Below are 128,383 nucleotides of genomic sequence, written 5' to 3' on the forward strand. Positions count from 1 at the left end.
GGACACAACAAGGGCACAAAAGGTGAACATACAGTATAACCTGAATGTTTTACAGAACAAGCAAATGTCAAAATGTCACAAATATTTTCTGGGTGAAATGTAGCCATGTAACCATGACATCTAGCGTTTATTTTTGCCTGAGCTCTAAGGGGACCATTTCTTTTCAGTTCACCAAGCACAACCTAAATAACCTAAAAACCAAAGTGTCGAAATTGGATTAGACGCAGTGGGTAAATTCATAATGCTGCCGAATTCATAAGACAAAAGATTTGTATTTTATATTCTACCCTGTCTTGACTTGATAGTTTCCATTGGACATACCATACTTCTGCTATTGTTTTCACATTTTTCAGTAGATGTTTTTCTATGACTTTGGTTCTTGGACAAACGATAATGCAAGATTAATGAGGGAACAGGGTAATCGCCTAGCAGCACTGGGGCATGGCAGTCACATTATGTCTCTCTCTCTCTCTCTGTGTGTGTGTGTGTGTGTGTGTGTGTGTGTGTGTGTGTGTGTGTGTGTGTGTGTGTGTGTGTGTGTGTGTGTGTGTGTGTGTGTGTGTGTGTGTGTGTGTGTGTGTGTGTGTGTGTGTGTGTGTGTGTGTGTGTGTGTGTGTGTGTGTGTGTGTGTGTGAAATACAAATCCAACCAATCCCATCATCTTTATGCCAACATTATACTGGGCCAAATATCCAAGAGGGTGTTCATTACTGCAAAGGAATCGATTCAGGGATCAACTAATGGACTCTGATAATGGAGTAATGGAATCTACACTTTGTTCACACTTTGACTGGTGATTAGGGTTGAATATTTTCCCGGTATTTTACAAATGTTCCATCCCGAGAATAAATCACTTTTCTCCCGGGTAACCCGATATTTCCCGGAATTGTCGTTCAAATGTATTATAAAGCATATAAATAGGCCTCTGTCTGGATTTGATTAGAGCATTGATTAAAAATTCAAGCCTGATGCAACCTGAGCCTGATTAAATACATTTTATGATCCCTACATTAAAGACATTTACTGAGCCCAAGTCCAATAAACCCCAAAGTATTATTCCGTTATCCAATACACAAGCTATATGCATTACGCACGACAGAAACACATAAAAGCCCATAGATAGAGGCCTAGCTATGCTCTCTTGGGTAAATAAATTAAACAATCTCCAGTAGGCTAATATTTTTGAGTGTGAACTGTATTACTGTACTGTATTGTATTATATAGACCGGAATTATGCACCTCGTTCAAAGCATGATGAAGCAGGGAGAGAACATGTGATTCTGTTGCAGCACATGCTACCTACAAAGTTACAAGTATAGACTAGCTAAATAGATTTGAATTTGTCATAATATTTCCCCTAATGCAAACATTTCGAAAAAAACATCCATCTACACACAATACCCCATAATGACCAGGCAAAATCAGGTTTTTAGAATTTTTGCAAATGCATTAAAAATTACATTTACATAAGTATTCAGACCCTTCCTTAGTACTTTGTTGAAGCACATTTGGCAGCGATTACAGCCTAGAGTTTTATTGGGTATGACGCTACAAGCTTGGTACACCTGTATTTGGGGAGTTTCTCCCATTCTTCTCTGCAGATCCTCTCAAGCTCTGTCAGGTTGGATGGGGAGCGTTGCTGCACAGCTATTTTCAGATCTATCCAAAAATCTTTGATTGGGTTCAAGTCCAGGCTCTGGCTGGACCAGTCAAGCACTTTCAGAGACTTGTCCTGAAGCCACTCCTGTGTTGTCTTGGCTGTGTGCTTAGGGTCTTTGTCCTGTTGGAAGGTGAACCTTCACCCCAATCTGAGGTCTTGAGCAATCTGGAGCAGGTTTTCATCAAGGATCTCTCTGTACTTTGCTCCGTTCATCTTTTCCTTGATCCTGACAAGTCTCCCAGTCCCTACTGCTGAAAAACATCTCCACAGCATGATGCTGCCACAACCATGCTTCACCGTAGGGATGGTGCCATGTTTCCTCCAGACGTGATGCATGGCATTCAGGCCAAAGAGTTCAATCTTGGTTTCAATAGACCAGATAATGTTGTTTCTCATGGCCTGAGAGTCCTTCTGGTGCCTTTTGGCAAACTCCAAGCAGCATGTCATATGCCTTTTACTGAGGAGTGGCTTCCATCCTGGCCACTTAAAGGCCTGATTGGTGGAGTGCTGCAGAGATGGTTGTCCTTCAGTAAGGTTCTCCCATCTCCACAGAGGAACTCTGGAGCTCTGTCAGACTGACCTTTGGGTTCTTGGTCATCTTACAATTAAAAAATGAGGTGACGCACAAGTCAGATAGAGATATGTAAATTAGACACGCATTTGGTTTTATATTACTGTAGCATAGGCTATGCTGCAGCAAATGTAGGTCTACCTGTCACAATAAAAAAAAGTTACCATGATGAGATGATAGGTCTACATACTGAGATGGGCTTGTCGGTGCCCATCCTGAACATTGATGATTAATGCAGCAGTGACCAGAGAGAAGGACGCAGAGAATCCAGATTTAGACACATATAAATTAACGGTTCCGTTTCACATCATGCTGTTCATATAAATAATTAATTATCATTTATCAGTTTTTCACAGTTATTTATCCTGGGAAAAGGGAGCGGGTTTGGACAGTAAATCTCTGTAAATCTCGGTAACCGGGATTCAACCCTACTGGTGATACATGACGCAACCTCCACTCAATTTAATTCAATGCAACAAAGTCCATGCAACTTTGTTGCATTGAATTCAACTTTATGTCACATGCAGCAGCCAATCAAGGTGATTGTCCAATGATGATGATCAGCACAAATGTTCTGAACAACATTGGTTTGAAGCTCTAGTCAAGTTAAGAATAACTGCCACAATCAGCTGTGACTGACAGACCAAACATATCATATCGTCAGAGTATCATAATCACAGTAATCATCTAGTACTACCTTGGAAATGACACATAGGCAAGGCCCAGGACAGAGAACAGAAAAATCCCAACGAGGCCAAGCTACACACATACTGTATACATTTCTATTTCTGCAGAAACTTTGTTTACACTTTACATTGGGGATTTTTTTAAAGACCACTTTATTGATTGCAATAATGTTATGACAAACCAGAGGATCATTCTCCCCTTAAATATTATATCACCAGGGAAACCAACCACCAGCGGAAATTCATTAGGATTATTAATATGGATTAAGCAAACACTTAGCATCCATGGAATCAAAGAAAACCATTAGTGCATGCCTCCTAATGAATAATAAATTACCACTTCCGGCTACAAATTAATCAGGAGACGAAGAACAACAACACTCCTACTGTACCAGCAGAAATCCCAAACTATAAGAGTCATAAATGTGCATGTAAAGGGTTTTTCACATTTCTTGTCAGGAATAGATCAAAGCAAAACCACACATTCTCCTAAAACATCTTTAAAATCATTTGAACAGGCTTTCTTGTTGCATAAACCAACAACATATTATCTTTGATAGAACAGGGCCAATACATGTTTGAATCCTTGTTTGGTTTGCAGTCCGGAGAAATACATTTCCAAGAGAATATAAGGTATACCTGAAGAACCAAGATGGCTAACCCTTCAACTAACCCGACCATAAACGTTTTGCCAAATGGTTCATACCTCTCACATCCCATCAGGGTGAAAACAGCTTCATTGAGAGAGACAGGCTGCCAGCTCCAATCCTCGTCCCTGTCCCAGTGCTCCAGTCCTGTTGTATTCTGCTTCATTGATTAGAGCTCCGTAAAGGGATTGAGAGCAAAGTCATCACAGTAATCTCGTAGACTCCAGCACCATTTTAAGCTGGGCTGACTGGAAAAACGGTGTGGTGGCAAAATATCCCAGTGCAGCCCAAGCACTTTTATTTCATCAGTGACACCGTGTGCATCAGCAGGACTAGTGTCTCCCAAACAGCACAGAGAGGCAGGGTTCCTGCATTAAATATCAGGACAGAGGTACTGTATCAATAACACATTCATGATTTAAATACAGCATACAGGAAATGGTCCCCCGCTGGGTCGTTCAAATAAACTCACCGTTCACAACCACATAGCCTACCCATACACTCACTCACAGGAGCAAACGCACCTGCTATAAAAAGCAGAAATCCTCTCTAAATATTAGACAGTTCATTACAGCGCTATACTTCACCCTAACATACTACATCGCAACACCCAGTATCAAAAATGGCAACCCCAGTCTTCCTGTAGGTGCGTATTCACTGTTGAATGACTATGAGTCATAAAGCACGGGACGATGACAGCAGTGCCAAAGTCAAACAGGGCTGACAGCCTACGAGGCCCCACAACCAGGGCTCAAGTGTCTGACTCACAGCAGGGAGAAGGGAGATTATGAAAAAGACTACGCCATGAATTGTCAAGAGTCAAAATACACAAACACACATGCAAACAAACTCAAATCATGCAAATTACAAAGTATGCATGTTCAAGTACTCCTCTGGGACATGTTTAATTTCCCTCTGATCAGAGATAGTACTATTTTTGCCTTAATAATACAGTATGTTCCCATTTGGGCCTTCTTTCCATAAGCATTGTCAAGCAGCCTTTGTACAGCACATACTGTAAAAATCTCCCCAATCAATCTCTAGAACTACTTGGCCTATATTTCAGATATGTCCTTTGTGGCCACATGCTTATAATGTACAGTTGTACTCTATATGAGTACATATTGAACTACTTCAACACTACACTGTAATAAACAACTGAAGTGGGTGAAATGGTTAAGTCTAGCTCTAGGAGTCTATTTAACATTTTCAATAACCGAAATAAATTCATTTTGAGTCTAACTGATCCACGCTACACAACAATTGCTCCTCAAATGGGTGAAATACCACATTGCTCAGCTGCAAAAAAAAACAACATTTTTGATCTTTTGTCTGCAATGTTGTGGGAATTGATTAAATGCTGTGAAATATTCCCTATACATCTCCACTGGATCAAGCTGTCAGAGACTGTGTGGTGAAATGAACCACTACACCACTATATTCGCCAGGGACCATTTCACACTCAAGTCTACACATCAAGGTTAATAGAAACCACAGATCCCTCCAATGGATCCAGATTATTCATATCAACACCATGCCGCCAGGGAGAGAGAGATGGAAATACACCTCTCATCCTCCATGCTAGCTGACCAACATTAAACCTGGGTTGAAATACTATTTGAAATCTTTTATCTTTTGCTTTAGCCTGCCATGAGTGCCTTTTAAATTACTTAAAATACTATTTGAACCCAGGTCTGACATTAGCTTACCAATTGGTACAACGAGCGGAAATCTGATAAGGGTTGGAGACAATTACAATGCCGCTACGTCACTTTCCCTTGGATGTAAGGAACCACGTTGTTTACTTCTGGCTGTGATCCTATTCTGGTAAATGTATGGCGTAATCCACCCTAAACAGTCCTCATTGGCTTTAATGAACGTGCCATGAGGGCCCAGGTGGCCTAATGGCCTAATGAGATTAAATCTGGGGTCAGGTCACGGCAGTCCTTCTTTTTTACAAGTCCAGAGATCCCGGCATGCCAAAAGGTAAAGATATTAAGTATGCACACACGCATCCACACATACAGTGACTTGCGAAAGTATTCACCCCCCTTGGCATTTTTCCTATTTTGTTGCCTTACAACCTGGAGTTAAAATAGATTTTTGGAGAGTTTGTATCATTTGATTTACACAACATGCCTACCACTTTGAAGATGTAAAATATTTTTTATTGTGAAACAAACAAGAAATAACAAAAAAACTGAAAACTTGAGCATGCATAACTATTCACCCCCCCAAAGTCAATACTTTGTAGAGCCACCTTTGGCAGCAATTACAGCTGCAAGTCTCTTGGGGTATGTCTCTATAAGCTTGGCACGTCTAGCCACTGGGATTTTTGCCCATTCTTCAAGGCAAAACTGCTCCAGCTCCTTCAAGTTGGATGGGTTCCGCTGGTGTACAGCAATCTTTAAGTCATACCAGAGATTCTCAATTGGATTGAGGTCTTGGCTTTGACTAGGCCATTCCAATACATTTAAATGTTTCCCCTTAAACCACTCGAGTGTTGCTTTAGCAGTATGCTTAGGGTCATTGTCCTGCTGGAAGGTGAACCTCTGTCCCAGTCTCAAATCTCTGGAAGACTGAAGCAGGTTTCCCTCAAGAATATCCCTGTATTTAGAACCATCCATCATTCCTTCAATTCTGACCGGTTTCCCAGTCCCTGCCGATGAAAAACATCCCCACAGCATGATGCTGCCACCACCATGATTCACTGTGGGGATGGTGTTCTCGGGGTAATGAGAGGTGTTGGGTTTGCGCCAGACATAGTGTTGTCCTTGATGGCTTAAAAGCTACATTTTAGTCTCGTCTGACCAGAGTACCTTCTTCCACATGTTTGGGGAGTCTCCCACATGCCTTTTGGCGAACACCAAACGTGTTTGCTTATTTCTTTCTTTAAGCAATGGCTTTTTTTCTGGCCACTCTTCTGTAAAGCTCAGCTCTGTGGAGTATACGGCTTAAAGTGGTCCTATGGACAGATACTCCAATCTCCACTGTGGAGCTTTGCATTTCCTTCAGGGTTATCTTTGGTCTCTTTGTTGCCTCTCTGATTAATGCCCTCCTTGCCTGGTCTGTGAGTTTTGATGGGCGGCCCTCTCTTGGCAGGTTTGTTGTGGTGCCATATTCTTTCCATTTTTGAATAATGGATTTAATTTTTGAATAATGAATTTAATGGATGTTCAAAGTTTCTGATATTTTTTTATAACTCAACCTTGATCTGTACTTCTCCTCAACTTTGTCCCTGACCTGTTTGGAGAGCTCCTTGGTCTTCATGGTGTCGCTTGCTTGGTGGTGCCCCTTGCTTAGTGGTGTTGCAGACTCTGGGGCCTTTCAGAACAGGTGTATATTCACTGAGATCATGTGACAGATCATGTGACACTTAGATTACACACACATGGATTTTATTTAAATAATTATGTGACTTCTGAAGGCAATTGGTTGCACCGGATCTTATTTAGGGGCTTCATTGCGAAGGGGGTGAATACATATGCACACAACACTTTTCCGTGTTATATTTTGTAGACTTTTTTGAAACATGTTATTTTTTAAATTTCACATCACCTAATTTTGACTATTTTGTGTACGTCCATTACATAAAATCCAAATAAAAATCCATTTAAATTACAGGTTGTAATGCAACAAAATAGGAAAAAACACCAAGGGGGATAAATACTTTTAAAAGGCACTATATAAAGTATACATCTCCCGGGTGGCGCAGTGGTCTAGGGCACTGCATCGCAGTGCTAGCTGCGCCACCAGAGTCTCTGGGTTCGCGCCCAGGCTGGGCTGGGTTCGCGCCCAGGCTCTGTCGCAGCCGGCCGCAACCGGGAGGTCCGTGGGGCGACGCACAATTGGCATAGCGTCGTCTGGGTTAGGGAGGGTTTGGCCGGTAGGGATATCCTTGTCTCAGTATGTAAAAAAAATGTAATAAAATGTAATAAAATGTATGCACTCTACTGTAAGTCGCTCTGGATAAGAGCGTCTGCTAAATGACTAAAATGTCAAAAATGTCAAAATATACATGAGCACTGAACATACAAACTGATACACACGTGTGTGCACACAGATACTGTATACATTTGTTTGCACACACTCTAACACACAAACAAATTATGCACATACACACCCACTCACACTCTCGCTATCTCTCTCTCACACTCAAACACAACCTCACACACACATGCACACCCCTCCTGCAGAGAATTGTCCAGACTGTGCGATGCATGTGAGTAAGATACTGCACCTTGGAGTGCACTAGAGTCCCAGTCGTGTCCTCCCAGTGAGGCAAGGAAGGACTTCAGGAGATTAAGAGCTTACCTCATCTGCCTCGACCACTCTCAGCTGTCCTCATCTACTGACCATGGGCCAAAACCAATTAGTCTGATGACAGGCTAGCGTCACAACACACACGCAGTATGCTGGGCAGATTTTTTTCACAAAGCCTGCTGCTGCTGCTACTTCAAAATAGCTCCACATTAATTAATGGACTGTTCGACTAGACTTTCAACTCATTGATGCGACTTTGATCAGTGCCCTCACTAAAAGCTGGGGTCAAACAATCAATTACATAATGGACTACTCGACTAATCAATGGCAGTCGAGTCACATCCATTTTTTAACTCATCTAAATGAATCTATTGATTAATCAAAATTACAAATATGTATTTTGTCAATGAATGATAATTAATTGGAATTAGTTGTACTGTAACTACCAGTGAGATCATAAATGACAGTTGTGATCGACATATCTGTTGATCTTCTAAACTGTGAAGAATATGAGCATATGAAAGCAAATGGTTCTATTGAGAATAAAAAGCACCTTCCATAATTATTTTCATATAGATGCTCAGATGGAGTCAAAGTAAATATGGGTCAGTAGCATTGAAAAACAAGCCAAAAGAAGCCAGGAAAGAACGAGGTCAGATGCAGTTCTTTTTAGTGGCCTCCCAGCCAATCCACCCAAAATAGAGGAAATGACCCAGATGTCATATCACAGCCTCCACTTCACGTCATCATGTAGAGCACCTGCATGGCTGGCCGTTTAGCAGAGGTTCAATAATGTACGGAACATATCATGGAGGACGGAATCATCAATAATGTAGGTTTCTCAAAGTTTGCAGGTTGAATAACTCAAGTTTAACCATTAACACCATGCGAATGGTGAAAAAAGTGAAGGGGTTACATGCTTTTACGATAAGGGTATTAGTCATTTTGAGTAATACTATAACAGCAGGAGCCTGCATATGCTCTTTTTGGTGATAGTAATGCTTTCTAGGAATATAATTCTGACACCGCTGACTTGTGGCTGGTCTTTCTTTTGAAGGCGCAGCCTAGAGGACAGGCCTACAGCCAGACACTTTTCAATGAGTGCTGCCATAGCAACGGCGACGAGAGCAACTAGACCCAATGGTAATGTACTGTGACAAGCAGACAGGATGGCAGTGTGTGTGTGTGTGTGTGTGTGTGTGTGTGTGTGTGTGTGTGTGTGTGTGTGTGTGTGTGTGTGTGTGTGTGTGTGTGTGTGTGTGTGTGTGTGTGTGTGTGTGTGTGTGTGTGTGTGTGTGTGTGTGTGTGTGTGTGCATGCCAGTTTGTGATGCTCATTAACTACTCAACACCACTCATTTGTCTTTGCTGTTCAGAAGGAGAGACTTTGGAGCAGGGATACACTATAGCTAGTCCTGAAGCACTCCTACAGGGCGTGTGTGGGTGTGTGTGTGTGTGGGTGTGTGTGTGTGTGCATGCGTGTACGTGTGCGTGGCGTGTGCGTGGCGTGTGGCGCAGGAAGGCACGGCCAAGGTTCTGCCCCCACAGGCATCACATTGGGCCCCTGGGGGACTCCTTAGTGAGTCCAAACAGAGAGAGGTCCAGTGGGTCAGGTTCACCAGGCATTACCATGACCTACAATCACACAGCCTGCTCTATTTCCATCTCCTGCCACTTCCTTATACTCTATCGGTCTCAAAACACACCGCAATTTGATCTATTAAAATGCTGTCATGGAGATTAGAGCGACTTCAATCACATTCCCCCCCCCCCCCCCCACCAGCCTACTAGTCGAAACATGGTATCTGCCTTGCACAGTCGTACATAACACAAAAAGAATCACCGATATATAGACTGTAACCTCAAAACCCTCGTGATGCCCAACAACCTACTGGCTAGATCATCCACATCTGGCCGAAGTCCTCCCCAACGCACCAGTCAGTTCCTCTCCTATAGTCTCAATCCCAACAGGAAGCTAATGCTACAGTCTAGCAGCTGTGGTGAAACACAGATAGCGTGGCATGTTAATCCAACCTCTGGCCTGACGCTCCAAAAAACATGATTAATGTGCAGCCCTCCAGATTGACGGGCTAAGTAATTGACCGTGGATATGTTGGGACCAATATTACACCCCTCAGAATGAAGGGGGGGGGGGGTCAAAATGGCAAGCAGCTGATCAACAGCAACAAACAACATCTCAGCAAATATTAAAGTAGGTAGTGTAGTATGTGTGTCAAAGGTCACCGTAACATGTAAACAAATACAGTTAAGTACAACAAAAACATATGAGGGCAAAAGCATTTTTGGGGAAGGTTAATGTGTTAACTTAATGAGCCATGCTGAGCATCAAGCATTAGTCGAAATCCCAATAGTCCAGGGGGAAAGTCTGCATTGGCCATGACCAAACCCTCTGAGGAATCGCAGATCTAAAGAGTCATATTCTAGGAGAGAGCAAAGCAAACCAAATCAGGTCAGCACTACAAGGAGTGTCCCATTTCATTCATTCAAAGAAGGAGGGCAAGAAAAAGGAGGGCAGTAAACGAACCATTTAACCACACACTAAAAGCCTCATGCAAACCACGATCTAATCCCACATACACCCAGACACTGTCATAAAATCTCTCCCCAGCTTTTCTCAATTTGGTCAGAATGTGATTGGATGATCCTCTATGGAAACAGATGTACTGTACTGTACATAACCAAGATCAATCTAGGGTTAGCTATGTCTGACAACAACCTCAACACACACTGTATTCTGAACAGTTTATACTATATAGGACACATTTCAATACAGAGTTAAACTGTTTCAATACTGTAGATCCCCTCAAGATTACCTGTCTCCTTGTAGTTGACTCCTTGATCCCTAAAACAACATTTTACATTGATAATCTACAATTCTGTAAGTGGTGTTGTAGTTATTTGAACCACAGTACAGAACTGTGCAGCAATAGCATTTTTGATTGAAAAGCCAGTGAATATTCTCTGAGATTGTTGAGAGATGGGGTTGAAAAAAGGCAAAAATGCCCACAGGACTCATCTTAAAACTGTATGATTGCATGTTGAGTAATCACAGATTATCATAATTATTAGGAGGATTCAACCAAGAGGACTAATATTCATGCTTCCTGAATTTCCGAGGGCTCTGTATCTTGGAGGCTTTTGACTTTGCCTGCAATTACCAATTCATGTAAAGTTGTTCTAACCAATCGCAGAGGGAATGGCAATGTTAATATTTCATTGCAGTTCGATATTGATAACTTACAGAGCAATTAAAAACAAGCACATGGCAATTCAAGTGAGGATATTGCTTTAGGGAAAATGTAGGAGTTCTGCCTCGTCCCTAACGTACCATCGCTAATACCAGTTTAAGCTTGACTATTCATTTTTAACCTCAGTGCATAGTTTATAGAATTGTAACGGCTTATGGCTGGGATTGATAACGTCCAGACCTCTTAAGGCCAATTCTAGAAATGTAAAGAGAGAAAGCATGCTGTCACGCCCTGACCTTAGAGAGCCTTTTTATTTCTCTATTTGGTTAGGTCAAGGTGTGATTTGGGTGGGCAATCTAGTTTGTCTATTTCTTTGTTGGCCGGGTATGGTTCCCAATCAGAGGCAGCTGTCTATCATTGTCTCTGATTGGGAATCATACTTAAGCAGCCCTTTTTCCCACCTTCAGTTGTGGGATCTTGTTTGTGTGTAGTTGCTTTCTGCACTGCATATAGCATTACGTTCGTATTTGTATTTTGTTGTTTTCGGTGTCATTTTAATAAAGGAAAAATGTACGCCTACCGCGCTGCACCTTGGTCTCATTCTAACGACGGACGTAACACATGCTTGGTATTTACATGATTAAATTCCACATTCTTATTATGTGGTTGATAATTTCAATTAACGTTGGTTGCCTAATGCCCCGTTACTGATTTATGATTGACAGTTGAAATTGACAGGTGCAAATGAACTTAGCAACAAATGGACTGAAGGGACTGCAAAAATCACCTTTGCAATATGGATTTCATCCGCACCCTCTGCACAGATGCTGATAGTTTGCTGACACTGGGAGAGGGCGGATGTGTCTACATGGCTCTCCCTAAGGTCTTATCAGAGACACACAGGCAGCCACACACTGTAGCCTGTCTGGAACTGCAGTGCCAGAAGACTCTTAACTCTCCACCTAAGACTGGAACTGAAGGGTTTTCCATACCCCTTATGGTAATCCAGAGTAAATTATGTACAAATATGATTGTGTTTGTAGTGGGAGCTGAGTGCTTAGGATGCTGTAGTCGTACGGTAACAGGAAACTCAGACTTGGTAAGAGGAAGCCACCTCTCTAATAAGAGGTGGAGGAAAGTAGGGCTTGCTCCCCTTACAAAAAAAGACAGCAGTCAGAGTGGAGTATAGCTGCAAATACTGCATCCAAAATAACACCGTTTTTTTAATACAGTAATTTTGCAGTGTAATTGCAGTTTGTGTGCAGTATAACTGCATTTCAACTGCAGTACACTGCAGTTATTCTGCAATTACTGCGCCCAAAATTCCACAGTTGACTGCTGTTACTGCACTTTTACTGCAGTTTCAAAACGGCAATCTTTTTTTGTAAGGGTCTCTCTGGGCTTGTTAAATCTGTACATGTAAATATGTTTGAGCACCTCAAGACTCCTTCTACATTGGTCTGCATTTTAGGAACATTTTGTACATTATACTCATTAGCATCGACTGATTTCAGGAACATTTTGTACATTATAATCATTAGCATTGACGGATTTCGTCATGCTTGGAGCTGCCTCTAATTGACTTAGTGTGGGCACAATGACGAAACTAGTGGCAATAGCAAGTAGGCCACGGCTAAAACACTGTTAGGACAAAGTATTTTGAAATGTTTCTACTTGACAGTTGTCCTAATTCACAATTTTTTCCACATTATTTAGAATAGCTCATGGGAATAAGTACAGAGATTGGAATAAATCTATCGTTCCAATTATGTGCTGAGGAGCCATCCAGTCATCTGCAATACTTAACAGTATACTGCCCTCCTGTGGTTATCAAAGTCAATACTCCTCCTCCTGCCAGGCAATTCTAGAAATGTAAAAAGTGTGTATTACCTCATGTGTCTTCTTATCTGAAGGAATAGTGAGTTATCTATATGTCTATCATCATCCTCTAGTCTAGCTAATACAAATAAATGCGCACTGTCTACCAAATTATTTGAGTCTCAGATCATTTCCATAATTAATTTTCAAGAGCGTCTGCCTCTAAAAAGAAACTTCTCGTTTTGAAAAACGGCCCATGAGGCATCGATATAAGTCCGAAACATTTCTTCAAGTGTCAAAATTTGATAAAAAGTTTAAATAGGAATTTTTTTGTCATAAAGTCAGTCTCGTCCAAAAGTAAGTTTTGCGAGATGATAGGGAAAAATTGTATGTCACAGAATGAAGGGTATTTAAATCCTGCCTACATGCCCACAGCTGGCCGCACCCAAGTAATCATGCATTTACTGCAATTCTACACATTTTGCCATGTTAATGATGTCTGAGTGAGAGTGACTAACAAAATCAATGGGGGCCCCCTGGAGGTCAGAGTCCCTGGGCCTGGTCGGTTTGGGCCTTTAGAACTACAAGTTTAGATAGCTGGCTAGACTAACTTACCAATAAACCTTTTTTCGCTGATATGGCTAATTGAATGACTGTTAGTGACTGACATAACAAGATAAAAATTGCTGATGCACAAACAAATTTCAAACATGAACCTTGTATATTCTACCCCTAAGTGCTTTATTATTTAAACAATTCTTATTTACAATGACGTCCTACACCGGCCAAACGTGCCGCCCTATGGGACTCCCAATCATGTCTGGTTGTGATAGAGCCTGGATTTCGAACCAGGGTGTCTGTAGTCACATCTCAAGCACTGAGATGCAGTGGCTTAGACTGCTGCACCACTCGGGAGCCCTGAAACCATGACAAAAAATGTTGCAGTTTTAAAGCAAGTTTTCTGCAGTTCTACACATTTTGCCATGAGGCAGAGAGAACATTTAGCAATTTTATAACAAATTCAATTAAATTCTACTCATTTTGCCAAGGGTTGGAGATACATTTTTTCAGTTTTAATGTTGATTTTCCCTACAATTGTACACATTTTGCCAAGACTAATGCCACGTTAATGACATCTGACTGAAAGTGACTGACAATATCAATGGGGGCCCCCTGGAGGTCAGGGCTCCTGGGCAAGTTACCGGTCGGTATTCAGCCATGATTACTACAAGTTTAGATAGCTGGCTAAACTAATTTACCAATCTAAACATTGTTAGCTGACATGGCTAATTGAGTGACTGTCAGTGACTGACATAACAAGAGAATTTAACCATCTAACCATCAGTAGGACATGGGCTCCTTCAAGGAGTACACACACGGTAACTTTATGTCAGTATTGGAATCATGTGACAAACTTGTAGTCCGGTTACAATGCTGGCATTTGTAGAACACCTGGAAAGCCAAGAATTACAGTAGGTTAATCTCTCCCATCAGGTGACATAAACTACCAGGAATCTGACAGTAGAACTACAACCTAAAGCCATGCTAGAATACTAAGTATGCTCTAAATGTCCCACTCCCATCTGAATTGCCTGTTTGTTCTAGAAACATGCAGTATACAGACTACATAATCAATATGAGACACAGCAACCAACATATTTGAAATACAAAATCGATGTAAGATTATTTAGATTATCACACTAGTATTGTAAACACATTTCATGTAAGATCTAGGCCTATAATTGTCACACAATTACATAACAACAAAGTCAGTCCAATGAAGATAATGAGTGGGCACGTACGAATATCGTTCTCATAGCAGCAGGATATTTTTCTAGCAGCACGATTGCGGAATGTTTCTTTCAGAATAAGAGTCCCCTTGCAAAATGCATACTAAACTTTGGGAATATAATTTTTTGGAACTCTAGTGCAGTGCAACTGTTTTTCACAGCATTGCAACCACCTTTGATTTTTTTTTTAAATACACTTTGAATAAAATACAAATATATGTTATTGGACTTACTCAAAAGACTCTGCAAAACTGAAATGGTTCTTGTGCTGAGCAACCGATGTAGTGCAGAGTACTCCACTCCACTCCAAAACGTTTCTACCTGACTCAGCTAAAGTGGGGTGGGAAATACTCAGTAGGGTCTCTACTCAGTGGTGGAAAAAGTACCCAATTGTCATACTTGATTAAAAGTAAGATACCTTAAGAGAAAATTACTCAAGTAAAATTACTCAAGTAAAAGTCACCAAGTAAAAGAATACTTGAGTAAAAGTCTAAAAGTATTTGGTTTTAAATATACTTAAGTAACAACAATAAATGTAATTGCTAAAATATACTTAAGTATCAAATTTCTAACTCTTTACATTAAGCTAACCACGGCACCATTTTCTTGTTTTTAAAATGTACGGATAGCCGGGGGTACACCAACACTCAGACATCATTTTCAAATGAAACATGTATGATTAGTGAGTACTCCAGATCAGAGGCAGTAGGGATGACGAGGTATGTTCTGTTGATAAGTGTGTGAATTGGACCATTTTCCTGTCCTGCTAAGTATTCAAAATGTAACCAGTAGTTTTGGGTGTCAGGGAAAATGTATGAAGTAAAAAGTACATTATTTTCTTTAGGAATGTAGTGAAGTAGTGTACAGATACCCCAAAAGTAGTACTTTAAAGTATTTTTACTTAAGTACTTTACACCACTGTCTCTACGAACCAAATATGGTTACTTTTGGAGTTGTGTTGCACGGCCTGCTGCTTGATTTTCACTCCGTCCCCTCTGTAGTCCCTAATGCAATACACTGTAATAAACTGTATATGGGAAACATATTGGCTTGTAGAGATAACTTTTCCAGCTTTCTCAGCTAAAGTGAAGTGGGAAATACTCAGTAGGGTCTCTACTAACCAAGCACAGCTTTAAATCACCTGCTACTATCCATGCTCTTGAAATCAATACACACTCAACAACAACAAAAATTAAATACAAAAGCTAAACGTTTTTTATCAAAACTAAATGTAATTTATTTACGAGTTAAATGTAATGAATATTTACCAGGCTATTAGGACACAGTATAATCACACTTTCTGAACAGCAATGGACAAAATTATTTACAAGTTGTAGGCCGATAAGTGCTTCTTATCTATCAAGGTTTGCAGTACACAGTAAAGACCTATTACCTAGTTTAAAAGCATTATAACAAAGACAAGATTATTTACATGATTATTGATCAAGGTCAGCAAAAGCACCTTTTGTAGAGATTAAAATGTAGTACAAGAGACAACAAGGTTACAAGGCTAACAGTGCACAGTCTAATCAAGCTTTCAGAACAACAATGGAGAACATCATTTACAAGTTATAGTGTAGCGGAAGAATGAGAGAAGGTGATACTCGCGACTAGCGACTGGCTGGCGTGGGAGCACAGCGTGAGCACAGTGTGATGACTCAATCCCGATTTATAGCATTGTTCGCATGACAGGTTTCATGCATGTTAACATAAGAAGCCGCCTCCATAAGTTTGTTTTATTCACTGCTTTAGCACACTCCGCCAACCCGGATGTCCTAGCCATGTCTGAATCCTGGTTTAGGAAGGCCACCAAAAATCCTGAAATTTCCATCCCCAACTATAACATTTTCCGACAAGATAGAACTGCCAAAGGGGGAGTTGCAATCTACTGCAGAGATAGCCTGCAGAGTTCTGTCATACTAGCCAGGTCTGTGCCCAAACAATTTGAATCAAGGAAATTAATGTTACTGTGTGAATTAAATTGTCATGTTTGGATTGTATCAAGAGTTCATAAAGAGCTATGCATTTTGATATGTTTCATTCTCCTGATGCACGTTAGTATGTCATAGTGGGGAATTGTCTATGCTGTTAAGACTTAGTATCTTTTGTATTATTTTTATTGTTAGATATCTGGTATGTTGAATAAAAAACATGAGCTGGCGCACAACAAGAGAAAATTGTTTTGTGTAGAGGCGATGACTAACGGAAAATAAACTATAAGCTATAAAAATAAAGAAAGTCGCACACTCTATATATAAACTCCCAGTAATTTATTGGGTAAATCACCAACGTTTCGGCATCACTGTGCCGTCTTCAGGGTAATGTCATGAATGCTTGAACCAGGTTATGTAGACAAACAGTGCAATTAGTGCAACCAATGACAATAGTGAGGGGTGTGTCATAATTATTAAGTTAATTAGAATTAATTGAGTGAAACTGTTTAATAACATTTGTTTATAGCATATTGAATATATTAGGCGATTTTATCTTATGAAAACATTATTAAATATTGTACATAATATTAGCATCAATATACATTATTGTTTAATTAAATTTCACATATATATTTAATTGGTTCCTATTTTTTTTTTTTTTAAGCAACATGCTCAATGTGTTACGACTTCCGCCGAAGTCGGGTCCTCTCCTTGTTCGGGCGGCGCTCGGTGGTCGGCGTCGCCGGTCTTCTAGCCATCATTGATCCACTTTTCATTTTCCATGTGTTTTGTCTTGTTTTTCCTCACACTTGGTTTCAATTCCCTCAATCATTTGTTGTGTATTTAACCATCTGTTCCCCCCATGTCTTTGTGTGGGATTGTTTATTGTAAGTGCTTTATTGTAAGTGTTGTTTGGTGCGCGATGGGTTTTTGTACCAAATTATTTTTGTTATTTTTATGCCGTGGGTTTTGCTATTAAATTGCTGTGGCTATTACCAAGTTCTGCTCTCGTGTATCTGACTTCCCTGCCACCGATTACGCACCCCTTACAGAATCCCACACCAACTATATGGAGTCAGCAGGAGCAGGTGCCCCTGGAATAGGGGTGGCGCGTCCGGGAGCATGCGGCGATGCTCCACCATCTCGGCGCCGCCATGGGCCGCGTTGTCCAAACTATGGACCGCTGGGAGAGACAGGGAGTTCCTCCAGCGCCTCCACCAGCACAACCAGGGTCTCCACTACTCGCCCCCACTTCACCCGGTCCCAGTGGGATTTATCTCGCCCTTCCCCGGGGGTATGACGAGACGGCTGCACGCTGCCAGGGTTTCCTGTTACAGCTCGACCTCTACCTGGCAACCATCCACCCAGCTCCTTCAGGTCGTGAGAAGGTGTCCGCCCTCGTCTCGTGCCTCTCTGGGAAAGCCTTGGAGTGGGCCAACGCCATGTGCGGCGCTGGACCATTTCGAGGATTTCACCCGCCGCTTCCGGGCAGTCTTTGACCATCCACCCGAGGGTAGAACCGCGGGTGAACGTCTCTTCCATCTTAGGCAGGGGATGAGGAGCGCCCAGGAGTTCGCCACGGATATTCGGACCCTGGCCGCCGGCGCGGGATGGAACGATAGGGCCCTGATCGACCAATATCGCTGCAGTTTGCGCGAGGACGTCCGTCGGGAGTTGGCCTGCAGGGCACCACCCTCACTTTCGACCAGCTGGTGGACCTGTCCATTCGGCTGGATAACCTGCTGGCCACCCGTGGACCGGGAGCAGTTGGCTGTCGTCAAGGCTCTGAAGGCGTGGAGACATTGGCTTGAGGGGGCTAAACACCCTTTTCTCATCTGGACTGACCTGGGTCTAGGGATTCCGGGATAATAGTGTTAATGTGAGCCATACCAGCCTTTCAAAGCACTTCATGGCTATGGACGTGAGTGCTACGGGTCTGTAGTCATTAAGGCAGGTTGCCTTAGTGTTCTTGGGCACAGACACTATCGTGGTCTGCTTGAAACATGTTGTTATTACAGACTCAATCAGGGACATGTTGAAAATGTCAGTGAATGCCAGTTGGTCAGCACATGCTCGGAGCACACGTCCTGGTAATCCGTCTGGCCCCGCGGCCTTGTGAATTTTGACCTGTTTAAAGGTCTTACGTCGGCTGTGGAGAGCGTGATCACACAGTCGTCCGGAACAGCTGATGCTCTCATGCATGCCTGTGTTGCTTGCTTTGAAGCGAGCATAGAAGTGATTTAGCTCGTCTAGTAGGCTCGTGTCACTGGGCAGCTCGCGGCTGTGATTCCCTTTGTAGTCTGTAATAGTTTGCAAGCCCTGCCACATAAGACGAGTGTCGGAGCCGGTGTAGTACGATTCAATCTTAGCCCTGTATTGGCGCTTTGCCTGTTTGATGGTTCGTAGGAGGGCATAGCAGGATTTCTTATAAGCTTCCGGGTTAGAGTCCCGCACCTTGAAAGTGGCAGCTCTACCCTTTAGCTCAGTGCAAATGTTGCCTGTAATCCATGGCTTCTGGTTGGGGTATGTACGTACAGTCACTGTGGCAAACATGTTCCAGTCAAGTAATATATTGACGTTAACGGCAGCTTTCCCACTTGCCTTTTGTGGATCCTTGCGAGGCACCCCGCTCTGTGTCCTCTGTACCTGCGTCCCTTTCTCTTGCCAATGACGGGGATGTTGGCCTTGTCGGGTGTTCGAAGTACAGCCTGTGCGTACCTTGCAGTCGGAGGCCGAGCAGTTGCCTTACCAGGCAGTGATGCAACCCGCCGCTTCCGGCGGCGGGTTGAGAGCCGCCGGAGAGCCTCCTGACTGGAGGCTCTCGATGTTGCAGCTGTAGAACATTTTGAGGATAATAATTCATAAAAATATATATTATAAAATTATTTTACGAGGAAAGTCAGTTAAGAACTAATTCTTATTTACAATGACAGCCTAGGAACAGTGGGTTAACTGCCTTGTTCAGGGGCAGAATGACAGATTTTTACCTTGTCAGGTCGGAGATTCAATCTAGCAACCTTTCGGTTACTGGCCCAATGCTCTAACCACTAGACTACCTGCCGCCCCCCTAGATAACTCCTGCTGTGTTCTGCATGTTTGTAGAGTCTATAGAGATAATCTTAATCTAAAAAGAGTCAAATATAAAATGTGCCTTGTAGTGTCCTTTTTTGGTATTTATCCCTGAATGACAGATTGCTGAGCTCAATATGTAGGTCAACCTCTCATTGCCAACTGCTGAAAGATCAATACAGCGAGATAGGGACACAAGGTTTCACATTACTGTGGATGACTTTTGACCGTACACCAGAAACATAAAGTACAAGAATATCTGTAGTGCTGGTCCAAATAGTTTGTCTACTGAGTACGGCTGCACATTTACTGCATGTGCGTGAGGCTTCTCCCTTTGCAATCATTTGCTTGAAAAGAATGCCAAGCGTGCCTTTTTATGTTTGGAAGTGAAGTTTCTAATAAGGAGAGATGTGCTGTGATCCATGAATCAGTCCAAAACCCAAATCCAAGAGGCCAGCCTTTGGATTGATTGCGACCGAGGTGGGTTCAAGAAAATCGTTGGAAGGCTATGCATAATTGGGGTGATATAAACCTATAGCAACATGATTTTATTAGGATACTACCTAAAAAATAGTTTTATTTGTCAGGCCAAGCGATTGAGCTGATGCATGTTTTGGCACATGTCAAGGTTGGTCTTGGGTTGATTTAAATGTGTGAAATTGCAGCCATTACCATCGCATTAGGTTAATCTAGGTCTTTAACAGGTAGCCAGTCCATCATTGCTTACATTGTGTCTTTGTCTTTGTTTAAATTTTATTTCACACCGGAAACAAACAAGGCAGTTTTCTTTCTACAAGCCAATATGTATGCCATGAACAGTCTATTGCATTGGGGGCTATGGAGGGGGTGGAGAACGAAGTGCTGTATGACACACATATGTATGACACAGTCCCCCTCCAAAACGAACCATATTTGGTTAGTAGAGATCCTATTGAGTATTTTCTACCCCACTTTAGCTGAGACAGGTGGAAACGTTTAACGTTTTCTCTTTACAGCCCAATATTCTCAACATACTAGTGTCAACATTGTATTTTCATTATTGGTCTTACATTTTTTTATTTACATTTGTTTTCATAAATGACTTATTGCAATTTCTTGTTGGCACAATAAAAGTGGCCATAGATTAAAATTCAATACAATTTGAATTAGTTATACACATTGACATAGATTTTTTGAAATGCGGGATTTTATTTTGAAGGTTTCAACATTACCATATGAAAGTGACGTCATCGTTGGAGCTGCTGGCAGAATATTAGTGCGTGTATTTATGTCAGTACTATATTGACATAAACAGCGGCTGTTCGTGACCAAGCATATGTAAAGCAATTCTGCGTGAATATATGCAAAGGTAAGCAGACGAATCCAATATCGAATGTTGCCATTTTGATCATATCCGTAGTGCGTGTGTAATACCGCACAGTGATGCTTTGACATTGTCAGAGGAACCGGGCAACATTTTGCAATATGGAAACATTTTATCTCTGCTCTGCAAGTATTCTACGCAAACATTCACATCAATAACTTGACACCAAATAGAAATACAACAGAATATCGGAGCAAATACGCAACAATGTATTCGTGAGTTTCGGATTAAAATGGCAGGCGGCGAACAAGTTTGTCTGGAAGGAACATGGTGTACTGTGTAGTATAATGGTCGTCTGCACGTCATCACAGTACCTCGACCATTGGCGCACAATGTATAGTAGGAGCAGAAGGCAAGATGCGATGTGTTTTGCTGACTAGGTTACATATATTTGGTCCATACGAAACTTTGGTCAGAACAAGTGTCTTTTGTTGGACAATAATTGTTTCAAGCACGCCTGAATTACATAGATGGTGCGCACTTGATAAGAGCTTTTGGGGAATTAGTGTGTAAACTGGTCTAAACAAAACCAAAATAATCTATGCAAAAATGGAAAAGGAGAATGGAATAGGAGAATGGTAGCCTGTGTACAGTATAAATTGGCTTTAAAACCTGTATTTACATGGTCATGACATAGGCAGGTACATTGTTATAGTACAGAAGTAGTATAAAACAATTTGTGTAAACTGACCATAACTACCATGTAAATATCAAATGAATATGTGGCATGAGTTTACACTACCAACCACACCTACTTATTAGATCTTAAATGTTTTATTCACAGAAAGTGATGGGGAAGTCACACTCCCTCTTGTCGAAGGGGAAAGACGACCGTGGCAGTCAGAGTGGCCTGACGACTGGTCCAGAGTACATAGATACACAGAGTGAAGAGGATGGAAAGAATGGAGATGTGTCTCAGTTCCCCTATGTGGAATTTACTGGCAGAGACAGTGTCACATGCCCCACATGCCAGGGCACTGGCAGAATACCACGGGGTAAGGGGATAAACATAAAAACAAATACATTCCTACACAGTAATAAACATGAACTCTCACTCACTGACACAATACACCTACATCTGTTCTAAAACTCCAACTCATGAGCTGCTAATCAGATAGGCCACTTAGAAACACTGACTTCACAACATTCACTGAAAATGAAAAAGACATAAGTTGAACCAATATCAGTTTCCTCTGTAAATGGCTTTGTCATCACATCTCTAATGCAGGCCAAGAGAACCAGCTTGTGGCTCTGATTCCATACAGTGACCAGAGGCTCCAGCCAAGGAGAACGTAAGTCTCTTATCTCACTCAGCCAGACGTCTTTTTTTGAAAGCTGTGCAATTGAATGATTCAACTGTGGTTGACTGTGGTCTATATCCAACTGCTGTCTTTCTTTTAATGGCGCTTCCTCCCTTTTTCTTGCAGAAAGCTGTATGTCACTGTGTCCGTGTTTCTTTGCCTTCTGCTGGTTGGCCTGGCTGTGTTTTTCATGTTCCCTCGTTCTATCGACGTCTGCTATGTGGGCGTGAAGTCTGCATTCGTCTCCTATGACCAGGACAAACGGATTGTCTATCTCAATATCACGGTAAGATCCTCTCTGTGGTGTTAGTTGCCTTTGTGTTTCCATCTAAGGGTTGACATGGATTCAAATCAAATTGTATTGGTCACATGTTTCATAAAACAACGGGTGTAGACTAACAGTTGGAGGACCAAAAAAGCTGATACCGATTAATCTGACAATATTTTTTATTTATTTTATTTATTTGTAATAATGACAATTACAACAGTACTGAATGAACACTTATTTTAACTTAATATAATACATCAATAAAATCAATTTAGCCTCAAATAAATAATGAAACATGTTCAATTTGGTTTAAATAATGCAAAAACAAAGTGCTGGAGAAGAAAGTAAAAGTGCCATGTAAGAAAGCTAACGTTTAAGTTCCTTGCTCAGAACATGAGAACATATGGTGGTTCCTTTTAACATGAGTCTTCAATATTCCCAGGTAAGAAGTTTTAGGTTGTAGTTATTATAGGAATTATAGGACTATTTCCCTCTATACCATTTGTATTTCATTAACCTTTGACTATTGGATGTTCTTATAGGCACTTTAGTATTGCCAGTGTAACAGTATAGCTTCCGTCCCTCTCCTCGCTCCTCCCTGGGCTCGAACCAGGAACACAACGACAACAGCCACCCTCGAAGCAGCGTTACCCATGCAGAGCAAGGGGAACAACCACTCCAAGGCTCAGAGCGAGTGACGTTTGAAACGCTATTAGCGCGCGCTAACTAGCTACCCATTTCACTTCAGTTACACCAGCCTCATCTCGGGAGTTGATAGGCTTGAAGTCATAAACAGCGCAATGCTTGACGCACAACGAAGAGCTGCTGGCAAAACGCACGAAAGTGCTGTTTGAATGAATGTTTACGCGCCTGCTTCTGCCTACCACCGCTCAGTCAGATACTTAGATACTTGTATGCTCAGTCAGATTATATGCAACGCAGGACACGCTAGATAATATCTAGTAATATCATCAACCATGTGTAGTTAACTAGTGATTATGATTGATTGATTGTTTTTTATAAGATAAGTTTAATGCTAGCTAGCAACTTACCTTGGCTTACTGCATTCGCGTAACAGGCTATCAGTCTCCTTGTGGAGTGCAGGTCGTTATTGCTTTGGACTAGTTAACTGTAAGGTTGCACGATTGGATCCCCCGAAATCTGTCATTCTGCCCCTGAACAAGGCAGTTAACCCACTCGTTCCTAGGCCGTCATTGAAAATAAGAATGTGTTCTTAACTGACTTTCCTAGTTAAATAAAGATTAAATAAAGGTGTAAAAAAAAAATTTTTTGCAAAATCTTTGTCCAAAAATACCGATATCCGATTGTTATGAAAACTTGAAATCGGCCCTAATTAATCGGCCATTCCGGTCGGATGCCAAGCAGTTGCCGGTGATCAGGCCTACCACCATTGTGTTGTTAGCAAACTTAATGATGGTGTTGGAGTCGTGTTCGGTCACGCAGTCATGGGTGAACAGGGAATACAGAAGGGAAATTAACACGCACCCCTGAGGGGCCCCATGTTGAGGGTCATAGTGGTAGATGTGTTGTTGCTTACCTTCACCACCTGGGAAATATATATATATATTTTTAAACCTAGGGGCAGCCCGTAAGGAAGTCTAGGATCCAGTTACATAGTGAGGTGTTCAGTCCCAGGGTCCTGAGCTTAGTGATGAGCCTGGAGGGTACTATGGTGTTGAACGTTGAGCTGTAGTCGATGAAGAGTATTCTCGCATAGGTGTTCTTCTTGTCCAGGTGGGCGAAGGCAGTGTGGAGTGCAATAGAGATGGCATCATCTGTGGTTCTGTTGGGGCGGTATGCAAATTGGAGCCGGTCCTACGTAATGACTCTTTCCAACAACTGTTGTGCCGTATGTCTTTTCTTCTAGAACACTCTGAACATCACCAATAACAACTACTACACTGTATCCCTGACCAACATCACAGCCCAAGTGCAGTTCTCTAAGACGGTGATTGGGAAGGCCCGTATTAGCAATGTGACGACCATCATACCACTAGATAAGCAGCAGGTGGGTCTTTACACATGTTTACCATTTTAGAATAACATGCCTTGGTATAACTGCTTGTTATAAAGTGTATGAAGTGAGCATAGCTTGACAAGTGAATCAAAGTTGAACTTTCAACTGTCCTGAAGTGCTTTTCTATCGCTCAACACAGCAGCTCATTGTTTCCGCCCGCTTTGCTGCAAAATCTAGCAACAAAATCAGGCAACATTGATAATGAACCTTGTTGATGAATCCACATCTGTCCCTGTTCTGAGGGCATCAGTAGCAGCAAGGATGGAATAAGGCAGTAGCAGCAAGGATGGAATAAGGATGGCATTTTTGGACTGTTGCCCTCAAAAGTTACTCATTACTTACTCAGTCAGCACTCAACCGCCCTGTTCAATATGGGAGATAGATAACGGCTACATTACAACATATTGTTTATTTCAGATTGACTACATGGTTCCCACAGTAATTGCTGATGAGATGAGTTATATGTTGTAAGTATTTCACAAGTAATTGCAATTTATTGTGTGGTTGACAGCACAAATCGTGACATTTCTTTAATAAATGTTTTGTGTTGCAGCGACTATTGCACCCTGCAGTCCATAAAGGTTCACAACATTGTGGTCATGATGCAGTAAGTATACGTTGCATTCGGAAAGTATTCAGACCCCTTCCCTTTTTCCACATTTTGTTACATTACAGCCTTACTCTAAAAATGTTTGCTCATAAATCTACTCACAATACCCCATAATGACGAAGTGAAAACAGGTTTTTAGACATTTTTGGAAATGTAATAAAAAAAAAAAAACTGAAATCTTATTTACATTGGTATTCATACCCTTTGCTATGGGACTCAAAATTGAGCTCAGGTGCATCCTGTTTCCATTGATCAGCCTTGAGATGTTTCTACAACTTGATTGGAGTCCACCTGTGGTAAATACAATTGATTGCACATGATTTGGAAAGGCACACACCTGTCTATATAAGGTCCCACAGTTGACAGTGCATGTCAGAGCAAAAACCAAGCCATGAGGTCGAAGGAATTGTCTGAGAGCTCCAAGACAGGATTGGGTCGAGGCACAGATCTGGGAAGGGTACCAAAAGATTTCTGCAGCATTGAAGTTCTCCAAGAACACAGTGGCCTCCATCATTCTTAAATGGAAGAAGTTTGGAACCACCAAGACTCTTCCTAGAGCTGGCTGCCTGGTCAAACTGAGCAATCGGGAGAAGGGCCGTGGTCAGGGAGGTGACCAAGAACCCAATGGTCACTCTGACAGAGCTCCAGAGTTCCTCTGTGGAGATGGGAGAACCTTCCAGAAGGACAACCATCTCTGCAGCACTCCACCAATCAGGCCTTTATGGTAGAGTGGCCAGACAGAAGCCACTCCTCAGTAAAAGGCACATGACAGCCCGCTTGGAGTTTGCCAAAAGGCACCTAAAGGACTCTCATACCATGAGAAACAAGATTCTCTTGTCTGATGAAACCCAGATTGTTCTCTTTGGCCTAAATGCCAAGCATCACATCTGGAGGAAACCTGGCACCATCCCTACGGTGAAGCATGGTGGTGGCAGCATCATGCTGTGGGGATGTTTTTCAGAGGCAGGGACTGGGAGACTAGTCAGGATTGAGGGAAAGAGGGAGGGAGCAAAGTACAGAGAGATCCTTGATGAAAACCTGCTCCAGAGTGCTCAGGACCTCAGACTGGGGCAAAGGTTCAACGTCCAATAGGACAACGACCCTAAGCACACAGCCAAGACAACACAGGAGTGGCTTCCGGACAAGTCTCTGAATGTCCAGCCAGAGCCCGGACTTGAACCCGATCAAACATCTCTGGAGAGACCTGAAAATAGCTGTGCAGAAACTCCCCAAATACACGTGTGCCAAACTTGTAGCATCATACCCAAGAAGACTCAAGTCTGTATTCACTGACAAAGGTGCTTTTATTTTATTTTTATTTTACCGTTATTTTACCAGGTAAGTTGACTGAGAACACGTTCTCATTTGCAGCAACGACCTGGGGAATAGTTACAGGGGAGAGGAGGGGGATGAATGAGCCAATTGTAAACTTCAAGCTTCAGCAAAGTACTGAGTAAAGGGTCTGAATACTTCATGTAAATGTGATTTTTCATAAGTATTATATACTTTTTTTGCAGAAATTTCTTAAAGCCATTTTTTGCTTTGTCATTATGGGCTATTGTGTGTAGATTGATGAGGGAAAAACACAATTTAATCAATTTTAGTATAAGGCTGTAACATAACAAAATGTGGAAAAAGTCAAGGGGTCTGAATACTTTCTGAATGCAGTGTACCTTTTCAAATATCTACTAATACATTGAGTTTACACATGTTACTGTACCTACTCTATTTATTTTGTCAAACCACACACGCCCCCATGTGGGCAGCCATTTTGGGGAAACTGACTACTGTCTATTGACTGGTTTTCAGGGTGACTGTGACCACATCCTACTTTGGGCACTCGGAGCAGGTCTCCCAGGAGATATACCAGTATGTGGACTGTGGGGGCAACACCACCTCACTGCATGGACATGTGAAGATGTATCAGTAAGGCAGTGAAAACACAGCCATAATGGAAGCCCATCGATCTAAAGGCAGACGAAAGGGTTTTACGGAGTTACTTTGGGCACACGACCTACTGTAGAATAGGAGGAACCATGTCTCAGAGAAAGTGAAGTTAGCAAGGTGCCAATGTACAGTTTAATGAGGGTTTGATGATGTTGCAGGTAGAAAATCTCTTGTGCAAATTCTTCCTAATAGAATGATCCAATCCAATGTGTACAGGCATTTGAGATAAAGATGCACTTTAGCTTTGTATGGGAAACGCAATCATAAGAAAGTATTTATACGGCAGAGTTGTTGATGTAATGTAATCTGTACCACTAACCTTCCCAGACCACTAGGTATGGGACATGCAATACAAATAAAGTAATAGGACAGCATCCTCATTTTGATTATCAGCAACACTAATCACCCCAGTCCACTTTTTGATGGCATTTTATTCCATTCTTTTTTTTATAGCAGCTATTTTGTTTTCTTCAAGGATGTATTTTGATCAAAATAGTACTTCCTGATGTGTGTCGTTACTCTTACATTTTCATTGTAATGATAGTTAGATTTACATCTAATTCTGAGGTGGCATATCATGTCGTGGGTGAAGTCAGCGTAATTAGGATGACTACGGACCTTAATTAGATTGCAACATTTAGGTATCTAATGAGAGGAATCTTGTATTTTTATATCATTCAAATACAGTACCTATAATTATTAGATGTGTTGTTTTATGATGTGAATTACTCTTTAATTGTAAACCTCTGAATTGTTTGTTGTAATGGGAATGTTACAGTTTTTTTTTCTGACTTGGGTAGTAGACGACTACCTATTTCGAAATATGATATTACATAAATACCCTCAATGGTGTTGTAAAATTAGGTTTTTATTTTCTTTTTGGGAATTGAATTTAGGAGGTAATTTTGTCTTTACATTTTTTATTTCATGCCCTTTGCCCCTTTTTAATTTGTCATGATTGATCACTGAAACATGCAAGTAAGTTGTGCTTTTCGACTTTGTGTTTCTTTCTGAGTAGATTAAATGTCAGGATACAGTAAGTATCCATTTGTTATTTTCCTTAAACATTTGTTATAGCTTTTAACGTCTGTTGTGCACAGAATACTGAACCGAGGACAATAAAAATGCCCAAGATAAAATATCAGATGTGTACATTATTTATATTATCTGATATACTCTATGGAGGAACAATCACGCCAATGTACTGTTGTATATGTCAATGTGCCATATTATGTACCAAATCATCCAAGAAGAAAATGTTCATCAGTTTAAAGTCAGTTCTGAATCCTCACTGAGGTGTGTTGACTGTGCACTACTGTGTAAATGTGGATACTGTCCATGTAAGCCACTGCCAATCATACAGCACATCTAACATTGTTTTTTCCTTGCATGAAACTGGGAATAAAAGTGGTTGATTTTGAGGTTTTTGTTTGGTGCATTCATTGATAGTTTGTTGTTGGGGAACAATTCAAAGGTTGGAGAAATGTGCAATACCAATCACTATCACAGGGTGGCGCCTAATTTAACAAAATTAACTTTGAAATAAGTAAGTGTTTGGATGAAAATATGGTTTCTATAATGACCAATGGCCATATGCACAGGTTTGCATAAAAAGCTTACTTTACTCACTATTGAAGTCCAAGTAATTAACAACACAATGCATGCCATTCATGTGTAAAACGCACCAAGTCCAATATTTAGCATCTTAAAAATAGCATGACGTTACATTTAAAGTCACACAGAATAGACAGGCTTAGGTATATTTGACAGGGTGCTCTAGTGAACAAATGTGGTACTGTTATTCTAAATGGACAGTATACAGCATGTGTTTTCTGTCATACAGTATTGTGTCAATGTGGTACTCTGTTCTACAAGATCCTAAACAGGTTTGTATGCTGTATTGTAATGCATCTGCTAGTCCTGTATGACCTTTGATTTTATCTGTAGACTGTTCTGGATGTGTGTCAGTGTGTTACTTTGTTTGCTTCCAGATGCTCACCGGTGCTTCAGGTCTCCAGTGTGTACCGGTATGCTTACCTCACATCTGTTGCTGTCGTTTAAACGGCAGTTGACTTCCTCTCCAGGATTCAGGTCAGGGGACTTGGAGCGGTTCCCAATTAACCAGGGCCCAGTTTCCCAAAAGCATCTTAAAGCGATAGTTCACCCAAATTACAAAATTACACATTGGTTTCCTTGCCCTGTAAGCAGTCTATGGAAAAGGTAAGACAGCAATCCATGATTTGGTTTAGTTTCCCTGGCACTGTTTCCACGTGCTAACGTTCTAGCATTTGTGGCACAAATCCCATTCAAGTCATGGGACCAATATTAGCATTTTTCACGCACCATGTCCAAATCATCTGAAAGTATCTAAAATTGATTGTAAAGCTCAACAAAGTCAGTTATAGATGTTTTGAACATGATGCACAAAAAATGCTAATATCGGTCCAATGACTTGAATGGGATTCGTGCCTCATTGGTTTCCCAAAACCATTGTTACTGAAGTTTCACTTGAAAACACAGCTAAGTGCGTTGTTAAATGCTTTTTTGCCCTTCCGCGTCACTTTATACACAGAAGATCTCTACTAAACATACAATAAGGATGTTTATACACCTCTGTGACCACAAAGTTCAATAGAAATACAAAGTTGCCAATGGCTTTGCAATTGTTACAAACAAGCAAAGGATACAAATATGCTTCAAATGAAAACCGAGATGACTGCATTAAAATGTAAATACAGTATAGGCTACATAGGCCTATGTATTTCAATCATATTGTGTAACATGTTCGCGACTTGTAAGCTTAAGTTCCATCTCTTGGGAAACCGGGTCCAGACACAGACAAAATGCAGTCACATGCTGTGCTCACTGGCACCATTTATGACCACCAACTCTGTGGGAGATTGAGTTTTCCTGTATTCAGAGTGTATTGAAACTAATAGTCAAGATCCTGAACTATTTGTAATGGTGTGCAGTCTACTGTGCTTCCTCAGCATGATACAAGACATCTGGAAAATAAAGTAGACTGAGTGAGGATGTGAATTTGGTTTCAGACTTCTGGGTTAAGCAGTTCATGCAATGTTCACAAAATTGAGTTCTTGCGGAAATATGGTTGTTCTTCAGGGAGAAAAGGTACAAATGGTGAAAGTAACATGATGTTTTTACAGCTATTGAGGAAGTACATTAACCCAGGGATGTATGGATGCCAGTGTATGGGTTCATGTTTCAGGGATGTAGCCTAGACAAACAAGTGTGTGAAATAATGATCTAAATCCAATTGTGTTTCTACAAACAACACGAAATACCATAGCACACCGAAAAATACATTTAGATATCAGTGTAAGGTAGACTAGGAAGTTAGAAATGGGGGCAGACTAGACTAGTTGTGTAAATGTCATTTCCTTCCCCATAGATCATATATACTTTCCCTTTTCCAGATGTAAGGAAATTACTTTTCCAGATGCGCTGTTGATGGACTTCCATTACAGAGAAAACCAACTGAACATTTATGTTCTACCACTACCCTATTCTCCCTTCCATGATGGAGAAATAGAGTTGCCTAGTACAACCTAAAATTGTTCCCAAATAACCCTTTTTGGTTCCAGGTATAACCCTATTGCATTCCATGTAGAACCCTTTTTCCAGAGGGCTCTAAATGGAACCCAAAATAGTTCTACCCGGAACTAAAAAAGGGTTCTACCTGGAACCAAAAGGGTTCTCATATGGGGAACCGATTTTTCTAAGAGTGTACCTATCATTGTGAATTGGGTCTACTTCAAACTCAGCAGACTATACTTTACAGGCTATAGCCTACATTAGGCCTACATTCTGACTAATAACCATCACATCATGCATAGAACGTAATAATGAAGCCTTGATCATTTTTAAACTTCTATTGAAGTCTATCATGTGAACACGTTAGCCAGGTTGCCGTCTCTGTTTAGCTATTACATTCCATTCCTTGCCACTTGTCATTTTCCAAAGAGACTGGCCTTTCGGCAATCTTCAAATATGAACATTCTATCATTAATGAGCTCGAAGAGATCAGAGGATTTGATCCTGATTCGATAACCCTCACAGCTATCCAATCACAATGTTTATGCAAATTAGATAGCATTTAAAAAAACTTAATTCATACATTTGATTGGAAGCATTCTAACATTCAGCATTCTGACATAAAACATTTAATTGTAAATATAAACATTGGGCGCGGGGAGAACAGAGCATTCCCGTTCATTGCTTTTTTACCACCAGCCAATGTGATCACATCACACCAGAGAAGCTTCCCCGCTACTGTGAACACTGTAGCATATTTTATATCCAGCAAGCAAGAGCAAGGTGCTTCTTTGTCGAATATATGTTTTAATTGCTCAAAATAGGTGACCAAACTACATTAAGTGTACAAAACATTAGGAACATCTACTCTATCCATGACATGGACTGACCAGGTGAATCCAGGTAAAAGCTATGATCCCTTATTGATGTTGCTTGTTAAATCCACTTCAATCAGTGTAGATGAAGGGGCAGAGACAGGTTAAAGAATCATTTTGATGCTCAAAAAGAAAGGAGGACCAAGGCACTCTGTCACACCCTGACCATAGAGAGCCTTTTTATGTCTCTATTTGATTTGGTAAGTGTGTGATTTGGGGTGGACATTCTATGTTCTGATTTCTATGTTTTTGTATTTCTATGTGTTGGCCGGGTATGGTTCTCAATCAGGGACAGCTGTCTATCGTTGTCTCTGATTGGGAATCATACTTTGGCAGCCTTTTTTTCCTTTGGTGTTTGTGGGAAGCCCTTGTAAGCTTCACGGTCGATTTTGTTATTTCTTGTTTTATTGGTGACATTTGACAAAATAAAAGAGAATGTACGCTGCACTTTGGTCCACTTCTTTCGATGGCCGTGACACACTCTTCATATAATTAATTAAAATGCCTTTATTTGTATGGCATGTTCAATGGAAACAAAGTTTTAAATATCTGACGCGTTTCAGCTGCATGGCCTTCGTCAGGGAGAACAAAGAAATTATAATACAATGCCCTCTTTTGAACAGCTTTTTCCAAACATTGGATTTTTATGCCTTGAGACAATTGAAACATGGTTTGTGTATGTGTGCAATTCAGAGGGTGAATGGGCAAGACAAAAGATGTAAGTGCCTTTGAAAGGGGTATGACAATAGAAAGGGGCAACTCAATAGTAGGAAGGTGTTCCTAATGTTTTGTACACTCAGTGCATTGGGACACACATTGTGCTAGTCTACTGGTTCAAGAGTTATAGGAGGAATAGAGAGAGGATGGATGTAAGAGAGGCCAGCGGAGATGCATGAATTGCATAATATTTTTTGTCTGACGCACGTTTTGTGCCAATGAACTGAAGTTGAACATCACCAATTGCGTCAGTTTAATTAAATGTGCAATAAAAAAGTATAATGCCTAGGCCTATGTAATTAAACCCTGGCTGTTTATCTAGGCAACTGACAGGAGTGTCAAGGAGTGGAATGTAAGCTAAAAAGACTGGTACACAGACTATGAACACGTGACATAGTAGCTATAAGTATTCAAATGTTTGTGTGAACTGGAAAAGGACCACAATTGGGTTTCTCTAACATCAAGGGAGTCCCTTGTTGACCTTTCACATTAGCTGGAAAAGTCTCGACAGAGTTCAGAGACAGCTGTCAATAAATGCCTTCAAAACAGTGAGTGACTTCTGTGCAATGGTAATTTCAGTTAACCCAGAACTAAAGTCAAGTAATTTGTCAGCTGCCCACCCATGAGAGATTAGTGCAATGGTAAATATGTTGTAAATGTTCAGGCTATCTCAATTCTCTAAATCAAGAAGTCTTCTCTTCACTTTGAATGGCAGGCATTCCTCTCTGCAGAACCACTTAACAGAGAGATCCCGAGAGGAAATTGAGGCCACCTTCAAATTCCCCAATCCCACCCTGTCCTCACCGATGTGAAGCTAGCCACAATAATGGAATTTGCGAGTTGCTTTCAAAATAAAAGTCCCACATTGAAAGTGATGCAAACGGATACAAATAGTGGAACTATGCCATATTTGGACTAGATAATGCTAAACAAGCCCGGCTTGTGGTTCTATAATTCTAAGTAAATACAATATTTCATTAATTTGAAAATAAATAGTACAAAAAATGTTTTAATCCCACTGTGGATGTATTTGACTGCATAATTGCATTTGGGTCATACATACAGTATATGCACTGTACAGCCTTACAGCACTGTCTGTGAACCCATGTAATAGGGTCTCAGCCTATTCAGTGACACCCACAAATTACAACTGTAGAGTTTACACATATAGTAAAAATCGAATCAAATGTTATTTGTCACATGCTTCGTAAACAACACGTGTAGACTAACAGTGAAATGCAAAGTTAAAGATAAAAGATAAAATAAAAAATAGAAATCGTGACACGAGGAATAAATACAGAGTGAATAACAATAACGAGTAAAAATAACATGGCTATATACAGGAAGTACCAGTACCGAGTCGATGTGCAGGGGTACGAGGTAATTGAGGTAGCTTTGTATATATAAGTAGGGATACTGTAAAGTGACTAGGCAACAGTATAGATAACAAACAGTAGCAATAGTGGGTAACCATTTGATAGGCTACAGTGGTAAGAAAAAGTATGTTGAACCCTTTGGAATTACCTGGATTTCTGCATAAATTGGTCATAAAATGTGATCTGATCTTCGTCTAAATCACAACAATAGACAAACACAGTATATCTAAACTAATAACACACAAAGTTTTGTATTTTTCTTGTCTATATTGAATACATAATTTAAATTTACACAGTGTAGGCTGGAAAAAATATGTGAACCCCTAGGCTAATGACTTCTCCAAAAGCTAATTGAAGTCAGGAGTCATCTATCCTTGAGGCCAATCAACGAGACGAGATTGGAGCTGTTGGTTAGAGCTGCCCCGCCCTATAAAAAACACTCACAAAATTTTTGTTTGCTATTCACAAGAAGCATTGTCTGATGTGAATCATGCCTTGAACAAAAGAGATATCAAAAGACCTAAGATTAAGAATTGTTGACTTGCATAAAGCTGGAAATGGTAACAAATGTATCTCTAAAAGCCTTGATGTCCACGGTAAGACAAATTGTCTATAAATGGAGAAAGTTGCTACTCTCCCTAGGAGTGGCCGTCCTGCAAAGATGACTGCAAGAGCACAGCGCAAAATGCTCAATGAGGTTAAGAAGAATCCTAGAGTGTCAGCTAAAGACTTACAGAAATGTCTGGAACATGCTACCATCTCTGTTGACGAGTCTACGATATGTAAAACACTAAACAAGAACGGTGTTCATGGGAGGACACCACGGAAGAACCCACTGCTGTCCAAAAAAACATTGCTGCACGTCTGAGGTTTGCAAAAGAGCAGCTGGATGTTCCACAGCGCTACTGGCAAAATATTCTGTGGACAGATTAAACTACAGTTGAGTTGTTTGGAAGGAACACACAACACTACGTGTGGAGAAAAAAGACACAGCAAACCAACACACCAACATCAAAACCTCATCCCAACTGTAAAGCATGGTGGAGGGAGCATCATGGTTTGGGATGCTTTGCTGCGTCAGGGCCTGGACAGCTTGCTATCATCGACGGAAAAATGAATTCCCAAGTTAATCAAGACATTTTGCAGGAGAATGTTAGGCTATTTGTCTGCCAATTGAAGCTCAACAGAAGTTGGGTGATGCAACACCCAAGTAAATCAGAAGTAAATCAACAATAGAATGGCTTCAACAGAAGAAAATACATCTTCTGGAGAGTCCTGACCTCAACCCGATTGAGATGCTGTGGCACGACCTCAAGAGAGCGGTTCACACCAGACATCCCAAGAATATTGTTGAACTGATACAGTTTTGGAAAGAGGAATGATCCAAAATTCCTCCTGACCGTTGTGCAGGTCTGATCCGCAACCACAGAAAATGTTTGGTTGAGGTTATTGCTGCAAAAAGGAGGGTCAACCAGTTATTAAATCCAAAGATTCACATACTTTTCCCAACCTGCACTGTGAATGTTTACACCGTGTGTCCAATAAAGACATGACAACGTATAATTGTTTGTGTGTTATTAGTTTAAGCAGACTGTGTTTGTCTATTGTTCTGTCTTAGATGAAGATCAGATATCTCAGCTTGGATGTCAATCCACCCCCTCAAGCTCTGTCCTCCAGGGGAAGGCCTGCCCGCTCCAAGACTTCTCCATCATGGTTGACAACTCCACGGTCCCCCTCCTAGAGTTCAAAGAACCTTGGCGTGACCTAGGACAACACCCTGTCCTTCTCTGCAAACATCAAAGCAGTGATACACTCCTGCAGGATCATGCTCAACAACATCCGTTGAGTATGATCCTACCTCACACAGGAAGCGGCGCAGGTCCTAATCCAGGCACTTGTCATCTTCCGTCTGGACTACTGCAACTCGCTGTTGGCTGGGCTCCCCACTTTTGCCATGAAACCCCTGCAACTTATCCAGAACGCTGCAACAGACCTGGTGTTCAACCTGAACTAACACTTGCACTTGACTTTCTTCCCGCTTACTAGCTCTGACTTTTCTGATAGTACATTTTTCCCCAATAAAGTAGCTATGTGATATGTGGTTGTCCCACCTAGCTATCTTAAGATGAATGCACTAATTGTAAGTCGCTCTGGATATGAGCGTTGGCTAAATTATTAAAATGTAAATGTAAAATGTTCCAGACTTACTGCTTGCCGTGCGGTGGCAGAGAGAACAGTCTATCAAATTTATTTATATAGCCCTTCTTACATCAGCTGATATATCAAAGTGCTGTACAGAAACCCAGCCTAAAACCCCAAACAGCAAGAAATGCAGGTGTAGAAGCACGGCGGCTAGGAAGAACTCCCTAGAAAGGCCAAAACCTAGGAAGAAACCTAGAGAGGAACCAGGCTATGAGGGGTGGCCAGTCCTCTTCTGGCTGTGCCGGGTGGAGATTATAACAGAACATGGCCAAGATGTTCAAATGTTCATAGATGACCAGCATGGTCAAATAATTATACTCACAGTAGTTGTCGAGGGCGCAACAAGTCAGCACCTCAGGAGTAAACGTCAGTTGGCTTTTCATAGCCGATCATTGAGAGTATCTCTACCCATAGGCGGAAATCCCAGGGGGGACGGGGGGGACACGACCCCCCCATCTTGGGAAAAATATGATTTGTCCCCCCCAATATATCACTGTAAACATAACTATGTAATTTCAATAATATTAATAATACGCAATGAAAGCACTTGTGCTGGTTATAGACACTTAATAGCGCGTTTTTAAGTTTCAAAAGATTGCGACCCCCCCCGCCCTTTGCCTCACAATGGTTTGATCCACTGCCAGTTCTTTAGCTGGCAAGGTAATAGAGGGTTCGTATCTACTGTCCGAAAGGGACATGTACGTAACTGACGTGAGGTTAATCCAGTCAATCCATAGCAGGTCCATAGCAATGTTATTTATTTATTTTTATGTTGGCAGGGTTCGCACACTAGCTGAATTTGCAGAGCTAGCGCGCAAACTAAAGCAAACATTAACTATCAAGCTAGCTAGTACCTATTCCATTTATGTGGCGTCGTCAAAGATGGAATCTTTGCTATCGTCAGTTTAATCCAAGATCAGCATGCAGCTGTAGTGCTTCGACGTCCCTGTGATAAGGTTAGCGATAAACTGAAGTCCAAACTGAACAGAACAGAACTACACTCTCTTCTACCATTGTCTTAAATATATATAATGGTCTCGTTGCAAAAGATAAATTGTCGCTAGTGAACTTTATTTATTTATTTTTATTTCACCTTTATTTAACCAGGTAGCAAAGATTATAGCAAACACACAGAAACGGAATTGGTGCTCGCTAGCTTTACAAATTCAGCTATTGTTGGAAGCCAGCCAATATGAAACAAACTATTAAAATTACAAAAGGTTGCAGCATGTGTTGTGTAAATGTGTGTGTGTGCAGCTAGGCCAGCCAGCCAGGTAGAAAAATGGCAGAAAAAAGTAAGAAGACGGACATCAGAGTATTTGTCAGTACACCAAAACGCATAGTAAGAACTCTAGTAGCCTAATATCTCAAAGACTAGTTGATAAAATGTTCATAAGAAAGAAGTGAAATGCTAATGGGAATGTTTCACAATGATGTCATTAGGCAGAGCAGGCAACAGATGGCACACAGACAGCAGAGCTGGGGACAGATATGCAGGGACAGATTGGCAGAGACAGGGAGTCTCAGGTAAGTTTGTTGAGTCTTTGTTTGGCAACATTATGAAAGGTTCTCAATTTTTTTTACTTGTAAAATAGGGACATAATTGGAAAATGCCATGGATACCCCCACTCTCAACTTAAACTGGTGACTAAACTAAGATTTGTTTACAGCAATGGTATTGCTGTTGTGATTAATTGTGTAGTTTTGGGTACCGGTAGTTAGGAGTACGGCAAACACCTTATTTCTTTTCTAGGAGACAGACTGTGAGTCAGTTAGGGTGATGAAAGGGAAAGAGCCAGGGAGAGAGACTTCAGAGGACAGTGTCACAGCCACGGCAGGACCAAGTGTCACCCTTGTTGCCAGCAGCACCAGTATAGGGGACAGTGGCACAGCATTGTCCAGTTACCTCAGTGATGGCACAAAACCATATCAGCCACACCCACAATTTATAGAACCGCAAACTCTTGCCAACAGAGTGTTGACGTTTCAAGAGAGATGGTTTCGCGATTTCCCCTGGCTACATTATAATCCATCAGTAAAAGGAGTGTTGTGTTTTCACTGGAGCCAAGGGTTTTCAAGCCAGCCATCTTTTGGCCAAAGAGCAGATGCTGCCTTCTTTAGTGCAGGATTTAGGAACTGGAGAAAAGCCATTGAAAAATTCACAGCACATCAAAACTGCCAAACCCACCGCCACTTTGTAATTGTAACAGCACACCAGCTAAATCCAATCAGTGTCCAGTTATCCAGCGCGTGGGGTAAACAGCAGGAGGACGCAAGGCATTGCTTGATGAAAATTGTTAGTTCGGTGCAGCATGTAGTAAGACAGGGACAAGCCTTTAGAGGCCACACGGATGACAGTGGGAATTTATACCAGCTTTTGAAACTTAGGGCAGAAGAGGATGATCCCATTTTACTGAAGTGGTTAACAGAGCGTACCACAATGTACACAGGCCCCAAAGCACAGAATGAAATTCTGAACATCATGGCCAATAGTCATTCGAGGCATTGCAGCTGAGATTAGGTCTCTTCCGATTGTACAATTTTCATTAATTGTTGATGGTACTCAAGATGTCTCTGGTGCTGAACAGGAGAATGTCTGTCTGCGTTATGTTGACCATGACCATGTCCCTCACAAGGAGTTTATTGGGCTATACAGGGTGTCGGAGACAACAGGCGAGGGCATTGCGAAAGTGGCAACTGATGTGTTGTTGAGGAAACCCGCAAACATATGCTCGGTTCTTTTGTTCAGTAGTGTGTATAGCAGTGGTTCTCAACCTTTTTGGTGTACTGGAACCCCTGCATATTTTGAGGCAAGGCAGGCAAGGTTTTGAGCGGTCCTCAGGGACCTCCACCCCCTCTATATTATATGTAAACTTACTGGAAACCTTGTGGTACTGACTACATTCATTACACTTTTTTATTTCACGGACCCCTTGCAATTAGCCCATGGACCCCTGTTTGAGAACCCCTGGTGTAATTGATATTTGTTCTTTTGTTTAGTAGTTTTCAGTACACTTACAAATTATTTATTTCATGTTATTTTATTTAAAATAGCATACTTTGTGCGACATACTTGTCCATAGCTGCTGTTTGAAGAGTTGAGACACTGACTGAAGGATATTTTGTTTGATTTATTTGGGTTTTTCATTGAAGTAGTTATTTTGCTTTTAGAACTGTACTTATTTTAAGCTTTTTGTTCTTGCAAAGATATTGTAGTAGACTCAGGCCAGGTGCACATATTTAATGACTATATAAATGTATCAGAAAAAGTCAAATTAAAAGGTCAATTCAATACGGAGACCAACTTTGTGATGGTTCTCAATGGAGATTCTTTTAGATGTGATCACACCATGTTCATTGTATTTATGAAAACTACACCCATACAGTGTACAGTACCATTGTCACCTACTGACCTTTCTTGATATTGCTGGTTGTAAGTACGAATACCTGCATACATACTGGACTGGTAAGGAGCACTGCTATAACTATTATTAGTAGTAGAATTATAATGATTTAAACATTTGAACAAGTTGGGAAAACCCTTCAGTTAACTACTGTACCTATCAATTATCCAGTTGTAGGAATTATGGTTCCTCAATATACATTTAACATATAACAACGTATACTATGTGTTACAGCACTACTTTTGGTGTCCCCCTCAGGAATTGCTCTTGAGAAAATGTAATGTAATTGTCCCCTCCAAGGTTGATATCAGATTTTCGCCCCTGTCTCTACCGCTCCTACTGTCTCTAGAGAGTTGAAAACATCAGGTCTGGGACAGGTAGCACATCCGGTGAACAGGTCAGGGTTCCATAGCCGCAGGCAGAACAGTTGAAACTGGAGCAGCAGCATGGCCAGGTGGACTGGGGACAGCAAGGAGTCATCATGCTAGGTAGTCCTGAGGCATGGTCCTAGGGCTCAGGTCCTCCGAGAGAGAGAAAGAAAGAAAGAAAGAAAGAGAGAAAGAGATAATTAGAGAGAGCATACTTAATTTCACACAGGACACCGGATAAGACAGGAGAAATACTCCAGATATAACAGACTGATCCTAGCCTCCCGACACAAACTATTGCAGCATAAATACTGGAGGCTGAGACAGGAGGGGTCGGGAGACATTGTGGCCCCGTCCGATGATACAGGGCCAAACAGGCAGGATATAACCCCACCCACTTTGCCAAAGCACAGCCCCCACACCACTAGAGGGATATCTTCAACCACCAACTTACCATCCTGAGACAAGGCCGAGTATAGCCCACAAAGATCTCCGCCACGGCACAACCCAAGGGGGGGCACCAACCCAGACAGGAAGACCACGTCAGCGACTCAACCCACTCAAGTGATTCACCCCTCATAGGGACGGCATGGAAGAGCACCAGTAAGCCAGTGACTCAGCCCCTGTAATAGGGTTAGAGGCAGAGAATCCCAGTGGAGAGAGGGGAACCGGCCAGGCAGAGACAGCAAGGGCGGTTCGTTGCTCCAGAGCCTTTATTACTTTAGTGGCTGGAGTCTTTGACAATTCTTTGGGCCTTCTCCTGACACCGCCTGGTATTGAGGTCCGTACTACACCACCCTTTGTAGTGCCTTGCATTGCAGTTGACGTACCAAGCGGTGATGCAGCCAATCAAGATTCTCTCAATGGTGCAGCTATACAACTTTTTGAGGATCTGAGGGCCCATACCAAATCTTTTCAGCCTCTTGTTCTGCCCTCTTCACAAATGTGTGGGTGTGTGTGGATCATGTTAATTCCTTAGTGACGTGGACGCAGAGGAACTTGAAGCTCTTGACCCGCTCCACTACAGCCCCATCGATGTGGATGGGCGCGTGCTCGCCCCTCCATTTCCTGTAGTCCACGATCAGCTCCTTTGTCTTGCTGATGTTGAGGGAGAGGTTGTTGTCCTGGCACCACACTACCAGGTCTCTGTTCTCGTTCCTACAGGCTGCTTCATTGTCGTCGGTGATCAGTTCTACCACCGTTGTGTCATCAGCAAACTTGATGATGTTGTTGGAGTCAAACATATTAGCGTCATAGCTCTTATTGCAGGACTTTGACCATGGCAAATCCCCTCCCCAGCCAATCTCTTGTGCGTATTGAACATTCATATTGAACTGTATAGTCTTACCTATGAAGTGTGCACCCATGAAATGGGGAGGAGATTTGCCACAGTCAAAGTCCTGTGATGAGAGCTATGAAGCTAATATTTGCCAACTCTACACAGTTTTGTTGCGGGTGTCACTGAGTAGGCAAATACCCCATTTCATAGGTGCACACCATAGGTAAGGCTGTACAGTGCATATACACTACCTGGCCAAAATAATTTGGACACCCTTTCAAATGAGTGGATTTGGCTATTTCAGCCACACCCGTTGCTGCCAGGTGTATAAAATTGATTACTCAGCCATGCAGTCTCCATAGACAAACATTGGCAGTAGAATGGCCCATACTGAAGAGCTCAGTGACTTTCAACGTGGCACCGTCACAGGATGCCACCTTTCCAACAAGTCAGTTCGTCCAATTTCTGCCCTGCTAGAGCTGCCCCGGTCAACTGTAAGTGATGTTATTGTGAAGTGGAAACGTCTAGGAGAAACAACGGCTCGGCCACAAAGTTGTAGGCCACACAAACTCACAGAACGGGACCGCTGAGTGCTGAAGCGCGTAGAACGTAAAAATCGTCTGTTCTCACTACCTACCGAGTTCCAAACTGTATCTGGAAGCAACGTCAGCACAATAACTGTTCGTCGGGAGCTTCATGAAATGGGTTTCCATAGTCGAACAGCCGCAAGATCACCATGCGCAATGCCACACGTCGGCTAGAGTGGTGTAAAGCTCGCCACCACTGGACTCTGGAGCAGTGGAAATGCGTTCCCTGGAATGATGAATCATGCTTCACTATCTGGCAGTCCGAGGACAAATCTGGGTTTGGCGGATGCCCACTTTCGTCCATTGGAATTGTCCATCTATAGCAGCAAAAGGGGACCAACTCCATATTAATGCCCATGATCTTGGAATGAGATGTCTGACGGACAGGTGTCCACATACTTTTGGCCATGTTGTGTATGTATGCCCCCAATGCAATAATTTTATAATCCAACCTTTTATTATCATTAGCTAGTTCAAATATGTCACGAAAACCACTATTTCTATCCGTTTGCGTCACTTTCAATGAGGGACTTTTATTTGAAAGCCAAACCGCAAATTCCACTATTGTTGTTAATCGACATTGTGGCAAGCTTCACATAGGTCCCGTCCTCTCCATATCCTTTCTCTCGACTGACTAACATCTGCTGTAGTATCTCTGTCCATCAGTGGGGGCGACGTGGAGAGAAACCTTGAGGTGTCATTGTTCGAAGAACTTCGTTTCAACCCCAGTTCCCATTGTCCACAAAGTGAAGAGGATGGTGCTCGCTCGCTGCTGCTTTCCTGCGTCGATAAAGATGAACGTCGCGCTGCTGGCCTGCTTGGTTGCGCTTGTGGGCATCTGCTTTGCGCGCTCGGACGCTCCGCGAGGGGTGGCGGTGCCCTTTGTTTTTGACCTCAAAGCGACGTGCGACCCTCCGTGCCAACATGCTGGCATCTGCATCCGAAACAACACCTGCTTCTGTTCTCGTGGCTATGAGGGAGAGACCTGCCAGTATGGTGATGTTACAACTTTATATTTACCTAGAAAGGAGGCAGTAAACAAAATAGCCAAACTAGAAAAGAAAAGTGATGCATTGGAGAGTATATGAAATATGTATATCATATATTTTTTCATCACAACATGTGATGCAAAAGTTGCATGAGTTACTGGGTGAGTGCTGATGAATATATTGTCTGTTGGTTTGAACAGCTAACTGCTATCCCAAATGTAAGAATGGAGGAGAGTGCCTTCGCCCTGGAAAATGCAGATGTCCTTCTGGATTTGGAGGAAAATATTGTCATAAAGGTACTTATCTAATTCTGTTAACCTTTTAGATATACAGTATGTTGGTTCTTGGTTAATCTTAAAAATCTGATGAAATATTGTAATAATATTTATTTATTGGTAACTACAGTAGGCTAGTAAAAGTAACCTAATATGTTTTATTTAGAGATAGTGTGGTTTGAAAAGGGTGGGGAGTTAAGTCTTAGTACTATAGTATAGGTTATGAACATGGACATGGAGAGCTAAGTGGATGATTTGATTTTATGTCTATCTTTTCCAGTGAAATGTGATAGTGGATGCTGGAACGGTGGCGACTGCATCGCTGTGAACGGAGTGGCCAAGTGCATCTGTCCCTCCAGCTGGACTGGCTCCAAATGCCAAGAGGGTTTGTTTACCTCCTAATTAGCCTAATCCACACAGAGGTGAAACCAGCAGTGAGACTGGTTGCTCAGCTGGCCTATTAATCAACAGTAGCATATTAATCCTCTCCGGAACCCTCTGACAACTTCATTGAAATGCTAAGATGCCTTCACACATACTAAAACAATAAAGAATAGTTGATTCAATTACGACCGAATGGGACAACGAAAACGCTTCACATGGCCAAAGGTATAATGGCGATTTATTGGTTCCCAGAATGTTGAGAATGCGTTGTTGCGATGTTTCCCCAGCGATCTGTCCCCAGGGGTGCAGGAACGGGGGCAGCTGTGTGGCCCCAGGAATCTGCAGCTGTCCAGAGGGCTGGCTGGGTGGAGCCTGCCACACTGGTGAGTGAGATCTTAAGATGAATGCACTAACTGTGAGTCGCTCTGGATACGAACATCTGCTAAATTACAAAATGTAATGTAAAACGTGAGAATCATACACAGTTCACTCTTATACACTCTCATATATTTGGCACACAACCAACATACACTATACACATTTTCAGACATGCACTTTCTTACTCTGACCCCAACAGACACACAAACATGGTAAATTATGCACACACTTGCAGACACACTTACACAGATACAGGCAACAGGCCAAATAAATGTATAACCCATAACTGGAGCCTAATCACTGATCTGTTCTGGATGTGTGTTAAGTGTGTTCATTTTTAACACACTGACACACTTGGGTCAAACAATAGATAGCAGAGAAGTTAATCAGGCATGCTAAATAATAACAAGTATAAATCTGACTGTCATTTATCCTGAAAGAATCTACTGAGTGAGAAACCTGTCAATATGAGATACCTGTTGAAAATTACTGTTTTGAGATTTTGTTCTCAGAGCTGTCTTTCCCCAGATGTGAAGAGGCCACGAGACTACATAGTGAGCCCTCCTTCCTCTCTTTCTTAATGTAACATCTCTTTTTCTCATTTCCCCCTCCCTCCGTCTCTCTCTATCTTGCAGCTGTGTGTCACCGGCCCTGTCTGAATGGAGGCAAGTGTTTGTCTCCCGATTCGTGCCGCTGTCGCCCTCCTTACTCTGGACCACACTGTGAGGAGAGGAAGGTGTTTTAACCCTTTAGGGGTCAGAGGTCAAAGAGGACCAGTCAGAGGTCATGTAGAAACGTATTCATTCCAAATCTGGTGCTTTAGATATCGTCTCTCTGCCTTTTGTAAAAATGTTATTTTTTTTTATAAAGAACCACAGATTTTTGTGTTAACAATAACATTTGACTGTTAACTTAATATCTACTATACAATTTTGGGTTTGTGCTATATAATGAATAAAATGTGGATAAAAGGTTTATTGTTATTTTCTTTTGAAATAATTTCTTATCATGCAGTCAGATGTTTTACAGTAAAACAACACTTAGCGAACTGCTTTTACTAACAATATACTGTAGCCAATTAATAGTATAACTAAACTGTTACAAAAGTGTACGTCCATCCCTTACTGAATTGCATTTCAACCATTTCAACGTGTTACTTAAAGCAAATGACACAATAACTTTTTATTTTGTTTCCATATGTGTGATTTACAACACGCATATTTTAACAGTGTAAATGTTAAAATAACAAATGTTTTGACCTATGTACAGTATAATGTACAAAATTGATCAAGTATATCTGAATTGATACTTACAACAGATCTCGTCAACAGTTACAAAACAATTGCAGACAAGTGGCCCTAAATATCAAACAAGCTAATAACATTTCCAAGGCAGGTGTGATGTATAAAGAAGAATGGTGTTATTTCTCAATACATATTAAGTATGAAACAGTGCACAACAGCTTAGACAACAACAACAAAAACTTTCTGTACCACAATAAACCAGAGCTGAAAAAACTTTGGTCAAATCAATAACAAGGAACAACAAAACAAAAAGAAAAGTGGGTATTAATATCTTATAAAGCCAGATTGTTTTTCAATAAACCATCAACTAGTTTTTCATCTGATTCTCTTCTCTTACTCCAACATAATACTGTGTGCAGTAACACTTTTGTATAAAAGCCTTGGATAAGGACTATAAAACACATTTGTATGCATTAAAATACATGAATTAATGTCTATGTTAGATGACATAGTTAGGTTGCGTTTACACAGGCAGCACATTTCTGATATTTTGCCCAATTATTGTCAAACGAGCTGATCTGATTGGTCAAAAGACCAACTCGTGGAAAAAGATCAGACTTGGGCTGCCTGTGTAAACGTAGCTTTTGAGACATCAACACGATTGGCATAAACATTTCTGAATTGCTATGCAGTGTTTAAGACAGTATTATGCATTGTTTATGCTTACATTTCTTATGCAAGGGCTTTACATCAATGTGCTACCTTGAGCATTGAGGTAGTAACAAAACAGGGACAATTAGATACGTGCAATATATCCAGTCCCCCTGTTAATGTACAAAGATACACACACACACACAAGCACACACACACACTCCACGATCACACACTGCCTAATAAGGACTCTCCACTTGCGTTGTGTATTTTGTAAAACTTCTGCATCTTCAGTCATTTCCCTTATGCAAGAGCGGCCTACAAAAGAGCAAAGAGATTTTACAGTACATAATCTCCCAACAATAAAAAAAAACAACTGTGGCCCAATGCTCACCTTTAACCCACAGGTGACGCCAGTGTACCCGTTGCGGCAGTGGCAGAAGTTGGGCAGGACACACCTTCCCCCGTTGAGGCATCTCTGCTTACAGATGGCTGTCCATCAGGCAGAAGGAGGAAATAGTATAGAACTCAATTTAAGTACAGGATAAAAGTATATAGCTATGTATTGAAACTTGGCAGCAATATATCATATTGAATGAGAGAAAGACTCACCAGACTGACACTGTAGGCCTTCCCATCCTGTGGAACAGTGGCAGGTGTTGGGTCCCACACACTCACCACCGTTCTTACACTTCTGCAGGCACACGGCTAAATACACACACACGCACACAAACACACGCACACACACAGAGTTGCTTAGCATTGTAAAGGCATCTTTACATGGTGACAGGTTCAGGTTAACAGTGGTTGCACATTATGTTGTCACTCACGAATGTTACACCTCTTTCCCCTCCACGCTGAAGCACAGGAGCAGGAGTTGGGCCCCACACACTTCCCCTTGTTCATGCACATGGGGTCGCACACACCTGAAAGACACAATGCAACATGCATTTTTGGCTCAATTAACATAACTGCATGTACATACTAGCTTGCTACAGGGTTATTACAATTAGGTAATTTCACATGTATTTACGTTGGTATAGGGCCTATAACCATTTAATACTACATGGATAGACAGTGATGTGGGGTGTTTGGTTGTGTTGGGTGGCAGTGGCTCTTACTCTTCTGACACCGCTTCCCTGTGTAGCCCCCGGGGCAGGAGCACACGTTGTTCCTCATACACTGACCTCCGTTCTTACAGGGATGACTGCACACAGCTGGAGTGCACGGCACACAGTGACACAGCTACAGTTATACCTCACTAAACCACAGTACCACCATGCAATGGACTTCTGTGCAAATTGACGGATCAATCGCTAATAGGGGAACAGTAGAATGTGTCATAATCAATTGAGGTTATTGATTGTCAGTGTGACACCTATTCTTACCAATCTGACATTGGGAGCCATAGAAGCCACTGGGACAGGCGCAGATGTGGGGTTTGACACAAGTCCCACCATTCAAACACACTGGATTGCAGACAGCTAGAGGTGAAGACAATGGAATATTTAGCCCATAGCTAAACATACTGTTGTCGAAAAGAGATATATTCGTCATGGGCTTCTAAGTAGAAACATGTGGTGTTGATTGGCGTTACCTGAGTTACATGTTGGTCCGTACCAGCCAGACTTGCACTTACACACATCGGGAGAAATACACTCCCCTCCGTTTTCACAGTGCCTGTTGCACACCACTGAACAGAGACACACATAGACACAGTTAACACACGACAACTCCTAACCCCTATACACACATTACATTTTTTTAGGAATCAGACTGGTTTCGATAATTGTAGGGAAACATGATATATGCCAGAAAGGGTCATATGGATTGAATTATCTCTCACTGATTTCACATCTTGGTCCCACGTAACCGTAAGGACAGGTGCAGAGATTCCTGACCAGACATGTTCCTCCATGCTGGCAAGATGGCTCACAGTTAGCTACAAACACAGCAACCAAGGGGTGTACAGAGCATCCAGTAAGAAAAGGAGAATATATACAATATTTACAATGGAGAACATATAGCCTGTACCCAGATCTGTTTGTGCTATCTTACCAACTCATATTACGTCATTGTCAAGCCACACAATGAGTGACAATGAGCTGGCAAGTTAGCACAAACAGATTTGGGGCCAGGATATAGAGTACATAGTTAGAGTTCAAGTATGTGTGGGATGATATGTTTACCTTCCTCACATGTTGGCCCGCTGTAGCCCATGGGACAGACACACACATCTGGGTTGACACACTTCCCCTGGTTCTTGCAGTCCGGTCGGCAGACAGCTGAGAAGGTAGAAGGTTAATAGAATTTACAACTTCTATGTGTAACTGAAAACAACTTATTCTAATTTACAGACATTTTTGCAGAAGTTACTTTGTAACTCTCATAAAGAGCCATAAGAATAGAAACTCAGCTGTCTCGTCCAACCCTGACTGTTGTTCCCACCTATGTGGCAGTTATATCCGGTATAGCCTTCTTTACAAGTGCAGGTATTGGGTAGAGAGCACTCCATATTCCTTACACATGGATACCGGCACACAGCTGGAAAACACCACAAACAGTTTCAATGGAACCTACAGTATACAGTGCCTTGCGAAAGTATTCACCCCCTTGGTATTTTTCCTATTTTGTTGCCTTACAACCTGGAGTTAAAATAGATTTTGGGGGGGTTTGTATCATTTGATTTACACAACATGCCTACCACTTTGAAGATGTAAAATATTTTTTCTTGCGAAACAAACGAAATAAGACAAAAAAACGGAAAACTTGAGCATGCATAACTATTCACCCCCCCAAAGTCAATACTTTGTAGAGCCACCTTTGGCAGCAATTACAGCTGCAAGTCTCTTGGGGTATGTCTCTATAAGCTTGGCACATCTAGCCACTGGGAATTTTGCCCATTCTTCAAGGCAAAACTGCTCCAGCTCCTTCAAGTTGGATGGGTTCCGCTGGTGTACAGCAATCTTTAAGTCATACCACAGATTCTCAATTGGATTGAGGTCTGGGCTTTGACTAGGCCATTCCAAGACATTTAAATGTTTCCCCTTAAACCACTCGAGTGTTGCTTTAGCAGTATGCTTAGGGTCATTGTCCTGCTGGAAGGTGAACCGCCGTCCCAGTCTTAAATCTCTGGAAGACTGAAACAGGTTTCCCTCAAGAATTTCCCTGTATTTAGCGTCATCAATCATTCCTTCAATTCTGACCAGTTTCCCAGTCCCCGCCGAAGAAAAACATCCCCACAGCATGATGCTGCCACCACCATCCTTCACTGTGGGAATGGTGTTCTCGGGGTAATGAGAGGTGTTGGGTTTGCGCCAGACATAGCGTTTTCCTTGATAGTCAAAAAGCAACATTTTAGTCTCATCTGACCAGAGTACCTTCTTCCATATGTTTGGGGAGTCTCCCACATGCCTTTTGGCAAACACCATAACGTGTTTGCTTATTTTTTTCTTTAAGCAATGTTTTTTTTCTGGCCACTCTTCCGTAAAGCCCAGCTCTGTGGAGTGTAGGGCTTAAAGTGGTCCTATGGACAGATACTCCAATCTCCGCTGTGGAGCTTTGCAGCTGCTTCAGGGTTATCTTTGGTCTCTTTGTTGCCTCTCTGATTAATGCCCTCCTTGCCTAGTCTGTGAGTTTTGATGGGCGGCCCTCTCTTGGCAGGTTTGTTGTGGTGCCATATTCTTTCCATTTTTGAATAATGGATTTAATGGTGTTCCGTGGGATGTTCAAAGTTTCTGATATTTTTTTATAACTCAACCCTGATCTGTACTTCTCCTCAACTTCGTCCCTGACCTGTTTCGAGAGCTCCTTGGTCTTCATGGTGCTGCTTGCTTGGTGGTGCCCCTTGCTTAGTGGTGTTGCAGACTCTGGGACATTTCAGAACAGGTATATACAGTTGAAGTCGGACGTTTACATACACTTAGGTTGGAGTCATTAAAACTCGTTTTTCAACCACTCCACACATTTGTTGTTAACAAACTATAGTTTGGCAAGTCGGTTAGAACATCTACTTTGTGCATGACACAAGTAATTTTTCCAACAATTGTTAACAGACAGATTACTTCACTTATATCACAATTCCAGTGGGTCAGAAGTTTACATACACTAAGTTGACTGTGCCTTTAAACAGCTTGGAAAATTCCAGAAAATGATGTCATGGCTTTAGAAGCTTCTGATAGGCTAATTTACATCATTTGAGTCAATTGGAGGTGTACCTGTGGATGTATTTCAAGGCCTACCTTCAAACTCAGTGCCTCTTTGCTTGACATCGTGGGAAAATCAAAAGAAATCAGCCAAGACCTCAGAAAAAAATTGTAGACCTCCACAAGTCTGGTTCATCCTTGGGAGCAATTTCCAAACGCCTGATGGTACCACGTTCATCTGTACAAACAATAGTACACAAGTATAAACACCATGGGACCACGCAGCTGTCACACCGCTCAGGAAGGAGACGCGTTCTGTCTCCTAGAGACGAACGTACTTTGGTGCGAAAAGTGAAAATCAATCCCAGAACAACAGCAAAGGACCTTGTGAAGATGCTGGAGGAAACAGGTACAAATGTATCTATATCCACAGTATAACGAGTCCTATATTGACATAACCTGAAAGGTCGCTCAGCAAGGAAGAAGCCACTGCTCCAAAACCGCCATAAAAAAAGCCAGACTACGGTTTGCAACTGCACATGGGGACAAAGATCGTACTTTTTGGAGAAACGTCCTCTGGTCTGATGAAACAAAAATAGAACTGTTTGGCCATAATGACCATCGTTATGTTAGGAGGAAAAAGGGGGATGCTTGCAAGCCGAAGAACACCATCCCAACCGTGAAGCACGGGGGTGGCAGCATCATGTTGTGGGGGTGTTTTGTTGCAGGAGGGACTGGTACACTTCACAAAATAGATGGCATCATGAGGAGGAAAATGATGTGGATATATTGAAGCAACATCTCAAGACATCAGTCAGGAAGTTAAAGCTTGGTCACAAATGGGTCTTCCAAATGGAAAATGACCCCAAGCATACTTCCAATGTTGTGGCAAAATGGCTTAAGGACAACAAAGTCAAGGTATTGGAGTGATCATCACAAAGCCCTGACCTCAATCCTTTAGAAAGGCCTACAAACCTGACTCAGTTACACCAGCTCTGTCAGGAGGAATGGGCCAGAATTCACCCAATTTATTGTGGGAAGCTTGTGGAAGGCTACCCGAAACGTTTGACCCAAGTTAAACAATTTAAAGGCAATGCAACAAAATACTAATTGATTGTATGTAAACTTCTGACCCACTGGGAATGTGATGTGAAATAAAAGCTGAAATAAATCATTCTCTCTACTAATATTCTGACATTTCACATTCTTTAAACACAGTGGTGATCCTAACTGACCTAAGACAGGGAATTTTTACTTGGATTAAATGTCAGGAAACGTGAAAAACTGAGTTTAAATGTGTTTGGCTAAAGTGTATGTAAACTTCCGACTTCAACTGTATATACTGAGATCATGTGACAGATCATGTGACACTTAGATTACACACACATGGACTTTATTTAACTAATTATGTGACTTCTGAAGGTAATTGGTTGCACCAGATCTTATTTAGGGGCTTCATAGCAAAGGGGGTGAATACATATGCACGCACCACTTTTCCGTTTTTTATTTTGTAGAATTTTTTAAAAACATGTTATATTTTTCATTTCACTTCACCAATATGGACTATTTTGTGTATGTCCATTACATGAAATCCAAATAAAAATCAATTTAAATTACAGGTTGTAATGCAACAAAATAGGAAAAACACCAAGGGGGATGAATACTTTTGCAAGGCACTGTACGTTCATGTAAGGATTTGAATGTTAAAAAGATATGAAAAAATAACAAAGACCATATGAATGAAAAACAGACAACAAGAGTGCTAACCGCTAACCTTTGCAGGTGACCCCATCTCCAGTGTAACGATATGGGCAGCGGCCACACTTGAAGGAGCCTGAGACAGTGGGCTCGCAGGGCACACCGGAGAAGCAGGGCGAGTCCGCACAGGTCACTATGGGAGACGATGACCCCGACCTGACCCCGTGGCTGAGGTCAGGAGTCAGGTCCACCTTGCTGCTCTGACCTCGGTTGTGATTGGTGGGGGTGGGGACTCTGGTGATAGTTTGGTCCTGGGGGCTAATAGAGTCTTCCGTCACTTGGGGACGTCCATCTTCTCTGTTGGTGGTAACTGGCCTATGTCCTGTAAAACACTGGAAGTTAGAGGATAGAGCTTGAAAAGGAACTCAAATGGGATTTGTATAGAGCTATTATAACTCAATCGCCTCTATCAACTAACCCTGAAGACCTAGCTAAATAATACTGGCATACAGTTATCTTTGCTAGGAGCCAGCTATGAGCCAGCTATAAAACTATGAAATAAGCCCATATAAGCCCAGATATTTAATAACCTTATAATAAACACCCAAACCCCTTGAATCATCAGCTAAGTGATCAGGCGACCCTTCTCACCTGTTGTGGTGCTTCTACTACAGGTGTGTCCGTTGCCATGGAGCCCAGGTGGACAGGGTCCACAGATGTACCCTACTGACACGTGTTTGCTCTCGAAGCACTGCACCCCTGGGTAGCATGGCTGTCTGGAGCAGGGGGCCTGGCTTGATGGTTTAACCGTGCCAGAACCCTGGTGACCTCCTGTGGGTACAGCGGGTACAGGCACGGTCACTCTATGAATAGGCTCATAGTCATCACCCTTACCACTGGACGGCTCCGATTTAACTACAGGAGAAGAGGTAGAATATAATTATTCACAGTCAATAGAAATATATTGATAAAATAATGAGGGGTGGAGGTGAGAGGATATGTGTAGAGAAAGAGAGAGAAACAGAGACAGGGAGAGGGGGAGAGTTGGACCCACTGCAGCTCTTCCCGTCCCCAGTGTAACCCTCTGGACAGGAGCCACAGGTGAATGAGCCCAGTGTGTTTTTGCAGCCCACGCCAGGGAAGCACGGCTCTGCGGCACATTCATCCACATCCTCTCTACAGGTATGACCTGGAACACAAAAACAACATGAATGAAAACTCAGCCTTCCACACACACAGATTGTAATCTACTAACAAAACATCAAAATCTAAATTCACTGAACCAGATAAGGAAATCTGGCAATGCTTGTATCCAAACACTAAAAGAGTGGTCATAAGGAGTATGGTTCATAGAATGTCAAAGCACAGCTTCCTAACTGAATGATTCAAAGTAAGTTCTCAGAGTCATAAAAGCATGCGAGACCCACAAATGAGCTGCAGTATTAGCATGGACAGTATGTACAACGTACAGTGTGTGTTGTAATTCTATTTCTGTCATGTACAGTACCTGTCATTCCGGGGGGACAGATGCAGGAGAAAGAGTTGGGTCCGTCTATACACTTGACCAGACGGCAGGGGTTGGGTTTACAGTCGTCTATGTCCTCCTCACACCTGTCCCCTGTGAAGCCAGCGGGACAGACACATAGGTACTCCCCGCTGCTAGAGGGGAGGTTGATGTTTGTAACACAGGAAGCTCCGTTCAGACAGTCACAGGGCCGCAGAGAGACCTGGACACACACACACACACACACACACACACACACACACACACACACACACACACACACACACACACACACACACACACACACACACACACACACACACACACACACACACACACACACACACACAAACAAACAAAGGAGTGGGAAGTGTTAGTAGAGCTTTAGTTTAATTAGCAAGCACTTTGAAATGGACATATAAGCATGAGGAAGAATGATTGACAATCCGTGAGCATTTTAGTTTTGAATGTCTTGCTAACAGACATACCAAAGCAACAGAAGCAGAAAGACTAGTACAGCGGCAGGCTGGACAATAAGGATTGTACATCTAGAGCTCCCTCTTGCGGTAGACAGAAAAGCTGACAATCAAGGGAAATCTCTAGGAATCCCCATTCACAGAGTTAACAGAATCAAGTCAAGGAATTCGCATCCCAAGTTTCTTATTTTGGGAACATCCTTATTCAACAGTGTTCTCATCTTCTGAAACCTACCTGTACAGAGGCAAGCGTCTCAGCACTACAATCGTCTTTGATAGTGAACTGAAACGTCTGCTTGGAGGAGGCGGCAGCAGTGTCAGTAGCCTTCCAGATGAGCAGGCCAGTGGGGGAAAGGGAGGCGTCACTGGGGCCTGACTCCAGAGTGAACAGCACCACAGAGCCTTCTGGGTCCTGAGCCTGCAGCTGGTACACAAAGTTCTCTCCCTGGAACGTCTGCAGACGCCCCTGGGCCGACTGAAATACTGGTGGCTCATTCTCTTCCAGGAGCAGAATAGTAATATTTAGTAATAACGTTAATAATTTCATCATTAAAGTCCATATCATTATCTGAGGTACAAAATATACAATCATTTTCCCTTTATTTCAACTTGTTTATTGATATGTTTATCTATCTTTGTAAATTGTTCTATTCCTAATTTGAACCAGTTGTATTCATTTCTATAATTTACTCTGATTGATCTGGAGTGATTTGGCCTCATTTTGTATAAGCACTCAAATCAAAACACAGCACAAAGAACACATTGAGTCAACCACAATTACAGTACCCAGAGTCCTGATGTTACTATAATGAGTCTGACCCCAATAACACCTTGTTCTCTATAGCATGGCCAACGCTGAGCTGTAGACATATTGCAGAGACCATGCAGCCATATGTGTTCTCTGTGACTGTGTGCTGTCGTCGGTAGTGGGTGGCAGCAAACACCTTTCAGTTTGCGTGGTATGAATTTGTATAGAGATGCTGTTGTATAATGTAAACAGCAGTTGTAGAGTAAAAGTACGTTATAAGTAAGAGGACATTGTACTTACTCTCAGCGATGGACCATGTGTATTTGGAGGAGTCTGGTCGGCATATCAGGCAAGGGCTGCTGGGATTGAGGTCTCCCTCTCCATAACACACACTGTCAATGTTGCATGTTTTCTCCTGGGGATTGATACACAGTAACAAAATTGGCATGTATCTGTCTGCCTTTTAGAAAAGATAAAAACATCTGTTCTTGCCATTGAAATAGGAACCAGGAACACTTTTCGGGCCAACAAGAGAACAAGGGCTGGCAATGTCTTACTGCATATACACACAAGTGAACCTTGACAATCACACTGTACATGTGGATTGGGCTAAAACACCTAATTGTTTCCTGTGTTAAGAGATGCCAGAGAGATAATCAATCAGAGCATTGGCCACTTTTCGTTTGGGTGATAAATGTTCTGTTTGAGTTCTTCAGAAGAAACTGTTTGGCACGCATAACTAGGAGGAGTGGTGCTCATATAGCACATGGGGATGTGTGAAACGTACTCCTCAGCCTGAAGTGTCTCTACTTGCGCCACATAGCTAGCTTTTTGTGTGGCGCAGACTGGTAAGACGCTTCGGGCTGAGGAGTACGTTTCACACATCCCCATGTGCTACACTCACAGTTAGTTTTAAGAGGGTCCGGGCCCATGTGCTGGTTTTTCCTGGTGGGAAAGGGGCCTGAAATTTGAGCTAGCTTGAACATCTGTTGAATGTCCCACAACATAATGTACAGTATCTGTTGAATGTTAGTGGCTGAAAAAGAACCCAAACTACAAAAAGCTGATTCATGCATCCTCAGGCTGAGAACATGTTCTCAATCAACTTGGAAAACACAAGGAACAAGTACATGAAAAAAGGGGGGGAAAGTTACCTTAGTTACAAGTATTGAATCATTTAAAGTCAGATTCGAATCATTAAACAACACATTCTGATCATGCTACCAGAAACGTTGATACAATTAAAACCCTGAGAAAAAACCCAAGAGAAACCCACCCTGGAGGTACAGAGAACGTCAGCATTGAGTGTGCAGATCTGACAGGCTCCATCGAACAGGGTCAGGATCTTGGCGTTGCTGTAGCCGTAGCCGTCGTTGGACACCTGCCAAGACAACATTAATGACTTATTATCAGTGACTACTGGTAATAAACATTTACAGAAGCTACTACAATAAGTACGGGTATCTTGTCTAGGTTGCACCATCTTGAAAACATCTGGTAGGTGTGCAAACAAACCATATTACAACACTAGGCCAGAACCTTGCCCTGCTGCAAACAGTACTATTGTTTAGGGCTCTCTTACCCAGCTGTATTTTATGGGGGATTTGCCCATTCACAAATGAGTCTGGACCCATTGGTGGGTTGGGACCTTTTGGGTAACAGCTTAAGACTGGATCCTGGTTAGAAACGGTATAAACATTACTGCGATGTGCTGCATAGTGTTGTTCCACTAACTTTGATCTGCCAGCGAGCGAGGGGTCTGTCGGTGGCCGTATCCAGGTCCAGGCCTGCAATGGCTTGTCTGTACTCCAGGGGGAGCTGACACTCCAGACCTGACACATCCAGGAAGGTAGCCAGGGTAAACTGAGGTTCGTCCAGGGTCCACTCACCATCCACAAACTGGACACACGCAGACAGAGACAGGTGGGGACACTTGGGTCAGAAGTACTGTGCTACAGAAATTAATATCACAAACATGGAGGTGTGTGTGTGTGTGTGTGTGTGTGTGTGTGTGTGTGTGTGTGTGTGTGTGTGTGTGTGTGTGTGTGTGTCAGTGTGTATGTGTGTGTGATGTAGTATGGTACCTTTTCCTTCAAAAATTCACACTTGAGTTCATAGGAGTCTTTGAAGCCTTGTCCAAAGACCTGTACAGTGGAGCAGTCACTCTGTCTGACATCACACAGTCCCTCGTTCTCCAGCTCTGTGATCTCTGGAGTCTGGTCTTCACCATCCCAAATGACACCAGAAACAGACAGAAATGAGAAGCAAAAAATGTTAGCAGGTTTAAAAAATATAATTTCACTAGGATTAGTAAATTACTGTGATATGTCTTTCATTTTGATGAACTAACTATGAGCTAAACCCTGGTCTAGTGTTGACTTACAATATGTATGATTGACTTAGATGTGTGTTACAGATCCAACCCTCCCCTCTTCTTACCAGAGATAACACTGCAGTCGTAGGAGCCGAACCCGGGGAAGCACACACACCCCCACTCGGAGCACTGCCCATTCCCATTGCATAGATTAGGACACTTGAGGAAGGACAGCATGTCCTGGTGCTCTACCTCTCTCCCCCTCTCCTCCACTAGCCTCCTCTCACACTCGTTCTCAAGCAGAGGCAGAGTGGCGCCCACCCAGGTCTGGTCGTCCTTTAGCTGGAGGTCGCTGACGCACATAGCCACCGCCTGGCTCACTATGGCCGGGCCTAAGAGCTGGCCGCAGCCCAGAGCCACGCTGGAGTTAGCCACGGCCCGCTGGCACTGAACCCTGGCCTGGAGCTGTGTCAGCCCAGACAGGGTGGGCCAGGTGGGGGGAGGGGAGGACTCGGTCCGGGCCGTCAGCTCGTGGTCCTCTGGGAAGAAGTAGGTGAAGCCCTCCAGGTCGGACTGGCTCAGGCTCTGGTAGGGCGTGTCGGGGAGGAACTGGTAGGACTGGCGCCTTCCACGGCTCCTCTGGTTGTTGGCTCCATGGCTGGAGCCTGTTAGAGTAGAGCCTCTCTCTACAGGCTGGGCGGCGGTGTCCTCGGCCCGGCCATGCTCTTTGGAGTTTCCTGAGAGGTGGTCGTGGTGGCCTTTGAACAGCTCTACTGAGTTGATGTATTCGGCAGTGACATCCAGAGTGGGGATGATACTGTGGAGTCTCACGTTGACGTGGTGAGAACAGGAGGAGTCGGAGCCATGGATTGGCTGAGACCTGGTTCGCGGGGACGTGGGGCGGGACTCCTCTTCACAGTTACAGTACCTGCGAGGGTTTGAGGTGCTCTGATAGGATGGAACGGTGTCAAACAAGCTGCCACCAGGAGGGAGTCTGCCAGAAGAGAAATACATCCTTATCAGTTAGGATCTCGACGGAAATACATTCAACAAATAATAACGTAACACAACCACAGCAGAAAGAGCTCATGTAAAATGTTCAAAATGATTAATATCCATCGTTTAAAAGAACAGTCTCAGGTCCAGACTTGGTTGTTGCACTTGGAATGGGACAAAAGCCCGCTCCCGCTTTGCAGATCTAAAGAAACTGTATAGGCATAGGAATTACAATGAAAGCTGCAGTGCAATCACTGATAGGCTGGTTAGAACCATCACCACATATCTTCTTCAGATCTGCAAACTCCATAGCGTTAGGAGCTAGAGGTTGATTTGAGACTTGGCATCAGACTAACTTCCATTCAGAGATGAAGGCTGCTACGTCTTCGTTGTCCAGCACTGCGCCCCCTGCTGTGTGGAGGTCATTGTGGGTCTGTCCGTCATACGTCCCACACAGGCCCTGGGTTTGGCTCCAGTCAGAGCTGGGGGCCCTCAGGGTCAGACTCATGCCCCAGTCAGACACATCGGCACGCACAAACGCCCCAGACGAGAAGGTCATCTAGACAGAAAGGGGATTAGATCCTATTGTATTCTGTTGTATTTCATTTGATTTTGCTCTATTCCATTACAACTAAATGATTTTCTGCTTTCCAGTGCGTCGCTATATCATCACAGTCTGTGTCATATCATAATTAGCATAAACAATTGAATACCGACTTTGCACTGTAAGTTTACACTGCCTTTCTCAACACCCTATTGGCTAATGACTACTACTTGTAGGCGTGGGCTTCAACTCTGTGACCTTTTCTTTTTCCTGACACCACCAACTCATCGGAAGACAACTTTAATTGAATTCAATTTTTAATGTTACACTTTATTTATTTATTCACTCACTGTGACTTTGCGTCCTTGGTAAGACTCAGTGATGCGGATGCCGCTCTTGCCCACATCCCTGTTCTTCACCGACAGGTGCGGCCTGGTGTGCCCCAGCTCTCCGTTGCACATGTCGAAGGCTATGACGTCACTGCCGTCTCTCGCCACGAAGCCGCACATGCACGAGGCGCCGTGGACAACGCTCCCACACTCCCACTGGCGCACATGGACCTCGAACGGCTGCCGTGTGCTCTTGTACAACACAAACGTCCCGATCTGATAGTTGTCATACTGCCTGAAAGGAAATGCATGAAATGCATTACACTACAGTATCAGTTACGGTAATGTGTATTCTTGTGATTGTTATCATATTTGCAGGCTAACATTGCCTTGACTGCATCTATCATTTATGCTGACTATAAAGGAGTGACTGAAGTACCTGCCATCAAACGTGATGATGTGAGGATCAGTGAAAGAGTAGCAGTATGCAGAGGGAACATCTGTCACTGTGATCTGAAAACACAGAGAAAATATCACATATCAGATATTATTTATTTAATTTTCACTTTCAGCTATCTAGATGAGAAAATAAAGTGTATACAGTGCAGGCTTATATGAGTGTGTTGGCAACTTACAGTTTGTGTATGGGCACTGTTGCAGTGAGCAAATGTACACTATACAGTGTATACAGCATCATCGTATATTGTGCATTGAGTGAGTTAAGTGTAACAACCTAGACTGGTCCCAGATCTGTTAACAACATAGGCTGGTGTCTCGCCTAATCCTGCTCCCTCCGGTGCTCGACTTTGTCAGTTTACTAACCTCCGGTCCTGGCTTCCTTATTACGCACACCTGTTCCCCATCAATACGCACACCTGGTCGTCATTCCCTCCTTGATTACTCCCTCTTTATTTAGCCCTCAGTTGTCTTCAGACACTAGGTGTTATTGTTTTCTCTAACGTTCAGTACGTGCCTCATGTTTGTTCATCTGTATCGGTTCTTTATTAAACTCACCATCTGCACCTGTTTCCTGACTCCCAGCATATACGTTACACCCAGATCTGTTAACAACCTAGACTGGTCCCAGATCTGTTTATGCTGTCTTGCAAAGTTTTATGGCAAACAGTGTGACAATGACCATAGGAGTTGGTAAGACAGCACAAACAGATCTGGGACCAGGCTAATGACAACCGTCACTCTCCTCCCAACCCATCACAAGGGTATTTTTTCCAGTTCCAGTACCTGCACACTCTGTGGTGTGTAGCCGCTCCAGAGGAAGTTGGATGTGACGATGGGTTTGACAAAGATCTGTGTTGTCCTGTCCCCGTCCCTGAGGAAGTCTGTGACCGCGCTGAGGTGAACCAGGGCCTGGCTACACACCCCGTTACGACACCCCAGGCTCTGGGAGAGATCCACCCGGCACGACGACAACACCACGTCTGGACCCAGCAGATCGTCTCCTACGGAGGAATAGATCATTTAATGGTTGTTGTCATTGGCTTTGTTTTTGTCTATTTCGTAGGGATACCAACATGTCAATATGCGTTGTCACTGGAGAATTAAGACGCTATGGAAATCAAACGTATTGCCAAAATCAGTTATTAAGAATACTACATTTTGAAGAATAAAACTTTACTGTGGTGATACTGTGAGTATGCAGGATTACTTACGAAGCCTTTACCTTGATTGCTTGTACTCAGGTGTAAGGAGAGAGTACACTGCTCTTTGGTGGAGGAGGAGGCACTGCCAGGGCAGGGGACAGGGATGGTACTCTCCACAGTCAACTCATAGTCCTTCCCATCCTCAGACACAGTAGTCACCTCTGGTCTCAACTGCAGAGACAAATCACAAGAGAAATTCTGATTAACCAGTGACTATTTAAAACAAAAAGGAGACATACAAACCCAGACCCAGAGAGACAGACAGACAGACAGGCATGCACGCACACACAACTTACACACACTCAAACACCAAATCCTTGAAATAGTGTTCTCTATCTCTTTGACTTACCCTGATCCCGGCGAAGAACTCTTCGCTCTCCGCTGGGGTTCCCTGGATGTCCGGCGAGTCCAGAAAAAAACTGGAGCAACTGCAGTAAATCTGACAGAGAGGGAAGGACAGCCACAGCCGATCAAGAGGAAGAGAGAGGCTACAGTTCAGGATGTAGAAAAGCCTTTATAGTTGAAGCCAGGTAATATACATGATACCACAGGAAAACAAAACAACATGTCTGACAAGAGTTTCATAAAAGGATGACACGACAATATACTGTATAACTTTGATGGTTTTCAACAGGTTTTCAACACGGTCAGCTCGATTGCTCTATATCCTCACTTGTAAAAGAAATTCACTTCAGTTTTGAGAGAGAGCTCGGAAGCTAGCATTATTTTGGGCGTTTGACTGTTTTACAAGCGAAGTAGAAGCTACCCGTAACCACAAGTCTCGGATCAAATGACACCACCCCCGATCTTAACCTTAACCATTAGAGAGAGGAAAAATATCTGACCCTGCGTCAGTGGTTAGGGGTAACTTCTACCCACCTTGTCCCCCAGTCGGAGGTTGATCCCGTCCAGCTCGATGAAGGCAACGGTTTGGACAGTAGTCTCTTGTTTCAGTTCTTCTTTGATGCCTTGGGGGGAGAGGCGAGACCAGGCAACCACATAGCCTAGGGAGCTGTTCACGCTATGGCCCTCGAAGCTGCACTTCAGGTAGACGATGCTCCCAGAGAGCTCTGCTACTATCACAGGTACTGCTGGAGAAGGAGGCTGTTTGGCTGGAAGGGATAACGGAGTCGTGTTCAGTAGGGTACACCGAAGCAAAATGTTTAGCAACATATTTTATTGGACAAAATTAGACAAAATGTCTTATTGGACAAAATGGGTAGTTTCACACAGTTTTCTTCCTACTGAACATGTAACATGAACAAAGCAGGTAATAATGTATACAGTATTTGGGTGATATGAGATGATTGTGTTATAATAGAAGCTTGGCTGAATGTTTTTGTCCTGTGACCCATCAAGTAATCAAAATCTATATTTCAGGCAAAGATCCAGTCATCAGCTACTGCTTTCCGGTGGGTCCCAACATTTTGGTCTATTTCTGTAACTCTAATCAGGGAAAGGGGTCAACCATAACAAACCAAAAGAGTAGGTACCTAAATGGTAGGTACCTTCTCCTATTTATAGTATCCCTTCCAACTTGATAACGTCTCTTGTGTGAATAAAAGTTAATTAAACCATCCACCTATGTCCCCAGCCCCCCTCCTCCTTCGCACTAAAACCGGCAGGGGGATAATTCACGACCTCGCCGAGAGATGTCGTCATGGAGACGGGGCGAGGGAGGCAGGACACACATGCTTAGCTCATTAAGAGGACCTGTGAGGGGCCTGTTGCGCTGCATTCCACACCGCATGGCAATTCTGATGCGGATTGTTGTGGTGTCTGACTTTAAGAAGGGCCTCCTATAGAGCCAGACAACACACAGTCAGGAGGCAGAGAGCTCACTCACCTTTACACGCTCCATCAACCTCCACCTCGTCAGGACCACACACCACCGCCGCAGAGTCTGACATCTCTACATGGTGAATGATAGCAGGACAATTAACAGACAATTAACAGTGGTGGTCTTAACAGTTAACACTACAGAGGTCTGAGTCACAAGCACATACATAACAGTTTAATGAGTTACATGTGGTTAGTGCTAATTCTTTAGCGTTTTTACAGTTGTATCATGTCACCTTTACGCTATGAAAGTGATGCAGCACTACATCGTACTGTACTTCCGAGGTCAGCCCTAATCTTTTGAATGGGCTTGACGATTATATCATAAAATTAATGAAAACACGTTCATTTATACAATTATATTTGTGTTTGTGGATGAATTGCCTTTTATGACATTTTGGCGGTGAAGACCATTGCGCTACGTTTTTGCCCATTGAAGAAGAAAAAAACAATGCAGCCTCAATTTCATAGCATATGGAGCTCCTCATTGCCTCCACCTAAACAGACTATCGTAAACAGCTGCTGTACCCTGTGCGCAGTAGCCCATGCAACCCTGGGTGGGCTGGAGCAGGTAGACGTAGAAGTCTCCACAGTTGCGCACGGTGACAGGGATGCGGAACAGGCAGCAGTCCTTACTGCTGCTGAGGAAGAACTGCCAGGTGGCACAGGCCGTCAGATGCGTCACTTCCAGGGGCCGCGGAAGGCTCTCGCCCTCCCCCAGAGACAGCCAGACTGGGGCCTGGGTCCCACAGTGGTTCACCTGGTGGACACAGATAAAGACAATGGAGAACAGAATAAGACTACTTTAGCCTGGTTCCAGATCTGTTTGCGCTGTCTTGCAAACTTCTAGTCACTCAATGTGATAATAAGCAAGACAGCACAAATATGTCTGGGACCAGGCTAGTTTATACTGGGTGGAAATAATACAACCACATGGGTAATGATTGGTAGGGCGACACTTTGCAGGCAACAACTGCAATATGACACATGACAATGCCCTGGGAAGAAGAGGAAGCTGACACCTCTGATGGATCCTTCAGTCTGCAGCACAGCGGGCAGCCCAGGGAAAATGAGGAACATCTTTCTCTCTCTATCTCTCTCTCTCTCTCTCTGTCTAACCATGTCTCTCTCTAACCCTGTCTCTCTCTCTTTCTAAACTTGTCTCTCTCTCTCTCTAACTCTGTCTCCCCGTCTCTCTCCTGTCTCCCCGTCTCTCTCCTGTCTCTCTTGTCTCTCGTCTGTCTCTCTTGTCTCTCTCCTGTGTCTCTAATATCGCTCTCCTGTCTCTCGCTCTCTTTGGTCCTGTGCTTAATGCTGATACCATCCCAGGGTCCTCGGAACAAAGAGCCTATGTTCACTTCAAAGGGCAAGACTAGCACTCATGTTACCATTGCAATGACTTGGCTACTCACTGAAAAGAACTCAAGTGCAAGAAGAGCTGCTTAAGAAAAAATGTACTAAAAAAACGATGGTAAATTGTTTTATAAAAAGTAACACAATAAAATAACAATAATGAGGCTATATACAGGGGGTACCAGTACCGAGTCAATGTGCAGGGATACAGGTTAGTTAAGGTAATTTGTACATGTAGGTAGAGTTATTAAAGTGACTAAGCATGAACAATAAACAATGAGTAGCAGCAGTGTAAAAACAAGGGGGTGCATTTGATTAATTGTTCAGCAGTCTTATGGATTGGGGGTAGAAGCTGTTAAGGAGCCTTTTGTACCTAGATTTGGCACTGTGGTACCGCTTGCCGTGCGATAGCAGAGAGAACAGTCTATGACTTGGGTGAATAGAGTCTTTGACAATTTTTGGCCCTTCCTCTGACACCCTGCCTAGTTTATAGGTCCTGGATGGCAGGAAGCTTGATCCCAGTGATGTACTGGACGGTACTTGCTACCCTCTGTAGCACCTTACTGTCGGATGCCGAGCAGTTGCCATACAAGGCGGTGATGCAACTGGTCAGGATGCTCTCGATGGTGCAGCTGTATAACTTTTTTAGGATCTGGGGACCCATGCCAAATCTTGTCGGTCTCCTGAGGGGGAAAAGTTGTTGTCATGCCCTCTTCATGACCTTCTTGGTGTGTTTGGACCATGATAGTTTGTTGGTGATGTGGACCTGCTCAACTACAGCCCCGTCGATGTGAATAGGGGCGTGTTCGGCTCTCCTTTTCCTGTAGTCCACGATCAGCTCCTTTGTCTTGCTCAAGGTTGTTGTCCTGGCACCACACTGCCAGACCTCTGACCTCCTCCCTATAGGCTGTCTCATCGTTGTCGGTGATCAGGCCTACCACTGTTGTGTTGTCAGCAAACTTAATGATGGTGTTGGAGTTATGCTTGGCCACGCAGTCGTGGGTGAACAGGGAGTACAGGAGGGAACTAAGCACGCACCCCTGAGGGGCCTCAGTGTTGAGGATCAGCGTGGCAGATGTGTTGTTGCCTACTGTTAGCACATAGGGTGGCCCGTCAGGAAGTCCAGGATCCAATTGCAGAAGGAGGTGTTTAGTCCCAGGGTCCTTAGCTTAGAGATGGGCATTGTGGGCACTATGGTGTTGAACGCTGAGCTGTAGTCAATGAACCGCATTCTCACATAGATGTTCCTTTTGTCCAGGTGGGAAAGGGCAGTGTAGAGTGCGATTAAGATTGCGTCATCTGTGGGTCTGTTGGGCCCGTATGCGAATTGGAGTGGGTCTAGAATTTCCGGGAACATTTAACATTTAAGTCATTTAGCAGACGCTCTTATCCAGAGCGACTTACAAATTCACCAAAGATGCAAGATGCAAAGAAGATGGGAAGATGCACTTCATGGCTACAGACATGAGAGCTACTGGGTGGTAGTCATTTAGGCAGGTTACCTTCACTTTCTTGGGCACAGGGATTATGTGGTCTGCTTGAAACATGTAGGTATTAAAGTCTTGGTCAGGGAGATGTTGAAAATGTCAGTGAAGACACTTGCCAGTTGGTCCGCACATGCTCTGAGTACATGTCCTGGTAATCCGTCTGTCCCTGCAGTCTTGTGAATGTTGACCTGTTAAAAGGACTTGCTCACATCGGCTACGGAGAGCGTGATCACACAGTAGTCCGGAACAGCTGGTGCTCTCATGCATGCTTCAGTATATAATATATACGAAATGCTTCAGTCTGGTTTTAGACCCCATCATAGCACTGAGACTGCACTTGTGAAGGTGGTAAATGACCTTTTAATGGCGTCAGACCGAGGCTCTGCATCTGTCCTTGTGCTACTAGACCTTAGTGCTGCCTTTGATACCATCGATCACCACATTCTTTTGGAGAGATTGGAAACCCAAATTGGTCTACACGGACAAGTTCTGGCCTGGTTTAGATCTTATCTGTCGGAAAAATATCAGTTTGTCTCTGTGAATGGTTTGTCCTCTGACAAATCAACTGTACATTTCGGTGTTACTCAAGGTTCCGTTTTAGGACCACTATTGTTTTCACTATATATTTTACCTCTTGGGGATGTCATTTGAAAACATAATGTTAACTTTCACTGCTATGCAGATGACACACAGCTGTACATTTCAATGAAACATGGTGAAGCCCCAAAATTGCCCTCGCTAGAAGCCTGAAAACGTTCTACTTTTAAATTCGGACAAAACAGAGATGCTTGTTCTAGGTCCCAAGAAACAAAGAGATCTTCTGTTAAATCTGACAATTAATCTTGATGGTTGTAAAGTCGTCTCTGTCAAGACCCGGTGCTAGAAACAGTCACTAAATCGGCAGAACCCAGAAGATGAGGCAGACACAGCAGTACTAGAGATGGTGGTTTAATAAAAAATAGATAACTTCCAAAATACAAAGAAAATCCACAAAGTGGTAAAAACAGCAAGGGAAAAAACAAACCTAAAAGACTAATCCAAAATACAAAAGAACAAAACCAGAGAACCTCTGGAAAATCCAACAAGAGAAAAATATATGTTCACAACAAGGCTTGGGCTGGGGCTGGGTGCTAACATGCAAACACTGAGCAAGGAACTAAGGAACACACAGGGATTAAATACTAACAAGGGAACGACATACAGGTGCAAACAATAATAGAGCAAGGGAAAAACAAAAGGTACAAAAAAGGTGCAATGGGGACATCTAGTGACAAAAAAACAGAACAGTCCTGGCCAAAACCTGACAGAATCACCCTCCTAGGAACGGCTCCTGACGTTCCTACCAGCCTTCTCAGGGTGGAGGGCCCTGAACTGACGAATGAGGTCAGGGTCCAGTATGTCCTTGGCAGGAACCCAGGAGCGCTCCTCGGGACCGTAGCCTTCCCAGTCCACCAGATACTGCCAGGACCGCTGCACCCGGCGGGAGTCCAGTATCCGGTGGACGGTATAAGCCGACTGGCCTCCGATGACACGGGGCGGAGGGGGAGGTCTGCCTGCCGGAATAAGGGGAGAAAAAACAACAGGTTTTAATAAAGAAATGTGAAATGTGGGATTGATTTTAAGGGATCTGGGTAAGTGCAGGCGAAAAGTAACGGGATTGACTCTCCTGGCAATCTTAAAGGGTCCGATGAATCTCTGGGACAGCTTGCGAGACTCCACCCGTAGCGGTAAGTTTTTTGTTGAGAGCCATACTCTCTGGCCGGGGTACAGGGTAGGACCGGGACGGCGACGTCTGTTGGCTTGTCGTTGGTACTGCTGAGAGGAACGCAGAAGATTAAGACGGGCCTTCTTCCACGTAAGCCGACAGCGTCTGATGAACCTCGAGGCTGAAGGCACTCTGACTTCTGCCTCCTGGTCCGGGAACAATAGAGGAGCATAGCCAAACTGACACTCGTGCGGGGATATACCAGTGGAGGAGGAGCACAAGGTGTTGTGCGCGTACTCAGCCCAAACAATGAAGGATGACCATGTGGATGGGTTGTTGGAAACCATACATCTGAGGGTGGTTTCCAGCTCCTGATTCATCCTCTCAGTTTGGCCGTTGGACTCCGGATGGTACCCTGAAGATAAACTGGCCGTGGCCCCTATGAGTTGGCAGAAGGCCTTCCAAAACCTTGAGGCGAACTGGGGACCTCTGTCGGAAACCATATCTTGCGGGATGCCAAAGACTCGGAACACATGGTTAATCACCAACTCAGCTGTTTCCTTGGCAGAAGGTAATTTGGTCAAGGGAACAAACCTGGCCGCCTTAGAAAACCTGTCGATGATGACTAGGATCGTAGTATTACCATGGGACGGAGGAAGGCCAGTAATAAAGTCCAGCGAGATATGGGACCAGGGTCGGTGGGGAATAGATAAAGGGTGAAGGAGTCCTTGAGGGCGGAGGTGAGAAGATTTGCCCTGGCAGCACACGGAACAGGCCTTGACGAAAGTGGCAACGTCTTCTTTTATGGTGGGCCACCAGAACTTACGCTGGATGAACTCCAAGGTGCGACCTACGCCCGGGTGACAGGTGAGGCGAGAGGAGTGCCCCCACAGAAGGACTTGGGACCTTGCTGCCTTGGGAACAAACAACCGATTAGCAGGACCTCCTCCAGGGCCCGGTTCGATGGCTTGAGCTTGTTTCACGGTATCCTCCACTTGCCACGAGATCGGAGCCACGATCTTAGCGGCAGGAAGAACAGTCATGTCAGTATCTTCTCGAATGGCAGGAGAGTAGACTCGTGACAAGGCATCCGGTTTGAGATTCTTCGACCCGGGTCTATAGGTGAGAATAAACTGGAATCGGCTGAAGAAAAGAGACCATCGAGCTTGTCTGGAGTTCAACCGCTTCGCCTGCTGGATATACTCCAGATTTTTGTGGTCCGTAAGCACTTGAAACGGTTGAGAAGCCCCCTCGAGCCAGTGTCTCCATTCCTTCAATGCCATCTTAACCGCTAGGAGTTCACGATCCCCCACATCGTAATTCCTCTCGACCGGGGTAAGCCGGTGAGAGAAGAAGGCGCAAGGATGAAGCCTCTTGTCTTCACCCCTCTGAGACAGGACAGCTCCAACACCAACCTCTGATGCGTCTACCTCCACCACAAAAGGTTCATCCGCCGTCGGTAGTGTCAGGATGGGAGCAGAGAGGATGCGCTGCTTGAGTCCTTGGAAGGCCGTCTCAGCTTCTCTTCCCCACAGAAACCTTGTGTTGCCACCCTTGGTTAAAGCTGAGAGAGGGGCTGCCACCGAGCTGAAGTTCTTGATGAACTTGCGGTAGAAGTTAGTGAAGCCCAGGAAACGCTGAACTTCCTTAACGGACTTGGGGGTGGGCCAATCTGCTACCGCCCCTACCTTCTTGGGGTCCATCTGGACTCGACCGGGTTCCACTACAAATCCCAGGAACTGTACTCGAGAGGAATGGAATTCACACTTTTCCGGCTTAACGTACAAATGGCTGTCTAGGAGGCGTTTGAGCACTTGTCTGACATGCTTAGTGTGTTCTTGAAGGGAGCTCGAAAAGATGAGGATGTCATCCAAGTAAACAAACACGAAAATGTTAAGCATATCCCTAAGCACATCGTTTATGAGTGCTTGGAACACAGCCGGGGCGTTGGTCAGGCCGAAGGGCATCACCAAGTATTCGTAGTGACCAGTAGGCGTGTTGAAAGCGGTCTTCCACTCGTCACCGGGTTTGATCCGCACAAGATGGTATGCGTTCCGCAGGTCAAGCTTAGTGAAGACCACTGCTTCCTGGAGCAGCTCAAAGGCTGTGGCCATAAGGGGTAGCGGGTAGCGGTTACGGACGGTTATGGCATTAAGTCCCCGGTAGTCGATGCAAGGACGTAATCCCCCGTCTTTTTTGGCCACAAAGAAAAACCCTGCTCCCGCCGGCGAGGTGGATGGACGCATGAGGCCTGCTGCCAGAGCGTCCTTGATGTAGGTATCCATAGCAGCTCGTTCGGGAGGAGATAGGGAAAAGATCCGACCCCTGGGGGGGCAGGTGCCCGGAAACAGGTCGATGGGGCAATCGTAAGGTCTATGGGGTGGTAGTTTGGTGGCCCTCTGTTTGCTAAATACCGGTTTGAGGTCATGGTAACACTCGGGAACTCGGGACAGGTCGATGGATTCTAGAGACTCGGGAGGGGAACTCGGGGAACTTGGGAAGATACAAGTGGCTTGGCACGTAGGACCCCACTGCTTGATAGTGCCCACAGACCAGTCGATGTGAGGGTTATGGCTGTGAAGCCAGGGGTATCCAAGGACGAGAGGGAACTCGGAACACGAGGTCAGATGAAAGTTCATCACTTCCTGGTGTTGGGAAACTGAAAGACGCAAGGGGGTAGTGACACGAGTGACAAGTCCAGATCCCAAAGGGCTTCCATCCAACGTAGTAACCCTTATGGGGTCACTTAGAGGTTCAGAGGGAACGCCATTCTCCTTCGCCCAGACACCATCCATGAAGTTACCTGCGGCTCCAGAGTCTACCAAGGCTTGAAGGGGAAGCTCGTGGTTGTCCCAGGAAAGGGTAACTGGAATGAGCAGGCGGGAGTTGGATGGATGGGAGGAGGTTATGTTTCCCGTTACAGTCCTCCCAGGCCTGCACGGGAGAGTGCGTTTTCCCTGGAGCCCGGGACACGTGGAGAGGAAATGGCCCGGTTTGCCGCAATATAGACAGCATCGCTCCCTCATCCGGCGGTCTCTCTCAGCCTGGGAGATGCGTCCAACCTGCATGGGTTCCGGTGGAGTCAGCGGGGATAAAGGTGGAGACTCGGAGCTGGGACCGATAGGAGCTAGGGTGAGAGATCTACGGTTGAGCTCTCTCTCTCTCAGACGCTGGTCTATGCGTGAAGCCAACTTGATCAGGGACTCGAGGTTGTCCGGTGGTTCCCGAGTGGCCAGTTCATCTTGGATGGTGTCGGAAAGACCCTTCAAAAAGCACACTGTGAGCGCCTCGTCATTCCAGCCACTCGCTGCTGCCACCGTGCGGAACTGGATGGCATAGTCCGTCACGCTGCGCCGACCTTGGCGGAGAGTCAGGAGCTGTTTGGCTGAGTCAGGACCGCTGGTAGGACCTTGAAACACTCGCTTGAATTCTTCAGCAAAGGTAGAGTAGCTGGCACAGCAGGGACTTTGGGCATCCCACACAGCAGTAGCCCAGGCTAGGGCTTTTTCCGACAGCAGGGTGATGATATATGCTATCTTGGACCGGTCGGTGGGAAATGACGAGGGTTGCAGCTCGAAGGAGAGAGAACATTGGGTGAAAAACCCCTTACAACCACTCGGATCACCTGAGAACCGTTGGGGAGGCGGCAGACGAGGTTCAGCCAGGGGGTTAACTGCCACGGGCACTTGAATCTGATGAACTGGAGCAGAAGCGGTTGCAGGAGAAAGTTGATCAGAAATCTGCTTTATGGAAGTCATCATCTCCGACAGAAGTTGAGAATGTCCAGCCATTAAGGCCTCTTGCTGAACCAGAGCAGCTTCGTGACGTTGGACAGTCCCCTCGTGGTGGGAAAGCATGGGAAAAAAGGCCTGGGTACTGGCTGCCTCTGGGTTCATTTTAATGGCTCAGTGTTTCTGTCAAGACCCGGTGCTAGAAACAGTCACTAAATCGGCAGAACCCAGAAGATGAGGCAGACACAGCAGTACTAGAGATGGTGGTTTAATAAAAAATAGATAACATTTTACATTTACATTTAAGTCATTTAGCAGACGCTCTTATCCAGAGATAACTTCCAAAATACAAAGAAAATCCACAAAGTGGTAAAAACAGCAAGGGAAAAAACAAACCTAAAAGACTAATCCAAAATACAAAAGAACAAAACCAGAGAACCTCTGGAAAATCCAACAAGAGAAAAATATATGTTCACAACAAGGCTTGGGCTGGGGCTGGGTGCTAACATGCAAACACTGAGCAAGGAACTAAGGAACACACAGGGATTAAATACTAACAAGGGAACGACATACAGGTGCAAACAATAATAGAGCAAGGGAAAAACAAAAGGTACAAAAAAGGTGCAATGGGGACATCTAGTGACAAAAAACCAGAACAGTCCTGGCCAAAACCTGACAGTCTCAAATAAAACTGTGAAGGACCTCGGCGTTACTCTGGACCCTGATCTCTCTTTTGACGAACATATCAAGACTGTTTCAAGGACAGCTTTTTTCCATCTACGTAACATTGCAAAAATCTGAAATTGTCTGTCCAAAAATGATTTTTATGGAATGGTCTGCCTACCCATGTGAGAGACGCAGACTCGGTCTCAACTTTTAAGTCTTTACTGAAGACTCATCTCTTCAGTGGGTCATATGATTGAGTGTAGTCTGGCCCAGGAGTGTGAAGGTGAACGGAAAGGCTCTGGAGCAACGAACCGCCCTTGCTGTCTCTGCCTGGCCGGTTCCCCTCTCTCCACTGGGATTCTCTGCCTCTAACCCTATTACAGGGGCTGAGTCACTGGCTTACTGGTGCTCTTTCATGCCATCCCTAGGAGGGGTGCGTCACTTGAGTGGGTTGAGTCACTGACGTGATCTTCCTGTCTGGGTTGGCGCCCCCCCTTGGGTTGTGCCGTGGCGGAGATCTTTGTGGGCTATACTCGGCCTTGTCTCAGGATGGTAAGTTGGTGGTTGAAGATATCCCTCTAGTGGTGTGGGGGCTGTGCCTTGGCAAAGTGGGTGGGGTTATATCCTTCCTGTTTGGCCCTGTCCGGGGGTATCATGTAAATGTAAAAAATGTAAAAATCATCGGATGGGGCCACAGTGTCTCCTGACCCCTCCTGTCTCAGCCTCCAGTATTTATGCTGCATTAGTTTATGTGTCGGGGGCTAGGGTCAGTTTGTATTATCTGGAGTACTTGTCCTGTCTTATCCGGTGTCCTGTTAAGTATGCTCTCTCTAATTCTCTCTTTCTTTCTCTCTCTCAGAGGACCTGTGCCCTAGGACCATGCCTCAGGACGACCTGACATGATGACTCCTTGCTGTCTCCAGTCCACCTGGCATTGCTGCTGCTTCAGTTTCAACTGTTCTGCCTGCAGCTATGGAACCCTGACCTGTTCACCGGACGTGCTACCTGTCCCAGACCTGCTGTTTTCAACTCTCTAGAGACCGCAGGAGCGGTAGAGATACTCTTAATGATCGGCTATGAAAAGCCAACTGACATTTACTCCTGAGGTGCTGCACCCTCGACAACTACTGTGATTATAATTATTTGACCATGCTGGTCATCTATGAACATTTGAACATCTTGGCCATGTTCTGTTATAATCTCCACCCGGCACAGCCAGAAGAGGACCGGCCACCCCTCATAGCCTGGTTCCTTTCTAGGTTTCTTCCTAGGTTTTGGCCTTTCTAGGGAGTTTTTCCTAGCCACCGTGCTTCTACACCTGCACTGCTTGCTGTTTGGGGTTTTAGGCTGGGTTTCTGTACAGCACTTTGAGATATCAGCTGATGTACGAAGGGCTATATAAATAAATTTGATTTGATTTCAGTGTTGCTTGCCTCAAAGCGAGCATAAAAGGCATTTCGCTCGTCTGGTAGGCTCGCGTCACTGGGCAGGTCGCGGTTGGGTTTCCCTTTGTAGTCCGTAATAGTTTGCAAGCCCTGCCACATCTGCCGAGCATCAGAGCCGGTGTAGTAGGATTCAATCTTAGTCCTGTATTGACGCGTTGCCTGTTTGATGGTTCGTCTAAGGGCATAGCGGGATTAGTGTCCCACTCCTTGAAAGCGGCAGCTCTAGCCTTTAGCTCGGTGTGGATGTTGCCTGTAATCCATGGCTTCTGGTTGGGATATGTACAGTTGAAGTCGAAAGTTTACATACACCTTAGCCAAATAATAAATAATCCTAGTTAAATTCCCTGTCTTACGTCAGTTAGGATCACCAATTTATTTAAAGAATGTGAAATGTCAGAATAATAGTAGAGAGAATTATTTCTTTCATCTTTTATTTCTTTCATCACATTCCCAGTGGGTCAGAAGTTTACATACACTAAATTAGTATTTGGTAGCATTGCCTTTAAATTGTCAAATGTTTCGGGTAGCCTTCCACAATAAGTTGGGTGAATTTTGGCCCATTCCCAACCGTAGTCTGGCTTTTTTATGGCGGTTTTGGAGCAGTGGCTTCTTCCTTGCTGAGCGGCCTTTCAGGTTATGTCGATATAGGACTCGTTTTACTGTGGATATAGATGCTTTGTACCTGTTGCCTCCAGCATCTTCACATGGTCCTTTGCTGTTGTTCTGGGATTGATTTTCACTTTTCGCACCAAAGTACGTTCGTCTCTAGGAGACGGAATGCATCTCCTTCCTGAGCAGTATGACAGTTGCGTGGTCCCATGATGTTTATACATGCATACTATTATTTGTACAGATGAACGTGGTACCTTCAGGCATTTGGAAATTGCTCCCAAGGATGAACCAGACTTGTGGAGGTCTACAATCTTTCTTGGCTGATTTCTTTTGATTTTTCCATGACGTCAAGCAAAGAGGCACTGATATGTAAACTTCCGACTTCAAAAGTACAGTATGTACGGTCACTGTGGGGATGAAGTCGTCGATGCACTTATTGATGAAGCAGGTGACTGAGGTGGTATACTCCTCAATGCCATTGGATGAATCCCGTAACATATTCTAGTCTGTGCTAGCAAAACAGTCCTGTAGCGTAGCATCCGCGTCATCTGACCACTTTAGTTTTTACTTGTAAGCAGGAATCAGGAGATAGAATTATGGTCAGATTTGCCAAATGGAGGGCGAGGGAGAGCTTTGTATGCGTCTCTGTGTGTGGAGTAAAGGTGGTCTAGAGTTTTTTTCCCTCTGGATGCACATGTGACATGCTGGTAGAAATTAGGTTAAATGGATTTAAGTTTGCCTGCATTAAAGTCCCTGGCCACTAGGAGCGCCGCTTCTGGATGAATATTTTCTTGTTTGCTGATGGCCTTAGTGGTCTTAGTGCCAGCATTGGTTTGTGGTGGTAAATAGACGGCTACGAAAAATGTATATTATTTGTGTCGTCGTTTAACCACAACTAGGTGAAACATAAGATATTCCAGTATATTTTCCAGTGATTGCACGTTGGCCAATAGAACGGATGGTAGAGACAGGTTACCCACTCACCGACTAATTCTCTCAAGGCACCCCGATCTCCGCCCCCTGTATTTCCATCTTTTCTTCACGCGAATGATGGGATTTGGGCCTGGTCTCAGAGAAGCAGTATATCCTTCGCGTCGGACTCATTACATTAAAAAAATCTTCATCCAGTTCGAGGTGAGTAATCGCTGTTCTGATTTCCAGAAGCTCTTTTCAGTCATAAGAGACGGAAGCAGCAATATTATGTATAAAATAAGTTACAAACAATGCAAAAAAATCACACAAAATAGCACAGTTGGTTAGGAGCCCGTAAAACGACAGCCATTCACTCCGGCACCATTGTAAGATCTTATATCATGGGGACACTATTTTTCTATACTGTTCTGACTGAGGGATGGCATTTGCTATGAAAGACCACCTAAACCAGGGGTGTAAAATACATTTTTCTCTGGGGCCACATTTGGTCTTCAACGGAGGTCGGCACTGATATTTAAAAAATATTTTCTCGGCGTCAAAATAAAATAAAAATAGTCCTCTATCCATCGTTTTGGAAATTTTCAATGGTTCCTGACTGTCTAGCTTCCATTTCGGTGATTATTAGCGAGCTGGACACAGTCAAGAAACAATAGCGACACGTAGGGGGATGGGGTGAACTCCATACATTGTAACATGCTTTGAGACCTAGAGAGAAAAAGTACTATAAAATAAAATGTATCATCAGTATTTACCTCCACACATTGTGTGGGCATGCTGGCGGGCTTGTCAAAGATCTGGAACTGGTACCAGCCTGGTATGAGGGAATGGTCACAGATGAAGTCCTGGAGGGCTGACTGCTGCAGGCTGCGGGAGCTGAAACTGGTGCTGCGGTATGGGTTCTGGAGCAGAGAGTGACCCCCCGGAGCACATTCTGGGGGCAGCACTGAGGATAGACACAAGCAGCCAAACATGTAGCACAAACATGAGTCAATAAGGTGCTGCTGTGTTTTCACTCAAAGCACACGCACGCATATGCACACAATTTGATTTGAAGTTACCGATCCCAAGTTACCCCCCCAACACACACACACACACACACAAAATCAACTGAGTTAGCAATGAAACACTGTCAATACTATGTTGCAACCATGTAATAACTAGGCCTAAACTGATAATAACAATTGTAAAATAGGAGTTATGGAATTATGAGACAAATTAATGTTGAAAATATGTTGATCTTGGTGATCTTGTTTGCATAAAAAAAAACATTTATTTGGAGAAATGAAACTCTTAACAAAACAACAATTTTCTTGAGTTGGAATGTCTAGGAGTTGTGACTAGAGGGAGTACAACTACGACTGGAAGTTACTTTTCGCAGCAGGTTAGGAGAGCATTTTAGCTAACCCTAAACTTTTTCTAACCTTAACCTAAGTCTCCTAACCTGCCACATTAATTATCCTAACCTGCTGCGTAAATTATCCTAACCTGCTACGAAAAAGTACCTTCCGGTCGTAGCTGTACACCCTCTAGTCTGAACCAAGTAAAAAATGGTGACATCATAGAGAGACACTGACATTCTAGGTGCATCAATCAAACAACTACTTGACTAAACAACAAAGTACTTTCAAAAAATATTGTGTTAAAATAGTTAAAATAACTGTTTATAACTATGGAGGATCATAACCCTTTCCAGAGTAATGCCTGCACACCTGACTCAACACAAGGTAAGCATTTTATGTTCAATTACAATTCAAACCTCTCAAAAATGTCTGTTAGCTTTTCAGCTCTCTAACTATCTATGCGTTATGCTTTATTCTAAAGTTAGCATGAAATTATCATTTTGATTTACAGAAATTAACAAGGCAAAGGCATAATGACTTTACAAATGCATTTATTCATAACATACTGTACAAAATATTTTGTGAATCAAAAAATTATAATTTGGTTTCCTTTCAGGAAACAGTTTACTGGCAGGACAGATAACTCTGGTCATAGATCACAGCACAAACCCTCCGGTTGTAACAGCCCATTTCCAGCAGCCTCCTAATCATCCCAATCTCCTTCATCACCATCTTCATCATCACCATCAACCCCTTCTTTCTCATCCTCAAACCCATCAACATGCGATCTATGGCACATTGTTGTCTACCAAAGATCAGCCCGCTCAGCCACCACCAGTGCCACAAATCTGGGCAGTATGCCCCCCACCAGGGTACATCTGTGTGGCTGCACCAGCACCAGCAGCTGCAACCAACATTACCATGGCACCTATTGACACAACAATGAACACTGGGAATCCAGTTGTCCCATTGGAGGAAGCTGCAGGAAGCCATGTGATGGAAGCTACTAAAACGAAAGAGGAGGATGCAGAGCAGGGAAGAGGGGAGACGACAAAGAAAACGGCCATCATTGGAGAGGTTGGTGACAGTAGTGATGGCGTGAACAGTGAAAAGATAGAAGGTGAAAAGAGGGATGGAGAAAGAAGTGTAGAGGAGAGTAACCCTAGTCCTGTGAAGGAGGTGGTCCAATGTGCAAGGAGCGGTGCTGCAGATGGAGGTGGGGACAGAACAGGTTCAGACATTCCCTCATCCAGGAAGCAGAAAGGTAGCGTTAAGGAGGCTAAGTTAGGGGCGCGGCCTACCCCAAACGCTCCCCAACCTTCAAGGAGCCGTCTGGGTCATCAGATGATGCAGTCTGTTCAGGTTTTCCACAAACTTGGGGTAAAAGCCCAGACATCCAATCAGTCCAACCAGTCCATTCCCAATGAACAAATGACAGAAGAACAAGTCATTTTGATGGACCAGGACCTGCTAGACTTTGAGACGATTCATGTTACCATAGCAAACAGTAACTCCGCAGTGGTGGAAATAAGAATACGAGATGATGTAGATACCATTGGAGCATTCCAAGCTGAACATCCTTCGTCTGAAAAACCAACTGTCTTTGACAACCCAATAACACTTGACAACCTTTCACAGAAGTCTGCTAGCTCCACAACCAAGTCTGTCTCCCCATCCTGTCAGAGTAGGCAACCAACTTCAGCAGGGGGAACAATCCACAGCGACCCCACACACTCCCAACCCTTCGCACCACCCATTACCCAAAACCACCCCCCGTTCAAAGCCCCCAACCCTCACCCAAGGAGAAGGTACCGTGGTTCTCGCCATCAGTTTCCCAACACGTGTCATCACCCAACCCCTCCTGGGCAGTACGGGAGGTTACCCCCTCCTGATTCCCTCTACTTTCCCAGCCCGTGGCAGGCCTCGGTGCCCATCTCTCTGTGGCAGAGGGAGGAGAGGGAGGACATGAAGTGGAAGACCCAGCAGCAGAGAGAAAGGGTGTCCCGGATCACCAAACAAGGCTGGGACCACAACGTGTTCATCAACAGGGACCAGTACACTTTGGAGAAATACCTGAGTAGTCCCACAGTACCCATGCTGAAGGGCACCATGAGCGCCTGGAAAAAGCTAATGGAGATCTGGAATAAATGAATGGCATTTTTTTGGGTTTGCATGTGTTTAGTGTATCTTTTCGGAAACTATAGTGATGTACGGGGTATACTACAAAAGGTGGTAAAGACGGTTCACTTCTATGTTTTCTACACTGACTGTCACTGTACTGTATGCAAGTTACGGACAGTCGTGTTTCACTAATTGAATGTGATTTACAGGGAAGTGTGATTGTCAAATCCACTATGCACAGTGAGGAGATCCACTCTGTATGTGATTGTCTTCTACTTCCCCTACATCTATGTTGTAATTTAATGTATCCAATGACAGTCCCAGCTGTGAGCAGTTAGAGTGGAAGTGTTTAGTATGAAAGGATCCGTTACCAAACATGGCGTCCCCAAACATTGCGTCTCTTTGGCTACGGAACCTTAGCCAAAGCTAACAGCCTTATTATTTATAGGCTTCCAAGTCAAGTAGAGACACTTCAGCCTTGGCAGGATGTGACTGCTAATGTCCATATGGTCCATTTTAATATATGCCTTCACATGAGAGGTATCATAAAAGGGGGAAGGAATATGAGGTACTTGCTATTCAATGGCATGTGGTAAAAAAAACTGATGTGATCAGAATGTTGCTTACAATAAGCATGTTTAAAGCAGCTTCAAAGACAGTCCGACTTCTCAGTTTAGGGTGAAATGTGTAATCGAAACAGGAGGGAAAGTATTTATTTGGAGCATACCGAAGCAAGACCCTCGGGTGTTGGACAGAATCTAAATGAAAGACATCCTCTTGAAACTTTGCTGAGAGGGAAAGTAGGCCTACTGCAAATACAGCTGTTCTGAAGCAGGAATGTTTGGTAGTTGCCACAGTAACACCAGCTGTGTTCACCTGAGTAACAATTCTGACATCACAGTCAGGTAATGGTGGAGCAACATTCTAAAAACATTCTAAAATGTGCTACTGATGCTCTTGATTTTATGTAGGTGTGTCCGTTATAATGTATCTGGCATAAGAGCAGAGGATAAAAATGAACTTTCAGTACAATTACCAACAACACTTATTACAACAAGATCATGGTAAGTGTGTTGTTTGAACATCTTTTAATAGCACAAATACCACAAAACCAAAAATGTTGAAACAATCAGAAATTGCTTCACAAAGAAAAAGTGTACTTAGGTTGTACTAGCATCAAATATGATTACTATTAATTGCAAGCCTAACAAAAATAGATGGTCATGATTTATCAAATATTTAATATAAAACTAATTTGATTGTCTTCTATATTCAGGACACCATTCAAAAATGGGCCTAGATTCTGCTGTTCTTGCAAACATTTCCACAGAGGCCTACACCTCTGGAGGTATCATCCAGCCATCTACTCCATTGATTGATTATGTCTACACTCCACACCTTCAGCACCTTCCGATGATGCCTATTGGACCAGCCTGGCCCTCACAGCCATACCACTGTGTTCCAACCATGGTGGGTGCTGCTATACCTCCCGTGTCTGTGGTTGATCCCAGCATCCCCTCTACGGTGATGAAAGGAGAGAAGGATAAAAGGCAACGAGCTGTTAGGTCGAGGGCAAAAAGAGACCCTAACAGTTTCACTCAGAAATATAGGAGACTGATGACGGTGATGGGCAAGACTGGAACCAAAATTGACGACACCTCTTATACAAACTGTCAGAGATGGAACGCTACTGATATGTTGAATCTTCCAAGTCAGGCAACTGAGGCCAAAACAGAAGAGGTGGGTACCTCTGACAGAGACTTATATATGCTAATGGTTAATAAAGAGCAGAACAGCATGAGGGAAAATAAAGACGAAGACAAGATGAATAGAGAGAAAGATGGAGAGAAAACTCCAAAAGTGAGAGCTGTGGGACTTAAAAGCCAACATGAGATGAGCATGAGGCAGAGGTTTCACAGCCAAGTGAAAAGTCATAGCCCAACTAACTATGACACAGTGACGACAGTCGGACAAGTTGTTGCAGGTGACGACAGGATCTTTCAGAGCTACCCTATCATCGTTCACTCTCAGCAGCACCTGGTCAGTCCATCTCTCTTCCGCCAAAACGGGAACTCTCATAGTCAATGTCCCGAGATACCCTTCAGCACCATATCTCTGTCCGAGTGGGCGGCCCTCATGGACACTCGTCTCTTCCCAACTTGGCCGCAGGGGTCAAATGCTTGTGTGGTTGGAGAAGACACAGCGACAGGCTTGGCCCCTACTGTCTCCAATGACAGGTCAACAGACTGCTATAGCAATGAGAGTCGTAGGTATGTGCCCTTGGATGACAGCACCTTGATTGATGAACTTTACTATCAGTATGCACGCCACAGATTTACACCATTCTTACCAGATGGACAGGACTAACGGAGAGAGCAGATACAAAATGTTTATCTGGCTCTAATAAATTATATATTTTCAGCATTAAAAACGGTATTGTCACCTTTTCTTCCATAGCTATGCTACATTTATCTTCCAGTTCATAATAGTAGGCTTACTGTGTTCATAATATTCATCGTAAACCATGTCCGTTGAAAAAAGACGGTTGAAACCCATTGGTAGGCTACAGGTAATTTTCGCACATCATTTTACGGTCTACATACAATTTAGTCCCAATTTGGCATTATCAATTACAGTAATCCCTCGTTTATCGCGGGGGTTACGTTCCGAAAATGACCCGCGATAAGTGAAATCCGCGAAATAGAAAACTTCTTTTTTTTTTACAATTAGCAACTATTACATGTATACAAATACAGTGACTCACGTGTAGGCCGTTTCACTGCTCTTCAGACTGGGCCGCTGCATCCTGACTGCGCTCTGCAGTGTTCTCTTCTTCTGAAGCCCGCGGTGCAGGTGTGTTTGTTCGGGAGAAGAGCATAGTGATAGGCAGCTGTTGTCGCTCTTTTTTCTTCTTTGCAAAAAGATCCTTGTACACCGACATGCCACCATCGATTACGTTGGAGAACTGTAATGAACGGCTCATCAAAGGGTCCCATTCCTCAGCTACTCGCTTAAGTTCAGTGGCCATTCGCACCATGGTTGCTAAGCGACCAAGCGTTAGTCCTTCCTTCCTTCCTGGCCAACTTAATGTAAATTTGCCAAGCTGTTTTATGTACGTACACATAACTGCACGAGACGACAAAATGATAGCACAATTCGTAGCATGTTTTGATACAAGAAGCGGGAGTGAGTTTTTAGCGAATCAGAATGCAGAGCACAATGCACCAAAAAAAAATAAAAAATGCATTATGAAAATCCGCGAAATAGCGAATCCGCGATAAGTGAACCGCGAAGTGGCGAGGGATCACTGTAATAACATTGGCATATCACTTACCTGTTTGACAAAACATTGTATTAGGGAGTAAAATTAGGAAATACAAATGCTCCAAAACTATGTTACGTTTCATCGTTCACGAGCCAATGTGAAGCCTTCCAAAATGACCACTGACAGACCACGGTTTTACAAAGGTCCTTGGCTCCTCAAAAGGTATGCTCAGTACAACTGCCTTCGGTTTTCCAGTAGCCTGAAAAAAGAGTAGGGATAGGCAGAAATAAACGACAATCAACGACACCGCCGAGGGTCAAAGAAAGTCCGTTTCTAAGAGGTTCGCAAGAGCTGATAAAAGCACTTCCCCGGCACACCGGACTGCGGCGCGTGACCACAAACTCCAAAAGCAAAAGCAGCAACATATTAGGAGGAGCGTCCACGAACTTTATCTCGACCGAATCTACAGCGACGACTGTTTGGACAAGGACAAGTGACAAAAGGATTAAAGTCGGGGACTATCCAGTTGCATCAACAGGAAAGTGGTCGTCATCATGATTGTGGTCATTCATTCGCTTAGAACTGATGCAGCTTTCAATTTTGAGCAAATGTAAAAATGGTAGGCCTAAATCAATTATGAAATAAAAGTAGAATTTATGTTTTTTTGTTGTTTAAAATAATGGACTGTTATTACAATGTTTGTTCTTGGTACAATGTTATTAGTCATGATTGATTTTTTCCTCTGGACTACAATTACCACCCAACAAACTGTGAACTCTACCCGAAACACATCATCATTTTGTCACCGTTGTTGCTGCTGAGTTGATGACGTTGAATACTATCATATTTACAAATGCATAATAAACAAAAACAACTATGGAAATTAATATTCACACTAAAATGTATGACAATACCATTAGTTGATTGAACCTGACTATCATTGACCGAGCTTGGCAGGTTATTCGCCTTCTAATTATTCTGCAGTATACAATAATTATACATTCCATACACCCATGTAGGACCAGAACAGTAAGATTAAACTGAATTTACCACAGGCAAAGATGTGTACAGTCTATGATTTTTTCTCTCTCTCCCTAGTCATCTTAAAAATGTGTTGATTTCTCTCTATTTATCCAGCGACAATCTAGGCGATAATGATTTCCATTCACTATGCAGTCATGGTTTAGTCACTACTCCAATCCACTAAACCAGATGGTCATACTGTATCTTTCAGGAAAATGACTAAGCCAAAGAGTGAGATTTTGGATAGGCCAGATATCACGTAGGCCAAACAATTCAAACTGAGCGATCATTATCGGTTCAAATACAAATACTATACGGTTGCACAATACACTTTCAAATTAAATGAGAATGGATAGATACCGTCTAAACAGATACCGTCATTTAATTTGAAAGTGTATTGTGCAACCGTATACCTTGCTTACTGCATTCCAAGATCTCTTTCAGTGTTTGGATTTGAACCGAAAATGATCGCTCAGTTTGAATTGTTTATACACAGATGTAGGATCTTAATTTGAGCCAGTTTGCTACAGCAGGAAAATAATCCTGCAGCAACATGTTGATTGTAATATGGAAATGTTTTGTAGGGGCTGATACATTTGTTATGGCAAATCAAGTCTGAAATTTTAAAGTGGAAATTACTATGTTTATTATGATGTTAGAAGATTTTTTTAAACCTTCGAATACTCTACGTTTGCTTTTCCTGATGTATGGGGAAATTCTCATCAACAATAGTGATCAAAATAAGATCCTACATAGGGAAAAATGTGAAATGCTATTCATTGCTGAGCCGCAGTTTAACCTATGACATAAAGGCAAATCTGTTCAGTGATGTGTGTGAGATATAAAAAGCAGTCAGATCACCAGAAACCAGCTGTTGAATTGTGTTTATAAAGACTGAAATTTTACTATAGCTGTGGACATCATTCAATAACACATTGACATCCCACACTAACATTTGTTTGAGAACTGTTAGAATTACATAACACAGAATTACGCTATAAAGACAGGACTGATATCTTAATGGGGATGATTTTCAGTGGGCTCAAAGAGCTCTTGAAAAACTAACAAACCAATCAGATGGGTGATCATTTTTTCTGAAAGTCATAGAATGGTTTTCACATGATGACCTTTATATTCTGCTGGATAAAGGTTCCCTAACCATCTTGTCCAAGGCTTTCTCCTTTTGACTCTCAGGCAGAGGGAGGCACAACCTTTCGCTCGTAAATCTCCTGGACCATCAACCTGTGAGAGTCTGGAAAATCTATCAGGTAAAACACAGATATTCCCCTCAGGCAGTTTCTTTCCCATAACAAGTAATTAGGTCAAATCTCAATCGTGCATTCCTAATCACTTAGTTTTTCAACCATGTAAACACTATATACAATCATGTATTAATCTATTCTTGGGAAAGAATAGGTGATCTGACCCATTAACAAATACAGGTAATTGACAATTTCATAGTTTAATCTAAACACTTGACCTCATTTTGTGCAATTTTCCCTATTACAATCAGTTATGCATGGATGGAGTGAGGAGAAAATACTACTTCCTATACCTCCTGTGGGAAATCTAATATCAGCTAATGGAATACTGGTGTGTAATTACTTTGACCTCCATTTACAAACCCTGACTGCACAACTTCATGTACACACAACATGGTTTTGGTATTTATACTTTTAGCCCCTAATTTGTACAACACAAAACACGGCTCTCTCACAAACAATATTTACAAAACAGTGTAAAGCCTACCACTAAAGCACACACAGTTTTAACTATAATCACCAACATAACAAAACAAAAGAAGCAAAATACAAAAGATAAAGACAGAACAGGCTACATGATTTATGTCAGTAGGAAAAGTAATTGATAGCTCTAGTGACAGGCCTTACAGGGCCATTACCGGACTGACCTTGTCCATGTAGCCCAGTGGCGTTGCAACAGGGAACCACTCCAGAGGCCAAAGCCATACAAGTGTCCAGACATGTGCTCACATGCCCAGCCCACTTCTGCTTATTGATAGAAAGATGGCACTATGGAGAAAGTGATGTTCATTATAATCAGTTGCCAAGGAGGAGGTACTGCTGAGCAGATTGGCATATTGACATGGTCAATTGTTACACAGACGAAAGGATGGGAGGCTATTAGATAACATGGTAACATGCAGTATTAAAGCTGTCGGTATACATGACCTTGCTTCTGGTGACCTAGCTGTACAGGAAATAAAAAATAACCCACACACTGCTTGTTGTGCTCCAGAAACAACCTAAAATATGAGGTCTTCATCAAGTCTCGAGTCAGTTGCTGACCTCTGACCTTTTTAGATATGCATTCAGTGTTCCACCCTTTCTGACATGACATCTAAATATGACATTGACCCAGCACCCTGATTTACACTGCAATCTGTTCACTTTTTTCTTTCTAAGACCAAACATCCTGTTTCCAGACAAAGATAAACGTAGGCCTACCTGAGGAGGAGTGAGAGGGTAGACAGTTGACAGGATGGGGGGGAATGGCTGGATCTAGGACCCACAGTCGCTTTCGTGACAGAGCTTAAACAACGGTAAAAACAGACGTTGGGTCCTAGAACGTGGTCAGAGATGGGCTGTGGCCCAGGCAGACGGGGGCGTTGAGCTGAAGGAGAATGGCTGGGGAGGAAATAGGAGACATGCAGCGTAGTAATGAACCCAAGCAGTTAATGGAAGAACCATTTCCACAGCCCACCTCCACAGTCCACACATATACTATTGGCTGCCATTTGTTCTTTGTATTCTCCATCTGTATTTAGCTTTGTGTGTTTCTTTCTTTCAATACACCTACAGCTACCAGAGATATCTCTCTGTTTCACAGTGTGATTTGTCTGGGCTATTCACTTGTTTGTGTTCAGACAATATAGCAATTAGGCACCGCTGACAGTTCTCTGCTTTGGCACTCTCCACTACACTTACTGTGGGGTTAAGTGGGATGTGTTTAAGTGCACTTATACAGAGGGTCATCAGTGGCCTCTCAGGTTGACAGCTTTGACAAAAACCCACAATAATTGGTACAACCGAACCTTGAGGGCTTGGTAGCTGTAAATGGCACTGGATACAATGGCAAGAACTATTCTAAGACACAGCTGAAAAGGCAAAGGTTGAACCCAGCGCTCTATCTCAGCTTTATAGGGGCATTAGGGTCAACTCCTTTACAGGGGCTGTTTGGCCTGTATCAGGTTTCCTGTTGCCTTTAGCCTCTCTGTTCAGCTGCCATGATGGGCCCAAATAAAAAGGCCACCACAACAACTGCGTGGGTAAACTCTCCCACATGCAGATATGTATTTGTGTAAGGGGATACCCTCCGCTTTATGTCTGACCCCAATATATTGCAGCTGTGACCTCTGACCTCCTCTGTCTGTGTCTAGACCTGAGGTTCCATCCTCATTCGACCACAGGATATTGGGAATCTATCATGAAAAAAATAGACAAAGGTTTCTTTCAGCATGTCCAAAATAGTTTTACTCATAGCACAATTGACCATTATAGATGGCTGACTTAGCATAGCACAATGGCAACTGAATACAATGAATGCAGTTATGGTTTGTGCATGTTTCTCTTAGTTTCCTTGAGAACGCTGACCTGAAAGGAGGAAACAGTCTTGAAGATAACTCATCATACTATTCTATACAACGTAATGTCCAACAACTTCATTGTTGCTTGGGGATAAAGCTGACAAAAAACACTGAGATGTGACTAGATCCATTTCACAATGACCACAAAATATTGATGAGGGGCTACTCAGTTTACTATTGGGACAGTTGTTACAAAGACATAATTAAAGATGGAAATGTATTGTGCAGGACAGAACTTGCTGCTGACAGTCTGATTTGTCTGGGAGGTTTAGTCTGTAAAAGTATCTCCATGTAGCTATAGTAGACTGATTCAGAAAATGATAGCAAGTCAGGGTCTGGAAGAGGCATAATCTCTGCATGGCATGTCTCTAGAGGGTTTCTGATGAAGCATTCATTATAAACTGTTTGCTTACCAGGTAGGCTACACTGTGTCTTGCTGATGGAAATATGCCTCAGAATTTAACTGAAATAGTGAGAGAACTGCTGAAATAAACTCAGCAAAGAAACGCAAAGAAACGTCCTCTCATTGTCAACTGTGTTTATTTTCAGCAAACTTAACATGTGTAAATATTTGTATGAACATAACAAGATTCAACAACTGAGACATAAACTGAACAAGTTCCACAGACATTTGACTGACAAAAATGGAATAATGTGTCCCTGAACAAAGGGGGGGGTCAAATTCAAAAGTAACAGACAGTATCTGGTGTGGCCACCAGCTGCATTAAGTACTGCAGTGCATCTCCTCCTCGTGGACTGGACCAGATTTGCCAGTTCTTGCTGTGAAATGTTACCCCACTCTTCCACCAAGGCACCTGCAAGGTCCCGGACATTTCTGTGAGGAATGGCCCTAGCCCTCACCCTCCGATCCAACAGGTCCCAGATGTGCTCAATGGGATTGAGATCCGGGTTCTTCGCTGGTCATGGCAGAACACGGACATTCCTGTCTTGCAGGAAATCACGCACAGAACAAGCAGTATGGCTGGTGGCATTGTCATGCTGGAGGGTCATGTCAGGATGAGCGTTTTTGATCGCCTGCAATGACAACAAGCTCAGTCCGATGATGCTGTGACACACCGCCCCAGACCATGACGGACCCTTCACCTCCAAATCGATCCCGCTCCAGAGTACAGGCCTCGCTCGGTGTAACGATCATTCCTTTGACGATAAACACGAATCTGACCATCACCCCTGGTGAGACAAAAACGTGACTCGTCAGAGAAGAGCACATTTTGCCAGACCTGTCTGGTCCAGCGACGGTGGGTTTGTGCCCATAGGCGACGTTGTTGCCAGTGATGTCTGGTGAGGACCTGCTTTACAATATGCCTACAAGCCCTCAGTCCAGCCTCTCTCAGCCTATTGCGGACAGTCTGAGCACTGATGGAGGGATTGTGCGTTCCTGGTGTAACTCGGGCAGTTGTTGTTGCCATCATTTACCTGTCCCGCAGGTGTGATGTTTGGATGTACCGATCTTGTGCAGGTGTCGTTACACGTGATCTGCCACTGCGAGGATGATCAGCTGTCTGTCCTGTCTCCCTGTAGCGCTGTCTTAGGCGTCTCACAGTATGGACATTGCAATTTTTTGCCCTGGACACATCTGCAGTCCTCATGCCTCCTTGCAGCATGCCTAAGGGATGTTCACGCAGATGAGCAGGGACCCCAGGCATCTTTCTTTTGGTGTTTTTCAGAGTCAGTAGAAAGGCCTCTTTAGTGTCCTAAGTTTTCATAACTGTGACCTTAATTGCCTACCGTCTGTAAGCTGTTAGTGTCTTAACGACCGTTCCACAGGTGCATGTTCATTAATTGTTTATGGTTCATTGAACAAGCATAGGAAACAGGGTTTAAACCCTTTACAATGAAGATCTGTTAAGTTATTTGGATTTTTACAAATTATCTTTGACAGGGTCCTGAAAAAGGGACGTTTCCCTTTTTTTACATACATTACGTATAACAAGAGACATTCCCTCTCTACACCTATGCAGACTCCTCTTTCTCTCTCACACACACACTGTCGAGCCTCCTCAACTGATGTTATCAACACATACTACATACTTTTCACTTAGAGTATGTAGTGCCATCTAGTGGTTTCTTATTTTCCTCACCCCACCTGACAAGAGGTAAACTATTGGAGACCAAATTAATAATTCAGAAATAATTAGAAATTCCCTGTCAACCTGGACTCAAGGGTAGACGTAACATAGTAAAGGTAAATCAGGGACACTCCAATTAGTATGATATGTTAGGTTTTGTATTGGTATGTATTCATTTGTGGATGTCCATCATTCATTTTGTATGATATGTTACGAATTACAATTCGTGCAATATGTTACGAATTTGCAAATCATATGATACACTAGTGTCTTAGACTATTTTAGCCACACCCGTTGCTGACAGGTGTATAAAATTGAGCACACCGCCATGCAATCTCCATAGACAAACATTGGCAGTATAAACGCCTTACTGAAAAGCTCAGTGACTTTCAACGTTGCACCGTCATAGGATGCCACCTTTCCAACAAGTCAGTTCGTCAAATTTCTGCCCTGCTAGAGTTGCCCCGGTCAACTGTAAGTGCTGTTATTGTGAAGTGGAAACGTCTAGGAGCAACAACGGCTCAGCCGTTAAGTGCTAGGTCACACAAGCTCACAGAACGGGACTGCTGAAGCGAGTCGCTAAAAATCACTACCTCACTACCGAGTTCCAAACTTCCCCTGGAAGCAATGTCAGCACAATAACTGTTCATCGGGAGCTTCATGAAATGGGTTTCCATGGCCGAGCAGCCACACACAAGCCTAAGATCACCATGCGCAATGCCAATTATCGGCTGGAGTGGTGTAAAGCGAGCCGCATCGGACTCTGGAGCAGTGGAAACGTGTTCTGTGGAGTGATGATTCATGCTTCATCATCTTGGATTCCAACGAACTAATCTGGGTTCGGCGGATGCCAGGAGAACTCTACCTGCCCGAATGAATAGTGCCAACTGTAAAGTTTGGTGGAGGAGGAAAAACGGTCTGGGGCAGTTTTTCATTGTTTCGGGCTTGGCCCCTTAGTTCCAGTGAAGGGAAAACAGCCCTTTCCTGTTTCAGCATGACAATGCCCCTGTGCACAAAGCGAGGTCCATACAGAAATTGTTTGTTGAGATTGGTGTGGAAGAACTTGACTGGCCTGCACAGAGCCCTGACCTTAACCTCATTAAACTTACTTTGGGATGAATTGGAACAACGACTGTGAGCAAGGCCTAATCAATGCCCGACCTCACTTATGTTCCAACATCTAGTGGAAAGTCTTCCCAGAAGAGTGGAAGCTGTTATAGCAGTAAAGGGGGACCAACTCCATATTAATGCCCATGATTTTGGAATGAGATGTTCGACAAGCAGGTGTCAACATATTTTTGGTCATGTAGTGTATGTTGCAAATTCCAATTTGTTGTGGCTAACGTTAGCTAACGCTAATGTTAGCTAGTTGGCTAATGTTAGCTAGGCTAAAATGAAATCAAATCAAATTTTATTAGTCACAGGCGCCGAATACAACAGGTGTAGACTAGGGGTTAGGGTTAGATAACATGCTAAGTAGTTGCAAAGTAGCTAAAAAGTAGTAAGTCAAATCAAACTTTATTTGTCATATGCGCCGAGCCGAATACAACAGGTTTAAACGTTACCGTGAAATGCTTACTTACAAGCTCTTAACCAACAATGCAGTTCAAGAAAGTGTTAAGAAAATATTTACCAAATAAACTAAAGTAAAAAATTATAATAAGTAACACAAAACAACAATAACGAGGCTATATACAGGGTGTACCGGTACCGAGCCAATGTGCGGGGGTACAGGTTAGTCAAGGTAATTTGTAGGTAGGTAGGGATAAAGTGACTATGCGTAGATAATAAACAGCGAGTAGCAGCAGTGTAAAAACAAATTAATTTGAGGGGGGATCAATGTAAATAGTCCGGGTGGCTATTAGATTAATTGTGCAGCAAGCAGTCTTAGGGTTTGGGGTAGAAGCTGTTAAAGAGTATTTTGGTCCTAGACTTGGCGCTCCGGTACCACTTGCCGTGCGGTAGCAGAGAGAACAGTCTATGACTTTCCTCTGACTCCGCCTAGTATATAGGTCCTGGATGGCAGAAAGCTTGGCCCCAGTGATGTACTGGGCCTTACACACTACCCTCTGTAGCGCCTTACGGTCAGATGCCGAGGCTGTCTCCCTATAGGCTGTCTCATCGTTGTCGTTGATCAGGCCTACCACTGTTGTGTTGTCAGCAAACTAAATGATGGTGTTGGAGTCGAGTTTGGCCACTCAGTCGTGGGTGAACAGGGAGTACAGGAGGGAACTAAGAGCGCACCCCTGAGGAGTCCCAGTGTTGAGGATCAGCGTGGCAGACGTGTTGTTGCCTACCCTTACCACCTGGGGGTGGCCCGTCAGGAAGCCCAGGTTCCAGTTCCAGGAGGTGTTTAGTCCAAGGGTCCTTAGCTTAGTGATGAGCTTTGTGGGCACTATGGTCTTGAATGCTGAGCTGTAGTCAATGAACAGCATTCTCATATACAGTGGGGAGAACAAGTATTTGATACACTGCCGATTTTGCAGGTTTTCCTACTAACAAAGCATGTAGAGGTCTGTAATTTTTATCATAGGTACACTTCAACTGTGAGAGACGGAATCTAAAACAAAAATCCAGAAAATCACATTGTATGATTTTTAAGTAATTAATTAGCATTTTATTGCATGACATAAGTATTTGATCACCTACACCAACCAGTAAGAATTCCTGTTAGTTTTTCCTTAAGAAGCCCTCCTGTTCTCCACTCATTACCTGTATTAACTGCACCTGTTTGAACTCGTTACCTGTATAAAAGACACCTGTCCACACACTCAATCAAACAGACTCCAACCTCTCCACAATGGCCAAGACCAGAGAGCTGTGTAAGGACATCAGGGATAAAATTGTAGACCTGCACAAGGCTGGGATGGGCTACAGGACAATAGGCAAGCAGCTTGGTCTGTTGGCGCAATTATTAGAAAATGGAAGAAGTTCAAGATGACGGTCAATCACCCTCGGTCTGGGGCTCCATGCAAGATCTCACCTCGTGGGGCATCAATGATCATGAGGAAGGTGAGGGATCAGCCCAGAACTACACGGCAGGACCTGGTCAATGACCTGAAGAGAGCTGGGACCACATTCTCAAAGAAAACCATTAGTAACACACTACGCCGTCATGGATTAAAATCCTGCAGCGCACGCAAGGTCCCCCTGCTCAAGCCAGCGCATGTCCAGGCCTGTCTGAAGTTTTCCAATGACCATCTGGATGATCCAGAGGAGGAATGGGAGAAGGTCATGTGGTCTGATGAGACAAAAAAATAGATTTTTGGTCTAAACTCCTCACACCGTGTTTGGAGGAAGAAGAAGGATGAGTACAACCCCAAGAACACCATCCCAACCGTGAAGCATGGAGGTGGAAACATCATTCTTTGGGGATGCTTTTCTGCAAAGGGGACAGGACGACTGCACCGTATTGAGGGGAGGATGGATGGGGCCATGTATCACGAGATCTTGGCCAACAATCTCCTTCCCTCAGTAAGAGCATTGAAGATGGGTCGTGGCTGGGTCTTCCAGCATGACAACGACCCGAAAAACACAGCCAGGGCAACTAAGGAGTGGCTCCGTAAGAAGCATCTCAAGGTCCTGGAGTGGCCTAGCCAGTCTCCAGACCTGAACCCAATAGAAAATCTTTGGAGGGAGCTGAAAGTCCCTATTACCCAGCGACAGCCCCGAAGGATCTGGAGAAGGTCTGTATGGAGGAGTGGGCCAAAATGCAGTGTGTGCAAACCTGGTCAAGAACTACAGGAAACATATGATCTCTGTAATTGCAAACAAAGGTTTCTGTACCAAATATTAAGTTCTGCTTTTCTGATGTATCAAATACTTATGTCATGCAACAAAATACAAATTAATTACTTAAAAATCATACAATGTGATTTTCTGGATTCTTTTAGATTCCGTCTCTCACAGTTGAAGTGTACCTATGATAAAAATTACAGACCTCTACATGCTTTGTAAGTAGGAAAACCTGCAAAATCGGCAGTGTATCAAATACTTATTCTCCCCACTGTATGTGTTCCTTTTGTCCAGGTGGGAAAGGGCAGTGTGGAGTGTGATTGAGATTGCGTCATCTGTGGATCTGTTGGGGCGGTATGCGAATTGGAGTGGGTCTAGGTTATCCGGGATGATGCTGTTGATGTGAACCATGACCAACCTTTCAAAGCACTTCATGGCTACCGACATGAGTGCTACGGGGTGGTAATCATTTAGGCAGGTTACCTTTGCTTCCTGGGGCACAGGGACTATGGTGGTCTGCTTGAAACATGTAGGTATTACAGACTCTGTCAGGGAGAGGTTGAAAATATCAGTGAAGACACTTGCCTACCGGGAGCGTTATCACATAGTCGTCTGAAACAGCTGGTGCTCTCATGCATGATTCAGTGTTGCTTGCCTCGAAGCGAGCATAAAAGGCATTAAGCTCATCTGGTAGACTCGCATCAATGGGCAGCTCGTGGCTGGGTTTCCCTTTGTAGTCCGTGATAGTTTAAGCCCTGACACATCCGACGAGAGTCAGAGCCGGTGTAGTAGGATTCAATCTTAATCCTGTAAGTAATTAGCTAAAAATCTAAAGTTGTCCATGATGAGATTCGAATACGCAACCTTTGGTTTGCTAGACGTTCGTGTTATATGCCCACCCATCCACCCCGACTAAGTAGCCTTCTATCTTCTGTAACCATACCAAACATATCATATTAAATTGAGTGTCCCGGATTTACATGTACTATGTTACGTCTAGTACGAGATTAGACTGCCTCTGTCTACACATCCTGACTGTAAATTACCATATCATTTTCTATTCTGTTACTCATAACAATTCAGTGATCAAACACATTTGTGAACAGACAAACACTCTAGATTTAATCAAATATTCTAAGAAGCTACACTAAAGTTTACACATTCGAAAACTACCCTTCAGTATAGAAAGTCTACCAAGCACAGACCGCGTTTGTAACGGTTTTCTTCCAGGGGTGAAGGAGAGGACCAAAGTGCAGCGCGGCTAGTGTTAAACATGTTTCATAAAGAACAAGTGAAACACTACAAACAACAATACAAAATAACAAATGTGCAAAAACCGAGACAGACCTATCTGGTGCAGACAATCACAGAGACAGGAAACAAACACCCACAAAATCCCAACACAAAACAAGCCTCCTATATATGATTCTCAATCAGGGACAACGATTACCATCTGCCTCTGATTGAGAACCATATTAGGCTGGACATAGAAACAGACAAACTAGACACACAACATAGAATTCCCACCCAGCTCACGTCCTGACCAACACTAAACAAGCAAAACACATAATAACTCTGGTCAGGACGTTACAGTACCCCCCTCCTGAGGTGCGGACTCCGAACGCACCCCTACAACTCAAGAGGAGGGTCTGGGTGGGCATCTGTCCGCGGTGGCGGCTCCGGCGGTGGACGAGGACACCACTCCACCACTGTCTTTGTCCCCCTCCTTAGCGTCCTTTGAGTGGCGACCCTCGCCCACGACCTTGGCCTAAGAATCCTCCCCAAGGCCCCCACATGATTTTGGAGGTAGCTCAGGACAGAGAGGTAGCTCAGGACAGAGAGGTAGCTCAGGACAGAGAAGTAGCTCAGGACAGAGGGGCAACTCCGGACTAATGGCAGCTCCGGACTGAGTGGCAGCTCCGGACTGAGTGGCAGCTCCGGACTGAGTGGCAGCTCCGGACTGAGTGGCAGCTCCGGACTGAGTGGCAGCTCCGGACTGTAGGGCAGCTCATGACTGTAGGGCAGCTCATGACTGTAGGGCAGCTCATGACTGTAGGGCAGCTCATGACTGTAGGGCAGCTCATGACTGTAGGGCAGCTCATGACTGTAGGGCAGCTCATGACTGGTTGGCGGCTCCGGACGCTCATGGCTGGCTGACGGCTCCGGCAGATCCTGTCTGGTTGGCGGCTCCGGCAGATCCTGTCTGGTTGGCGGCTCCGGCAGATCCTGTCTGGTTGGCGGCTCCGGCAGATCCTGTCTGGTTGGCGGCTCTGGCAGATCCTGTCTGGTTGGCGGCCCTGGCAGATCCTGACTGACGAATGGCTCTAGCGGCTCGGGACAGACGGGCGGCTCTAACGGCTCGGGACAGACGGATGGCTCAGACGGCGCTGGGGAGACGGATGGCTCAGATGGCGCTGGGGAGACGGATGGCTCAGATGGCGCTGGGGAGACGGGTGGCTCAGATGGCGCTGGGGAGACGGATGGCTCTTGGCAGACGGCCAGCTCTGACGGCATTGGGCAGACGGACAGTTCAGGCGCCGCTGGGCAGACGGGCAGTTCAGGCGCCGCTGGGCAGACGGGCAGTTCAGGCGCCGCTGGGCAGACGGGCAGTTCAGGCACCGCTGGGCAGACGGCAGACTCTGGCCGGCTGAGACGCACTATAGGCCTGATGCGTGGTGCCGGAACTGGAGGTACCGGGCTGAGGGCACGCACCTCAGGGCGAGTGCGGGGAGCAGGAACAGGGCACACTGGACTCTCGAGGCGCACTATAGGCCTGGTGCGTGATACCGGAACTGGAGGTACCAGGCTGGAGACACGCACCATAGGGAGAGTGCGTGGAGGAGGAACAGGGCTCTGGAGATGCACTGGAAGCCTGGTGCGTGGTGTAGGCACTGGTGGTACTGGGCTGGGGCGGGAAGGTGGCGCCGGATATACCGGACCGTGAAGGAGGACACTCCAGCACCGAGCCTCTCCAACCTTACCAGGTTGAATGGTCCCCGTAGCCCTGCCAGTGCGGCGAGGTGGAATAGCCCGCACTGGGCTATGCAGGCGAACCGGGGACACCACCTGTAAGGCTGGTGCCATGTTCATGGCACCCGGCTCGATGCCCAACCTAGCCCTACCAGTGCGGCAAGGTGGAATAGCCCGCACTGGGCTAAGCACGCGTACTGGGGACACCGTGCGCTCCACCGCATAACACGGTGTCTGACCAGTACGACGCCCTCTCACTCCACGGTAAGCCCGGGGAGTTGGCTCAGGTATCCAACCCGGCTTCGCCACACCCCCCTTTAGCCCCCCCCCCCAATAAATTTTTGGGTGAGCCTCTCGGGCTTCCAGCCTCTCTTACGTGCTGCCTCCTCAATCCACCGCTCCTGGGCTGTGGCTGCCTCCTTCTCCTCCCAAGAGCGGCGATTCTCTCCAACCTTAGCCCAGGGTCCTTCTCCGTTGAATATTTGCTCCCAAGACCATTCCTCCTGGTACCGCTGCTTCTGTTGCTGCTGCCCATTTCCACGCTGCTTGGTCCGGGTTTGGTGGGTGTTTCTGTAACGGTTTTCTTCCAGGGGTGAAGGAGAGGACCAAAGTGCAGCCCGGCTAGTGTTAAACATGTTTCATAAAGAACAAGTGAAACACTACAAACAACAATACAAAATAACAAATGTGCAAAAACCGAGACAGACCTATCTGGTGCAGACAATCACAGAGACAGGAAACAAACACCCACAAAATCCCAACACAAAACAAGCCTCCTATATATGATTCTCAATCAGGGACAACGATTACCATCTGCCTCTGATTGAGAACCATATTAGGCTGGACATAGAAACAGACAAACTAGACACACAACATAGAATTCCCACCCAGCTCACGTCCTGACCAACACTAAACAAGCAAAACACATAATAACTCTGGTCAGGACGTTACAGCGTTATTTCATATGCCTCCAAATTACTTAGTCAGTCTTTACTAATCTGACAGGTACTTAAGTTTGAAGGTTGATATTGGCATTCAGAGGGCACATTGTTCCTCGGTTGCTAGGACGTTTCTCTTTTTTCTTTTAGCTGAGTCTCCTGCTGTTCTCAGACCTTTTGCATATTCTTTATGTAGTCTCCAGACCCTGGTCACTTAGCAACCACTTTTATTGTATTAACACTTTCTTCCTGTGTTGTCCCTTACTTCACATCAAACAGTGCAAGCTGAACTTGAAATTTGCAGTGATTTCTGAACATGTGTCTTCTGTAACAGATTGTGTCTTTGAAATTCAAGGTAAGAGTAAAATCATTTATCCCTGGTCAACGCCGTTTGATGTTTTTAAAAGAGGTAGAAGCAAAGTGTGTAATGTTAGACACTAGAGTTTTCTACTGCTGTATGGTTGAGAAGTTCAATAGTCCTTAATTATTTTCTTTACACCTGAACAGGTTACCGTTCATACAATTTCAGGACTGTGATATCACAATGACCTCTAACAGTTATTTGGATCCTTCGACATCAGTTTATTTGAATAAAAAGACAGTCTTTTCTGCCAGCCTGAACTTAGCCACCATAAGAAGCAAAGGTTTTATCCGTCCTCATTATTCACATCAGGTTGACCCATGGAACTTGAAGCCGCCTGATTTCTCTCCTAAACTCTACACATCTCTGAGTGTCCCTCGAAGGAAGAAGACAAAAAATACACATCAACCTTTACTGACACTTGCCTCCAGTGAGACAGCCTTCAGAGTGGACAGATTTACCCCAAACATTCTAATTCCTGAGATTGACCAGAATAAAAAAGCACTGTCAAAGTTCAGCACATCATACAGACCTCCTGGCTCTTTAGAATCCAAGCTGATGTTCGTTAAAACAGGGAAATACCCTCCTGTGGCCTACAAGAACCCTAAACCACATAACTTTAGACAGGTATGTTGCTGGACCATAACATAACACGTTCCTTACATGTTCTTTGTGATTTCCATGATTTGTACAAAATACTAGAACTAAATTCTTGCCGTGTATGATTATAACACAAGATGGCGACAAATATATTGAAAAACATTTCGCTCTGAAACATTTATTTCAGCTTGCTGATGACATGCCAAATATGGTTACTGCAGCTGAAAGGGATCCTGGTCAGTTGAACTTCAAATCTCAGCACCTGAGTATAAGTAAGTCAGCTTTCCTGAATATTGGTGCGGAGACACTGCTCTATTACTGCAATTAGACAATTTCCTAAGCAGAATTAATTTTGTGCTTACTCATGACATAAGCACAAAGTCATTTATCATTTGAAAGCTAAATCCATGGACTTTTATCAAAACTATGCCTACATTACACAGCAAACTCAGCAATATCCTGCCGACTGTGACACTGGTTTCCATTCTAATCCAGTTAGGGGGACCAGATCGGACACAGACATTTACTCAAGGGAACCTTTTGGGAAGATGGACACCTATAAGCCAACAGAGCCCAGATGGGAGGCCAGGCTCACACTCCCTAAATTGCCTTGGCCCCCAAAATCTGCCTCCTACACTGTGAGTGGGCTGGTTTATGCCCAGCCTGGCTATAGGCCCCACACCATTTTAATTCAATGCTTTCATGCTACTTTAGGCCACTTCAGTAGCGTGAGTATTGAATTGGTCAGTTACCAAGTTATTATGCTGTTTAACACAAAAGTGCTGAAACAAAACCATTTCCCCGCCCGCCACTGTTTTGGTAAAAAGCTTAGGGCTGGAGAAATGTAACCACTCAAATTCATAGGCAGAGATATTGATGCAAGGATTGACCCTCCATGATATTAAAATTATTGTTTTAACTACATGTTTTAAGGCTATACAGTGTAGGATCATCTTTCCGCCATTAAAAAGCCTAGAGCATAAGGCAAACCCATAATAAATATAGTATCTTATGCTTCAAGTGTCTACTGATATACATTTTCTAAAATATTTTCTTCTTCTCAGAGACACAGGCACAGACGCGGAGTGTACAGTGCTTTCATGGACAGAGTAGAGGAGAAGATCTCCAGCTCTTGGAAAACTGGCTGACACTTTGACCTCCTAAGTCGTCCATGGAGTCCGCAGTGATACGTGCATCGGCTCCCCTAAAATTTCCAGTGTGTTAAACCAGACAATATGTTCTAATCTGGGTGTGTGAAAGGCATGGCTGAAATATTTGCATTCACAGAAAGGAATCTTGCAGGCTATAGCCTAATAAAAATACTTAGAGGTATCGTGAAAATACAATAATTGTAGGCTAGACTAGATAGTTCATTGCAAACAATTGCCCATGCCATGACACTTTTTGAAAGATGTCCGTTTTTTTTATTTATCTAGGCCTAATAGGCTATTGTGTGTGTATAAATCTATTCTCTCAGACAATAGGCAACAAAAATAATCCCAGTAACTGGAAAATGTAAACAAAGTGTGTCATTACAATGCCATTGAAACTAATTTCTAAAATGTAGGCCTATATGCAATTAAAGTTCACAATTGGAGAGCAGCTAATCTCGGTTAATCCAGAACAAAAGTCTTGAGTAATTGGTCAGATGCTCGATTAAATTCTGGGTCCATACATGAGGGAGGGAGAAGGGAACAAACAGCTCCACCCGTTCTCATTGCTAGTTAGGGGCACGTCTATGGGCCAAATGTTTCCTCCCCTTTCCGAAATTCTAAAGCACCGGAACTAATGCTGTTCGTTATCTCACACTTCCCGTTGTACCATGACAAATGAGTGTACCATTTATGTTAACGTAGTCTGTCCACAAGAGATTAAAGAGCAGCCAAACTAATTTTGGAACCCGGAACCAAATTATTGCAAATGTTTGTTCATGTTACTAGCAATTACAAGCACATTCCTATTGCTAAACATGCCCTACATTTGTTGGCTATATAAAAGTTCACATTCGAGAAAAAAGTTATGTATATTTAGAAGTTGTAGCCTACACATTGTATTCCTGACCTGGGGGGTATACTACAAAGCAGCATCAATGATTTAGCCAGCTAACTTTTATAAGAAACCAGAAATAACTTGGTTTTATGGTTAATAAAATCAAATAAATTTTTGTTAAACCAATTAGACCATGCCCATGTCAAGCTTATCTTTCTACAAAATAAAAAATTATCAGAATATTTAGACAAGTTAGCTGGCTAAATCCATAATCCTGTTTTGTAGTATACCCACAGAGTTTCTAAACCTTGTTATAAACTGGGTGGTTCAAACACTGAATGCCGATTGGCTGAAAGCCATGGTATATCAGACAGTATACCATGGGTATGACAAAAAAAAACGTTTTACTGTTGTAATTACGTTGGTAAACAGTTTGTAAAAGCAATAAGGCACCTTGTGGTATATGGCCAACATACCACGGCTAATGTCTGACTCCAGGCACTCCGCAGGTAGCCTAGCGGTTAACAGAGTCGGGCCAGTAAACGAAAGGTCGCTGGTTTGAATCCCCAAGCTGACTGGGTAAAAAAATAAAAATGTGCCCTTGAGCTAAGCACTAAACCCTAATTGCTCCTGTAGGTCACTCTGGATAAGAGTGTCTACTAAAATGTAAAAATGTAAGACGTTGTGCTTAAGAATAACCCTTAGCTGTGGTATATTGGCCATATACCCTCTGCAGCAGACCATGGATCAGGGACATGTTGAAAATGTCAGTGAAGACACCTGCCAGTTGGTCAGCACATGCCCGGAGCACACGCCCTGATAATCCGTCTGGCCCCGCAGCCTTGTGTATGTTGACTTGTTTAAAGGTCTTACTCACGTCGGCTACGGAGAGCGTGATCACACAGTCGTCCGGAACAGCTGATGCTCTCATGCATGCCTCAGTGTTGCTTGCCTCGAAGCGAGCATAGAAGTGATTTAGCTCGTCTGGTAGGCTCGTGTCACTGGGTAGCTCGCGGCTGCCTTTGTAGTCTGTAATAGTTTGCAAGCCCTGCCACATCCGACAAGCGTCGGAGCCGGTGTAGTATGATTCAATCTTAGCCCTGTATTGACGCTTTGCCTGTTTGATGGTTCGTAGCAGGGCATAGCGGGATTTCTTGTAAGCTTCCAGGTTAGAGTCCCGCACCTTGAAAGCCACAGCTCTACCCTTTAGCTCAGTGCGAATGTTGCCTGTAATCCATGGCTTCTGGTTGGGGTATGTACGTACAGTCACTGTGGGGACGACGTCCTCAATGCACTTATTGATAAAGCCAGTGACTGATGTGGTGTATTCTTCAATGTCATCGGAAGAATCCCGGAACATGTTCCAGTCTGTGATATCAAAGCAGTCCTGTAGTTTAGCATCTGCTTCATCTTAACATTTATTTTATAGACCGAGTCACTGGTGCTTCCTGCTTTAATTTTAGCTTGTAAGCAGGAATCAGGAGGATAGAGTTGTGGTCGGATTTACCAAAGGGAGTGCGAGGGAGAGCTTTGTACGCGTCTCTGTGTGTGGAGTACAGGTGATCTAGAATTTTTTTCCCTCTGGTTGCACATTTAACATGTTGATAGAGATTTGGTAGAACTGACTTAAGTTTCCCTGCATTAAAGTCTCCGGCCACTAGGAGCGCCGCCTCTGGGTGAGTGGTTTCCTGTTTGCATATTTCCTTATACATCTGACTGAGTGCGGTCTTAGTGCCAGCTTCCGTCTGTGGTGGTAAATAAACAGCCACGAAAAGTATAGTTGAGAACTCTCTAGGCAAGTAGTGTGGCCTGCAGTTTATCACAATATACTCTACTTCAGGCGAGCAAAATCTAGAGACATCCTTAGATTTCGTGCTCCAGCTGTTGTTTACAAATATGCACAGACCGCTCCCCCTTGTCTTACCGGAGTGTGCTGTTCTGATCCCGCTAGCTGAATATCCATGTCGTCATTCAGCCACGATTCCGTGAAGCATAGGATATTACAGTTTTTGATGTCCCGTTGGTAGGATATTCGTGATCGTAGCTCGTCTAGTTTATTGTCCAGTGATTGCACATTGGCGAGTAATATTGACGGTAATGGCAGCTTCCCTAGTTGCCTTCTGCGGGTCCGGACGAGGCATCCGGCTCTTCGTCCTCTGCGTTGCTTACTTTTGCGAATAATTGGGATGTCTGCCCTGTGGGGTGTTTGGAGAATATCGTGTGAGTTCTGCTTGTTGTTGTTGTTAAAGAAATCTTTGTCTAATCCGAGATGAGTGATCGCTGTCCTGATATCCAGAAGCTCTTTTCTTCCGTAAGATATGGTTGCAGAAACATTATGTACAAAATAATTTACAAATATCGAAGAAAAAAAAACACATAATAGCACAATTGGTTAGGAGACCGTAAAACGGCGGCCATCTCCTCCGGCGCCATTCTCAGTTTAACATGTCCATGATTGAGTCTGTAATACCAACATGCTTCAAGCAGACCACCATAGTCCCTGTGCCCAAGAACACAAAGGCAACCTGCCTAAATGACTACAGACCCGTAGCCATGAAGTGCTTTGAAAGGCTGGTAATGGCTCACATCAACACCATTATCCCAGAAACCCTAGACCCACTCCAATTTGCATACCTCCCAAACAGCCCAAACAGATCCACAGATGATGCAATCTCTATTGCACTCCACACTGCCCTTTCCCACCTGGACAAAAGGAACACCTATATGAGAATGCTGTTCATTGACTACAGCTCAGCGTTCAACACCATAGTACCCTCAAAGCTCATCACCAAGCTAAGGAACCTGGGACTAAACACCTCCCTCTGCAACTGGATCCTGGACTTCCTGACAGGCCGCCCCCAGGTGGTGAGGGTAGGTAGCAACACATCTGCCACGCTGATCCTCAACACTGGAGCTCCCCAGGGGTGCGTGCTCAGTCCCCTCCTGTACTCCCTGTTCACCCACGACTGCATGGCCAGGTACGACTCCAACACCATCATTAAGTTTGCTGACGACACAACAGTGGTAGGCCTGATCACCGACAGCGATGAGACAGCCTATAGGGAGGAGGTCAGAGACCTGGCCGAGTGGTGCCAGAATAACAACCTATCCCTCAACGTAACCAAGACTAAGGAGATGATAGTGGACTACAGGAAAACGAGCACCGAGCACGTCCCCATTCTCATCGACGGGGCTGTAGTGGAGCAGGTTGAGAGCTTCAAATTCCTTGGTGTCCACATCAACAACAAACTAGATTGGTCCAAACACACCAAGACAGTCGTGAAGAGGACACGACAAAGCCTATTCCCCCTCAGGAGACTGAAAAGATTTGGCATGGGTCCTGAGATCCTCAAAAGGTTCTACAGCTGCAACATCGAGAGCATCCTGACCGGTTGCATCACTGCCTGGTACGGCAATTGCTCGGCCTCCGACCGCAAGGCACTTCAGAGGGTAGTGTGTACGGCCCAGTACATTACTGGGGCAAAGCTGCCTGCCATCCAGGACCTCTACACCAGGCGGTGTCAGAGGAAGGCCCTAAAAATTGTCAAAGACCCCAGCCACAGACTGTTCTCTCTACTACCGCATGGCAAGTGGTACCGGAGTGCCATGTCTAGGACAAAAAGGCTTCTCAACAGTTTTTACCCCCAAGCCATAAGACTCCTGAACAGGTAACCAAATGGTTACCCGGACTATTTGCATTGTGTGCCCTCCCCCAACCCCTCTTTTACGCTGCTGCTACTCTCTGTTTAGCTTATATGCATAGTCACTTTAACTATACATTAATGTACATACTACCTAAATTGGCACGACCAACCAGTGCTCCCGCACATTGTCTAACCGGGCTATATACATTGTGTCCCACCACCCGCCAACCCCTCTTTTTACACTTCTGCTACTCTCTGTTCATCATATATGCAGTCACTTTAACGATACCTACATGTACATACTACCTCAATAAGCCTGACTAACAGGTGTCTGTATAAAGCCTTGCTACTCTTTTTTCAAATGTCTTTTTACTGTTGTTTTATTTCTTTACTAACCTACACACACACACCATTTTTTCCCTACCATTGCTTAGAGCCTGTAAGTAAGCATTTCACTGTAAGGTGAAATACACCTGTTGTATTCGGCACACGTGACAAATAAACTTTGATTTGGATATACTGACAAGATACATGTCCCTCTGCCCTAACAAAACCGTTGTCCACAAAGCGGCCTGGAGGGCGGTCTCGCTCCGCCTATCCTTTCTTTGAATTGGTGAATACATCACATTATTGTAATCCTTTTTTAAATATTTGATTAGGGTCGTTGACGTCAACCGCCTGTATTCAATCTCGAGACAACTCCAATATGAAGTGTTTGTTTTTTTCAAAGTTGCCGGGATGTCACGTGTCCTACTTATAACAAAACACTCGTAACAACTTAAGCATTGCAAAACTTCTATTCGATCAAATAAACCTCGTGTTGCAAATAAGCCATTCAACGCCACCTGATGTAGGGAGGCAGATCTTCCGCCGAGTCGGACCTCTCTGTCTGTACTCGCCAATTTCGATTGTTTGTAAACTGGTTCGACCTGGATGGCGCGCTTTGGTCACGTCCACATTTTATCCAACAGGTGCTTGCGTTTAGTAATTACAATGTTCTTTGTTGATGGGTGTTTGCCTAATATCTTTCTTCGTTGAATATTTATGTGACATTATGTCCTGATGTGTTGAAATGTATTATGTATTTGCTAGTGATATTGAAACTAGTGAAGTATTGAGTGAGATCTTTATTTAAACTGAGGAAATACCTGTTTATGTTCATTTTGGATTATCCCAGTGTTAAGGGTTGGGTATTTTTTTTTTTTTTTACCTTATTAGCCTCAGGTGGCTCATTTTAGGGAAAATTTAGGCTGGAGTGTCATGTTGTCCCAGCTGTGGCTCTGCTAAACTCAGCTGTGTGAAGAATTGTCGGCACTCTGCCTAAAAGGAAGCTAACCTTCTGCACCTGTAAATAAATTCCATAATTATGCACATTTTGCACTTGATTCCGTCTGACTCCTTCGCAACCCCCTGACGGATAGTGCTATCCGGGATCCCTGGGACGTCCCTAACTAACCCATACCTTCATTATTTTAAATGTAAACTTCAATGAGGCGCTATTTATAAAAACATAGGCTAACGTATTTCTTTTTAATTATATATAATTAACATTATTTAATAGATACCGCAGGATTATAATTTATACAAGTAATCCTGTGATTATTCTCATTATAATTCAGTATGCGTGGGATACATTTTGTACTATTGACCAATCAGTTTAAAAGTAAACAGATAAGGACTCATCATGGGGCGGCGCTGTTTAGTGTGTATCAAAACCCAAACCAAGGCACATGCGACACACGAACAGAGCAACAACAACAAAAAACGGTAAATTAGACATTTTTTATAGTTCAATAAGTTGTTCATTTTAATTAATTCGTATCACAAACTATTTAGTGACTTTTCTTTTACTTTTTGTTTCTTTTACTTCGACTTTTACGAATATAGTCTACAGAATGTTTGGCTAGCAAAGTTATGTTAATAACCATTCGTAAATATTATGTTTAGACTTTGACCTAGCCTACTATCAGATTTTAGACATTGTTCATATTGCATAGTATTGCGTAATGATAGTATAATAAATCTATTGGCTGGAATAATGACGTTACAGCAACAGGTGATGGGCGTGGTCTGAATGGATACATTATTGATGGACTTCCCCTTAAACCAATCGTTTGCTAGAACATGAACAGGGTTTTCCACAAATTGCACTGCAGTATTATTCTATGGGAATGAAACCGTCTAGTAAAATAATAGGACGCTGCTGACCGCGCGACAGTCATCATTATTGTGAACATTGGATAACATGTTACTGGACCTCGTGAACACAGTTCCGCATATTCAGAGTGAATAGATGTAAGTGATGCCCTGCACGAAAATGTCTGGCTGGACGGAACGGTTGTAGGCTATTATAAAGATTTATGCAGCAATTTGAGAGCCTGGTATCAGGTCAAGTGGCGTTACTGGCTGTCAGCATCTGCATGCCTATCGACCTTATATTAAATACGCGCCTATCCTTGGCAATAGGCTTGTGCATTGCTGCCGCCTAAAATTCAAGTGTGTAGTGGACCTTGACAAAGTCCGGTATTTCTGCATTGTATTTTCATTTGAGCCTTTAAAATTGAGGGTGTCTAATGAATGTCATATGCATTTGGCAGTACCCAGGTCAAATGCTGCCCTCAATAAGTGAATAACACATGGATAACTGATTTGATCACCTTCATATAGTCTATAGGTATTCTGTGTCGATTTAAATTTGTGGTAGACTTATATTTGTGTCCTATTTTTGCTTGGCTGAAGTAAAATTTGTTTTGTTTTTAGGTCACTTTTGTCTTCTAATTGGAATATAATCAGTGCCAATCATCGTTGGAGAAGTAGACCAAACCTTTTATTCCACCTGTTGTTCCCCACATGAGAAAAGATGGGGAATAGATTATCAGAACAACAGACCTTCCTCTTAAGAATCCCCTTTTTTCAGTCATTCCATATCGCCATTTTGGGACTGGACTCTGCAGGTAAAACAACTGTCCTGTACAGGTTGCAGTTCAATGAGTTTGTCAACACAGTGCCCACCAAAGGCTTCAACGCAGAAAAGGTCAATGTGTCTTTGGGCGGCCACAGGACGGTGACCTTCCATTTCTGGGACGTGGGTGGACAAGAGAAGTTGCGTCCATTGTGGAAGTCATACACACGCTGTACCGATGGAATTGTATTCGTGGTGGACTCTGTAGATGCCGAACGCATGGAGGAGGCTAAAACGGAGCTCCATAAGATCGCCAAGACCGGAGACAACCAGGGAGTGCCACTGCTGGTGGTGGCTAACAAACAAGACCTGAGGCACTCTCTGAGCCTGGCGGAGATTGAAAAGGCGCTAGCGTTGAAGGAACTGGGCCCTGGCACGCCTTGGCACCTGCAGCCCACCTGTGCCATCATAGGAGACGGACTGAAAGATGGCATGGAGAGACTCCATGATATGATCCTTAAACGGAGAAAGATGCTCCGCCAACAGAAGAAAAAGAGATGATCAAGGAGTGAACTGAATCTCTTGTTTTAAATGAAGGACAAAAGGAGATGTTCTCGCACCTGGGTGGATATAGGAATTCTCCCATAGGCTCGGCACACTGAGTTTTATCAGTCAATGTTAAACTAGGTTCTCGTGTCTCAGACAGCAGTCTCTTGCTTCATCTTCAGTATTTGTTGCTTTTTAGTGGTTGAGAAAGCACTGTGAAGGTAAACGATTTGGTGTTAATGATTTTATATAGGAATTTGTAAGTTGTCGTTACAAAGAATGGTTTTGATCCTTGGTATTAGACCATTAGTAATGGCCATTAGTAATGGCCATTAATTACCATTAGTAAAGGTTAGTGGGAGGACAACAAACGTGGTCTTCCTCAAAGGGAACTTTTGAACCTTGTAAAGAGTGCCTAAGCTACTTTTAAATGTTGTACCTTTTTGTATATTTTTTTACATGTTTCTTTCCTTCTCAAAAGGAAGGTACAGTCTTGTGCTTTTTGTCTGTCTAGTGTACCTCTACTGTCTGTTTGTTAATGCACTTTAGATTACCTTTTTTGATGATGGCGTTTACAGCCTTGAGGTTTCCCAATAGAGCTTATTACACAAAGAGTTTAGTTGCTTCAAAAGAAGCAAACTGTACTGGGTCCCTATTGGCCACATGGACAATAGATGGGATATGTTTCATGTTTTCATCTATAATAAAAACCTCTTTGCCGCACTGCTTTTGTTTTGTATGAAGGATATTTCTATTTTGATTATTTGTCATCATATTTTCAGAGAAGTTCTGCAGATCTGATAAACCTGATGAGATGTGTAAAATGTATGTCCTCTGATTCTCATATTTGAAAGAAACTGAAGTAAATCAAAAATTAATCTTGGTTGCTCATGCTCACACTTTGTACTGATGGATAATGAATCTCCTCCCTTTTTTTTCTCTTTCTGAAAGTAAACAAGACGGATATGACTGAGGTGATGGTGGTTGAGTGTTTACTTGCAGTGTGATTATAGGGCCTGGAGTCCTTTTTATGTTTTCTGGAGCCGAGAGGCTCAGCAATGCAGTCAGGGCAGTCTACTCTGCATGCCAAGCCAGATGCCATACCCAGTACAACAGGCTGGGGCAGGAGGAGACTGGAGGCTTGGGAGGCAGAGCATTTTTGTGATGGGGAGAGGCTGTTGTCACATAGCTCAGTGAAGTGATGCCTTTTGCTCACCCATCCCTTTAGAACAATTGTAACCTTGTACTGTAGAGCAACAGGGGGAGGGAGCAGCAGTTGACCTACTAAATATAGTACTACATTTGCATATGTTGTCCCTGTTATTCTGTTCTTTACAATGCTCCACTTGAAGTGCAGAATTTGCTCTTTGTTCTCATGATGTATTTTACAAAATTATTAGACCTGTTTGTAATGGTCCTGTATGTTATAGATGCCATTTCACTGTCCTTTCTTTCCTGACTTCAAATTATATTAGTACTGTTAAACCTACACCACATTTGACAATGTCTGTCTTTTGATTGATATGCATCAGGTTTTAAAGAAAGGCAGACAGTACGGCCTCAGGTCCAAGATTAATCTTGAGGGTGTCACTCCTTATCTGTGTTGCGCAACTCTTCCCAGCTTGTTTTCCAAGGAAGGAAACCCTATTGGATGGCAGCAACATATTCCTGCTATTCCCATGTCCTGCTCTCCATTCTAGGAAATGGAGGTAATGGGAGTGAGTGTGAGTCTGATCATGGGACTAGTTTTGGGGTCAGATCCTGATACAGGCCTGGTGGTAGGGTCTCTTCCGTTGATCCGCTGATGTAATAACTAGGGATTAGGATTGGACATGGCTTTGGAGATCCTGAAGCTGGTTTCCTTTCTCACACTTTGCTTTTGCTAACTCAATTATAAACTAACATGGGAAAGTACTATTCATGCCCTGTAATGGCCCGTCGTCACATGATGTCCCTATGCCCAACTAGTTTCCTGGACATCTACTAGGTGGTGGGTTTTATTTGACCGCTTGGCCCTGGCTAAGGTCAACTCTGTGACGATAGTAAGTCCCTCTCCTCAGTAACAGGATCACTGTATTAAAGGCATTGTCTCACGTCTGCACTGGCAACTGCGTGTCGCTTTAGGAAGACATTTGTAGGAAAGGAGAAAACCACTCCTCATTCCACTACTCTACTAGCTAACCTTGAGATTAGGAATGTCGTGCATCAACTCACTTTCTCAAAGTGCAAGAAAATGTACATCAAGTCTGTCTTCTGGAGTACGTCGGAATCAAATATTTTTGTGGAAATATTTTCTCTACCTGTGTAGTAAAAATATATTTTCTCTAACTGTATACATTTTCAAGCTGTGTACACTGTACTCAAGGGAAGTAGCAATAATGCATACTCCTCTGCTGCTCATTATGCAGGGTTATCATATCAGGATTCATCTTTATTTTTCCTGTCTGAGCGAGTGGCCTATTTACATGTGAATTCTTCCTTCGTCCTAGCAGCCTCTGAAAATAGGGTGAACGGGGCCACCTGCAAGGGGAGGGAAAGAAAGACCGAGAGCTCTAGAGAAGCTTGCTCTTGCTCTTATTTGGTGTAAGGTTGCTCTCTTTACATTAATCCTCAGAACATGAAAAGAGAGACTGAGAAAAAGTGAACAGGACCAGATGGGTGTATAACAGGGTTTTACCAAACTTAGCCCGCGGGTGATTTTATTTGGCCCCCCAAGTTTTTTTGAGCAAAAAAACCCACCAGCAAATCAGCCCCAAGTGATTTTAATTTGGAAATCTGTTCCAAAGTGTTCCCACGCATAATAGATATATGTGATCGTATACAAATCTAAGCAAGGTTTGAAATTGTTATGTTTTAGTCAAAAATATCAGTTTGGGCTTCAAATTTGCAGTCTTCAAATTATTTGTCATTATGTTCTGGCCTCCTGACTATCCGCTCAAGAAAAAAATCAGCCTGAGGCTTAATGTAGTTTATGATCGCTGGCATATAATCTTTCATTGGTCCCATAGATTCATTCATTATCCATTCATTAGGGATTATAACTTTCTGTATCATTGTTCTTATTATGAATATGTTCCTAGAAATTATCCATTGAATATTCTGGGTCTTGGAAGTCATGGGAAGTAAGACCAATAACCATTGTGTTGTCCTTGCTGTTGTTGCTTGTGGTGATTTATTTTGATAAAATATTGCTCAGTTGGTTTGGATATCGTGCTGGCAACGCCAACTCTATGAGTTAGTTCATTAGCTACTCACTGAATGTGATTTTATTATTCCTATCTGGGCTGTTTTACTATGCATAGAAGTCAGTGCTGCCTGCATGTTCATGTATTGGCATCCCCTGCCTTACCCTGTGTGGAAGGCTCTGTGAAAGGCTCATTGTCAAGGTGATGATTGCTTTGTTAACTCTGTCTGTGACTGAGAGGGCTTGAATGTTGGCAGCTGTGATCTGTATGGGGGACCTGTCTATGTGAGAGAGGGGGACAGAGAGAGAGATAATGTGTAGATGACTTTGTCATTCTCTCTGCCATTCAGCCATACACACACACACATATATATATAGTGTGTATAAAAAAACTCCCGCCAGTCTAGTCATTGTGAAGCACAAGCCTGTGAAATCTGGCTTTCGTCTCGTTTGTGCAGGATTAGGACAGGGGCAGACTGAGGTCCCCATAGCTTTGTAGTGGCTCCATTGTCTGGTGGCAAACGTCAGGGAAAGTTGTGACCTGTAAAGCAAGGGTTCAACTCAAAGGACTGATTCTTTTGGTGAGGGGATACGGGGGAAAAAAATCTATTTTGATGGAGGCAGCTCAAATCTAAATAGGCTAGGTGTGAAGTATTTTGTTCACTTGTTTACTTTGAACTATGTTTCTGAAAAATGACACATACTGTACAGTTGAAGTCAGAAGTTTACATACACTTAGGTTGGCGTCATTAAAACTTGTTTTTCAACTCCTCCACACATTTCTTGTTAACAAACTATAGTTTTGGCAAGTCGGTTAGGACATCTACTTTATGCATGACTCAAGTAATTTTTCCAACACTTGTTTACAGACAGATTATTTCACTTATAATTCACTGTATCACAATTACAGTGTGCCAGAAGTTTACATACACTAAGTTGACTGTGCCTTTTTAAACAGACTTGTAGACCTCCACAAGTCTGGTTCATCCTTAGGAGCAATTTCCAAACGCCTGAAGGTACCACGTTCATCTGTACAAACATTAGTATGCAAGTATAGACACCATGGGACCACGCAGCCATCATACTGCTCAGGAAGGAGATGCGTTCTGTCTCCTAGAAATGAACAAACTTTGGTGCAAAAAGTGCAAATCAATCCCAGAACAACAGCACAGTAAAACGACCTTGTGAAGATGCTGGAGGAAACAGGTACAAAAGTATCTATATCCACAGTAAAACGAGTCCTATATCGACATAACCTGAAAGGCCGCTTGGCAAGGAAGAAGCCACTGCTCCAAAACATCCATATAAAAGCCAGACTGCAGTTTGCAACTGCACATGGGGACAAAGATCGTACTTTTTGGAGAAATGTCCTCTGGTCTGATGAAACAAAAATAGAACTGTTTGGCCATAATGACCATTGTTATGTTTGGAGTAAAAAGGAGGAGGCTTGCAAGCTGAAGAACCTCATCCCAACCGTGAAGCACAGGGGTGGCAGCATCATGTTGTGGGGGTGCTTTGCTGCAGGAGGGACTGGTGCATGTCACAAAATAGATGGCATCATGAGAAAAATTATGTGGATATATTGAAGCAACATCTCCAGACATCAGTCAGGAAGTTAAGGCTTGGTTGCAAATGGGTCTTCCAAATGGACAATGATCCCAAGCATACTTCCAAAGTTGTGGCAAAATGGCATAAGGACAACAAAGTCAAGTGATTGGAGTGGCCATCACAAAGCCCTGACCTCAATCCCATAGAAACATTTGTGGCCAAAACTGAAAAAGCGTGTGCGAGCAAGGAGGCCTACAAACCTGACTCAGTTACACCAGCTCTGTCAGGAGGACTGGGCCAAAATTCACCCAACTTATTGTGGGAAGCTTGTGGAAGGCTACCCAAACGTTTGACCCAAGTTAAACAATTTAAAGGCAATGCTACCAAATACTAATTGAGTGTATGTAAACTTCTGACCCACTGGGAATGTGATGAAAGAAATAAAAGCTGAAATAAATAATTCTCTCTACTATTATTCGGACACTTCACATTCTTAAAATAAGGTGGTAATCCTAACTGACCTAAAACAGGGAATTTTTACTAGGATTAAATGTCAGGAATTGTGAAAAACTGAGTTTAAATGCATTTGGCTAAGGTGTATGTAAACTTCCGACTTCAACTGTACATTGCTTTTGTCTGGAAGGTCCCTATCTGTCGCATTGATATTCAAGTCAGCCTGTCATAAGGATGTCGGACCCAAAATGAAGTTGCAATCCAAGAGAGGGTTATTTTAAGAGGTTTGTGTAATGTGTCATACGATACAGAAGATAATGCAGTTGCCTCTCATGACTTTCTTTTCTTTGTCCCATTGCATTTCATTCTTGTTCTACACAGTATGTCGCAAATGTCATATCTAATGGATGTGATAGATTATGATTCTATGTAATTTCTAACTGTTAAACATCAGTGTGCAGAAGAAAGTTTTTGACAACTTAACTCTAATTGCTAATGTAAGTGACTAAAATGTAGTTCCAGTTGTAAGGGGTAGACATCTCAGAAACGTCTCTATTTCTGTACACAGAAGGTTGACACTTAGCAAGCCTTTTCTATGAGACACTGTGGGGGCACCCTACTATCTGCAAGGTAATTCAACAGCCGTGTCATAAAGACTCTTTATAGGAGTTCATTAACTACAAAGAACATTGGGATTGAATAATGGAACCAGACGCTAGGAGTCTAGGAGGGGTCGTATTGATGTTGCCCAATCATTTACGCCCACCACCGACTGGCCAGGGGTCGTCAATCTGTTTCGATTTCCATGGCACTCAGGGATGGCACTCACTGTAGGAGCTCATTGCTTTCAGGCCGAGGCTCTCTGCTTTGGTACTCTGGTGTATTAGAGGGCGGCTGTACGAGTGCACCATCTGCCCCACAGCCACATTAAAGTCAAGATAAGAGAGCAAATGATTGGGTTCAGTGGAGTCTGTTTCATGGGTCTGCACTCAAGCATACCCCTTATCTGTCTTCGTGTCTCTCATCTTTTTTTTAAATGGCAGTAAGAGGAGATGCCTGGTTAATCTCTCTCACTCTGTCCTCAGCTGTCGGCATGGAGAGCTTGGAACTGTTAGCGGGCTGACAGAATCTGTGATAATTAAATTATTTATCTTCTAACCCTTGTCTTACAGTGCCAGGGCTTGATTTGTAGGCTACAGCTAGTAATTTGAACATTAGGATTGTGTTCGGCTTTGAAGAATGTTTTTGGACCAAAATGTGTGTTAGCTAAAGTAATTTGCAAGAATGGTCCCACTGGGCACAGACGTCAATTCAACCTCTATTCAACGTTGTTTCCACATAATTTCAATGAAATTCAACCAGTGTGTGCCCAGTGGGGTACTTCGAATTAAGTACATTGATCTGTTCATAGTAAAGGTTTCATGTTTTAATCAGCTTAGTCAGTTTTGAAACACAGCTGTGATATATGTCAGCTAGTGAACCGAAATATACAATATTACAAAAGATGAACTAGAATGATAGTGTAGGTTTCATATGAAGTAGACACGGGACGGGACCCCTTTCTCTCTCTACAAGTGAAACCTTGTGGGGCGGTTATTGCCCTCTGACCCCCTTAGTCATAAATCAAACTAAATTAAAGTCAGGATCCCCAGTGCATCTGGTGCCCCACCCCTGGTAACAGAGCCTGGCCCTGCCGTTGCCCCTGCTCTCCCTCTGCATTCATCACGGCTTCTCTCTGGTGTGCTCACTCATCGGTGTCCAATGCACTGGAACACTCCTGTCTAGGAAGGCGCAACAGGCTGCCAGGCAGAGAAACCCTGTTATCAGGAGGAAGCAATGGGATTCTTCTTTACTTCAACTCAGGTTTCTCTCTCTCTGATGGATCATATGGCAGCAATTACTGTATGTTGCATGCAGAGTTAAGCCTCGTATCACTTTCTCTCCCACTGTTTTCATGAACCCTTCACTCTCAACTCACCCCAAATTCTTCAACCATTGTCCCCTGCTTGGAGTGAAGACCAAATTAGGGTTCTTTGCAAAACCACCACAGTATGTACAGTCATGGCCAAAAGTTTTGAGAATGACACAAATATTAGTTTCCACAAAGTTTGCTGCTTCAGTGTCTTTAGATATTTTTGTCAGATGTTACTATGGAATACTGAAGTATAATTACAAGCATTTCATAAGTGTCAAAGGCTTTTATTGACAATTACATGAAGTTGATGCAAAGAGTCAATATTTGCAGTGTTGACCCTTCTTTTTCAAGACCTCTGCAATCCGCCCTGGCATGCTGTCAATACATTTCTGGGCCACATCCTGACTGATGGCAGCCCATTCTTGCATAATCAATGCTTGGAGTTTGTCAGAATTTGTGGGTTTTTGTTTGTCCACCCGCCTCTTGAGGTTTGACCACAAGTTCACAATGGGATTAAGGTCTGGGGAGTTTCCTGGCCATGGACCCAAAATATCGATGTTTTGTTCCCCGAGCCACTTAGTTATCACTTTTGCCTTATGGCAAGGTGCTCCATCATGGTGGAAAAGACATTGTTCGTCACCAAACTGTTCCTGGATGGTTGGGAGAAGTTACTCTCAGAGGATGTGTTGGTACCATTCTTTATTCATGGCTGTGTTCTTAGGCCAAAATGTGAGTGAGCCCACTCCCTTGACTGAGAAGCAACCTCACACATGAATGGTCTCAGGATGCTTTACTGTTGGCATGACACAGGACTGATGGTAGCGCTCACCTTGTCTTCTCCGGACAAGCTTTTTTCCGGATGCCTCAAACAATCAGAAAGGGGATTCACCAGAGAAAATGACTTTACCCCAATCCTCAGAAGTCCAATCCCTGTACCTTTTGCAGAATATCAGTCTGTCCCTGATGTTTTTCCTGGCGAGAAGTGGCTTCTTTGCTGCCCTTCTTGACACCAGGCCATCCTCCAAAAGTCTTCGACTCACTGTGTGTGCAGATGCACTCACACCTGCCTGCTGCCATTCCTGAGCAAGCTCTGTACTGGTGGTGCCCCGATCTCGCAGCTGAATCAACTTTAGGAGACGGTGAAGCCCTTTTTGTGCAAAGCAATGATGACGGCACGTGTTTCCTTGCAGGTAACCATGATTGACAGAGGAAGAACAATGATTCCAAGCACCACCCTCCTTTTGAAGCTTCCAGTCTGTTATTCGAACTCAATCAGCATGACAGAGTGATCTCCAGCCTTGTCCTCGTCAACACTCACACCCGTGTTAACGAGAGAATCACTGACATGATGTCAGCTGGTACTTTTGTGGCAGGGCTGAAATGCAGTGGAAATGTTTTTGGGGGATTCAGTTCATTTGCATGGCAAAGAGGGACTTTGCAATTAATTGCAATTCATCTGATCATTCTTCATAACATTCTGAAGTATATCCAAATTGCCATCATACAAACTGAGGCAGCAGACTTTGTGAAAATTTATATTTGTGTCATTCTCAAAACTTTTGGCCACGACTGTATGGTAATATGCTGTTTATCAATGACTGCTATTTGATAAGTCACAACCAGGATTTTACCAAAGAATAATGGACAAGTAGCAAGTTGCTAATTAATTGAGCCAATTAAATAGACCAATTGTGACCTGTCCAGTGTGACGATATACAGTATGTTCAGTGTTGTTAGAATTATTTGGCATACTATAGGCATTGAGGGAAGTGAAGGGCCTGATAAGCTGTAGTGGACTCACTAGTAAAGCTGTGGTTTTATCTCCCTAGATATGGCTGATAATCCATTTTAAAGAGGGTAATCCTCTCGTTATTGGTCATTTGCTATGTCCTTAGTGGGGAAATGTGACCCATATGCAGCTCTCTAACACCACTGACCAACACTTATTTTCATATGAATTTGACATTTTCAGTATGTTGTAAACTATTAAGTATTGTCCTTTGAATTAGACCCAAGACCTTGAACACATCTTGGTTCGTCCTTGATCTAAGCATTAACAGTCCAACAAATATATACTTTTTTAAGGCCTACTGTAAGAATAGGTAGAACTACAAGTGCAACAACGTGCAGTGAGAGGACTGAGTGGATAGTGATTATCTTGCCTAATGCATTAGACTTGGCATGCTAGAATGGACATGCATCCAACAGTTGCCGCTCTGCCAACCTGAGAAACACAGAACTCCTTGTGATCATTATGGCCGTTTTTTCCCTGTTATTTTCTGTGGGAAACCATTATCACTTTCTACTGCATGAGCACAGGTGGTTCCTGCTACTGCTATGGTCAGTCGCTTTTCTGATTTTTACCTCTCACCGCTTCCAAATAAAGTCAATACTGTAGACCTTTTCTAACGCCTTTACACAAAAGCGTTTTGTATTTCTTGAATTGCTACACACATAAAGAAATATATTGGGTTTTCTTACACCATAATTGTCACATCTGAACCATAGAAACACAATAACTATTCTATTTCATGTGTTCCTCATAACCAAAGAATGTCCCATTGAATGAGAGAACGTCAAGATAACCCGATAAAAGTTTAATTCGTCTGTCTCTTTGAAAGGGACTTGACTCTCCGCAGTTCCATAAGAAGCTGCTCCGCCCAGGCGCCCACCATGGGATCAAACAAACAGATTCCTTTGAGCAGTACTTTGTTTCTGAAATGAAAGCGCAGCGATAATGACTTTGTGGTGGTAGTTGAAACTCTAGCCGAGCCTCCCAGTGCCAGATCTGAGGCTGTAGACTGGAAGCTCATTAGCAGTATCTCTCTCTGGCTACACTGACTGAACACAATGTAGCTTTGTCTCTATGCAGTCTGGGTCTTTGATACAGTGAGGCCCTGTGCTGAGAAAGACAATCTGACTCAGGATGGAGACACTTCAAACGAAGGCTGGCTCCACCTTTAGCTCTCCCTGAAACCACAGAGGACATTTAGGGGTTGTCCATCATCCCCCGTCATCAAGGGCAAGGACAGTCCAGTACCCATCTCCCCTTGAACATGAGCTCAATAGAGATTGTAATACAGATTTGTAGTTGCATTTCATCTTACATATGTGGTCACAGATTAGATAACTACAGGTGTAATACCACAATAGTGGAATCTGGAACTTCGCTTGGATGATTTTGGGAAGTTTTGATACCCCGCTACTGACACTTCACTTCTTCACCAGAAGGCTTTCATGCTTGTTGACATTGATCTTGAAGTGGGCCCACTCGCTCTGGGCAACACAATAGCCTGGCAGGTAACTGGAAAAACTTGAATGGGAGGAAAAGTGAATGACGCAGAAACAGGAAGGCAATTAGCTAGCAGATGGCAAAAACACTATCTGTCACCGGGGGTAACATCCCATTCCATACTGCTTGAGGTGGTGTGTTGTTTTTGTTGTATTCTGAGCTGTGGACCTTAAGACAATGACAACTGGCATCTTGATTAGCTGGACAGTAAGTGTGCAAATGCTGTCATTTAGTGCCAAAGTGATTCTGCATATGTCTGTTCTCACTAACACCGAGTAAATAATGACAATACTCAATATACAGTTGAAGTCGGAAGTTTACATACACCTTAGCCAAATGCATTTAAACTCAGTTTTTCACAATTCCTGACATTTAATCCTAGTAGAAATTCCCTGTCGTAGGTCAATTAGGATCACCACTTTATTTAAAGAATGTGAAATGCAAAATAATAGTAGAGAGAATGATTTATTTCAGCTTTTATTTCTTTCATCACAATCCCAGTGGGTCAGAAGTTTACATACACTCAATTAGTATTTGGTAGCATTGGCTTTAAATTGTTTAACTTGGGTCAAACGTTTGGGTAGCCTTCCACAAGCTTCCCACAATAAGTTGGGTGAATTTTGGCCCATTCCTCCTGACAGAGCTGGTGTAACTGAGTCAGGTTTGTAGGCCTCCTTGCTCGCACACACTTTTTCAGTGCTGCCCACAAATGTTTCTATAGGATTGAGGTCAAAGCTTTGTGATGGCCATTCCAATACCTTGACTTTGTTGTCCTTAAGCCATTTTGCCACAACTTTGGAAGTATGCTTGGGGTCATTGTCCATTTGGAAGACCCATTTGCGACCAAGCTTTAACTTCCTGACTGATGTCTTGAGATGTTGCTTCAATATATCCACATCATTTTCCTCCCTCATGATGCAACCTATTCTGTGAAGTGCACCAGTCCCTCCTGCAGCAAAGCACCCCCACAACATGATGCTGCCACGCTCGTGCTTCACGGTTGGGATGGTGTTCTTCGGCTTGCAAGCCTCCCCCTTTTTCCTCCAAACATAACGATGGTCATTATGGCCAAACAGTTCTATTTTTGTTTCATCAGACCAGAGGACATTTCTCCAAAAAGTACGATCTTTGTCCCCATGTGCAGTTGCAAACCTTAGTCAGGCTTTTTTATGGCGGTTTTGGAGCAGGTTATGTCGATTTATAGGACTCCTTTTACTTTGGATATAGATACTTTTGCACCTGTTTCCTCCAGCATCTTCACAAGGTCCTTTGCTGTTGTTCTGGGATTGATTTGCACTTTTCGCACCAAAGTACGTTCATCTCTAGGAGACAGAACACATCTCCTTCCTGAGTAGTATGACGGCTGCGTGGTCCCATGGTGTTTATACTAGCATACTATTGTTTGTACAGATGAACGTGGTACCTTCAGGAGTTTGGAAATTGCTCCCAAGGATGAACCAGACTTGTGGAGTTCTGCAATGTTTTTCTGAGGTCTTGGCTGATTTCTTTTGATTTCCCCATGATGTCAAGCAAAGAGGCACTGAGTTTGAAGGTAGGCCTTGAAATACATCCACAGGTACACCTCCAATTGACTCAAATTATGTACATTAGCCTATCAGAAGCTTCTAAAGCCATGATGTCATTTTATGGAATTTTCTAGTCAACTTAGTGTATGTAAACTTCTGGCACACTAATTGTGATACAGTGAAATAATTTGTCTGTAAACCATTGTTGGAAAGATTACTTGTGTCATGCACAAAGTAGATGTCCTAACCGACTTGCCAAAACTATAGTTTGTTCACAAGAAATGTGTGGAGTGGTTGAAAAACGAGTTTCAATGACTCCAATCTAAGTGTAAACTTCCAACTTCAACTGTAAGTTGAAAACCTATTAGAGATGGTCTGTATGTGAATTTATGGGAGAACCCCCACACTGTATTGAGTTGTGGTCAGCAAATCCTAATTTTCCAAGAACTTGGATAGAAAGTTGAAGAAAAGTACAAGGCAAACACTCCAAAACCCCATATTACTCACAAAGAACATACATGTTTGTATTTGTTGACACTTTGCTCACTCCTGAGTGTTATTTGAGTTCAACTGTCTCCTTGTCCTCACAATGAACCCCTCCGGTGGGAGAAGGCGTGGGTGGGTGGTGTTGTGATTTGAACCAGCTCTGCTCAGAACCTGTTTCACTAGAGCAGGTGCTTCCTTGTACAAAATCCTCACCAGCGGCAGAGCACACCGGTCACTGAAGGACAAACAACAGGCATGTGGAGAATGGGAACTCTATGGGCAGGAAAACCCATTGCACATAATCCCTCATCCGCTGTCGTCAACATCTGCATCGCAGCGTTTTTGTCATGTGAGGGCATACCACTGGAAGGCCCGGAGATGATCAATGATAGAAATACAGTACAGTTTTATTTTGGCATAGAATGTGACAGTGTTGTGGACTTGGTGTAGGTCTGGAAGAAATCTTCATGGTCTGTCATGACAATAGTCACGTCCATATGTCATCATTCCTAAACAAAGGTGCAAGACCAGTATAAAAGGAAGCAGTTTGATTTTGAACCACATTTGGAAATCCCTGTCCACATACCACTCAGGTTCCACACCGCCTATGGTGCTTTGAGCTTGGGGCGGCAGGTAGCCTAGTGGTTAGAGTGTTAGGCCAGTAACCGAAAGGTTGTTAGATCGCATCCCCGAGCTGACAAGGTAAAAATCTGCCGCAAGGCAGTTAACCCACTGTTCCTAGGCAGTCATTGTAAATAAGAACTTGTTCTTAACTGACTTGCCTAGTTGAATATAAAAATACATTAGTGGATGGTATCCTATTTCTGCACTGTTGCTAATGGAGAGAAGGTTCTGTTTTGTTCCCCCATCCGCTGTCCTGTCTCACAGTAGGGGGGATACCCCCATTCCCCCTTTTCTCCCTCTCTCCCCATTCTCTTTCACACTCACCCACTCTACAGGCAGAGAAACAAGAGGTGCTATAGGCTAGGGAAGTAGGCCATAACCCAGTCAATAAAAAAACATGTCCATGCAGCGCACAAGAGGCTGGTGGCACCTTAATTGGGAAGAACAGGCTCGTGGTAATGGCTGGAGCAGAATTAGTGGAACGGTATCAAATGCATCAAACACATGGTTTCTATGTGTTTGATGCCATTCCATTTGCTCCGTTCCAGCCATTATTATGAGCCGTCCTCTCCTAGGCAGCCTCCACTGATGCAGAGACAGAGCAAGAGATATGTGTCCTACCTGAACTCCAATACAAAGACATTCTGAGCCTCGGGAACCTGAGGCTCTCCCATGCTAATAAGGGAGGAGTGGAATAAGACTCTATGACGGAGTGTAATATTGTGATTATATAAATAGATCGCCTTCACACTACAACAGAGAGGTCACACTGAGGATTGTGTTATTGATCATTCCCAAGACGGTTTATTCGCCACGGACACAAGACGTGTTACGGTTCTCAGTTATCTAACTAACCTGGGGAGATGTCCTTTTTAATGGATCGCACGAGGTCTCCTTAAATGAACGTTTGAGTTATTCATTGCTTCATTTTTACAGGTCAGAGTATAATTTCCTGTTAACCCAATCACTGGACAGATAGATGTGGATCTATGGGAATGAGGCTCTGTGGTTCACATTGTGGACATTGACCAACTGAGATCTGTCAGCTTAACATGAAAGACAGGAACTAATAAACAATCTCAAACTGGTTTATAGCATGTATTTTTTTACATTACAAGTCTGCCCTGTAAGTTTAAACGATAGTCAATGCTCACAATGACTTGGTTTAGTCATTCAGAAGCGCCTCTGTGAAAACAGCCCTCCCTCTAAACAGTAATGACCAGCTGCACCTTGTAAGCAAACAAGACTCCATTCACTATGAGATAACCCGCCATGATGTCATTAAACAAACAACGGAACCTAGTAATAATAAAACTCTTCCCGATGTTTTGTTGACGTTGTCCTTACCAGTGGGTGTTAGCTCATCCACAATGGTCAAAGTCTAACTCCGAACCCGATGTTCTGTGCCATGCAGTCTAACACAACAGTCATTACATAAACATTGACTGATACAGGTACCTACTATTCAAAGATAATATTATACAGTAGGCCTCTGTCATTTTCAGTTGTCAGTATAGTACTTTTGAGTGTAATGACCCAGGATTATAACATCAGGTGTGTGTGTGTGTGTGTGTGTGTGTGTGTGTGTGTGTGTGTGTGTGTGTGTGTGTGTGTGTGTGTGTGTCTGTGTCTGTGTCTGTGTCTGTGTCTGTCTGTTCTGTGTTGCATGTCCTGTTCTTCCCATTTTATTCTAAAGTTTATACATTCAGAATGTTGGCACTCCTGCATCATTCTAGAAATCATAATCACCATGACAACCAGTTCTAAGTAATCCTTTGACAATACATGATGCATTATGTTCATCACATCTGTAGGCCACTGACTGAGCAAAACAAAGGCCACTAGACAAGACTGTAAGGAGGCCATCTTATGTGAATCAAGTGCAAAACCAGCTATGTTGAGGGTTTGTGTGTCTTCTGTTTTGTTGTTGATCATTGGCTTGGTTCTGTGTGTACAGTTGCTTGCGTGTCCACTTTCTCACTGAGTGTCATTCTTTCAACAAGCAGCTCATGACGTCTGTGGATCACATGAAGGAGGACAAGTCAAAAGAAAGTCCAGGAGGGCCAGATCAAAGGAAAGAACGGAGGGAGAGATGAAGGAGAAGGTGACAAGTGACAGCGAAGAGGGAGGGGAAGATTACTACAGAACAGAGGGAGATTGGATGAAGAAAGCAAATGCCGGCATTGTGGCAAGATTATCAGCAAGAGAGGAAGGAGTAAGGTAGTGATGGACAGAAAGGAACAGGAGATGAAGGAGGTGATGATGAGGATAAAGGAAAAGTGGGAGAAGTTACACGAACACAACGAGATAGTCTTGGCGGGATTGGAAGTGGTCCGAGAAGAGAAAGAGCAGTTACAGGAAGAGAAAGAGAGGATTCAGAAGGAGATGGAGAACATTTAAAAACGAGAAAAAGCAGATTGCGAGAGAACTGTGATTTGAGGAGACCGTGTGCAGGCGATGTCGTACAGACAGCTGTTGGAGAAAGAGGAAGAGGAGCTCAGGGAGGAGAGGTTGGAGATGAAGGAAGCTGGTGAGCACATTGAGAAGGAGCTAATGAAGATGCTACTTGAAAAGGAGGAGATGCTCAAGGAGAGAGAGAAGTTTAAAGAGAAGAGGAAGATAGAGGAGAAAAATATGAAGAAGGAAAGGAAGGTCATTGACTTGGCACATATGTTTATGAGGGAAGTGTTAAAGGCCATCGAAAAACTGTGGAAGAAGATAGAAAAAGAAAGGGGGCCTTTGAGGAGGGACAAAGAAAGGATGCTTAAAGAGAAGGAGAGGAACAAGGAGGAAGAGGGCGAGGAGGAGAGTGATACGAGTTAGTCATCGCTCATTCTACTGAACCGCAACATAAAAAACATGACTTGCAGCATTAAACAAACGCAGCATGAAACTCCTTAACCTTCCACTATTTTTGTTAACATCCTTAATAGCCAGCTCTAGTTCAATGCTAAGTTAACAGTAGATTCTTATCATCAAGAAATACTACTTTATTATTGTGGACTGAACTACAGCATGTTAGTTGCTCTCCCTGTTTTCTGGAACTACAATGCTCCCTGAGATACAGTTGCCTGGAATTTGAGGACTTCCAATGGCGGCCTTTGTTATTGGTTGAGGTGTGTAAAAGTGGTGACAGGCTGTACCATAAGCTACATTCCACAGAGCTACTGAAGAGAGAGGTGTGAGGACTCCGTGGCTGGTACAGACAGTGTGGGTCCGGTGGAGTGAGGTTAGGGAGTACATTGTATTAAATCACTGCTCTGAGTTTCCCTTAATGAAGCATAGATCTAGAATCAGTTTACGCTCCCTTAATCCAGTATATGTTAGCACGTATTACAGTGCACAAGACTGACCTTAGTTCAGCAAATTACTATAGAGAGCAGTGTTTAGCAGGACTTAAGTATTAGGAGTGGCACTTTTATGTGGATACTTCCTCCTACACCTTAAAATAGAAATGTTGCTTATAGCCCAATAATTATTCACAGTGCGGGTATCCAGTTATGTCTACCCAAAATGGGCGTCAACATGTCTGCAGGATAATCACTCCAACGGGAGGTTGATGGTCAAATTTAGGAACGCTTAAAATGTATATTTTCAGGTGATGGAGTATGTAGGCTACACACTGAACATTTGTTATTTAGTGTATCCAGTTGAATGGATGCAACACTTGCTTATAACTGAAAACGTTTGAGATACGAAGCAAGCTATTTGGATCATTTGTGTCTTATGAGGCTCCGCTGTATACTGTAATATCTGCTGTAATACAGAAAGATTCCAGTGGTATGTGGTACATATGTGTCACGACCTGATCTGTTTCACCTGTCTTTGTGATTGTTTCCACCCACCTCCAGGTGTCACCCGTTTTCCACATTATTTCCAGGGTATTTATTCCTGTGTTCTCTGTTTGTCTGTTGCCAGTTCGTCTTGTCAAATCAACCAGCGTGTTTTTCCGTGCTCCTGGTTTTGACCTTGAGCCTGCCTGCCTCCCTGTACCGTTTAGAACTCTGACCTGGTTAATGAACTTTTGCCTGTCCTCGACCTGCCTCTTGCCTGCCCCTTGTTGTTCTAATAAAAATCAGAGACTCGAGCCATCTGCCTCCTGTATCTGCATCTGGGTCTCGCCTGTGTCGTGATACATACGACCCATTAATATGAAAAACTCCTGGGGATTTTAAAACCGGGTTAAACCATGTAATGGTTTAATTTCCCCTTCAAAGTCATATTTTGACTCTCTTTAAGATGATCTCATGGGGATAAATCATCGAGTAATGTGTTCCTATATTTGCATCAATCCCCGATAGACTACATATCCTCTGCCCACATTAAGTATGGCCAAAGCTCCAGAACGTTCACTTTATACATTATTAATGACTTTAGAAGACACAGAGTGGCCAGAGGACTAACATTAACTGTGGTTTTTAACAATAAAGCTTACAAATAAACGTCTTTGATGTGGATGCACTGGGGAACTGGGAGAGAGTAAAATCAATAGCAGTGCAGAGGAATTTATCATTCAGCAATTACAACCAAAGCAAACATTCCCACTCCTTTGGTTTATGCCAAGTGTCTGGAGGGAATGTTTCTACTGTCAGTAGGAGGAGAAAGAGAGCGAGGAGAGAGAGAGAGAGAGAAACTTCTAGGATCTGTGGGGGGTAAACATCACTGAGTGCTATAGGGAGATATATTTGAGAAATGTGTTTTGTTGAGTTCTCATGCAGCCCAACCTCTCTTAATGCTATTCTCTTAAGGCAGTTTTAGTAAGGGGATAGCAGAATAATATTTGGTGCCTATGTGGAATTACCCCGTGAGACTTTGGGGAATAATCTACTACCAATATTTGTGTTTTGAAAGGGGGAAGATTTTTTTTGTTCAAATGGCGGTTTCACAGTTCTTCAATTGTAATCAGAAGGATTTCAATGGCTTTCTCCTTTTGAGATTATTTTCCTCTTTAACAACCTCCTTTCATTGGCCTTCAGGATTGGCAGAGTGGGGCAAAACTGACCTGTGAACTTTAGGCATGAAATTAGACTGACGAGTTTAAGTTCTTCACAGGAAGTTCTTCAAAGCACTCTGCTTTATTCCTGGTACTGTATATGTTGCCATATGTAGCATGGCTTGGCTATAATTAAAAGATACATGCAAATAGTAGAGATTCACAGTTTTATTAGTTTGTGTACATTATGTTATTCTGAAAAAGTAGTAAAATGTTTAGTTCACTATTTTACAACTTGATGTTAGAAAGTAGTCTATGGGCCAAGATAATTGAACCATGGATTATAGTTTTTCTTTGAACAGCCACTACAAACGTCAGCTAACCTTAGCCACCACAAGCTAACAAACAATGAAAGTGATGGGGGCATGTGAGTGTGTTTAAAAAATAAATAATTATCACCTGAAATCAATTCAAATCAACTCCACAGTTAGTTTGATGTTACTTAAAGGTGATTTGGACATTCTTTTTTTTTTTTACATGCTCACATGCCCCCATCACTTTCATTGATTGTTAGCTTGTGGTGGCTAAAGTTAGCAAAAGTTTGTAGTGGCTGTTTAAACCATGGATTAAAGTTTCTCCTGGCCCATATGCTACTTTAAGGTGAGGAACCATCTAACATAAAGTTGTAAAACACATATTGAGGGTTGTTGGTTTTCAGCCCAGTGGGTTTTTAACAGTAAAGGCTGTTATTTGATGCTAAACTGCCCTCTAGTGTAGAAAGGTGTGGCTGCAGATATTCTGTCTGGTCCCACTTTACAGTAAGACCAGAATTCAATCAAAGGAGCGTTGTCGACATACACACTGCACTTGACGTTTAAAGGTAAGTTACAGTTGAGCCGACATCCCAATGTTTACCATGAATATGATCTCCGTGAACATCAGGGAAATTGCCTTCAAAAGGCACGTTATCGACAGTGCACTGCGCTTGTGTGCTTTTGATTGAATCTCATCCTAAGTGTTCCTAATATGCATACCTATATTTACATGGTACTGCTTACATAGGTAGATACAGTGTCATTACATTGTAGGTACACATTGTTATACACTTGTATAGTACTCACAATGTGGATATATAGGGTTTACAATAACGTATTGTAAAGTGACTGCAACGCCTCTGTGGTGACTAATCCCCATACATCAAAATAGTTAGATATTCTGATTTCATATGATCAGATCACTTGTCAGTGTCACAGCCTTTCAAACTATTGTCATGTGAACAGCAGGGTTCCTGATATTGTGTTACTGTAAACTAGCTCTATCTTTGTAAAGTGTTAATGAGTGACTTTCATTGTTTTTGTTAGTGTGTCACAGGGATGCACCCAGCCCCCACACCCATCCCCTTTTAATGTACTAGCAAGTGATTCCTACTGTACTAATCAACACTCTGCTTAATTGTCATCATGAGTTCTCATTGTTGTACAGTGTTGTCTGTACGTTGTTTTCCAATTGTTTTACTACGGATGTCTTTTCAGAGCATCTCATTCCTTTATTTTCATATCATCATCATCATCATCATCATCATCATCATCATCATCATCACTGTGATCGTTATTGTAGTCCTCCGTCATACATTACGCATGGTGGCACCAGACTGATGGTGTAGTCTGTTGGTTTTATGCATCAAACATTCAGCAGAGGGCGCTATTGTAACTCCTATGAACACTGAAGCGAGTCCTCAATGAAGTCTTTACATGTTGATGTACAGTATGTCTGTCTGTCATTCTGTATACTATGTGCTTTAGGCATGTATTTTTGGACTCTGCTATATTATTCTCTGAAGTGTGTAATATTGTGTCGGGTTAACTTTGAAGAGCCCAATGATAAAACGTTTGCTTTTAACAAACAGAAGTCAGGGCCACTCTGCTCAAACAAAAAAACTGTTGTTTTTAGATATTCAACCACTCATTTCTACTTTTGATATTTCCCCCTTGACCAATAACAATGAAACCCAAAAAACTGGGTACTAACAGGCCATACATTGTATCAAATATAATGTCAACCCAACTTTCAGTCATTCTACCAAATTTCACTTTCCTAAGCCCTTTGAAACTGCTTTTCTGTTGTTGTTTTTTCTAGAACCTGGCACTGTGGCACACCACAGACCGCAGTAACACTTTGCGGTTAGCTCCGTGTTCTTCTCCCACAAACAACAACACTTGAGAGAGTACATGGGCGGCAGCAGCGTTCGCAGCTGCTTTGAATGCATGCTCACAGTCGCATGCCAGGCCGTCAGTATCTGCGAGCGGTGTGATTAATTAACATCCAGTTCATAACCCCCCAAATTAGCGCTAGAGCACACAGGCTAATGAGCTGACTGTGAACCTGGAGGATACAATAACCACACCACACCTCATCTATCAATACTGAACTTTCTCTTAGCTACCCAAATAGGCCCAGGCATGACTTAACTGAATCTCTCTTTCTCTCTCTTTCTCTCTGTATTTACATCCTTGATCATGGTAAAATACAGTTATGGAAATGGCCGGTGCCTTTTCTCTCATAGCCTTGTCTGTCTCACAGGCTGGTCTTTCTCACCCCATCCAACTTGAGTGACTATACCTGGCCAGTGAGCTCACCAGTCTCAGCCAGAGCCCCAACCAGCACGGTCAGTGTCAAGCCTTGTGGCAGTAACGACAGCTGTACAAACTCATTCGGTGTAGTTCTTATTTCTTACGCACTGCAAACAAACCAAATGCATTATTTTGCCGTTCAGTCACAATCTCCTGATTGTTTTCTGGTGGACACAAAACAAACATGTTACCTAGACAGAGCAGAATGCACGTAACTGTACCTTGTTAGCTCTCAGAGACCTCGCTAACCGCTAACCCACTTGGCCTGTAAGCCACATGGTCCCATCCCGAGCTGCCGGCCGCTGTTGCCGCGGGTGATGATGAAGATGTTGGCACAAGCAACAGAGACTCAGGTGCCATCTCCAAGGGAACCAGCATGCACTGTGACAATGTGATCACCTCTCAGGCGACTGACACCTGCTAACCCCAGCCTGCGAAGCTGCCCAACTGGAAGCAGATTGATAAGGCTGTTGTATGAATGACACAATGCCTTTTATGACAGGTTATGAAAGGTCATGACAAGGGAGATAAAGACAAAGGTTATGGTAAAAAGACTGTGTACGCTACTTTATGTAGGAATGACGATGTAGGCTACTTTAAGTAGGAAAGACTATGGGATACTTTATGTAGGAAAGACGGATACTTTATGTCACTTACATTTATTATGATAATTGACTTAACACAAAGTTCTGCATTTGATTATCATTATCTCATTGTTGCTTCAGTTTAATATGTTTAAGAGGTTTTACTTGGGTGATTTTCCTTGAAACTGTTGACCACGGTTAGTATATAAAAATAAAAGTCTCTCTCTCTCTCTCTCTCTCTCTCTCAAAATCTAACTCTAACTCCAACTCTAACTCTCAGTAATGTATTGGGTAAAACACTAACTTTTGGGGATCATTGTGCCTTCTTCAGGGTTAGTATGACACTTACGTAGGATCCATATTTGGCAATATCATAAGATGTCAATTGAGTTTGTAAGCTTTTCTTATATGATGATATATTGTAAAGTTTTCCAAGTTGGAGCTGAAATATACCCAGGCTCTTGAGCTCCTGGGTAGCTCAATCAAGTTAATTAGAGTGCAATCATCGCTTTATCATTATTTAACATTTTCCCTCTTTGATGTTGATGTTTCGGGTTCATCCCTCCCAGCTAAGTACTGTACACACTCCAAGCTTTTTCATATTTAGGTGATGTCCCCCTGAAGGAGCTGTTTGACAGGGCTCAACTCCATGTAAACAGAATCAACTTTTTCTTTCCTTGTTAAGCCTAGGATATATTCTCAAAGGAATACAGCCATGAAATACTGCTGGCCCATATCAAACGTATTACTGTACAGTAAAAATCAGGCATAAAATGTTTATACTACCAGAAACCAGCAGTATTTTGTTAAAGGCTCCCAGTTTATTCATAGACATGTTATTTTGAATATTGGTCATTTATGTCATATAGTGCATTTTCCCAGGTCAGACAACCTCAATAGCTCATTGCTAAATGGAAGTCCTTTAAATGTTCATTGGTTCATTAGATATGTGTGCCCATTTTGATTGGTAAAAGCATTCACTGGGCTTTTTCTTATTGGCTCTCCCTTATGGGCCAGATGACCATTAAGCATCCATGGGTCCAAGCCTTTTCATTACCTATGTCACACGTCGCCACCGACAACAACAACAAGGAGTGAGAAAGGATTTAAGCTCCCTCTTTAAAAGTGTAATGCTATATTTATAAGCCAGTATTTATAAACACATTTGCATATATCAAGATGAAAAAGTTGTTTGAATTGGGGGCAATTTGCATTTGGTGAAACATATGGCGGAGCCGCGGAAGCCATGGGCCATGCCTTCATTACCCGATCTTCGTTTCATCAGCTCCTCGCTCCCCCGCTGAGCCTCCCCACGGTGTCGCCTTCTGTCCCCGAGGTTCCAGTGACAGGGGACAATATGTCCCCAAGGTGAGGAGCAGGGGGAAACCGTGCGCGCCGCTTCTCCAATGATTATTTAATCAGACTTTTCACTCTGGATCTTAAGAGAGGCACAAGGGGAGAGAGACAGAGAGGTACAAAGTGGTGCTTATTACCCATTTGTTCAATGATGGGAGGAGGACGAGGGGAGACGAGGTGATTGGTGATTCGTTAACGTGGAGAGAGGAAAGATGAGAGAGAGAAGATGGAGAGAGGTTCATGACAGAGAAAGAGGAGGGTGAGAGGAGAATATAGTATCCAATATAGTAGAGAGGAGAAGTGAGAGGAGAATATTAGTAGAGAGGAGAAGTGAGAGGAGCGGAGAGATGGGGACAGTTGATAAGAGAGGAGAAAAAGTGCAGTGAAGAAGAGGAGAGCAGAAGTGAGAGGAGAGGAGGAATGAGAAGGGTGAGAAAGGAGAAGTGAGAGTAGAGGAGGGCAGAAGGGAGAGGAGAGGGGGGGGCATGCAGGTGAAGTGCCGGTTGGCAACTTGGCACTTGCCCATCACGGCTGGCTGCAGCTCGACGTGCCACTCGCGCCACATTTGCATGTGCAAAAAGGGCTTGTGTTGATCCGTTGCGGTGGCAGTCTCTCTCTCTCTCTCCCCTCCTCTCCTCTAAGCGTGTGTGGTTGTCACCGCTTGTGCTGTGTGTAAGTGCTTATGAAAGGGGCTCATCACAACTCTCTTTAGCTCTGATCTGATGTGTTTTGACAGGCGATACCTAGTCTGGTCGCATCTTTTCATGACTTCAGGTTATTTTCAGTCACTATCTGGAGCCCGAGTGCACAGTCAGGGAGGGCAGAAATAGTACAGGTCACAGTTGTCCGTCACGGTTTCTCTCCTCAATGTTTGTCTTGCTATTTCCATAGTTGATTACATTTGGATGCTGCTGGATTTAGAGCAAGGTGGCTTTTACTGAAGACTACTTTTAGTCAAATATGGTGAGGTGAAAGACCTGTTTAGCAGATTCGCTGTTATTCCATTTGAAAATGAGTGACCCATATTTTTATTGCAGAAAAATCGTTCAATTGCACTGAAATTACCAGTAGTGAAGAAAAAAAAG

At 43.4% G+C, this 128,383-nt stretch overlaps 5 protein-coding genes and 2 long non-coding RNA genes across 13 annotated transcripts; 4 read left to right on the top strand and 3 right to left on the bottom strand.

Moving 5' to 3' along the window:
• Positions 1-3,051: 3,051 nt before the first annotated feature.
• Positions 3,052-4,193, bottom strand: LOC139572486 (uncharacterized). Its single transcript, XR_011674430.1, has 2 exons — positions 4,037-4,193; positions 3,052-3,932 (listed from the first exon to the last, which is right to left on the bottom strand). It is a non-coding gene; the product is annotated as an uncharacterized lncRNA (long non-coding RNA).
• Positions 4,194-20,004: 15,811 nt separating this feature from the next.
• Positions 20,005-28,593, top strand: LOC139573778 (transmembrane protein 106B-like). 3 transcript variants are annotated; one of them, XM_071397625.1, is made up of 8 exons: positions 20,005-20,125; positions 21,793-22,003; positions 22,237-22,300; positions 22,436-22,595; positions 24,466-24,606; positions 25,033-25,082; positions 25,169-25,222; positions 27,035-28,593. In XM_071397625.1, the coding sequence occupies exons 2-8, from the start codon at positions 21,799-21,801 to the stop codon at positions 27,153-27,155; spliced, it is 795 nt and encodes a 264-aa protein (XP_071253726.1). In that variant the 5' UTR covers positions 20,005-20,125; positions 21,793-21,798; the 3' UTR covers positions 27,156-28,593. The 3 variants fall into 3 exon arrangements, with proteins under 3 accessions (XP_071253726.1, XP_071253725.1, XP_071253727.1); XM_071397624.1 differs by lacking the exon at positions 20,005-20,125 and adding an exon at positions 20,858-20,993; XM_071397626.1 differs by lacking the exons at positions 20,005-20,125; positions 25,033-25,082 and adding an exon at positions 20,860-20,993.
• Positions 28,594-42,138: 13,545 nt separating this feature from the next.
• On the top strand, positions 42,139-44,533 carry LOC139573780 (wnt inhibitory factor 1-like). Its single transcript, XM_071397631.1, has 5 exons — positions 42,139-42,528; positions 42,722-42,817; positions 43,077-43,181; positions 43,468-43,563; positions 44,194-44,533. Exons 1-5 carry the CDS (start codon positions 42,288-42,290, stop codon positions 44,301-44,303), a joined length of 648 nt encoding a protein of 215 aa, XP_071253732.1. The 5' UTR covers positions 42,139-42,287; the 3' UTR covers positions 44,304-44,533.
• A 192-nt stretch (positions 44,534-44,725) lies between these two features.
• On the bottom strand, positions 44,726-81,084 carry vwde (von Willebrand factor D and EGF domains). 3 transcript variants are annotated; one of them, XM_071397629.1, is made up of 31 exons: positions 80,435-81,084; positions 74,392-74,582; positions 62,236-62,467; positions 61,715-61,780; positions 60,748-60,980; positions 60,218-60,307; positions 59,889-60,039; positions 59,450-59,667; positions 58,647-58,720; positions 58,229-58,502; positions 57,691-57,893; positions 56,464-57,332; positions 56,109-56,245; positions 55,759-55,923; positions 55,301-55,405; positions 54,325-54,439; positions 53,512-53,774; positions 52,804-53,023; positions 52,351-52,485; positions 51,948-52,127; positions 51,373-51,678; positions 47,902-47,997; positions 47,643-47,738; positions 47,300-47,395; positions 47,051-47,146; positions 46,842-46,937; positions 46,575-46,670; positions 46,284-46,379; positions 46,066-46,161; positions 45,848-45,945; positions 44,726-45,771 (listed from the first exon to the last, which is right to left on the bottom strand). In XM_071397629.1, the coding sequence occupies exons 1-31, from the start codon at positions 80,505-80,507 to the stop codon at positions 45,757-45,759; spliced, it is 5,181 nt and encodes a 1,726-aa protein (XP_071253730.1). In that variant the 5' UTR covers positions 80,508-81,084; the 3' UTR covers positions 44,726-45,756. The 3 variants fall into 3 exon arrangements, with proteins under 3 accessions (XP_071253730.1, XP_071253729.1, XP_071253731.1); XM_071397628.1 differs by having other exon boundaries at positions 51,948-52,211; XM_071397630.1 differs by lacking the exon at positions 47,902-47,997 and having other exon boundaries at positions 51,948-52,211.
• A 2,777-nt stretch (positions 81,085-83,861) lies between these two features.
• LOC139573782 (uncharacterized) lies at positions 83,862-102,270 on the bottom strand. Its single transcript, XR_011674654.1, has 3 exons — positions 102,165-102,270; positions 84,738-84,827; positions 83,862-84,033 (listed from the first exon to the last, which is right to left on the bottom strand). It is a non-coding gene; the product is annotated as an uncharacterized lncRNA (long non-coding RNA).
• On the top strand, positions 95,250-97,289 carry c4h7orf78 (chromosome 4 C7orf78 homolog). Its single transcript, XM_071395224.1, has 4 exons — positions 95,250-95,713; positions 95,874-95,958; positions 96,182-96,324; positions 96,751-97,289. The coding sequence occupies exons 1-4, from the start codon at positions 95,270-95,272 to the stop codon at positions 96,832-96,834; spliced, it is 756 nt and encodes a 251-aa protein (XP_071251325.1). The 5' UTR covers positions 95,250-95,269; the 3' UTR covers positions 96,835-97,289.
• arl4aa (ADP-ribosylation factor-like 4aa) lies at positions 102,163-105,490 on the top strand. Of its 3 annotated transcripts, none has more exons than XM_071397634.1 (2): positions 102,163-102,290; positions 104,080-105,490. In XM_071397634.1, the coding sequence occupies exon 2, from the start codon at positions 104,180-104,182 to the stop codon at positions 104,780-104,782; it is 603 nt and encodes a 200-aa protein (XP_071253735.1). In that variant the 5' UTR covers positions 102,163-102,290; positions 104,080-104,179; the 3' UTR covers positions 104,783-105,490. The 3 variants fall into 3 exon arrangements, with proteins under 3 accessions (XP_071253735.1, XP_071253733.1, XP_071253734.1); XM_071397632.1 differs by lacking the exon at positions 102,163-102,290 and adding an exon at positions 102,991-103,086; XM_071397633.1 differs by lacking the exon at positions 102,163-102,290 and adding an exon at positions 103,120-103,614.
• Positions 105,491-128,383: the final 22,893 nt, after the last annotated feature.

This window comes from Salvelinus alpinus, chromosome 4, assembly GCF_045679555.1.
Source record: "Salvelinus alpinus chromosome 4, SLU_Salpinus.1, whole genome shotgun sequence".
NCBI classification, from domain to species: Eukaryota; Metazoa; Chordata; class Actinopteri; order Salmoniformes; family Salmonidae; genus Salvelinus; species Salvelinus alpinus.

Excerpts from the sequence above, each read along its gene's own strand:
- LOC139573778 (XM_071397625.1), top strand. The coding sequence starts at position 21,799 with ATGGGGAAGTCACACTCCCTCTTGTCGAAGGGGAAAGACGACCGTGGC. Across the intron at positions 22,004-22,236 it reads CACTGGCAGAATACCACGGG|GCCAAGAGAACCAGCTTGTG; the intron begins GTAAGGGGATAA and ends TCTCTAATGCAG. Across the intron at positions 22,596-24,465 it reads TTGTCTATCTCAATATCACG|AACACTCTGAACATCACCAA; the intron begins GTAAGATCCTCT and ends CTTTTCTTCTAG.
- c4h7orf78 (XM_071395224.1), top strand. The coding sequence starts at position 95,270 with ATGACCTCTAACAGTTATTTGGATCCTTCGACATCAGTTTATTTGAAT. Across the intron at positions 95,714-95,873 it reads AACCACATAACTTTAGACAG|CTTGCTGATGACATGCCAAA; the intron begins GTATGTTGCTGG and ends CATTTATTTCAG. Across the intron at positions 96,325-96,750 it reads CAAAATCTGCCTCCTACACT|AGACACAGGCACAGACGCGG; the intron begins GTGAGTGGGCTG and ends TCTTCTTCTCAG.
- LOC139573780 (XM_071397631.1), top strand. The coding sequence starts at position 42,288 with ATGGTGCTCGCTCGCTGCTGCTTTCCTGCGTCGATAAAGATGAACGTC. Across the intron at positions 43,182-43,467 it reads TGGCTCCAAATGCCAAGAGG|CGATCTGTCCCCAGGGGTGC; the intron begins GTTTGTTTACCT and ends ATGTTTCCCCAG. Across the intron at positions 43,564-44,193 it reads GGGTGGAGCCTGCCACACTG|CTGTGTGTCACCGGCCCTGT; the intron begins GTGAGTGAGATC and ends TCTATCTTGCAG.
- arl4aa (XM_071397634.1), top strand. The coding sequence starts at position 104,180 with ATGGGGAATAGATTATCAGAACAACAGACCTTCCTCTTAAGAATCCCC.
- vwde (XM_071397628.1), bottom strand. The coding sequence starts at position 80,507 with ATGAAACGTAACATAGTTTTGGAGCATTTGTATTTCCTAATTTTACTC. Across the intron at positions 56,246-56,463 it reads CGACTGCAGTGTTATCTCTG|ACCAGACTCCAGAGATCACA; the intron begins GTAAGAAGAGGG and ends GGGATGGTGAAG. Across the intron at positions 46,938-47,050 it reads CGGACCAACATGTAACTCAG|CTGTCTGCAATCCAGTGTGT; the intron begins GTAACGCCAATC and ends CTTCACCTCTAG.